This window comes from Eptesicus fuscus, chromosome 21 (genome assembly GCF_027574615.1).
Source record: "Eptesicus fuscus isolate TK198812 chromosome 21, DD_ASM_mEF_20220401, whole genome shotgun sequence".
Taxonomy (NCBI): domain Eukaryota; kingdom Metazoa; phylum Chordata; class Mammalia; order Chiroptera; family Vespertilionidae; genus Eptesicus; species Eptesicus fuscus.
In genome coordinates this window covers 13,047,089-13,167,499 of record NC_072493.1, presented here as the reverse complement: position 1 = coordinate 13,167,499, position 120,411 = coordinate 13,047,089, and the positions used below count along the sequence as shown (strand labels likewise).

Here is a 120,411-nt window from a genome sequence, read left to right as displayed (position 1 = left end):
AGGCTAATACTCTATCCACTGAGCCAAACTGGCTAGGGCCAAGGATATTTTTTTCCCATTGATTTCCAGAGTGGAAGGGAGGGAGGAGGCAGGGAGAAAGAGAAACATAGATGTGAGAGATACATCAATTTGTTACCTCCCGCACACACCCCAACCAGGGCTGAAGAATTCTTTGACTGGAATCGAACCCATGACCCTTTGGTCTACAAGCCAATGCTCTAACTCCCGGCCAGGGCTGTTTTTTATTTTAATCTTCACCCAAGGGTATTTTCCCATTGATTATTATTTTTTAAAAGCACTGTCTCCCTTCATTTTATTATTATTTTTTTTTGTTAATCCTCACCTGAGGATATTTTTCCATTGATTTTTAGAGAGAGTAGAAGAGAGGGGGAAAGACAGAGAGAAATATCAATGTGAGAGAAACACATCAATTGGTTGCCTCCTGCACGAGCCCTGACCAAGGCTGGGGCAGGAAGGAGCCTGCAACCAAAGTATGTGGCCTTGACCGGAATCGAACCCAGGACCCTTTGGTCCACAGGCCAACCCTGTATCCACTGAGCCAAACTGGCTAGGGCTCCATTGATTTTTAGAGAATAGAAGGAAGGCAGGGAGGGAGGGGCAGCGGGAGGGGCAGAGGGAGGGGGAGAGAGAAACCTTAATGTGACCCACACACCCATTGGTTGCCTCCTAATCCCCAACCAGGGGCCAGGGCCAGGGATTGAACCTACAACCCAGGTATGTGCCCTTGACCATGAATTGACCTTTGGGTGTGTGGGCCAATGCTCTAACCCAGTGGTCGCAAACTGCGGCTCGAGAGCCACATGCGGCTCTTTGGCCCCTTGCGTGTGGCTCTTCCACAAAATACCACGGCCTGGGCGAGTCTATTTTGAAGAAGTGGTGTTAGAAGAAGTTTAAGTTTGAAAAATTTGGCTCTCAAAAGAAATTTCAATCGTTGTACTGTTGATATTTGGCTCTGTTGACTGAGTTTGCCGACCACTGTTCTGACCACTTAGCACCACTGGCCAGAGCTATGTTTGAGTCTTAAGGCGTGTACATAAAAACACAAATAGAACCACTTAGTTCCTAGAAAAGGGGTCACATGTAAATTTTCACAATACTTCACACATTCTAGAATAGTAGCTAATCACACAAGGCAAGTGCCTGAGATGAGGAATCAAAAAAAATGGGGTCCTGGTGTTGAGAAACCCAATTATCCCTCTTTATGTCTGCACCCAAGCAGCTGAACGTTGCTGGAGAAAAACCACATACTAGGCCAACTAGTTTATCTTTAAACTCATGACCATAAACTTCAAATGGGTACCCAATCCTGCCCAGACAGTCCTACTGGGAAAGCTGGAAGTTTGCTTTCCCTCCCCCCTACGTTTGCATCATCTTCATCTTCATCAGTTACGCTGATTATCACAGTGGAAGCATCCTGCTCCTATCCAAGGTTAATCCTCCCAGTTTCCTTATATCCTCCCATGGATTTCACTCCCATACAGGTCAAGTAAGCCTTCTCTCTACTGTATCACTCCCAATGGCACAAAACCATGCTGTAGAACCCTACCATCTTTTAAATATCTCCTCCTTTGCACTGGCTGGACAGTTCAGTTGGTTAAGAGTATCACCCCCATACTCCAAGGTTGAGAGTTCCATCCCCGGTCAGGGCACATACAAAATCAACTAATGAATGCATAAATAAGTGGAACAGCAAATTGATGTTTCTCTCCCTTCCTCTCTTTAGAATCAATAGATAAAAGAAACAAAAATCTCTCTGATCCCATATCCTTCTAGTTATGCCTAAATGTATTTGCTCCCTTCACAGCAAAACTTCTCTCTTGTTGACTACATGTAGTCTCTATTTCCTAACTTTCTCGTTCACTCTTCAACTCATTATAGTCATATCCACATTTCTGATTTACCAACATGAATCAAGCCAAGGCCACCAATAATATTCTCCAGTGATCTCCAAGGCGACCAACTCAAACCATATCTCTATTATAACTCTCGGCAGCACTACACCCAATTGACCACATCCCTCCTACCTGAAACCTTTTCTGCCCTTAGATTTCACAACTCAACACCGTGAATTTCCTTCTGCCTTCCTGGCTGCTCCCCTGTCTCCATTACCCTATCTCTAAAGGCTGGAGTGCCTAGGATTTGGCACCAGAACTTCTCTTCACTCTTTCCTTTAAAGTCAGGTCAAACCACACGTATGGTTTAATCAGCTCATGCAGTTGATTTAGCTGCTAACGACTAGATATCTGGAAATTTTGCATTTTAAATCATTCAAATTTCTGATTCCCTTAAAAAACACACCACACACTCGGATTTGTCAATATTGTTGGCAGCATTCTCATAACAGAACAAATGGAGCAGAAGCTGTTTGTTATCCACATCTAAGGGAGTTGAGAATATAATCCTGAGTCAAATTCCCAAAAGTACCAAAAACTCTCCTCCCAGAGCCACCAGAATGTCCAGTCAGTCTTCCGTCAACTTTATCGCTGTTAGGTCAAGCCCGCAGGTGCGTCTTGGGGAGGGGGAGGGCGACCCCCTCTGAACGACTCCAGGACTCCGCCCGCCCCGAGAATTTAACAGCCCTCAGGGCAAAGACAAGGAGTGCACATTTTGAAATACAGAATTACACCGCTCCAAAAACAAAGTCCTTTCGGCACAATACTGCCAAGATCCTAGGGCGGAGAGGTTCCCAAAAGCCGCTGGGAAGAGACAACGCTTCTCGCGGTCGCTGAATTGTTTGAGATGAGAAAGCGCGGGGACCGCACCGGCCTAACTCCTTGGCGGGATGCGGTGCGGCGCTAGGAAGGCGGATCGGGCCAGGCTAGGGTGGAGACTGGGGCGGGGCCTGCCCCAAGAAACGCCTCAGACCCACCACCTAACCCCGCACGGGCTTCTTCCAAACACCCTCGCCCCCTTTACGATTCAGGGCGAGAATCTACAGCTAAGGAACTAGGTTAAGCGGACCCGTGATCCCGGACCGCCCAGAGGCGGTGACCTCCGCCCAAGAAACCCCACCCAGCGGGAGCCCGGACTTCGCGGCGCCCGCGGAGCCCACGCGCGACCAGGCGAGAGCGCGGGAGGGCGCGTGCGGCGTGACGTGACTCGCAGCGCGTCCCGTTACGCCATCGCGCCCGCTTTTGAAAGTTGGCGCCCGGGGCCGCCTCCCATGCTGCCCTGCGCCAACCCCTCCCCTCACCTTTCCTCCCCCGCCCTCCACTCGTCGCCCGGCCAGCCCCCCCACCCGTCCCTTCCCTTATCAGCACCCGCGGCCCCGGCAGCGCCGACGCAGGCGCACTGCACCACGCTGCCGCCATTTTGTGTCCGAGCCTGTGGAGCGATTAAACCGTGCGCGGAGCTGCTTCTTTGGCGGCAGCGGCGGCGCGGTGGCCGGTGCGGGTGCGCGGAGCTAGCCAGGGACGCCAGGTGGCCGGAGCGGTGGAGCGGCGGCGGAGCGGGCGCTGCGGGGGGTGTGGCGCGGAGGTAAGGGGGCCCCGGGTGGAGGAGGTTTCGCGGGCCGCCTCTAGGTGTCACGATGGGGCCGCTCCGGTCGGCGCTGGCTGCAGCCCGGCGCCAGCGCCGCCGCCGGGGGGTGTTTGTCTCCCTCTACCGTCCCTGCTGCGGCGCGGCCGCCGCCATTGCCCGTCGCCGCCACAGCCCGGCCGGCCCCCCCAACACACACCCGCCCGCTAGGCCTCCCTCCTGGCGGCGCGCTAGGCCGCCGGCGGCGCCGGCGACAGAGGCCCGCGCGCCGGCGACTCCATTTTCCTTCCTTTGTCTCTGCCCTCGAGACCGGCTCTTGGCTCGACAGATCACCCGGCCGCGGCCCGCCCTCCGCCCTCCGCCACTCCCGAGGCGGGTAGCCTCCGCCGACAGGCGACCTCCGTGCCTCGGCTTCCGCGCCCGCTTTTCTCAGGGGTCCCAACTCTGCCGCCTCGCGCGCAGCCGGGTCTCCGTGCAGTATGGGTGTCGGGCCCTGGCCAACGCCTCTCGGGCTGCCCATCCTCCAGCCCGCCCGGTCCCTGGAACCTACCCGGCTGCCCTGCGAGGCTGCTCGGCGGTCGCTGCCAGTCCGCGCGTCGCCGCCGCTGGTCTCCGTCTCCACCGAGTGGCGCAGGCGGCGCTGCTGCGAGCAGAGGGACCCCAGAGCTGCCGAGAGCTCCCTCTGCAAGGCTGGCTGAGCTACTCGCGCCTCGACGCCGCCTGAGCGGGCGGGGGGACGCGCGCTCGCCGCCCCCGCCGGGCCCCGCTGCGCCCCTAACCTAGCGCCCGGGCTCTTTGCCGAGCCCTGTCGATGCGGCCCCCCACGGTGGGCGGAAAAGACATGAGTTCTGAACCAGATAGTTTTTCTGGAGCCAGGGTCGGACTTCCCTTGCTGTGAGTGATAGCCTGATTTTGTGCGCTAAGAGATCTCAAAGGGATCAAAACTGATCTCAAGTGATACGACAAATTCCTGAGTTCTGGATTATGGGCTGGGCAACTTGGGCAGGCGCCCCTTGAGTTTCCCTCGCGCTTTAAAATGTCCTGACGCCAACTTGGTACAGTATTTAGTACTTGGTTCTCTAGTACGAGGCGAAAGCAGTTCTGGATTCGGCAACGCGATCTAAAGCTCCAGTACGGCAGAATGAATTATTTTGACTTCACTGGTAATTTGCCCATACGCTGAAATCTGAGGGTTGATGTTGTAATTGAATCTTGGGTCACTAGCTGCAGTTGGTTTATAAATATCTACGCCTAATGTAACTACTCTTTAGTAGCAGACTTCCTGTAGCCCTGAGTTCAGAATTAAGTAAACATTTCCGTATGTATTCTTCATGCTTTCTTCCGAATTTAGATCAACTAGTGAAGTTAATTCCACTACCCTATAGGCTGCAAAAGAAGTCAAACAGGGCACGTATATTACATTTACTCCGTCCTTAAGCCGTCTTGCATCGTAAAAAAGCTTTCTGTTGAATTACCTCTTTGCTCTTTCCTCAAATATTCTAGTGCCTTAATATAGTATGGTCCGGCAGTTGATGTAATAACTCCGCCTGATTTGGAGAGAAGAAGGTCTTGATTAACTTTTTTTTTTTTAAGAAAAGTTGCATTAAGTTTATGAGGAAATTAAAACATCCTGGTGCTAAGCAAATTTGTCAGTCCACTGTGTGTAATCTCAATCTGGAGGCTTTTGCAGCATTCTGCCTCCATAGGGGAGTCTTTCAACATCCCTTTTTGAACCCTACAAAATGTTCCTTCCCCCCCTCCTCCAGAATACAATGGCACTAACTAACTAAATGTAGTAGCATTGATGGAGTGTCAAGTTTAGGAATAGAAAGAACCACACTTAATTGTCTAATATTTTAGTCCATTTGTGTAATTTTTTGCACTCTTATGATTTTGGGTATTATTTTTCTTTTGAAATTATGGATGTCGGGTGGCATGTTTTACTTATTAAATAAGCTCCACGTGCATTAAAAATTAAAATCCAGCAGGTCTGTAATTGAGCCAAGTGTAAAGCTCCCCCCCTTGTTAGCATTGTGCTCCACAAACCATATATCTTTTTTTCATATTTTGCTTCTTGATTCAGTTGTGCGATACGCAGTCATTTACTTCTAAATCTTACACATCATTTATACTGTTTTCATGATATAGAGCTTATCCACAGAGTTGCTATCCTTTGAGATTTCCCAAATGCCAGGATTCATACTTGGTTTTTATTGGAAAAGTAGATCTACAGAGAAGATAAATTGAGGATATAAGGTTACCCAAAGGAACTTATTATTTAAATCAGTGGTATGAGGAAGATTACAACAGAACAGTTTGTCCACATAGGAAAATGCTGCTTATTTAAAAGTAGTTGTAAAAGTCATCTTAGAGATTTGTTCAACCAATATAAAATTTAGGAGCTGTAAAAGTTATCCTTAAGATGCATTTAAATTCTAAGGTCTTTAGGATTTTGCTTTAGAGAACACACAAAAATGAGGACACCCACCTAAGACTTATGAGAGGCTTGGGGAGTTCCTTTGTGAGTTGTGGATGCCACCTGTGGCTGGCAAGTGCCCTGAGGAGGAATCCTGTGGCAGAGCCTTGCACCAGGGTGCCTTCTGACAGAAATTCACCTCTAGAGACTGTTTTTGTTTTTTTGCTTCAGGGATGTTGCTGGTATTAAGTTCACTCCATATCATCTACTTTATAAGCTCCATTTCATTTTTTAAAACCAGAAACCAGTTGACCATTTATCAACCTTATTTACCTATCTCAGTTCCAGGTGACTTCAGGCTCTTTTGCCAAAAATTAGGTCCTCCTTCAAACAACTAAGAATTGTCATAATTTGGTATTTGAGAAAGAACATACAGGTTTAAGAAGTAATAATGGCAAGTAACGATGACTTTGCGGACCATGGATCATAATTATATATATAGAATTTGGCATGCCATATTTTAAACTTGATCTTCCCTGGCAGTATCTTTTTTGTTGTTGTTGTTAGTCCTCACATGATATTTTTCCTCCATTTGAATTTTTAAGGAGAGGGGAAGAGAAAGAGAAACATCAATGTGAGAGAGTCGCATCAATTGGTTGCCCACACCCGGACGGGTCCTGGAGATGGAACCTGCAACCCTTTGGTGCATAGGCTGGCACTCTAACCACTGAGCCACACCAGCCAGGGTCCCTGGCAGTATTTTTGTGCATTTTCTCAGTGATTAGTATTTGGGTGCAAAAATGTGGTATGGCATATAGACTGCTGACATACACCCCAAGAACAGTGATTTTTTTCCCCACACACAGTCTTCATTTTTTGTTGCCCTTAGAATATTCAGGGGCATAAATTCTCATTCCCTTTGACAGTATTTGGACTCCAATACAAAAGTTTCTTAAACTAAATACACTAGTCCTCTGTGTTTTAAATTGCTTCTCAAGAGAGAAGACTTTTCTTCAGGTTCATCTAAGAAGAGTATATCAGCCTAGTTTTACGGGCTTTAGATAATTATGAGTCGGATTCCCTCTTGGTTATACCTCTTATGCTAAATTCTTTGAAAACTCTTAATTCAAATTTAGCTCTTTTCATTTCACTTGGGAGGCCCCCGAACTCCCTTCCCCCTTGGAGGTAAGTTCCACTCTACCACTGCCTGAAGCTTTTTTTTTTTTTTTTTTAATATATTTTTATTGATTTCAGAAAGAAAGGGAGAGGGAGAGAGAGAGAGAAACATCAATTATTTAGCAAATGTCTAAAAAAAAACCCAGAGTGTTTTATTATTGGCTTAATTAAGATATTTATGGAATAGCCCAATTAATAAGATGGCATATTTTACCAGTCTTCATCCTGTCCTAAGTTTGTTTTTCCTATTACACGTGCATTTGTGCGTACTAGTATTTAGTATTCATAAAAATGACTTATGCTTCTGTTTTAGAATGGTCACGGACCTGGGGCCAAAGAACAAGATGCGCTAGTGGACAGACTGCTGACCAAGGGCTTGAGAGCTGGATTCTGTTTTTCCTCTTCAAACTGACTTTGCCGCCACGGAGAGGTATATTTCCATTTCTTGGTCTTAAAAATAGAAGTAATAAAACCCTCCTTGGGTTGGAGGATTTGCTGGGCCATTCTTGGGTATAGGAGACGCAAGAGGGTGAGTGGTGGAGGGCATACAGGCTTTCTGGTCAGAGTCTTCAGTTTGAAACTCTGTACTACCATATACTAGCTGGATGACATTGGGCAGTTACTTAACCTTTCTATGCCTACAGCCCTCATTTGTGAGAGAATAACATTAATTACAGAGGTTATTGTCAGAGTTGAGAATGTGGTAAAGCATAAAGTACCATTTGGGGACTGTACATAGAAGAAAAAAAACAAAACAGGAAATGGTGGCTGCTTTGCTGTAGAAAACTTTGGAATGTATATATATATATATTTTATTTGTATATTTCTCTTTTTTTTTTAAATATATCTTTTTGATTTTTTACAGAGAGGAAGGGAGAGGGACAGAGAGTTAGAAACATCAATCAGCTGCCTCCTGCACACTCCCCACTGGGTATGTGCCGGCAACCAAGGTACATGCCCTTGACCGGAATCGAACCTGGGACCCTTGAGTCTGCAGGCCGACGCTCTATCCACTGAGCCACACCAGTCAGGGCTGGAATGTATATTTTTTGACAGTATTAGTTGAAGTCTTGGTAAATGAATTCAAAAGTCTGTTGCGGAAATTTGTAATTTTGAAGAGGAACCAACAGATGGAATCCTGTTCTTAGGGAATTTGGTATCCTGGATAAAAAGGGTCCTAATTGAGTTAGCCTAGGTAATCACCCAATGTTTACATCAGAGTGTTATAGTCACTATCAATTTTTTTCTTAAAATTTGAAAGGATCACTTAAAATTTATTGTGGCCTCCACTTTCTGCTATAAAATGTAATAGACATCAGAGGGAACTTGAAACAGGTTTCTCATAAGTGTCAGGATCTACTAGGCTTTGGATCTCATAAACAACAAAAGGTAAGGTGTTGGGTGTGAAATTGTATCTTCTCAGGCTACCAGAAAGCACTTCTTTCTTATCCCCTAGAAAATGTGAAAATTGTTTAATTTCACTTATGTAATGGCAAAAAGGAGTGTAGAGGTGGAAATTACAAATGCTGAGATTAGGTAAACATATGAATAAATCATCTAGGTGACTACTAAGATTTTTTTACAAACCATGCCTGAAGCATATAGAGAGGAGGAAGGGAACAGAAATGAAAGCTCTACTATTCTTCAGATTTCTGTTTCCCAAGTGGGCATCTTGGTACGTCCATCAGATGGGAAGGACAAGGTCTTTGTGCTGGTTTCCTGTCATCCAGAAATAACTTGCACTCTACAGGTTCCTTTAGAAGTGTTGATACAAAATACATGCTAATGAACTGCTGAAAAGAAAAACAATACTGATTTGAAAAGCTATTGAGAAAACTAAATAGTTTGGAAAATGGGGTTGTAGAAACATGTTGGTTACTTTTAAGTGCTGTGGCTAGTTTAATCCGTTTCTCAAACAGATATAAATGCCCTTAGGGTACAAAGTGATATGATCCCTGGGTACTTGAAGCCACAAGATAAGTATGACCCATCTTCTTGGAGCTTCAGTTGTGCTCATTGAGGGGGCAGTGAGTTGAATAATTTAACTGGTAAATTAAAATATTTTTACATTGAAATAAATACATGTTTTAGGAACAGAATATGCACTCTGTAAGACTTGTCTAAGATTACACAGGTCATCAAAATGGGGCATGAATGCCTGGTAGTGGGAAGTGTTCTTTGTATAGGCACTACAGTAGAAACCTTTGACAAGCAATACTTTTGAGTTATAGAAGAGCTCTATCATCCAGCTCCTTAATTTTATTCCCTGTAGTATCCTGTGAAATATAGATGTTAAATTGTATTAAATGGTGCTTGTTTGCTTGCATGCGTGTTCCTACACATGTTCAACATGCACAGGAGCTCAGCTCAGTTGATAGGCAGTTCTGGATAGCTAGCGCAACTTAGAAATATTGTCAAAAGAAAAGAGGAAGCAATGAACAAAATCAGGTCTAAAACTATAAAGTAAATTATATAAAACAATTTTGAAAACAACAGGTTAACTCAAGCATAATTAACAATTTATATAGATTCTCCCCCCCACACACACTTTGATAAGTAAAATCATAATAAAATGGCTAAATTCTAAGCTATGGACCTTGCAGTTCCTAAGATTATTGAAAAGCATCTATTCTTTACTGTTTTATGTGTTTTGCTAATGTTACTTACATTCCTCTTAATGTAAGTGGTACTTAAAAATTACATGATCTATATTGGTAATGCCTGCTCTTTGAATACAGTTTTTGTATTTGAATCTAATTGGTTCTAGACATACAAAAGTGTGACTTTCTCTGAAATGATGTGAGTTGGATCAACCCAGTTATTTAGATATCTGCAGTACTTACTGAACACTTGTAATTTTTCCATTATACTTTCAGAGTTTTGTTTTTTTTTTTTAATGCAATACAAAAAGAGAAATTGTTAAGGAATAAAAGTAAAGAAAAACCCAAACAAAAACCTGGCACATAGCAAGAGCTTAATAAGTTTGAATGAATGAATGCCTAGGGAATAAAATTAAATAAACATTAAAACAGTAGTCAAAATAAAAAACTAGTGTTGGTAGGGTGGTTAGGTTTAGGGTGACTTCATCATTTTCTATAGTTTGTATAATATAATTATTTTATAAATGCAAATACCCCCCCCCCTTTTTTTTTAGTTAGATAAAGCAGAATTACCAAAAATTGGGAATAACAATGTTGGGCCATAGGGGACTGATTAAATTGATACATCTATATAATAGGTTGTGATACAACCTTTATATTATGCATAGATATATTATGTATAGGAATACATAAAGCAGCCCTAGCCGGTTTGGCTCAGTGGATAAAATGTCCGCCTGCGAAATGAAAGGCCCCAGGTTCGATTCCGGTCCAAGGGCACATACCCAGGTTTTGGGCTCGATCCCCAGTGGGGGACTTGCAGAAGGCAGCCAATCAGTGATTCTCATTATGGATGTTTCTATCTCTCCCTCCCTCTTCCTTCCTCTCTGAAATCAATAAAAATATATTTTAAAAAAGAAAAAGAAATACATAAAGCAGATTACCAAATAGTATGCACACTGTTCTCCCGTGTGAGAGTAAATATGTGTATATATACAGGGTGTCCCCCAAAAATGTACGCTTTTTCTGATAGCTCACTTGATGTTTCTTTCTTTTCCGACTTAACTCATTGGAATTAATAATATTCAAGTGTGTGTACATTTTTGGGGGACACCCTGTATATATTGGGAGGGGACTATGGATATAAATCAGAATGCTTATATAAAACCTATAGGTTTATATTCTGGCTTACTTGAGTTTTCTCCTATTACCTGTATTGTTTTTTTTTGTTTTTGTTTTTTTCTTGTTTGGGGGAGGATAATTATAGCTGAGAACCAAGATATACATTGCTACCTGAATTAATCTATAAACTTTTAGCTGATGCAATATTGAAAGCCTGGATTTTTATTGGAAGAGCCAAGCTTTTGGTTTTGTAGTTGTTTTTTGCGGGGAGGGGAGTACAAATTAATTCAGTAGACTCAAAAGGGAATACTACATGCAGAGAGGGAAGATCAAGTGCAAAAGCAAAAAAAATACATAGCAGAATGTGACCATAAGGAAAGAGCTAGACCATGACTCTCTCGTGTGTTTTTTGTTGTTGTTATTTTTAAATATATTTTTATTGATTTCAGAGAAGAAGGGAGAGAGAGAGAGAGAAACATCAATGATGAGAGGGAATCATTGATCAGTTGCCTCCTGCACACCCTACTGGGGATGGAGCTCAAAACTCAGGCATGTGCCCTGACCTGGAATCGAACTGTGATCTCCTGGTTCATAGGTCAACACTCAGCTACTGAGTTATATCAGCTGGGCTGTTTCCTCTTGTTTTTGGTACATCACAAAAGAAGGGCTCATGGTATACTTATTTTTTTTAATTTTTAATTTTAATTCTTCTTTTACCAATATTTATAATCTATTTGTTTGCTCAAACCGAGTATACATGTATAATGGTATCAGAATTGTTAGCATGAACTCCATGGGAAACAACTTTATTAATTACAATACAGTGCTTATGTATAATTCTTTAGTCCTTAATCTTATAATCTCTAATCATTTTCAAGTTATTTAGGTATCATTTCCCCCACTCTCTTCAATGAAGTTATATATCTGTAACAGTGAGATTCTCTTTATTTTTATTTATTGTTGACAATATTATATTATTTTATTTATTTAAATATGTTTTTATTGATTTCAGAGAGGGGGAGAGAGATAGAAACATCCAATGATGAAAATCTGCATGCCTCCTACTGGGGATTGACCCTGCAACCTGGGCATGTGCCCTTGTCCGGTATCAAATCCAGGACCCTTTAGTCTACAGACTGACATTCTATCCACTGAGCCAAACAGCTAGGGCTAGATTCTTTTTAAAAGAAAATAAATTTATACTTTCTTCACTTATTTCACCCATTCCCCACGCCCCACCTCTGGCAACAACCAGTTTTTCTTTTATACAATCTGTATTGTATAATTTTTAAAAGGAAAAAGGAATCCAGTACAATAGGAAGAAATACTGAAGCTTTCTGATACCCTATGTCAATGGTCGGCAAACTCATTAGTCAACAGAGCCAAATATCAACAGTACAAGGATTGAAATTTCTTTTGAGAGCAGAAAACCAACTTCTGCGCATGGGCCACAAAGTTTCCATCACATTGTACATGCGCGCCCGCACGTGGTGTTTTGTGGAAGAGCCACACTCAAGGAGCCAAAGAGCCGCATGTGGCTCTCGAGCCACAGTTTGCCGACCACTGCCCTATGTTAACTTCAAATAACTAGGAAGATACTTCCTTATTGCTGGATGTTAACCTGTTCCTTTAAAGACAGCAATCCTTTGGCTTTTTGCCTCTAATATTTCTCCTCCTATTCCCCATTGTTTGAATTATTTCTAACATAAGAGTAAATTGACTTCGAGTGAGAGCTAAATTAATTCTAAATTTGAGGGCATAGATTTTGAAATGTCTGTTCTTGACTCTTAGTAGTAGATATTTGCTGATTTAGTGGTTTCTAGATAAGTGTACATCTTAGCTAGTGGCTAAGTAGGTTATCCTATCAAGTATATAGCTATAGTTCTAAGCATTTGTTGCACTGAAATTAAATCCTCTATTTCTTTTTTTAAAAAGAGATAGATGATACACCAGCTTTCCCAACAAGGAAGGAGGAAATAAGAGTCCTAAAAGGTTCTAGATGGGTGCGGGCTTTTGAAGAAAAAAGCAGATATCTTAATGTTCTGTGCAGTGGAGAGGGTGGGGAGTTATATAAACAGTAATTACACCCTAACTTTGAGAAGCCTTTATAGTTTAAAACATACTCTAATAGAGGGAGGAAAGAGCCAGTCTGGTAGATTGTAACTTATGTTTTTGGTATTTTTGCCCAACACAGGGATTTCTCTTTAAATTTCTTGGACTTTAGCTGTAAATGCTACCTGGTAGAGTGGTGTGCATTAACCATCTTCATCTAAATAGGCTTCAGAGACTTCTGCCTGATTTCTGGATTACAAACAAGGATACTGCAAAGCTAGAGAACCACCCTTTGCTCCACTAATGTACAACTTTACCATATGCAGTTGTTGAAAATTCCTGTTTGATTTCTTTCAGCTGGCAACTGGTCATACTTGTTCCCTTCTTACCTATAAGGATGAATCTAATTGATAACCTAAAAAAAGTGTAGAATGTTAAAAGCCAGGAGAAATTTTAAGTCATCTGGCAATCGCCTCATTTTGCAGATAAGAAAGCTAAGAGGCAAAGTGATTTACCCAAGGTCTTGGTATAGAATAGTGCATCTGTCTTTTTTTGTTGTTCTTCCTTAGACTGGCACTAATTAGTTTCTAGGTTTCATAGAATATCTTGCATTTACTTCTGTAGCTAATTATCTTATACTAGAGGCGTGGTGCACGAAATTCGTGCACAGGGCGGGGGGCGGTTGTCCCTCAGCCCAGCCTGCACCCTCTCTAATCTGGGACCCCTCGAGGGATGTCCGACTGTCCTCTCACAATCCAGGACTGCTGGCTCCCAACTGCTCGCCTGCCTGCCTTCCTGATTGCCCCTAACCACTTCTGCCTGCCAGCCTGATCACCCCCAACCCAGTGATGGGCAACCTTTTGAGCTTGGTGTGTCAAACTTCGCCAAAAAACTGAGCATAACTCGGGTAGTGTGTCACTTTGAGGAAAAAACTAACTCTAAGACTCTAGTCGCAAATGTTTCATCCTCAGGAGCAGCAAATGTTTCATCCTCAGCATGCGGCCGCGTGTCATCAGAAATGGCTGCGTGTGTCAGTGCTGATATGCGTGTCATAGGTTCGCCATCACTGCCCTAACCACTCCCCTGCCAGCCTGATTGCCCCTAACTGCTCCCCTGCCAGCCTGATTACCCCTAACTGCCCTCCCCTGCAGGCCTGGTCCCCCCCAACTGCTCTCCCCTGCAGGCCTGGGTCCCCCCCAACTGCCCTTCCCTGCAGGCCCAGTCGCCCCCACCTTCCCTCCTCTGCCGGCCTGGTCACCCTTAACTGCCCTCCCCTGCAGGCTTTTTTTTTTTTTTTTAATCTGAACATTCCCTTAACTCTTTGCACTCGCTTGCTTTTTTCTCAATTCCTTTATTCTACTCGGGATTTAATTTTTTAAATACCCCAGATTTTACAAAGCGTGGCAGTAGAATAAAAAACTGGAGTTTCTTTTCATACAAACTTATTTATTTGGATTTTTTTATATTTCAAATTATTGATACATTCAAAGAGTATAAAAAGAGCTGCTACCGATGCTAACCATGTGAGTCACACTCGACATCCAAGTGCAAAAGGTTAACTTTTTTTTTTTAATACATTTTATTGATTTTTTTACAGAGAGGAAGAGAGAGGGATAGAAAGCTAGAAACATCGATGAGAGAGAAACATCGATCAGCTGCCTCCTGCACACCCCCTACTGGGAATGTGCCCACAACCAAGGAACATGCCCTTTGACCGGAATCAAACCTGGGACCTTTCAGTCTGCAGGCTGACGCTCTATCCACTGAGCCAAACCTGTTTCGGCTCCCCTGCAGGCTTGATTGCCCCCAACTGCCCTCCCTTGCAGGCCTGGTCCCTCCCAACTGCCCTCCCCTGCTGGCCATCTTGTGGTGGCCATCTTGTGTCCACATGGGGGCAGGATCTTTGACCATATAGGGGCAGCCATCTTGTGTGTTGGAGTGATGGTCAGTTTGCATATTACTCTTTTATTAGATAGGATAGAGGCCTGGTGCATGGGTGGGGGCCGGCTGGTTTGCCCTGAAGGGTGTCCCGGATCAGGGTGGGGGTTCCCTTGAGGTGTGGGGCGGCCTGGGCGAGGGACCTGTGGTGGTTTGCAGGCTGGCCACGCCCCCTGGCGACCCAAGCAGAGGCCCTGGTATCTGGGATTTATTTATCTTCTGTAATTGAAACTTTGTAGCCTTGAGCGGAGCCAAGCCTCCTGCTTGCTCTGTGGCCGCAGCCATTTTTGTTGGGATTTATTTATCTTCTATAATTGAAACTTTGTAGCGTTGAGTGGAGGCCTGGGCCCGCCAGGGTGTGCGGAAAGCTTGCCTCCATTCCCAGAGAAACCCAAGCCTCCTGCTCGCTCCGTGGCCACAGCCATCTTGGTTGGGTTAATTTGTATACTCGCTCCTGATTGGCTGGTGGGCGTGACTTGGTGCAGTGGAGTGATGGTTAATTTGCATATTACTTTTATTGGATGGGATGCATTCAGTTTTTTAGATATTTTAACAGAGAAACATATTAAATGTATATTTTTAGAAAAACATGAAGATTGTACTTTACTGCTCTCAAGTATAGTACACCTGTTCACTGGCTCACATTGGGTTTTTTGTCAGTATTTGTCAGAATTTTTTTTTAATGCTGTCACCAACTTTAAAGTTTATCCATGTGTATAATGCATTACTAGGCTCTAGCAGTCACTAATAGTAAAGCTTGGTATCTAATTCTAAGGCTGTTAGGGCTTTGAGCTTATTCATCTCTTTCTGGATAACCCAGGACTTTTTCAGAATCCTTTAGTAATTTCCCTGGGATAAGAAGGGACCATGCTTGGGAGGGCTGGTGTTGGTTAGCACACCTCTGTTTTTAGTGTAGTCCAATTGGACCTCTGAAATTTTGAAATTATTTCAGCCCACTACTGTTTATTTATTTAGATAAACTGTTATAACAAAACTCTGGCATAGCATAGTCACTATCACATATCGTAAAGCAGGTACAAACTATTTTACATTCACAGAGGTATGGTATGGTGCAGAACTATTCTATAATAATAGGATACTCTTAATTGTTTTTAATATTTCTTGTGTTTCTGTTTTATACTTGTAACTTTCTGCTATTGAACTTTTTTGTTGTAAGTATATTTTGAGACTATAAAGTAATAGTGACTTGGTTTCATCTTGGGAATAAATTTTTAAAATAATTTTATGTAATTTGCCTGTATCCTCCCCCCAATTTATTGATTAAGCTATTGCCTATATTTCCTTTTTTCCTATATTTTCCTATTTCTAAGGAGCAGCCAAATTGACAGATTGTTTCCATAATTTGAACTTTGTTCAGAGGCATTATATTGCCATTTATTATTACCCTTATTATGCCTTTGGTACACGTGTGCATTGTTGAATTTAAGCTGTTAGCTTCTAATTTAAGATTGAATTATAGGGTACCCCATTTACCAAATAAAAATGACTTGGTTTCTACCAAGTAGCCTTCATGAGTGGGTACTGGGTTATAGAAACACTAGAGCAGCAGCCACATGGTCATTGATAAACATTGCAAACCATGAACTCACTTGGTTATTATGTATGTTCGTTTCTCTTTCTTTTTTTCTTTTTTACCTTCTGTCATGCGTTGACCTTGTCCTATACAATCTAGAGAGATCTTTTGATACTGATGGTACACATAACAGAGGTTAAACCTTAGAACTTCCTTATTAAATTACACATTTCATTATTGCTTATATGGGAATCATTTATTTATTTGTCTAAATAAAGTGGTTCTTTATATTAAAGAATGAATCAAACATTCTCATAGTAGAAGACGGTGTATATTTGAGTAGCTTGGATTTTGTAGACCTGTATTTAGGATGAATAACTATTATATTCTAGGTTAGTCACTTCCAAGCCATAGTCAGCAGAGATTCTATATCAGAATCTCTTGAGGACTTTTTAAAAGGTCTCATCCAGCCTGGCTGGCATGGCTCAGTGGTTGAGCGCCTAACTAGGAACCAGGAGGTCAGGGCACATGCCCGGGTTGTGGGCTCGATCCCCAGTAGGGGACATGCAGGAGACAGCCAATCGATGATTCTCTCTCATCATTGATGTTTCTATCTCTCCTCCCTTCCTCTCTGAAATAAAAGTGTGTGTGTGTGTGTGTGTGTGTGTGTGTGTGTGTGTGTGTGTGTTTTAAAGGTCTCTTCCACACCAGAGCTACTGAATCAGAATCTCTGGGATCTATGTATTTTAAAGTTCACCAGGTAATTCTGTTACCAACCAGGTTTGGGAAACACTGCTTAGGTAGAATGTGCCCCAAAATCCATAGATGTGCCTATTAGATGTTCTGTAAATTCTCGTGTAATTTATTCCATTTTATAGCATTCATTCAAGATGATGGATTTGCCACAGATTCCCACCCTTTTCTCGTATTTCCAGTAATGAAAAACTGTGGAATTGCTCCAAAGACAGTATAACTCTGAGCTGCTTTCAGAGATATGGGCCTGGAGCAGGGCAAGGAGGGATTTGGTGGTCACCCTTGAGAGAGCAAAAAGAAGTGAGATGTTAGGTTGCTGTGTGCCAGCAAAAGTCATTTAGGCTGTAGAAAGTAGAGAGGGACAGCATGTGTGTGGGAGGCAGCCTCCAGTTGGTACTGTGGCATAGCATGTTGACTCTCAGGTACGTTTTGTCTTTGGTTTTAAATGTTCAATAAATGAAATAAACAGGCTACCCTTAATGAGGAGCTAGAACATGGCCTCTGTAACCAGGTTACAGTAATAACTTTGAGATGGTTTAGTACATTTCCATTTGGTTATGTTGAATATTTTTGCACAAAGTTGGTCTAATTTTTTACATATTTAAATTTCCCCATATGCTATTTCCCTGCTAGAATGCTCCTCTCTTAGTGTAGTTTGCCTGGCAGGATCCTCTCACCCTTGAAGATCCAGCTTTTTTTTTTTTGTCGGTGGGGATGGCCACTCGGGTGGCCGCGGCCACTAGAGCCGCCTGGCAGGTTGCTGGCTGGCTCCGAATCCGAAGATCCAGCTTTAATAATTCTTCCCCATAAAGCCCTCCTTCACTCATTTAAGCCATTCTTTGTGCCAGGGTATGGGAAGTCTGTTAACCCCTGTTACAGCAGGCATCACACTGTATAGATGCCATTTGTTTTATCTGTCTCCCTGCCAGATGAGCTTCCTGAGAACCAAGCCCTTTGCAGTTAGGACCTCCACTACAGCACCAAGTAATTAAAAGGGAAATTCTGTGTAACTAGCATCAGGCACTTTTAGAATTACTACATCTTAATGTCTTAAAAAATGAGTGTATTCACAATTAGTTTTTATTTTTACGTGGCAGGATTTTTATTTTATTTATTTTTTAAATTGATTTCAGAGAGAGGAAGGGAGACAGAGAAATAGAAACAACGATGATGATAGAGAATCATTGATTGGTTGCCACCTGCATGTTCCCCTACTGGGGGTCGAGCCCAAAACCTGGGGCATGTGCCCTTGACCAGAATCAAACCCGGGACCCTTCAGTCTGCAGGCCGATGCTCTGTCCATTGAGCCAAACCGGCTAAGGCAGTATTTTTTTTTTTTTTTTTAACCTAACCTATAATTGTGTTAGGACTTCTTTTTCTGTTTAAGAAATGACATAAACATAGCAAAAAAGAAAATAAGCTCATGTAATTAAGCTTCTACTTAGCACACAATGTTTGTTTTTCCATTTGTTCTTTCTGCTTTTGTCATGTGCAGGGACCATTTGTGAATGTTTCATATAACAGTGGCACCAATATTGAGTGTCTGCTGTTTACCTAATACTTTTGTATTCATTGCTGCAGAAATAAAAGACATAGTTCCTGCCCTTACCATTAAGCTAAAAGTCTATTTGGGGAAAAGACACAGACATAGAACTACAGTAAAAACCAAAAAAACAAAGTTGAAGTCAGTGGTCAAGGTTGAGAAGACTGATTGTATTTAGGGCAGCAATTTTCATCCTTTTTCATCTCATGGCACACACAAACTAATTACTGAAATTCTGCAGCACACCAAAAAAAAAGTATTTTTTGCCTATCTGACAAAAAATTAGGTATAATTTTGACTCATTCAAATGATGTGTTGACTTGTCATTTTTTTATTTGATGACCTAAAGGAAAAGTCAGGTATTGAATGTTTTACAAATTCTTGTGGCACACCAGTGTGCTGCAGCACACAGGTTGAAAATCGCTGATTTAGGGAATGACTTGAGCTGGAGAGGGTGGGGGACAAGGGAGTCAGCTATGGTGTGGAAGATGCCCCAAAGGTGAGGGTGAGTGGGTAGAAAGTATGGGAACAGATTGTACAGAAGTCTGGGAGCAAAGCCGAGGAGTTTAGAGTTGATTTAGTAAGCCTCAACCATGTGTTTTTTGTGCCTCATTTCAGGATTTAGTCTGGCAGCAATATGCTGGACAGATTAAACTAGTAAGAGTCCGGCCTGGGAAGCTGTTTTGGTTTGTTTTGTCTTTTTTTGGGGGGGGGAGTTGTTTGTTTGTTTGTTTGTTTGTTTTGCTCTTAAGTTTTCTCTTCCATTCCTGGATTTGGTCAGTCACCAGGTTCTGTTAACTGGTTATAGCCTTCATCCTACAGAAATTCAGTAGTTTATCAAATAAGTCATTTTTGTCGGTAAAATATATTGAGGGCTTGTGATTAGAATTCTAGGAAACAAACATCATATATTTTTGTTTAGCTAACATGGGGCGGGGGGATGCAGAGAAGCACAATTGCTAGGCTCTGTGCACGCATTGTTTTATTTAATCTTTTTTTTTTTTTTTTTTTTTTTTTTTTTTTTATTGATTTTATTACAGAGAGGAAGAGAGAGGGATAGAGAGTTAGAAACATCGATGAGAGAGAAACATCGATCAGCTGCCTCTTGCGCACCCCCTACTGGGGATGTGCCCGCAACCAAGGTACATGCCCTTGACCGGAATCGAACCCGGGACCCTTCAGTCCGCAGGCCGACGCTCTATCCACTGAGCCAAACCGGTTTCGGCGTTTTATTTAATCTTAATGACAACCTGTGAGGTGGATAACATTATTCCTGTTTTGTACACAAGGAAATGGAGGCACAGAAGGGTAGCATATCTCACTCTAGGTTACACTGTTAGTAAGTAAAAGAACCAGAATTGGAATGTAGGTCTCTGGCTGGAGAGTCTAAGCTCTGGACTATTCAATTCTGTTTGTCCTGCCTTTTTTAAAAGAAAATTACTATTCTTTTTTTTGTTCTTGGTGCTTTTAATATGGAACAAGGGTTTTCTTTATGTTATACATTAAAACATGATTTTTAATGTCTACATAGCATTCCATTTAGTGAATGTATCATTATTTACTAGATATAACTATTCCCCTGTGGTTTTACTTTTAGGTTGTTTATCATTATTTGCTTTAATAATGTTTTAAATTTTCTGTGATAGTGACAGTACTAGATTATATTAATTATTGTGGCTTTATAATATGTTAACATTTGGTTATAGAAGATTGCCTTAATTTTTCAGAAATTTTATTGTTACCAACATCTTGTTTATTTCAGGCAGATTTTGAAAAATTTTTACATAAAAAGTAGAAAGAATTGCCGAAACCGGTTTGGCTCAGTGGATAGAGCATCGACCTGCAGACTGAAAGGTCCCAGGTTCGATTCCGGTCAAGGGCATGTACCTTGGTTGCGAGCACATCCCCAGTAGAGGGTGTGCAGGAGGCAGCTGGTCGATGCTTCTCTCTCATCGATGTTTCTGGCTTTCTATCCCCCGCTCTTCCTCTCTGTAAAAAATCAATAAAATATATATTTTTAAAAAAAGTAGAAAGAATTAATGTCTTTACAATGTTAGGCCTTTCTGATCATGGATATAGATAGTACTGTCCCTATTTAGTGAGGTCTTTTATGCCTTAGAAGAGTTTTGTAATCTTTAGATAACAAATGCACATTTTGAGTTGAGGTTATTTTTATTTTGATAGATTTGTTAAGAATAGTGTGACTTTATATTTCTGTATTTTTCTGTACTTTCTGTTTATTGAATATATAAGTGTACTCTATACAATTTCATGTATAGTCCATCTCATTTGAAAAAGAATTTGAAGAAATATATAGAAATACAAATAGTAAAGGATATAAAGTCAAACCTGCAGAAAATACCAATTAAAATAGAATAATTGGTACATAGTTTGAGAGGAAAATAATTGATCAATGTGTGGCAACTTAAAAAAAAGTAATATGATCCTATTACATACGTTTCTCAGTGAAAGAAAAAAAATTATTTAAAGAAAAGCTTTTCCAAGTATGTGATTCCAAATGAAATTTCTCCCACGTATCCTTTAGTGTAAGCCAAGGGCGTAATGCCAAAACAAAACTTGATGAAAGCAGTTCTTTAGGGGATAAGATCCTATGACCCAAGTATACCCAGTTTTCTGATGTTCTGGGCATAAAATTCTGGGATAACGACTAGAATAGAATGCTGAATTCCACTGAGAGGTAGAATAAGGACAGAAAAGTCTCTCTTTTTTTTAATCCTCACCCAAGGATATGTTTTTATTGATATTTTTCGAGAGGAAGAGGTAGGAAGAGATAAACAGTAATGGGTTGCCCCACCCCAATTGGAATCGAATCTGTAACCTTTTGGTGACACTCCAACCAATGGAGCCACCTGGCCAGGGCAGAAAAGTCTCTTTTGGATTTACTAGTTAAGGGCCATTCCTGGCTTCAGAGCAATTCAGTAATTAAGAAACAGAAACCAGACTGGTAAACCAAAGGGTGGAAGAGAAATAAAGGGGTGAAGACAGCCAGTGTGGAGTTGAACATGGGAACATAGAGATAGCAGATGCTAAATTGTCAGGTGGAGTTAAGGGGATTTTTAAGATGGGAAAGATTTGAGCAACATAGAGCTGGGAGAGAAGAGGCTGAGGCAAGAGGGAGAGGGGCTGATCTAGAAGACTCCCCAAGGATGCTGGCCAGACGGGTGGCCTATGAGCAAGCGCAGACCTCAGAGCCCTTTGTGTCCTAGTCTAGGCCTCTGTATCTTCCCACTCCACAAGTCAGCGGAGCCAAGGGAGGTGCTCAGGTACCAGTTTTCCTCTCTTCTAGCCCCTTCACCCCCAGGTATCAGGATCGTCCTGCCTGAGCCTGAGGGAACCTCCTGCCTACCCTCTACCTACATGTTGATTTGAATGATTTTTTTTTTATTGTTTCTAAGCTTTACTTTTTCACCAAGATGACAGAAAATACAGGAAGGATCTGGTCTTCAGAGTTCCATTTTATGTGTGATATTGTGGCCCAGGGGGCTAACCTGCTTTGCCAGGTTCTTTTGGTTAGTAATGGATTAGGGACTAGAGTCCAGGTTTCTTCTTAGGTGATAACCAAACATTCACATAGATGACCTTTAGGCAATTGCAGATGTGGATTTTAAAGATCTCTGTGTAGAGACAGCAGAAGTAGAAAGGTTAGCAAATGGAGTGGCTACAGGGAAAGGAACATAGCCTTAATGTGCTCAGAGGGAGGAGCTCTCAGAGACAAGGGAAGGCAGGAGCCAAGGGAGAAGAGAGGCCCTGATGAAGGAAGTATATCAGTTTCATACTGTCAGATGCCAGAGAAACTAAGGTTGAGGATGAGGGAAAGGCCTTTGGGTTGGCTGGTGTGGTTTTTGGTGAGTGGTGCTTATGGGCCAAGCAGAAGGACCACAGAGTAGGCTAAGGAGCAATGGAGTCCTTTATTTAAAAAATAGAGCATGATTTATCCACTGATATGTTTTTGTTTGTTTTGTTTTAGGAGGAGGGAGGGAGGGAGAGAGAGAGAGAGAGAGAGAGAGAGAGAGAGAGAGAGAGAGAGAGAGAAACGGATCAGTTGCCTTCCACACAAACCCCAAACAGATCAAAAGATCAAATCCGCAACCTGGGTATGTGCCCTGAGAGGGAAGGAACCCCCCATCACCTTTTGGTATATAGGCTGATTGATGACACCCGGCCAGGGCTGGAGTCCTTTTTAATAAGTACAAGTTCTTAATATAGAGCAAAGCCATGCCCTGGCTCAGTGGTTATAATGTCGGCCTGTGCATCAAAGAGTCCTTGGTTCAATTCCTGGTGAAGGATAGGTATCTTGGTTGCCAGTTCCTTCCCGGCCCCTTGTCCAGGCACCTGCAGGAGGCAGCCAGTTGATGTGTCTCTTTCACATCAGTGTTTCTCTCCCTCCCTCCCTTCCTTCTACTCTCTCTGAAAACCAGTGGGAAAAAAATATCCTCAGGTGAGGATTAAAAATAAATAAAATAGAGCAAAGCCATATACAGTAGTATGCAAATTAATCTTTATTAATTAATATGTGCTTCATTTTCCAGATTTCAATAAATAAGCTAACATACTTTAATAATCAGAAAAAAAGTTGTGTCCCCAGAATAAATGTAAATCCCTTTTTAGTGGTGTTGATCCACAAAAAGATTTTACAAAATCTAGAAAGCATGGCCGACTCAAGCAAGGAGAGTGGCAAAGAATATGAGAGAGAAAATGTCCATTCCACTGCCCCCCACCCCCACTCTGGTAGTGGGCAGAGCTGAATCCATAAAGAGAGAAGATGGATCAGAACTACTGAGGGGGGAGGGAGAGTGGTGACATAGCTAGGAGAGCACAATCAATCCCCTGGGAGTGGGGAGGGACCTGGTCCAGCCTCTAAGGTTAATTATTGATTTCAGAGGAGAGACTCCCTTCTGAAGAAAGTTAGGTAAAGGAATCTACTGCTTGAGTGGATTTCTAAGCAGTGTATGGGAGAGGCTGGTTGGTGGCTTGCTACTTTGTGCCTGTTTTTTCTCTGTCAAAATATAAGCTATTGCTTTAAGACCTGAGTAGATTGTTCATGGACCTAATACTCTGTCAGCTCGACTCCCTGGCAACACAGTTGGTTTCAATTTGTACTCCTTTGTACCAACTATTTTTCTACCTGGTCTTTTAGGTTGGACTTGATTATTTACAAGCAATTTCTAACATTTTAAGTTCTCAAGATGGACAAGAGGGATTTTTCTGTTTTTCTAAGTATTGTATACTATAAAACCCTTCAGAGCTCAGAGATGAAATGCTTTCCCTCCACCAATTTTATTTCAGAGGATATCTAAATAGCCAGGATTATGTAGTGATTTTTCTGGCAGGGCCAGCATTAGCATCTACAGCTTGTGAAATGTTGTTTTTTTTATCCTTTGTTACTTTTCTCAAGAATGTCACCAAGGTTGATGGGGTTTGTTCTCTGTTCCCTAAATCCAGCATTTGGAGTTACCATCTTTGCTGAGGTCCCAATTTTGAGACCTTTGTGGTCTGGAAAAATATTTTTAAAAATGTGTGAGAGTAATAATATAACGTAGTACTTCTTGAACTTTAATATATGAAACCACTTGGGGATCTATTAAGTTGCAAATTCTGATTCTATGGGTCAAGGATGAGGCCTAAGTTTTGTGTTTCCAATGAGTTCCAAGGTTATGCCAGTGCTGCTGGTTCTTAGACCGTACTCTGAGCAACAACGGTATAAAGTTTTGTGCTGTCCAGTACACTATAGCCCCTGGCCACATGTGGCTGTTGAGAACCTACAGTGACTAGTTCAAATTGAGGTGTACTATAAGTGTGAAATATATACCAGATTCTGAAGGTTTACTATGAAAGAAAAAGAACATAAAATATCTCAATTTTTTTATTGGTTACATCTTTTATTTTTTAATATATTTTTATTAATTTCAGATAGGAAGGGAGAGTGAGACATAGAAAAATCAATGATTAGAGAGAATTATTGATAGGCTGCTCCTGCACACCCCCTACTGGTGATTGAGCCCGTAAGCAGGCATGTGCCCTTGACCGGAATTGAACCCAGGACCCTTCAGTCACAGGCCGATACTCTGTCCACTGAGCCAAGCTGGCTAGGGCTATTGGTTGCATCTTGAAGTGAAAAAATTTGGGACATACTGGGTTAAATAAAATTACGAAAATTAATTTCACCTCTTTCTTTTTACTTTTTCAATATGACACCTATGTGACTCATATTTGTGGCCTCTATTATATTTCCAGTCTAGAGCATTCATTCCTATCCTAAGAATAATCCATCTGAACAATATTGGTTATATAAAAGAAATTATAGTTAGGATCATGCTTAAAGTAGTCATTTATGATCAGAAATATAAATGAGATCTTACAATAAAAATGCTAGCACATTGATGCTTGAACATATTTATAGGCAAATTATAAAGCATTCTACAAATGTCCCTTGATCTTCACCTTAATGCAGTAACATTTTATAATATTTGTCCCCATTTTTAATGGAACAGCTAGTAAGAGGTCTTTGCATTGAGCATTGTAGTGTTTTTCTCTTCGTTGTTGAGAACAAGGGACTAATGAAAGTAGGTAATGGCAAAACAAATCAGACTGACAACCAGCAACCCACAAGGTTTTCCGTCAGCCTGGGTTATGTTCCATGCAGATGGTAAGGTTTGCTGAATCTATCAAAAAAATGTAGGTTGCTTCAAGCCTGGCTTTTGCCCTCAAAGAGATTTCACAAGCCAGCTGGGGAAATGGATCATTTTGAAAAAAATTTAAGCACAAAATAGTGTGGTTATTTTATCAGCAGACACATTCAGAGAAAAGTAATGGCTAAAGAGCAAAAAGTCGTAAATCTGAATAGGTTATCTGGGGTTAGATAGTAAGGGGCCTTGAAAGCCATGCATCGCTCCCTTTTGCCAATAAGGGGATACACTTAGTTGTAGAAATCAAGCACTGTTTTTGTGAACCAAGTCTTAACTTCCCCTGCCAGAAAGCATATGTAGTTTCTCAGTGCCATATGCATATAGTCTTCTTACTTTTTGTCAAGCAAGACTATCCAAAGCTATACAATCAACATAGCTTTCTCCTGTTTCTTCCTACCCTTTAAGCCAACTGTTATTCTTTCTCATAACCAATTCCCTCATATATTTATTCTATATAAGGAGACAACCCCTGCCCCTGTTTCAGGGTTCCATTCAGATTTCACATTTATGAAGCATCCTTTTAAATGTGTGTGTGTGTACACAACACATACACACCCACACACACACACATATTTATTGATTTCAGAGAGGAAGAGGGAGAGAGATGGAAACATCAATGATGAGAGAATCATTAATTGGCTGCCTCCTGCTCGCCCCCTATTGGGGATCGAGCTTGCAACCCAGGCATGTGCTCTGACTGGGAATTGAACTATGACCTCCTGGTTCATAGGTCGACACTCAACCACTGAGCCATGCTGGCTAGGCTATGAAGCATCTTGATCTCATACCTGATTAGTCTCCATACCTACCTACTTTTACCTAAAACCATTGTACCTATTCTGTCCCTCATGTTAGACAATTAACTCCTACAATGCAAAACCAGGTCTTGCCCATCCCTCTATAGTCTTTGTACTCTTTTGCAGGTGGTTCTGGAGTAAGAGGAACCTTCCCTGACTGTTAGCATGGATACAGCATTAAGGTGCCAGGACAGAGAATTAAAGAAATGTGCCTCTGATAGGAGTAGCAAAAGCTTTTGTTTGGGCAAGAATGCAAAACACTTGAAATTTTTAAATTTTAAATTAGCCTTGTATATACTTGCGGGTTTTAAGTCATTGCTTTCAGTTAGATGATTGTTCAGAACCATTTTACTCTTAGGTATCTGAGTATTCACGAGACTTAAGAGCCAGAAGCTATGAATTGGCTGATTTTTCCCCCCGTTTTTTATTATATATTCAGTTTGCATTAATCAAGTACATACCAACCTAGGCACAGTGCTAAAGAGTAAAAACTGCTTGTTCTACATGGTCCCTGTCCTCAGGGAATTCTTGATCTCATAGAGGAAAGAGATAGATGAGTATTACTGATATGACACAAGAGATGGTATTAGTGGTAGCTACAAGCAGGGCCATTGGAATCTGTATCCAAATTTTTATTTTGGCTCCCCCCTTCACCACCCCCCCCAAAAAAAAAAGTGAAAAAGCACCATGACAGGGCATGTTTTCTGAGGTAGAATTTACCTAAAAACATCAAAGCCCTCTGCCAGTTTTTCATAAGTAGTTATAGGAAATATGTAAGATTTGAACTGGTTTTGTTAATAATTCTTTAATATAAACTAGAGTAGAATTTAACTGTCTCATGTTATATATTTCTTTTTTTATATATTTTTATTAATTAATTTTATTAATAAGAGAGGAAGGGAGAGAGATAGAGAGTTAGAAACATCGATGAGAGAGAAACATCGACCAGCTGCCTCTCCTGCACACTCCCCACTGGGGATGTTCCCGCAACCAAGGTACATGCCCTTGCCCAGAATCGAACCTGGGACCCTTCAGTCCGTAGGCTGACGCTCTATCCACTGAGCCACACTAGTTAGGGCTCATGTTATATATTTCTTAACCATTTGTTGTTTTGAATCAGGACCCAAAGAAGATCCATATGCAGTGATTGATTGCTGCATTTTTTAAAAACATATTTTTATTGATTTCAGAGAGGGGAGAGGGAGAGGAAGATAGAAACATCAATGATGTGAGAGGATCACTGATTGGCTGCCTCCTGCATGCCCCCTATTGGGGATCAAACCCGCATCCTGGGCATGTACCCTTGACCAGAATGGTACCTGGGACCCTTCAGTCCACAGGCCAAGGCTCTATCCCCTGAGGCAAACCGGCTAGGGCAATTGCTGCATTTTTTAAGTCTCTTTTATCTGTGTCAGGGTTTTTCAAATTCAGCACTATTGCTATTTGGTTCCCAGTAATTCTTTCTTGTGGAGGACTGACTTGTGCATATAGCAAGGTGTTTAGTAAGATCTCTGGCCTCTCTGCCCACTGGATGCTAAGTAGCACACCCACCCTAGAAGTGACAACCAAAAATGTCTCCAGGCCTTGTCAAATGTCACCTGGAGGCAGAGTCACCCCACTACTGATCTGTAGGATCTCTCTCTCTCTCCTTCCCCCCTTTTTTTTCTTCAGGTAATTTATTTGCAGAAGAAACTGCAATTTCCTTCTGTTTGGGTTTCACCCCTGTAGTGTAATTTAACATCCTCTGTCACCAATGTCCTATTGATAGTTGAATCTAGAAGCTATATTAGTTTCAGATTTGTTTGTTTTGTTTGACAAGACTGCTTCATGAGTAATGTTTTGTCCTTCTGTTAGGAGGCACATAGTGTGTGTTATCTTTTTGTAATAATAACAACCACTGATGCCTAATTCATTCTTCAGGGATCTTTTTTATTTTAAAATGTATTATATATTTTTTCATGTAGATAAACTTTATTTTAAATAACAATCTGTGTTCTCTCTTAATAAAGGAAGGGGAAATGGAAGGTGAGGCGGTTGAAGCCATTGTGGAGGAATCTGAAACTTTCATTAAAGGAAAGGAGAGAAAGACTTACCAGAGACGTCGGGAAGGGGGCCAGGAAGAGGATGCTTGCCACCTACCCCAGAACCAGACTGATGGGGGTGAGGTGGTCCAGGATGTCAATAGTAGTGTGCAGATGGTCATGATGGAACAGCTGGATCCTACCCTTCTTCAGATGAAGACCGAAGTAATGGAGGGTACAGTTGCTCCAGAAGCAGAGGCTGCTGTGGACGATACCCAGATCATAACCTTGCAGGTTGTAAATATGGAGGAACAGCCCATAAACATAGGAGAGCTTCAGCTTGTTGAAGTCCCCGTCCCCGTGACTGTACCTGTTGCTACCACGTCAGTAGATGAACTCCACGGGGCTTATGAGAATGAAGTGTCTAAAGAGGGCCTTGCAGAAAATGAACCCATGATATGTCACACCTTACCTCTGCCTGAAGGGTTTCAAGTGGTGAAAGTGGGGGCCAATGGAGAGGTGGAGACGCTAGAGCAAGGGGAACTTCCACCTCAGGAAGATCCTATTTGGCAAAAAGACCCAGACTATCAGCCACCAGCCAAAAAAACAAAGAAAACCAAAAAGAGCAAACTTCGTTACACAGAGGAGGGCAAAGATGTGGATGTTTCTGTCTATGACTTTGAGGAAGAGCAACAGGAGGGTCTGCTGTCAGAGGTTAATGCAGAGAAAGTGGTTGGTAACATGAAGCCTCCAAAACCAACAAAAATTAAAAAGAAAGGTAAAATGATTTTATCCATTCTATTCTCATAAAACCAATTTGGAATGAAGTAGATAACGGTATATATGCAGGTTATTTTATATTAATTTTTTTTTTTAAGATCATGATGTGAGTGCTAGTCTTTTTAGCCAGTCTAAAATAAGTTTTTAAGTCCTGAAGATAAAGAAGTAAATCTATTAGTGGCAAAAAATAATTATTATTATATTTATAGAAATTTAAGATTGGGATTAATCTTAACGTTTTTTAACCCTACAACAAGTAAGTGTTTTGTTTTGCATATAGGTGTAAAGAAGACATTCCAGTGTGAGCTTTGCAGTTACACGTGTCCACGGCGTTCAAATTTGGATCGTCACATGAAAAGTCACACTGATGAGAGACCACACAAGTGCCATCTCTGTGGCAGGGCATTCAGGACAGTCACCCTCCTGAGGAATCACCTTAACACACACACAGGTGCTGGATAAGAATGTTGGGAACTACAGCATAGCTACAATTAAAACTTGGGCTTTATAAGGATGGTGATCCAGAAAAAGATTATCTGTAGTAGATAACCTGTCGTATTTCCTGAAGACATCACCATTGTGTTGCTAAGGTTTTTTAACAACTACTAAAAATGACCCCCAAAGTTCCCAGGCAAAAATTGCCAGGAACTTTGTTGAAGAACATTCGAAATATTAGTGAAATCCTAACCTTTGTAAAAACCATGCTTTCTGGTTGTTTTACCTCAAGGAAGATAAATAATTCATAATCTCAGAATAGAAAGTATAAGGCATCATTCTAGCAGTTCAAACATTTATTCATTCACATTCCATGCATACTTCAGCATTCTAACATTAGCTTCATCTTGGCTGTGGTCAGGTCTTGGGGGTCACTAAAGTGGAAGGACCATGCACTGGAGCTCTCTTTTAGGCTCTCTTCCGGGCTCTTTGCATTTTAGTGTTGGCTTTGGCTCTAAGTGCTGACAATGAAACTTCTTTCACCCAGTTCTTTATGCAGAATAGCTCTTCTCTATCCAGATTCTCCACATCACTTTATATGACGACTCTTGTTTTCATTTGATGTACTGATTGTCCAATGAGTGTGATTAAGTGGGGGTTGGCCTATAAGCAATATGCTGTGTATTTGTTTTGTTTTTTGTTGGTTGTTTTGTTTTGTTTTTGCTGATGGGACTTAGTCACTTTTTAAAAAATATTTTTTAAATTGATTTCAGAGAAGAAGTGAGAGGGAGAGAGAGATAGAAACATCAATGATGAGAGAATCATTGATCAGCTGCCTCCTGTATGCCCCCACTGGGGATTGAGCCCACAACCCCGGCATGTGCCCTTGACCAGATTCAAACCTGGGACCCTTCAGTCTGCAGGCTCTATCCACTGAGCCAAACCAGCTAGGGCTGACTTAGTCACTTTTCACCATCTTCCTAGTTTCTACTCAGACACTTGATATGTTTTATTGGGTAGTTTGAAGACACTATAAAAGCAGCATATCTTCTATAATAATAAAAGCATAATATGCTAATTAGACCAGACAGCCAAACGACCTTCTGGACAACCTTCAACCTGGACGAAGTCCAGGCTGCGAGGGCTGAACCCCTTGCATGAATTTCGTGCATCGGGCCTCTAATGACTAGATAAAAGTAGCTGGCCCCAGAAAGTCAGTTTATGCTAAGGAATAACATCTTTCCATAGCGTGACTTGGTGAGCGTGGATCTTGAGCAGAGGGACATATGTGGTCTTGTGGTGCAACCCAATGAAAATCTGTCCCACAGTAGATTCTTCCTTAATTGCCATTCTTATGTCTATCAGACCAGGGGTGGGGGGAATGTCTGGCTCGTGGACCATATAAGGCCTAAGAAATCATTTAGTCTGGCCTTGCCAAAGCATTAGGGGCGAGTTAATTAAATGTTTGACCAAATATAGCAGAGCTAAATTTTAAATTGATGATTTTGTATGGCCTGCAAATGATGTTATAAATACCCAAATGGCCCTTGGCAGCAAAAAGTTTCCCCACCCCTGCTCTAGATAGTACTAGGTAAGCATTGGAGATCCTTGGTTTTCAGTTTGCTTTGTCAGAGTGGATGCTGCTTTCCTTTTCTTGTTAACTGTTATTTTACTTACATCTCTATACCACCAGAATATACATTTTTCATAGACAAGAACTCTGTCCTTCACTCCTACATCCTCTGGTATTAAAGGAGCAAATTGAGCAAATAAGCATTCCTTGGAATTTCTTAGTTAATGATCATATTCCAATTACACTTCCCTCTCCATGGTTCTCTCAATCTCTGGGAGAATCATTTATGTAATGGCTGCCTCCATTCATTACATTGGAGCTCTTCCTAATTCCATTCTCAGAGGTAGCCTTCCTTTGGTTTTGGTGTTTGGGTTTACCTTGCTGTCCCCTTTTACCTGCAGCCCACAATTAAAGCTGATCCCAGATTCTGAATAATCGTCTGTAAAAATGGCACTCTGTTCTTCTGTCAGCTTTATCACCTTATTGTCATTATTACCTGGGCCTGGTGTTTCTTTCCAATGCAATATTCAAAATATAAAGTGGCTAGAAAAGGTTTGCTAAAGTAATATGGGACCTATTAAAAACAATAAGATTCTTTCAATGAATGGGGAAAAGAACAAGAAATGTATTGGCTGTGTATATTATTAGTTTATAGAAATGTTCACATATTCCTGAATTGACATGCAGATCATAGAATGTTAGACATGGATGTTGGAAAGTGTTGAAAGTGATCTGTATAAAGGCAGTAGTTCTTGGTAAAGCCTTTGATAAATCTCTAGAATTCTTTATCAAATGGGTAATGAAGAGAAACTAAATGTTTAGCACATTTTCTAATAGTCTGGGGTTAGTGTTGTAAAGTCAGCCAGTCTTTCTTATAGCTTTTTGAGCTACTTTCTGGCTAGTGCAGAGTTAATGAAATAACCAGGGTCCATTCTCATGAATCATTAACTGTGCCCTTGATCTTGTCTTCCTGTTATATCTTCTTTTCTCTTAGGTACACGTCCTCACAAGTGCCCAGACTGTGACATGGCCTTTGTGACTAGTGGAGAATTGGTGCGGCATCGTCGTTACAAACACACCCATGAGAAGCCATTTAAGTGTTCCATGTGCGATTACGCCAGCGTAGAAGTGAGTATTCAGCTTGTTGGCTATCTTTAAGAAGATCATGGTACATAAGCTACCCAAACTGACTTAAGATGAGATAGAAAATCTTATTAGATTATTAAAACCCCCATTCTCCACCACCAATGGGGAAACTGTAATGAATATGAAAGATTTACCCTATAAAAAAGAGCACAATGAGTATGAAAGATTTACCCTATAAAAAAGAGCACAAGTTCCACATGTCATTATAGGCAACTTCTACCAAACTTCACAGAAACAAATAACTATACCCAGAGTATTTAAAAATGAGAGTTTTATCACCTTTATTATTTGAGACTACTCTGTTATCAAAACTGGATAAGGATACTACCAAAAAAATAACTATCTTCTCACAGAAAAGCCAATATTCTAAGTAAAATTAGCTTTTAAATCAAATATAGTAATATATTTTTAAAAATTAAGTGATTACTGCTCTGGCCATTGGTGCTCTGTGGTTAGTGCGTCGGCCCATGTGCACATACCTGGGTTGCAGGTTCAATCCCTGGCCCTGGTTTGGGTGCATGAGGGAGGCAACAAATCCATCTCTCTCACTCCGTGCACCACCCCCCCCCCACCCCCCCCCCCCCGCTTTGTTTCACTCTCTCAAAAAACATCCTGGGAAGAAGATTAACAAGACAAAAAAAGTGATTACTAAATAGAGTATATCTAAAATGCAAGGACAGTTCAACATTAGGAATTTATTAGTGTGAACGACATTGAGAGATTTTAAAAAACCATATGATCATTTGTATAGATTATTGAAAAACTAAATTTCAATACTCAGTTACTGTCTAGTAGAAGGAAATGTCTTTACTATAAGGAGTATATACCAGAAATCCATAGTAAACACTAACTCTGAAATATTGGAAGTATTCCAATTGGAACAAGACATCCATCTTATTATTATTTCAGCATTGTATTGGAAATCCTAGCTAATAGAATAAAATAAGAAATGAATGATAAATGGAAAAAAACAAAATTGTCATTTCTTTCAGACATATTTCCTTATAGAAAATTCAAGAGTATTAACCAAAAAACTTAAGAGTAGTAAGTGTTCACTTGGGTGACCAGATACAAGGTAAGTACACAGAAATCAGTGACTTGCCTTATACTATCAATAGTAGGAAACAGGTTCAAATTCTAGCAAGCAATACAATGATTTAGAGATAAACTGAACAATAAAAAACATCTGATACCTATGTGAAGAAAACTTGATTTTTCTGAAGGACATTAATAAATGAAGAGACACTACAAGTTCTAAATTCAACTGAAAGAATAAATATAAATGACTAAGAAAATTTGAAAAAAGGAGGGGTTTGTGCAATTGGATGTTGTAAAAACAATATAGTAGTAAATGAAGACACTGTGATATTGGAGCAGAAATAAACAAAAAGCTTGTTGGGACCGAATAGAGTCTTGTGCACAAAGGAATTTAATGTGTGATAAGGAGGCAAATCTTGGAAAGAGAATTATTCAGTAATGCTGTTGGAACCATTGTTAAACCACTTACAGTCTGTGAAAATTTCCTGTGAGTGCAAGGGGATTAATGAGTGTATTGAAAGCACTTAGAATCAAGTTTGAAAGTCACCATTTTGTTGAAAAGGTACCCATAGAAGACGAAGACCATAGGCAATAGTGAGGAACGTAAGTGAGAGGCCCCTGAAGCCTGGCCTGTCTGGGAGTGCTGATGATGGGGAGAGAGGACGAGGGGAATTAAAACATGCTTATTAATTCGGATTCAAGTTTTGGAAGAAAATTGATGAGCACAGATTATTTTTAAATTATTAATGGAAAAATTCAAAAATATAAAAGTAGATAGAATGGTATATAACATACTCCCATGTCCCTATTATCCAGCTTAAAGTTATTAATGACCAATCTTGACTACGTATGCCCCTGTCCATTTATTCTTCCCTTAGATTACAGTATGGATTTGAGAAACAAAGATTATAAAGAATGAGGAAGAGATACTATATTTTAGACTTTTTCTGTATTCTGATCTTAATGCCCAAAAGCTACACTTTTGTGCCTAACCCACAGCACTCATGTTACCATTTGTTAATTAAAGTGTAAGAGGTTTGGTTGCTTTCATATTTCAGGTCAGCAAATTAAAACGTCACATTCGTTCTCATACTGGAGAGCGTCCGTTCCAGTGCAGCTTGTGCAGTTATGCCAGCAGGGACACATACAAGCTGAAAAGGCACATGAGAACCCATTCAGGTAGGACTTCTTCCCTCCTTGCTTTTCAGTGGGTTCTCTGGCACCCTGTGAACCACCACATGCCCCTCTTATTACCTGAATGGAAGTATATCATTCATGAGTGCCTTTCTGGCATATCTGTTGAATTCATCGTTCTGAATATACATTGAAGAAAGGAAAGTTTTTACTGTTGAAATCTGGATAGACTACCTAACCCAGCTCATTCAGTTTTCCTAAAAGAAACATCTACCTATAGGTCCTCCTGTCATCCCATGTGCTTTCCCCAAAAGGTAAGCATTGCTGTGGGAACTACTCTCTTTGTTTCATTTTTTCTTTTTCATTTTGGAAATATTTTTTAAATTCTTCTATTTTTTTTAACAAATGACCCCAGGGATAGGAGACCAGGGGAGCAGGGAGGAGGGGAAGCAAGGCCCCGGCCCCACAACCTTTCCCACCCACTGCTTTTCCCTTGTCCCATATAATAATGAGGTAATATGCAAATTGACCGCCACTCCAACACACAAGATGGCCACCCCCATGTGGGCACAAGATGGCCAGCAGGGTAGGGCAGTTGTGGGCGATCAGGCCAGCAGGGGAGGACAGTTGGGAGTGACCATGCCTGCAGGGGAGGACAGTTGGGGCCGACCAGGCCAGCAGGGGAGAGCAGTTAGGGGCGACCAGGTTGGCAGGGGAGGGCAGTTGGGGGCAACTGGGCCAGCAGAGGAGGGCAGTTGGGGGCAACTGGGCCAGCAGAGGAGGGCAGTTGGGGGAGACCCAGGCCTGCAGGGGAGGGCAGTTGGGGGCAATCAGGCCGGCAGGGGAGCAGTTAGGCGTTGATCAGGTTGGCAGGGAAGTGGTTAGGGGCAATCCGGGCAGGCAGGCGAACGGTTGGGAACCAGCAGTCCTGGATTGTGAGAGGGATCCCAGATTGGAGAGGGTGCAGGATGGGCTGAGGGGGACACACTCCTGCCCACCCCCCCACCCCCCCCCCAGTGCACAAATTTCGTGCACCAGGCCTCTAGTATATTTATAATCTACATACAAGGCCTGGGGCAGTGGTTGGCAAACTCATTAGTCAATAGAGCCAAATATCAACAGTACAACGATTGAAATTTCTTTTGAGAGCCAAATTTTTTAAACTTCTTCTAACGCCACTTCTTCAAAATAGACTTGCCCAGGCCGTGGTATTTTGTGGAAGAGCCACACTCAAGGGGCCAAAGAACCACATGTCCGTGAGCCGCAGTTTGCCGACCATGGGCCTAGGGGAATAGGGGCAAGGGGAACTCCCTCAGCAGGGTGGAGGCAACCTAGGCTCCTTGTCGCCTTGGCACCCAGGCTCTTCTGCCCGTCAGGAAGACCCTTCTCAGGAAGGTGGCCCTGTCTGCTCCCAAGGCTTTGGCATCCAGCATAGGGCATCAGGTGGGGAGGCCTAGGGGGCAGGCACATGTGGAAGAGGAAGTAGAGCTCCATTCATACTGGGAGGTCAGGAATGGAAGGGCAGCTTCGGATGGTAACATGAGAATTCAGACTTGGGGAAATGGGGCTTTCTCCCTCACCTGCTGGTGAAGGTCAATGTGCTGGGTGCGGGAGAACCTGCTGTAGGTGGAGGGTGGGGCTTTGAGATGGGAACTGAGTCCTAACTCTCTTTCTAATATGTACTACTCTATGGCAGCAGCAGTTTAGGGCTTGTTTGCCATCTCTCAAGATAGGCATGAGCCAGTTAGTGGACCTGAGCCTCAGCCTTCCTGAGTAACACCTAAAGATTCTCTGTGGCTTTACATATCTGCCACCTGAGTTGGCCTCCAATTAAATGATAGTATTTAGTCATTTCATCTAATTTATTCATTCTGTATTTCCTCTTTAGGGGAAAAACCTTATGAATGTTATATTTGTCATGCGCGATTTACCCAAAGTGGTACCATGAAGATGCACATTTTACAGAAGCACACAGAAAATGTGGCCAAATTTCACTGTCCCCACTGTGACACTGTCATAGCCCGAAAAAGTGATTTGGGTAAGTAAATTAGTGGCAACTGAGAAAAAAAAATATTTTGAAGGATTTGGGAAAGTATGAAGATCATAAATAACTTCTTTTTTCTAATATATTTTTATTGCTTTCAGAGAGGAAGGGGGTGGGAGAGAGAAACATCAATGAGGAGAGAGAATCATTGATTAGCTGCCTCCTGCACACCCCCTACTGGGGATCGAGCCCACAACCCAGGCATGTACTCTTGACCAGAATCGAACCTGGGACCCCTCAGTCCACAGGCTGATGCTCTATCCACGGGGCCAGACCAACTAGGGCCATAAATAACTTCTTTATCTGACTTGTATAAGTTTGTGTATGTGCATGGCCTGCCACTTAATAAAAGCTATTGTTAAAAAAAAAAAAAAAGCTATTGTTTAGCTACTATTTTTTTTTTCTATCTCTTTTCTCTTACTGCATATAGCTCATCTATAAATTAATGGAGCTGTAATAAGAAGAAACAGAGTATACCTTTAATTAGTAGCCAGAATGTTTAAGTCCCCAAATAGACAAGTGACATAGTATGAGTCAAACTAAGGTCAGTCCAAGTCAGATTTTTCAAAACATTTATGCTTTCTCTGGGTAATTATACTGGTTTATTGGTAACTGATAACTACAATCCTGTGCATAATTAAGCTAGAATTTATATAGAGGCAGAGTTTAGCAGTAGAAATTTTAGTATGTCATACTTAGAGATATGGTCACCTGGAATTCTCAGTTTGTTTTTCTTATTTAAAAAAAAAACTTAAAAAAAAAAAATACTGCCCCAGTCTGTTCTCTGTCCTTAAAAGTAATTCTTCCAAACATTTTTTACATTTAGATACTTTACAAATTGCCTACAAGCTGTCAAATAGTAGTAGTTTTTGCTTTTTTACCCTTTTGATCTTCACAACCATATTAAATCATCAAGGTATGTATTCTAGCTTTATAGGCTAGACAGGTGTCTTCATCAAAAGCTACACAACATACCTCATGAGTAACAAAGATGGACTTGAGTCCTTTTTGGTTGTTTCTTGCATTGGGGGCAATATATAAGTACCCAGGTTGCATCAGAAACATAGATTTAAAGGCACTGTTCTCTGATAAAGTTTTACTGTTCTTACCATATAGAAACTAAAATCTAAACCAATAATATCTCTGGATATTCAAGTTTATCTCCCAAAATTAATCCCAAAGAAGTATGTGTTTCCTCTTTAAAGCAGGTCTGATTTCACTCTTATATGCAGTAAATAAAATTATTCACTTTGTGACACAGGAAAGCTTGGGCTTTGGAGACAAACCTACTAGAACCAAGATTCACTTCCAAATACTTATTACTATGAGCCTTCCTCCCCCCTCCCCCCCCAACTGATGTATAGGAATAATACCTATCTTACAGGACTGTTATTACAAGTATTTAATAAGAATATATGAAAGAGAGGTAGGCCTCTGTCAGAGGACCAGAAGGGGAAAGTTGAGGCCTAAAAATTATTCAAAATATATACGTATATATAAAAGGCCTTAAGCCCTAGCCTGTTTGGCTCAGTGGATAGAGTGCCGGCCTGCAGACCAAAGGGTCCTAGGTTCGATTCTGGTCAAGGGCGAGTACCTTGATTGCCGGCTCCTTCCTGGCCCGGGCCCTGGTTGGTTTCTCTCACATCGATGTTTCTGTGTCTTTCCCTCTCTTTTCCACTCTTTCTAAAATCAATGGAAAAAAATATCCTTGAGTGAGGATTAATAATAAATAATAGCCTTCATATAATGAACGTGTATAGCCAACCCTTCTCTTACTCATTTCCATTCCCCAGAGTTGGCCCTCGGTAAGTTTGATATATTGCTTTGATTGAATCAGATTGGTAGTACCATAAATTCATGATCCCAAATGCAGCTGACAGGGCTCATTGCTCCTGGACAGTCCAACTATTTATCCTTGTCAGGAGTGCTCCCATTCTCCTTGGTGAGTTTGTTCAATTGATTCATTCCACAAATGTTTAGGTGCCTGCTGTGTGGGAGGCACTGTGACAGTTAGGTAAATCACTCTCTTTAAGCCTCTAATCTTCCCTTTTCTGTCTCCCCGGTGTCAGTGAGTGACCTCTTTTCTACTTAAAAATAAAATTAAGGCAGCAGGTTGAAATTCCAGATTTTCTGTTATCAAACCTACCTGTGTCTATATTCATCCATTCATCCTCCCTTGTCCCATATTGTCTCAGGTCTATCCCTTTGCCTTTGCCTTTGCCTTGATCCCACTCTCCTGTCATGGCAGCCTTTAACACCATCAATATTGCCTCAATAACTTGCGTTCACGTTCTCACTCCTTGATGTATCCCCTCAACTCAAAGCATGCTTGTGCCTCTTCTGTCTATTTTTATTTATTATTGAGAGAGAGAGAGAGAGAAACATCAGTGTGAAAAACATCAATCACTTGCCTCCTGTACACACCCTGAGTGGGAACCGAGCCCACTACTTTTTGGTGTACAGGACACTCCAACCAACTGGGTCACGCCAGCCAGGGCTTCCTCTCCTGTCTTTAAAAAACTATTTCCCCTTCCAGGTTTAACTTTCATCTCCTTCCTAGCCAACCCTCATAAAGAATTATGTCCCTCACATTCTCTGTTCCACTGCTCCTAATTTCCTTCTCATCTGGAGTATGCCCCATCACTCTGTAAAGAGACTTGTTAAAATTACTAATGACCCTGTGTGGTAGAGCATAGGGAACATGGCTCTTACCTGTTACCCTTGCTCTCTCAGCACCATTGTTTGTAGTGGTCTGTGCCCTCCTCTTTTGTTTTGTTGTTTTGTTTTTCATGTTGTTTTTTTGCCCTCCTCCTTAAAACACTTTTTTCCCTTGGCTTTCATGGCACTGCATCCTGTTGGCTTGGGCTTGTTTTTCTGACTATTCATTCTCAAGTTTTTCTTATTTTAACCCTTTTCCTCTTACTGGCATTAACTTTTAGATTTCTTAAAATATGACTCATACTCTTCTTTTTCCATTCTTTTTGCTTAGTGATTTCATCAGCTCCCATGGTCTCACTCAAATTCTAACAACTCCTAAATTTATGTTCCTTTGAGTTGGGCTTATATAATCATCTGTACCTTGCCATCCCTCTCCCTACTTTGATATTGTTGGCATTCCAAATGCAACATGTCAAAACTGAATCCTTGCCCTAGCTGGTTTGGCTCAGTGGACAGAGCATCAGCCTGAGGACTTAAAGGGTCCCAGGTTTGATTCCAATCAAGGGCACATGCCTGGGTTGCGGGCTCGATCCCCAGTGTGGTGTGTGTAGGGGGCAGCCAATCAATGATTCTTATCATTGATGTTTCTATCTCTCTCCCTTTCGCTTCCTCTCTGAAATCAATTTTTTTAAAAAAAAATTTTTTTTAAGTTTCTTAACTGGTCTACTTAGTTTTCTGAGCTAGAAACCAGGCAATTGTCCCTAACACCCACCTTCCTCTTCTGCACTCTATTACTAAATCCTGCTGATTCAGCTTCCTAGATTTCTCATCAGTTCTTCCCCTTCTTCCCATATCCATTGCTGTCATCCTTATCCAAGCCACCATCTTCTCTCACCTATCCTGTTTCAGCATCTTAACTGGTCGTCTCACATTTGTAGTTATTCCTCCTTTTAATTAGTTTTCTGTATAATAGCATAATCCTTTTAAGAAGCAGAAATAAATGTAATATTAACTTGTTGAAATGCTTGTTTATGTTTTCACAAGTTAAACTGGGCTCTATATTTTGCTTTCAGGTGTCCACTTGCGAAAGCAGCATTCCTATATTGAGCAAGGCAAGAAATGCCGATACTGCGATGCTGTGTTTCATGAGCGCTATGCCCTCATTCAGCATCAGAAGTCACACAAGAATGAGAAGCGCTTTAAGTGTGACCAGTGTGATTACGCTTGCAGACAGGTAGAGACTCATAGTTACAAAGCAGTTGATGGCTTGTGGGTGTCAGGTTTCATCAAAGGGTTCTTACAAACCTTGTATGGTGGCTATTTTTAAGGATAATATGTTCAAACTATGATTTGTGAGGAATATCTTCAAAGGTTCTATTGATTGTATCTCTGTCTCCAGCTGATGTTTTATTCAGTCACAGCTTACCCACTCCACCCCCACCTCAGGCAGACTACTGACTTCTTTCTTGGAACTGTGGAGATTAAGTTTAGGACTTGAAAGAAGGGAAGAATTTGGTCCTGGAGCCTGATGCTTGGGAATGATCTAAAGAATCAGCCTGGCAGGAGTGGGCATATCTGCCTGGGATTTATGGAAGTAGTTCATCCCAGTAAATATTAGTTTATTTTTCCAACAAGCCTAGATCCTTGGGAGAGAAAAACCTGTCAGCCCTATGCACACAGGTGGTAGCTGGGGTAGCAGCCCTCTGACAGACAGACTCTGAAGCCTCTGCCCCAACATGCTCTTTCAGGAGAGGCACATGATCATGCACAAGCGCACCCACACCGGGGAGAAGCCTTATGCCTGCAGCCACTGCGACAAGACCTTCCGCCAGAAACAACTCCTCGACATGCACTTCAAACGCTACCATGACCCCAACTTTGTCCCTGCGGCCTTTGTCTGTTCTAAGTGTGGGAAAACATTCACACGACGGGTAAGAGTCAGAGCTTTACATCCTCTATTCTTTTTTCTTTTCTTTTAAATTTATTGGGGTTACATGGTTAATAAAATTATATAGGTTTCAGTTATACAATTGTATGATACAGCATCTGTATATTATATTGTGTGTTCACCACTTCAAGTCAAATTATAATGGTTCTTAATATTGTGTTGTTGGTCTTCCACTGCAAAGCATGACAGTTCTTCCCACTGAGGTAATAGACATAGAGGTGTTGTATCCATGTGTGAACCCTTCTGCTGGTAGGAAGTTCCCCAATAGTTCTGTCCTGGGTCTTCATTTGGGACCATGTTAGTCAGATCTGCACAGGACAGGGAGCTGGTCTGATCCTCCCCGGCCCCTTTTGCCTCATGCTGCTGAGCCCTCCACTCAGGGGACCCAGCGTCATCTTCTGAAAGACTCCTCTTTCTCTCCCTCCCTTCTTTCTCCCTCTTGTCCCCCTCCAAATGGAGATTAATTTCTTGAATGAGGAGAGCATATTTTAGGACATATTTTAGCAGACATTCAGACTTAATATAGATACTCCATTGTTTTTATTTTATTAAACTAAAATAAAGAGAACTTCCAGTGCTCATCTTTACTTTTTCAGTAATGTGAAAGAGGGTTTGTTCCTTTTGTTAGAATACCATGGCAAGACATGCTGATAATTGTGCTGGTCCAGATGGTGTAGAAGGGGAAAATGGAGGAGAAACGAAGAAGAGTAAACGTGGAAGAAAAAGAAAGATGCGCTCTAAAAAAGAAGACTCCTCTGACAGTGGTAAGTGGCTTGTTTCTTGGTTTAGTTGAACATGGCAGATTTTGGTTCCCATTTTATGTACGGATATGCTGGGAGGTAGAAGTAGGCTAGTGCTTCCTTTAAACCTCAAATCTTCCTAGTGTGTGTATATATTTACAGCAGCAGTTAGTTTGTTTCTGGGGCATTTTTTTTCTTTCTTTCTTTTTTTTTTTTTCTAATGGCATTCTAGAAATTGCTTAATAATACCTTATAAGTTATGTTCATTTAAAGCAAAGCAAAATTAATATATTTACTCAGTTTACTCGGATTACTGATATTTTAAGGCCAGCAGAGTTTCTTTTCTATGTTCGTAACTTTCACATTTAGGAAGCTGGTCTAGATTTGAGCAATGAATCTAATGGACATGAAGTAGGTTGCTTAAAGCATCTTGACCAACTTCTGGTTTGACTGCCTCTGTCAGCCTAGCCTTGAGATGTATTGGTCAAATTTGTTAAAGGTCAGCCTTTCTCTTCCTTCCTTAATCTCTTCATGTATGTTTTAAAACTTGGCCTATTTTCCTACCATTGATGCTCTTTGGAGTGTTTTTGCCTTTCTAGTCATGAAATCCAGGCAGAAGGTATGCTTTGAGGTGTTAGACTCATGAAGAGCGAGGGAGAACAAGGATGTTGGTAATGTAGGAATCACATTTGAGGATACAAATTTGTTCCAAAGTGTTAGGTTCTACAATGTGGACACTTGGTCTACTGGCACCCAGTTGAGAAGGCACATCTGTGACTACAGAGTTAAGCTTTTTATGGGAAAGAATGTTGAGAGGTTTTGTTTTGGGGAATGCACTTTCCCAGAAGCACTATCGACTGGAGAGATTACAAATGGTGCCTAATTGCTATTTCTAAGGATTCCTCTTTTTTTTTTTTTTTTTTTTAGGATTCCTCATTTTGTTTTCTATGTTACTTGTTAGTAGAAGTAGTGGGAAGGGAACAAAATTTTTGAAAATTAAATATATTAAAGACCTTCAGTTATTTTATTGGTTTTATTGTAAAACTTGCTCATGAAAGCACTAAGTTTTTTATATGTAGATCTGTAAGAAGGTCCCTTTAGTTTTTCTTTATTTTAGAAAAACCTTCACTTTTCTATTCAGAACTTTAGCTTCTTCTAGAAGCAATTTATTTTATTATTTTTTAAATTTTTTAAAATTGATTTCAGAGAGGAAGGGAGAGGGAGAAAGGGATAGAAACATCAATGATGAGAGAGAATCACCGATCGGCTGCCTCCTGCACTACCCTACTGGGGATTGAGTCCATAACCCCGGGGAGGAGGGGGCGCGCGCATGTGCCTTTGACCAGAATCAAACCCAGGACGCAAGCTGACGCTCTATTCACTGAGCCAAACCAGCTAGGGCTGGGAGCAATTTATTTTTGCTGCTTTTTTTTTTTACTGGTGCTACTTTTATTTATATTTTTAATTTTTTTTTCTTTATTGATTAAGGTATTATATATGTGTCCTTATTGCTCCATTGCCCCCACCCCACTTTGCTGCTTTTTTTAGTGCAAAGTGTATTTTAAGCAGTATCTTGTTTAGTTTCAAAGTTTTAAGTGAATTACTTCCTTTAAAATGTCAGTGTGCTTGCTTTTTATAAAAGAACACACGACTCTCTACTAAGAATCTATCTTTAGGAAAATGTGTGGACTATTAGGAGGTGCCAAAGAATATTTGGGGTCAGAAGGCCCCAAATATCGCCAGAGAACCACAGATAACCCTGACCTTGAAGGTCCCAGGAGTTGCTCTAAGTTGCGGAGCTTCATGCTGCCACAGACATCCCTTCTTTCCCGTGTATTGCCCTGCTTGTTTCTGTGGGCCAGTCCCTAATTGTACTTCCCCAGAAGCATGTTTTAGCTGAAGAATTCTGGGTTGTAGAGCACAGTTTGGTGCTGGGCCTCATACCTAATACTAGTCTCTCCCCGCCCCCTAGTCTGGGTTTTCCATCCCATGGCTTACAAAGGCCAAGCGGTTATGTATCCCCTCCCAGGAGCTCTGCCTGGTCATCTGCAGAGATTGTACAGCAGAGTCTACTGCTATTTTCAAGGTTTTTTTGCCCAAATTTCTCCAAGCCAGTGAGCTTTTGACCCTTAAACCCTTTTTGTGTGCTCCCCCACCCCATTTCTGACTGAATTTATTTATTTCGTTTTCTAGGCTTTGGGCTAACTTAGGCAATAAGGGGTCTGAATAAGTTCAACAGGGAAGTTCTTGACACACTGCCACATAAGACTACGTTTCTGCCCTAACCGGTTTGTCTCAGTGGATAGAGCGTCAGCCTGCGGAGTGAAAGGTCCCAGGTTCGATTCCGGTCAAGGGCATGTACCTTGATTGTGGGCACATCCCCAGTAGGGGGTGTGCAGGAGGCAGCTGATCGATGTTTCTCTCTCATCGATGTTTCTAACTCTCTATCCCCTCTCCCTTCCTCTCTGTAAAAAATCAATAAAATATATATTTTTTAAAAAGACTACGTTCCCCATATTTCACTTAGGATGTCAGTCACTTGATAAATAAGCCATTTTGTCCAGAAGATCATGCATTTACTCACAGATTTCTAAATTTAAACATTTGGTTTCAGAGGAAGAGAAAGTGATTGCAACCTGTGCTTCTTGGAGGAAGGCAGGCAGTGAGGGAGGGGTAATAAGACGTCTTTGGCTGCCTGCAGGGGTGAGCAGCAGAACAGCCCCAAATTGGGGTTAGAGGTTGGATTTTCACCTGCTGTGGCTTAGCTGTGCCTTACAAATCACTTAGCTTCTCACTTTTTCTATAAAATGGGGATAACATCTATTATTAATAATGCGTGGAGTAATGGAGGCATTTTAAATCGTGGTGTACAGTGTCAATATAGCTGTGTTTGTATAGTAGAGTATAAGCTACAGAGCATGATTACATGTGTTATCTCAACCCTTTTGATACTCAGATCACTAGTAAGTAGTTGAGAGCTTTAAAAATTACACAAGGAAACTGAGGTCCAGCATGGTCAGTGTCTTAGGTCTCATACCTAGTAAGAAATCCAGGGCTCGCCCTAACTGGTTTGGCTCAGTGGATAGAGTGTCAGCCTGCGGACTGAGGGGTCCCAGGTTCGATTCCAGTCAAGGGCATGTACCTTGGTTGTGGGCACATCCCCAGTGGGGGGTGTGCAGGAGGCAGCTGATCGATGTTTCTCTCTCATTGCTGTTTCTCTCTATCCCTCTCCCCTCCTCTCTGTAAAAAGTCAATAAAATATATTTAAAAAAAAAAAGAAAAGAAATCCAGTGCTCAAAGGCATATGTTATCAGGCTCCTCATCAATATTTTTTCTACAATAGCACAGGTGGGGTCCAGCCGGCCCAGCCCCAATCAGGGTGGGAGGTTGGCCAGCTGGCCCGCCCCGACCCAATCAGGGCCAGACAGGCTGGGAGGAGGGGCCAAGGGCAATTGGCTGAGTGGGCCCCAGCCCCAATTGGGTGGGTGGCTGATTGGGGGTGGGCCAGCTGTGGGAAAGGATGGTGGGGCGACAGGCCCCGAATGGGGTGGGGGAGGCAATCGGGGGTCAGCAGCCAGGGGAGAGGTCATGGGAGGTTCATCAGCCAGCCCCACCCCTGATTGGTGGGGAGGGGCAGAGCTGGCTGGGGGAGGGGCAGTGGGCCAATTGGAGTGGGGGGCCATTGGGGGCGGGGCCAGTTTGGGGGAGGGGCTGCAGGAAGTTGGCCAGCTGGCCTGCCCCCTATTGGGGTAGGGGGGCAATCATGGGTGGAGCCGGATGGGGGAGGGGCAGTGGGCTGATCAGGGGCAGGGTTGGCCAGGGGAGGGGGCACAGTGGGGGGTGGCCAGCACCCTGCCCTTGATTGGGGTGGGAGAGGCCAATCAGGGCCAGCTTCGGGAAGAGGCCGGGGGAGGTTAGCTGGCCAGCCCCACCCCCCATCAGGTGGGTTCACTGGGTGCAGAGGGCATCATAGCAACTGGTCGTTATGGCGGTCCGGTCGCTGGCTTTTTATATAGATAGATGGCATTAGAGACAAAGTCAGGGATTGAGGATTAAGGATGACCCTGATACTGATAGTAAGCTGGGAAGAAGGAAGTGATTGCAACCTGTGCTTCTTGGCTTTTAACTCTAAAAACTTGGCCTTTATTAATTTTTTTTTATTTTTTTTTTATTTCAGAGAGGAAGGGAGAGGGATAGAGAGAGAAAAACATCAATGAGAGAGAATCATTGATTGGCTGTTTCCCGTACACCCCCCACTTGTGGGGGGCGGGTGGAGCCCACAATCCGGGCTTATGCCCTCGGCCAGAATCGAACCTGGGACCATTCAGTCCGCAGGCCGACACTAGAAACTGAGCAAAACCAGATAGGGCTAAAAACTTGGCCTTTAAAAAGCCCGGCAATAGTACTCCTAAAAGAACTCTTCCTACTTATCCTGGAAAACAAGACCTCACAATGCATCAGGAGCTTCTGTCACACACACACACACACACACACACACACTCACACACACACCCTTCACCCACTCAGATGAGCAGGACCACATCTTTAGGGGTCCATTTCAGGCTTAATGTCCTCCTTTATCCTCGTAGAATAGATAGAGGGAATATTAGTTTTATTGTCAACTTAAACACTATTTGTGGTTTTGTATGACTAACATAAGATGAAGTTGCCTCTGAGAATTTTAAACTCAATATTCTGATGTCTAAAGCTAAAGGAAAAATACCTAGTCCATGTAAAATATGATTAATAGTAGTCAAGTTCATTTGCTTATTAATTCTGCCACAATACCAGATTACTCTGCTTTGACTGATAGCAAAAATTTCAGCAAAAGCATTTTTAAAAAATATATTTTTATTGATTTCAGAGAAGAAGGGAGAGGGAGAGAGAGATAGAAACATCAATGAGAGAGAGTCATTGATCAGCTGCCTCCTGCATGCCCCCTCCCGGGAATCAAGCCTGCCACCCAAGCATATGCCCTGATTGGGAATCGAACCATGACCTCCTGATTCTTAGGTTGATGCTCAACCACTGAGCCACCGACTGGGCAGCAAAAGCATTTTTAAAAAGGGCATTTTAACAATGAAAATAAATACATAACTTCACCGAGTATATGATTATTTGTGTTATTTTTTCTTCCACCACCTCTTCTCCCTGATTTAATAAGAAGAAAATGCTGAGCCCGACCTGGATGACAATGACGATGAAGAGGAGCCTGCTATGGAAATTGAGCCTGAGCCAGAGCCTCAGCCTGTGACCCCAGCCCCACCACCTGCCAAGAAGCGGAGAGGACGCCCCCCTGGCAGAACCAACCAACCCAAACAGACCCAGCGTAAGTCTCCCCTCCGTTACTGGCTGGCATCCTCTCCCAGCACGTGGGGAAGCTATGCAGGTCCGTGTTCTTGGGGAAGATGAAAACTAAGCCATGAGACCAAGTTAGGGTCGTGCCAGGAACAAACTCAGGAAGCGAATATTTTTTTTTAGTTTTTACTGGGGAACATGAGGCCTGTTACATTTCAGTGAATAAAAGCTTAGCATAGAAGGGTGCTTATGTTCTACCGATGGGTGCTGTTAATGTGGGAGGTTTTATAAAACCACCAAAGTCACAGTCAGCTGGCAGAATTGATGGGTAATGAATGTAAAGGAGCCAAACTTGAAAGGATGGGGTGGGGGGTGGGGGGGCAGTTTCTGTGAGTAGGTTGGTCCTCCTATTAAGAATCCCAGGCCTGTGATTTAGTTGCTGGCCTTCTGATTGATGAGCAGACACCGAGGAGGTGGGCACCCTCCACTTCACACCACATATGCCAGTGGGTAGCAGTCCTATACTAGACACAGCCCTGTGAGAGCAGGCTCTAGGGAACTCAGGTCTCTATTCTACTCATGTGTTGGTCTAGAGTCTAGATCTCCTGAAAGCCTGGTGTGTTTTGTTTTTTCTTCCTTTAACAAATGCAGGGTTTAATCTACTTTTTAAGTGTATTTACTGAGCCTCATGTATAGATGTATATTACAGTAGGGTGATTAACTATAGGTCCTGGGAACCATTTCACCTGCACACACGTGAATGAACAAACTGATGGAAGGGCCCTGGGTGTGGAAGAGCTAGAATCAAATGAAACAGACCTACATCACACATTCTGTGATCCTGGTCATGCTGTTCGCATCTTTTGCCTGTCTCAGACTTTTATTGCAAGGCCAAATTTATGACATAAAGGAAAACTAAGGCTTTTAATATGTAGTTTGGGAGGCATATGAAGGTAACTGCCAGCATTTTCTTCTTTGATAGTTTCTAGAATGTTTGGGCTTTATGTGTGGCCACGTTTAGATCATTCAGTCTTTTTTTATTGACTTGCTCTGTATAACTACGAAGACTTTCCTGAATTGCTAATATCCATTTAGTGTCAAGTCTGGAAGGACCTTTGCCGTCTTTGAGGACTTTAATGGAGCATTTGTTTTGTTCGTGCCCCTTTTCACCAGCAACAGCTATCATCCAGGTTGAAGATCAGAATACAGGTGCAATTGAGAACATTATAGTTCAAGTAAAAAAAGAGCCAGATGCGGAGCCCGCGGAGGGGGAAGAAGAGGAGGCCCAGCCCGCTGCCACAGATGCCCCCAACGGAGACCTCACCCCTGAGATGATCCTCAGCATGATGGACCGGTGATGGCAGGGCCTTGTCTTCACCAGGACTGCTCAGGGCTGTGTTTAAACGGCCTGCATCTTAATTTTCTCCCTTTTTTCTTCTTTCGGCTTTGGGAAAAGCACCATTTTACACCGTTTTACCAAACATACTGAGAACTAAAACTTCAAGGATGATGTTAGGAAAATGTGATTTAACTAGAACTTGCCGTTTGATGTTAGCAAATCATGGAATGTTCTGAGTCCCTGGGGGTTTACCAGGAAGTGCTAAGGACAGTGTTGACGCCTAACTGGTTTTCTTAGATGGAAACAGAGACATTGGACCCTCCTTCTGGCTATGGTAAACCACTCCAGAACAGCCACCGGGTTGCCCAGAGTTCTATGGTCTTCTTCCCAGGAGAGTTTTCAATTGTAAATGCAGACGTGGGAAGGACTTAGACTTTTAAACTGGTTTTTGCTTTTGCTTTTTCCCTGACTCCCTTTCCTTGGAGTCGGCTGCACACCAATAATATGGCATGCTACGATCAGTTTTTGTCCTGAAGGCTTTGCCTCTTTCTTGGCAAAGTTTCTGGTATGGTCAAGCTTGTAAATAACTTTTTTTACATTTTAATCTTTTCCATTAATTAAGAGGTTGAAAAGAAGTGCAGTGTAAGAAAACCCAGCATTTTAATTACTTGCAAATTAAGTTACCACAGACTGTAGTGTGTAAATGTTGACAAGGAATCGGATCGCAATCATGTAGCAGAACAGCACCCAGACTGCTGCCCACTAGAGACGGACACCCATGTGGAAGATCGTGATTTCCAGCCCGTGGAGCCAGCATTTGAACCTTGTACAATTAACTTTCGGTTATGATTTCCCATCCACATTTTCTTTGCTCTGTTTGTAGCTGAATTTTCTGTTTTATAAATCCTCTGTTAAAGCAGAAGGGTGATTATGAGCAGGTCACAGCAGTCCCTTAAAAGCTGGGCCAGAAATTTTCATTAGGTCAGTAATTTAAACTTTGGATATGCAAAAAAAAAAAAAAAAAAAGGTTAATAATGTGAAGCAAAACCAACTAAAAATGATTCTTGCACATGAACTGTCATGTTTAAAATGTGTTTTTTAGAGAGCCTCAGTCTTGTTGATTTCAAACACTTTTTTCTTCTGTGTATTGCTTTTAAGAGAGCCATCAGTTAGCTGTCAGACTCTAGGTTGATATGTTTTGTACTTAGCTGTACTGTGTGATATTTTTCATTATTTTAGGACACCAACATGAGACCTGTAATAAAATATGTAATGGGGTTGAAAGCTGGGGAGGAGGATCTACTGCTGTACAGCTAATAAATCATAACGGATTAACAGTGCTCCAAACACTGTCTTGTGTGATTCCTGTCTAGTGAGAAGCCCAAAGAGGTCCACATGTGTGGCCTCAGGTGGTACAGGCCTGAGGTACAGGCAGGCTGTGTGACCACTTCCTCTTTAGGAGATGGGAGGTGATCCTGGCAGATGGGATACTAAGTGCATCCTGTTCCAAGTTTTAACTCCCTGAAAGTGTGTGTGTAAGGGAATGGACATCTGCCATTCTCCATGAGCCACTCACTTTAGGGAGTGGGTTCCCCATGGCCAAGGGGGTGGGCCCCAGAGCTTAGAGTAGAAGGAGCTGATGGGAAGCTCTGTCCTCGGGATCTCCGCTCAAAAAGGGTTGGGATCAGTACCTCAAGCTCTGCCAAGTACAGGGGAACAGAGGGAAGCTGGCCAGTCTGTCATAAAGAAGTTGATTTGACAGGGGAGACAGAATGATCACCAGGGGAGACTCCTGGACAGTCAGATGTATCATCTGGGGCCTCACCAGGAAAATGTATCATCTGGGGCCTCAAGACTACTAGGCAGTCAAGTATTTCATCTCCATCCCACCCATAGGCTAGCCCCCACAGGGACCGAGTACCCCCAACTAGAATTCTCTCAGAGCACATGGCTTTTAACAATTGTTAGGTATTTATAATAGAAAATCTCTGCAGAACCGGGAGATGTTTATCTTCAGCAGCGCTTTTATTTCTCATTGAAAGTTAAAATGTGAATTTGTTTTAGATAGAGGGAGTCCAAGAAAAGTGACATGCTCATGGTGGTTGAGGCTGAAAAGGGATTCCCATTGATAATCCTATGTGATTTCATTAAAAATAAAACTCTGGCCAAAACCGGTTTGGCTCAGTGGATAGAGCGTTGGCCTGCGGACTCAAGGGTCCCAGGTTCGATTCCGGTCAAGGGCACATGCCCAGGTTGCAGGCTTGATCCCCAGTGGGGAGCGTGCAGGAGGCAGCCAATCAATGATTCTCATCATTGATGTTTCTCTCTCTCCCTCTTCCTTCCTCCCTGAAATTAATAAAAAAGTTAAAAAAATTAAATAATAATAAAACTCTGCCCAGCTGGTGTGGCATTGACCCATGAACCTGGAGGTCAAGGTTCGATTCCTGGTCAAGGACACATGCCCAGGTTGCAGGCTCGATCACCAGTAGGGGGTGTGCAGGAGGCAGCCAATCAATGATTATGATAATTTATGTTTCTAGCCTCCTTTCTCTGAAATCAAAAATATTTTTTTTATTTTTTTTTATTTTTTTTTAGTGTGTTGTTTTTTATTTTTTCAAAAATATTTTTTAAAAAATACATAAAACCTTCAGCAAAAGCCAGTTCTCATTATTACTCCACACCTGAGACCTTATGGGGAAGTTCCCTGGCCTGTCTACAGCCCTCTTCCCCACTGTTAAACCGTAGTAGGTACTGGAATAAAGAAATAGTTACATCGAAGTGGTGTTGCCCGTCCACTGCTGCCCAGCTCTTGTCCTTTAAAACCATGTGAGGGAGCCTTGTGGCGACGCTGGGAGGTGCAGCCTGGCCTGTCAGCTTGTGCTACTGGAGCAGGCGGGGCTTATTCCTCATTATGACCTTTTAGCATTTCCTGCGCGCCCACGGAGTGTCATGCTGTCTGGAACAGAGAAGCCGGCTTGAACAAGCTGAAGGCCTCCCCCTCTCACTGAGTCACTCACTGCTTGTTGGAGCTGAGTCCCATGTGTTTACTTGGTCTGTTTGTTTTGTCTCTGTCACCCTGAGTGCCAGCAGTTAATGAGGGTTTGTGGCTAGCTCAGCACCCCTGGTCTGATCTACATGCTGATCCTGGTTTCCTTCTCCGTAGCCCCCTGCGTTCCCTCCCAGCACTCGAGCCTCCCCTGCCCCCCTCCGCTCCCCAGAGTCTCCACCTAGGGAACAGCTCCAACCCTTTGGCAGTCATTCCCTCTTTTAGTTCTCATCCTTGTTATTCTAAACAGGAAAACCCTAATGAGGTGGCGTTTTTGTGGTTGTTTTGGAGTCCTAGGGTTGCCATGGTAGACTTGGCAAATGTGAGTGTTCACTGAGTGCCAGGCACTGTTGTGAGCACATCTCTTAATATTTAATCCTTACAAGCAACACTTTGAGATAAGTTAATAGCTCCAGCTGGAACTGGAACTGGAAGCCCAGAAAGGTTAAGTAACTTACTCAATGTCTAAGAGATGGAGCCAGGACTTGAATTCAGGCAGTCTGCCTTGAGAACCTGCATTCTTGACCACTTGGCCATAGTGAGTTCTTACCCTAAAAGCAGTTTGTAGGTTCTATGTGGTCTTCGAAAGAGTTCCATCTTAACCAGCTCTTGACTCCTTTCAGATTGAAAGGCAGCGGAGAGGGACTTCTGGCCTCGGTGGACAGGAATTCATAGCTCCCTCTCCAGCTGAGTCCTCCCGTCAGCTCTCAACTCTCACACCGGGAGCCTGTTGTTTGAGGGGAGAGATGGCTGCCCCCAAGCTGTTAATATTCAGTTTCTACTTTCCACTTTGTCCCAGTCCTTGGTGGACCTCAACAAAGGGAGATGAGAAGGTGCTCCCACTGTCTCTGAGCCCCAAGTGAGGAGGGGTAGCTGGAGGTGGGAAAGAAACCAAGGAGATTTCTGCCCAGTATCTCTCCCCTGCTCGTGGCTATTCCACCTGTGCCTAGCTGAGCTGTGGGCGGGGCAGAGAATGTTCTTTATCCATAAGTAATGGAAGGGGGGAAAATTAATCCCCTCGTGTGAACCTTCCAAAATCTAGGTCCTTGGTCTTTTATAAGGCAGCGTGCTTCTCAGGCTGATCCCTCCCAGCCCTGAAGACAGTAGCTTTCCTCTCTCCTAGTGGTTTCCCCTCCCCAAATCCAGGTCCGGGAGAAGGCACACTCAGAGGAGGATCCCACCCCCGTGCTCCTGGCCGCCTTTATTATTCACTCCGTCCCTCCCTGAAGCCGTGGGGTTTCGGGTTTTAGCCCAAGGCTGCCCCCGGAGCGCACACACGTGGACTTTCTCGCCTGACCCAGCCTGAACCTGATGAAAGCTGAGGAACCTCTGCCACGGAGAAGGGTGTCACAGTCTCCAGGTCAGATGTAGTAACGGATTAGGTCCTCCAGGTTAGGACCCGACCCGGGTGTTGGGAGAGATTCCACACTCCTGCCAAAACAGACGCCCCTGCCTTTCCGCCCCCGCGTTCCCCTCCCCAGCTGGGCTTTTCAGGCTACTAACCAGGGTGGGCCGGGAGGGAATCCCCGAGCGGACAGCACCCCCTGGTGCTCGCGGCAGGGACTGCGGTATGGGGTAGAAGCAGGGGGCTGGAAACCGCTAGAGGTACGGACGCGTGCGCGACCCTGCAGGCCACACCACTCCCACCCGTCTGGCCTGACGGATTAGCTCCTGCGCGACGGGGTGGACGGGCAGTTGGGACTCTGCCTTCCTCCTGCCTCCCCGTAAGCGGGCGACCTCTCCAGGCCCGTGGAGGCGAGGGCGGGGAGGAGCCGGGCTGGGGGCGGCCTGGCAGGAAGCAGCGCGTACCTTCCGCTGCGAGAGGAGCAGGTGGCTGCAGTGCGGGCCGGGGCCCCGGGCTTCCTGTGCGCGCCTGCCAGCTGCAGTTTCTCCTCGGAGCTCCTTGGGCCTCCCCCGCCGCCTGGCCCGGCCCCATGGCTCAGACCCCCGACGGCATATCCTGTGAGCTGCGAGGTAAGCGCTGGCCCTTCTTTACCTACTTGTTTTGGGAGGAAGCAGTGCGGGCCCCAAAACCAGGCCGACCCAGAGCCCTGCGGATGCCGGGCAAGCGTTTCTCTTTGCTCCTTCGGAGGGCTTGCTACCCCAAGATCCACTCCTCTCCTTCCTTGCTGGCCCATAGATGAGCCCAGGCCCCCAGCCTGGTGTAGACCATGGGCATGAATTGACCTCCGTGGGAGGACTAGAGTCATCCAGCAGGTTGCCCTCCCACAGGCGAGATCACCAGGTTCCTGTGGCCCAAGGAGGCAGACCTGCTGCTGAAAACCTGGCTACCAGAGCGGGAGGGTGCTGAGCAAGGTCACGTCCTGGTATGGCAGGGGGACAGAGCCTGGGAGGGTGCTGTGGCCCAAGCAGCAAGAGCCTTTTGCCCTGAACAGGGTGTCAGGCACTCTCTCCCCCCAGGCACTGCTGCGATGGAGAGCCTACCTGCTCCACACCTGCCTCCCATTGAGGGTGAGTCAGTCCCGGGCCGGTCACCACCCACCTTGCCCTCCAGCAGCTTCCTTGACCAGAGGGCTGCAGCACTGTTCGCCTTGTCCTGTGGGCTCTGCCCTTCCAACAGCACTGGGCTCAGGCAGCAGGCTGGACTGGAGTCTAGGCCCATCGGGCTCTGAGCTTCAGGCTGCACAAAGGACTGGGCTCCCAGGGGGGTGGGGCTCGGGCCTTGGTCCCTGCTGACCCAGGCCCTCCACAGGTGGACTGCACATTCAGCTACCTGGAGGTCCAGGCCATGGCACTGCAGGAGACACCCCCTCAGGTGAACACCTTAGTCCCCGCTAGGGCCTGGCCTCACCTCCTCCTTCCCTTCCCCTCCCCCACACATGGAGCCCAGCCCAGCCCAGCCCAGCCCAGCCACCTGCTCTCCCCAGGTTACTTTTGAGCTGGAGTCCCTGCCTGAGCTGGTCCTGGAGTTTCCCGGTGTGGCTGCCCTGGAGCAGTTGGCCCAGCATGTGGCTGCGGCCATCAAGAAGGTCTTCCCTCACACCACCCTTGGGTGAGGCCCAGCAACTGCAAGGGCCTGGCAGGGAAGGGGCGGCAGGGGGGATGCTCTGGAGACACACGTGGGCAGCTTCACACCCCAGAGGCTGGAAGCGCCTTTGCCCTTCTCCTTTCTCCCCCCGTCAGGAAGCTATTCCGGAAGCCCACGCCCCCCTCCATGCTGGTTCGTCTGGAGAGAAGCAGCCCCTCAGAGGCTACCTCACCCAGTAGCCCCTGTGGTAAGGGCCAAGGCGGGGCCACGTGGGGACCCCAGCCTACCCCTTCCTGCAGCCCCAGCCCCCAAGGTTTGGAGGTCTCCCAAACTGAGCAGAGCCACTTGAGGTACCGCCACCACCCAGCTTGGGTCTGATCTGCACCATCTTTTGTCTCTGTCCTCCCCGCACCTGACCCTGTCATACCCCTGGCACCTCCCCAGGTGGCTTCTTGGAGACATACGAGGCTCTGTGTGACTACAATGGCTTCCCTTTCCGAGAGGAGATTCAGTGGGTGAGGGTAGGGCCCTCTCTGGGGGGCTCTGGAGACATCTCATCCCCGTGTGCATTGAGTCCCTCCCTGCTGCTTGCGGCCCCAAGCCAGTTGCAGACACTTTCTTCCTGTCCAGGATGTGGACACCATCTACCATCGTCAGGGCTGCCGCCATTTCAGCCTCGGAGACTTCAGCCACCTGGGCAGTCGGTGTGTGGCCTGCCAGGACTGGGAAGGGAGGAAGAGGCCATGACCCACATTCCTGAGCCTCAGCCTCTCCATGGAGGGGGATGCTGGGCTTGAGATCCGGCTGGAGGACCCTGAGCTCTGCCCCTGCCCCTTCTCCCACCCAGGGACCTGGCATTGAGTGTGGCTGCCCTGTCCTACAACCTGTGGTTCCGGTGTCTCTCCTGCGTGGACGTGAAGCTGGTGAGAGTGTAGGAGCAAGGCGGGGGCAAGGGTGTGGGGACCAGGGTGCAGCCCACTGAGCCTCCCCTCTGATTCTCAGAGCCTTGAGGTCTTGGAACAGATTCTGCACATGATGAGTCAGTCGGCCCACCTGGAGGAGCTGGTGCTGGAGACCTGTGGCCTGCGGGGGTAAGGGAGCCTGGGAGGGCTGAGGAGGGGAGTCCGGGATTGGGAGGAGTTGGGAATCCAGAGTCAGAGTCTCAAGCCTGGGGTCTGGTCTCCAGAGACTTTGTCCGGCGACTGGCCCAGGTGCTGGCAGGCCACTCGAGCTCCGGGCTTCGGGAACTCAGCCTGGCCGGGAACCTGCTGGATGACCGAGGTATGGCTGAGCCTGGGGAAGTGCCGGGGGTGCGTGCTGGAGAAGGTGGGACCCACAAGGTTTGCCCCTATCCCCAGGCGTGGCTGCGCTCAGCAGACACCTAGAGCATCGTCCTGGAGCCCTGAGGAGACTCAGCCTAGCACAGACAGGGTTGACACCTCGAGGTAAGTGGAGCCAAGGATGGGGTGGGGTAGGGTTGGTGGAGCACGTGTGGGTGGGCCTGAGCCACCCCCTCCTCCACCACCAGGAATGAAAGCTCTGGGCCGGGCCCTGGCTTCCAATGCGGCCTTTGACTCGGCCCTGACCCACCTGGATCTTTCGGGAAACCCCGGGGCACTGGGGGCCTCGGAGGACAACGGGGTGAGTGGTCTTTTAGGGGCAGTGATGGGGGGCGCTGCAGGCAGTGGGGTGTCAGAAAGCTCCTTTCCTCTCTCCCATCCCATCCTGCCACCAGGGCCTCTATAGTTTCCTGAGCCGTCCTAATGTTCTGACGGTCCTGAACCTCGCAGGCACCGACACCGCCCTGGACATTGTGAGGAGGTGGTCAGGGGGCAGGCCTGGGGGAGGGGCTGGTCGGCGGGTCTGAGGCCCGTGGGTGGACTGGCGGGCACGGCTGGCGGGGAGGGGTCAGTCCTCCGGCCGGTGCAGCCTCCACCCTCCTCCCGCAGCTCTTCGCCGCGCTGTCCCGCGGCTGCTGCGCCAGCCTCACCCACCTCGACGCTTCCAGGAATGTCTTCTCCCGCACGTAAGGCGGGCGGGCGTGGTTAGGGGCGGGAGGTGGGAGGGGGGTCAGACTGCCGGGAGCCGCCTCCTGCGCCCGGAAGCCCACTCCTCCCGCTCTCTCACCAGGAAGTCCCGGGCTGCGCCCGCCTCGCTGCAACTCTTCCTCAGTCGCGCGGGGACGCTCCGGCACCTGGCCCTCGCAGGCTGCAAGCTGCCCCCCGACGCGCTCAGGTGAGTGTCGCTGCCCATGGCCAAGTCCCCCACCTGTGTGGCCATCAGCCAAGCCAGGCTTCCAGCACTTCACCCCGCTCCTATCGGACCCATAACCTTCCCAGCATCCTGGCCCGTCCTTCTTGCTATTTGTTCGCGTCCTGGGGGCCCCTTTCCCAGCTCCCGCCACCCCCTGTGACATCCCCTCCCAGGGCCCTTTTGGAAGGTCTCGCGCTCAACACGCACGTGGGCGACCTGCACCTGGACCTCAGCGCTTGCGAGGTGAGCGCAGAGCCCCAGCGGGAGCCGGCAGAGGGCCCCCCGCTGGGAGTGGGGCTGCGGGAGCGCGGGGCCCTGGGCCGCCTGAGCCTCCCCACCTGCGGCCTGTTGCCTGAGCACGCTCCGCTCTCCATCTTCAGCTGCGCTCCGCGGGCGCTCAGGTGATACAGGACTTAGTGTGCGATGCTGGCGCAGTGAGCTCCCTGGATCTGTCGGATAATGGTGAGGCCGCCCGGAAACCCGTCCTCCCACTGCCCACCCAATTCCCACAACATCCGCATTCCCGCAACATCGCCCATGCGTGACCCCAACCACCCCAGGCTTCGGCTCGGACATGGTGACTCTGGTGCTGGCCATCGGGAGGAGTCGGTCCCTGCGACATGTGGCCCTTGGAAGGAACTTCAACGTCCGGTGCAAGTGAGCCCCCATCCCACTCTTGGGCCTCCCAGACAGCACCCCACCACCCGGGTCCCCGGCTCCAACTGTGGCCCATGCCCACAGGGAGACCCTGGACGACGTCCTGCACCGGATTGTCCAGCTCATGCAGGATGATGACTGTGTGAGTTCACGGGACCATGTGGGATTCTCAATCAATGGACCCCTGTGACCACCCCCCACCCCACTCCTTCCCCCTCAGACCTTGTGACCTGCCCTCCTTGCTGACCCCTTAGTGACAAATGGCTTTCTCTTAACCCCAGCCTCTGCAGTCTCTGTCTGTGGCAGAGTCGAGGCTGAAGCTGGGCGCCAGCGTTCTGCTTCGGGCCCTGGCCACCAATCCTAACCTGACAGCCCTGGATATCAGCGGCAACGCCATGGGAGACACGGGTGCCAAGATGCTGGCCAAGGCGCTTCGAGTTAACACCCGACTCCGGTGGGCGGGGGCCAGAGGGGTGGGACCAATGGGGAGGAGGGCGTGGCTTGGAGGAGCTTGTAAGGGGTGGGGCTGAATGGAGGTGGATGAACAGGTCCGTTGGTTGGTTGTGGCCTGAAGGAGCTCCGCCCCCGGCTGAAGCCCCGCCCCTCCCGGCCCAGGTCTGTGGTCTGGGACCGGAATCACACATCTGCTCTGGGCCTGCTGGACGTGGCTCAGGCTCTGGAGCAGAACCGAAGCCTGAAGGCCATGCCTCTGCCACTGACCGACGTGGCCCAGGCGCAGCGAAGCCGCCCGGAAATGACAGCACGTGCAGTGCATCAGGTGTGGGGGGTCCCTTCTCTGCTGCTCTGCTCTACGCGGTGGCCCTCCGCCCCACCACTTACCAATAGCCCTTGTCCCTAGATCCAAGCCTGTCTCTTGAGGAACAACCACACAGACCAGGCCTCTCCTGCCAGCACCTCATGCCAGCAGCCACTAGGTCGGGTCTCTAATCCCTCTGAGCAGGTCAGTGTCCCCTCCCTAAACCTTGGGTACAAACAGAAGATAGAGAGATGGGGAGAGCTGTGGCACCTGGGAGCCCCCCTGGATCTGAAGGTCTGGCTTTCTTGGGCCCAGGGCGTCTAAAGTCCATTGTTCCAGACAATTCCCTCTCCTTGGTCTGGAGAGGAACCAATCATTCCTGAAATAGTATAGTTCCCCCAAATAATACCACTGGCAGCCTTTTTTAATTTTTTTAAATTAAGAATATATTTTATTGATTTTTTACAGAGAGGAAGGGAGAGGGATAGAGAGTTAGAAACATCGATGAGAGAGAAACATTGATCAGCTGCCTCCTGCACACCTCCCACTGGGGATGTGCTCGCAACCAAGGTACATGCCCTTGACCAGAATCGAACCTGGGACCCTTCAGTCCGAAGGCCGATGCTCTAGCCACTGAGCCAAACCGGTTAGGGCTTCTTTCTTTCTTGATTAAGGTATTACATGTGTCCTTATCCACCCCCCCCCCACTCCCTCCCCCTACTGGCAGCCTTTTTAAAGCATTTAATTAGGCTCTCCTGTTAAAGATGGGAAGTATTTAAAAATCTTCCCTCAATTCCCCCTGCCCATTGTAGCCCCACATGTGACTTCCCCTTTACAGGTCTCCTTTCCCCTCTTCACTGACCTCACTTGTGGCCAACCCAGTGACCTTTCTTCTGGCTTCATCTCCCTCCACTACCTTCCCTTTGTGAGAAATGTTCCCACCTCTCCATTCCCAAATCCCACTTCTCTCCCAAGCTCCAGGGCCCAGGCACCTTGACCCAGACATCCTGCAGGGGCTTCCCACTCTCTACATTTTCAAGTGATCTCATTATCTCCCACAAACTCTCCTCTCTACCCTGTGCCCAATCTCCCTGGTGCCCACACCCATGAAGTACTGTGGACAGAGGTTTGAACCAGGCCTCTCCTGCCCACATTGGAGCCTGCATAGACCTCTTCACCCCCATCCCAACTCTCGCTTGCTCCCCTCCCTAGTTCTTCCTCTGTGGTGCCTCACTCCCATTTCTTCCCACCTCTCCGTCTATTCTCCAGGTGGGTGGTGAACAAACTGAGGTTCTAAAACACAGACATGACTGACAGCTCCTTTCTTTCTATTCTGTACACTTAGGAAGTATATATAAGGTCCCTGCAGTGAACCAAAGGAGACACAGCTCTCCCTCCTTGATCAGATAGGCTGGGCCTGGTGGTATTGGCTTCAAGACCTCACACCCTGTTGGAGACCCTGGGAAGGAGGCAGTCAGGGTTTGGGGGACTGGAAGGGGACCAGACTGAGACTGGTTCTTGATGCTCCTCAGGAAGTGAACGAGCTTTGTCAGTCGGTGCAGGAGCTTGTGGAGCTGCTGGGCTGTGGTGCTGGGCCTCAGGGTGAAGCCGCTGTGCACCAGGCCGAGGATGCCATCCAAAATGCCAACTTCTCTCTCAGTGTGAGCACACCTTCCCATCATGAGGACCCTTCTCCTCTTAGTTAGGTGTCACCTTGCAACTCCTGTTCCTCCTTGGCCTCCAGATTCTCCCCATTCTATATGAGGCAGGAAGCTCCCCAAGCCATCAGTGGCAGCTGCGGCAAAAGCTGGAGAGCCTCCTGGGGCAGGTGGGCGAGGTTTGCCGCCACGACATTCAGGTGAGATGGTACCCTTGCCTGAGCCCCACTTCCATATGTAGGCTTGACCCCATCTCATAGGCTTGACTAGGTTAATATTCCCTGAGTTAATATTTTGTGGGGGTCAGAGCCTCAGCCATCCAGTCTAGGCCCTAGTCACACCCTCACCATGCTCTGACCTTTGCCCAGGACTTCACTCAGGCCACACTGGACACAACAAGGAGCCTCTGCCCACAGATGCTGCAGGGACCCAGGTGGAGGGAGCAGCTAGAGGGGGTCCTGGTGGGGTCAAGGGGCCTCCCAGAGCTGCTCCCAGAGCACCTGCTGCAAGATGCCTTCACTAGACTCAGGTAGGATGGATGGGGCTGGGCTGGGCTGGGCAGAGACAGCACACTGATCCTTACCCTTTCTTGCCCTCAGGGACATGCGGCTGTCAGTCACGGGGTCCTTGGCAGAGAGCATTGTGGCTCAAGCTCTGGCGGGTCTGAGTGCAGCGCAGGATCGGCTGGTAAGAGGAAACTGCTTACACACACATGCATACACACACACTGCCTAGTAGGAACTCTCTAATGTCTTCTGGGGTCATAAAGCCCAGGGATATTTTAGGGTTCCCCTAGGTACTGATGGGACTATGGCTGGGGCCCTACCTACCCATCTCTGGGGTGCCTGGTATTGCAGGTGGAGAGTCTGGCTCAGCAGACAACAGTGGCAATGCCCTCTGCCACACTGGCCCTGGAAGAAGGCCAGCCCACCCCCTTTGGGCCTGGGAAATTGGAAGGCCTTTTCTTCCCTGAGGAGAAGGAAAGGGAGGATGAAGAGGAGCAGAAGGTAGGTGATGCCAGAACTCTGGGCCTGGAATCCTAGATCTTCCCATCTTGTTCTGGCGTGTGGAAGGTGGGGAGGCAGCTCACTGTGCCCTCCCCAACAGAATGACAGTCCTCCACAGAGATGGCCTGAGTCCAACCCCTGTCTTCACCTGGTTCCCTCCACTCACAGTAAGTCAGGGCCTGGGGAAAAGGGAGTTACTGAGTTGGGCTGACGCTCCATGAGACCTGAACACCTGGACACATTCATTCAGCCCTGTTGTCCTGGAAACTCACCCTTGCCTGGACCAGGTCAGGACCCCCATGCATCCTGCAACGTTGGGGTCTGCTGTGGTCAGTCAGCATGGAGCAGGACCTGAGCAGAACAGGGCCTGGACACAGTCTCCACTCGCGCGCCACCCCTCTTCCCTACCCCAGTACGCGCATGACGCGCCGCTCGCTCGGGGCCGCGCTCAGCACCATGGACAGCGGCAGGGAGGGGCTGGCTGGGGGGAGGGGAGCGGGCGGCGTTGCCGGGGCCCCTCCCCGCGCCCTGGGCGGGTCCCCTGCCGCCTTAGCGCCGCCACTGCCACCTCCCCGAGCTCCGTGCTCTGTGCTCTTCTGGTGCTCTCCCCTCAGGTGCTGCTGAGGAACCGGAGCCCGAGCTGGCGGCTCCTGGAGAGGATGCGGAGCCGCAGGCGGGCCCATCTGCACGCGGCTCTCCGAGCCCTGCCGCTCCCGGGGCCCCTGCCGGCCCGCTGCCTCGCATGGACCTGCCACCCTCCGGGCAGCCTCTGCGCCATCCGACCAGGGCCCGGCCACGGCCCAGGCGCCAGCACCACCACCGCCCGCCACCTGGGGGCCCTCAGGTGAGTGTCCTCCCCCTCCAGAGGTGGTGGAATTGGGGGTCGCGGTGGCCTGCTTGCTTCTCACAGATGATGGTGGGCAAGGAGGCCGGTTGTGGAGGCCCAGAATCACCTGGTCATGTGGCCACGTCCTGGATTCTTCCTGGCCACCCCCCATCCCAATGTGGGGTCATGGGTGCCTGGGCTTTGTTAAGGGTGTACCTGGGTGTAGAACCCTGCTTCAGGTTGGCCTGTTGTATGGGTGGATGTGCAAGAAAGGGTGGCTATCTTATCCAGCATCCCTCAGGGTTACTGAGAGGTCCTGGGCTCCCTGATACAGGGACAATCCTGTGTCTACTGCACATCTGGGTGGTGTGTGTGGGGGGAGGCTTGTGTGTGGACCAGGAACTGGCTGGGTAGTGGGCACAGGGCAGAAGGGGAAGAGGAGCTGGCTTGAGGTCCCCCAGAGGGTCTGACGCAGCAGGCCTGTGCTGCTGAGCAGCAGCAGGCCGGGTGGGGTGGGGGTGGGGGATGCTGCAGGAAGCTGTTTGAAGTAGAGGGGGTGGCAGGTGAGAACGTGTGACCCAGGGGATGCGTGGGCTCTAGCCTGCTAGTGACTGGGTGGTTCAGAAAGTGTAGGACACTCCCTGGGACAAGAGTAGGTGTGGGCGGGTGTGTGTCCAAGGCCAACTATGGTTGAGGTATGTGAAATCAGTATATTTGCCCACTAGCTGGACAGGGAGAGAGCTTGATGTCTGCAGCCCCCTAGTCATCCCAGCTCCCAGGTCCTGGAGTTGCCCAGAGCAGACTGTTGGACAAAGGAGGTGGAAAGAACTCACAGTTGCACTCAGCCGTGACACCTGACTGTGTGATATCCCCCAGGTGCCCCCAGCGTTGCCGCAGGAAGGAAATGGGCTCAGTGCCCGAGTGGATGAGGGTGTGGAAGAATTCTTCTCCAAAAGGCTGATCCAGCAGGATCGCCTGTGAGTGAGGGGCAGTTGCAGGGGGTGGGAGAGGGTGGGCTGCTGCATGGGCCTTCCTGCTTACTATTTGTTGGCTGTTCCCACAGCTGGGCCCCTGAGGAGGACCCAGCCACCGAGGGTGGCACCACCCCTGTCCCCCGTACACTGCGAAAGAAGCTGGGCACCCTCTTTGCCTTCAAGAAGCCTCGTTCAACACGGGGGCCACGGCCTGATCTAGAGACCAGCCCTGGGGCAGCTGCCCGCACTCGAAAAACCACACTTGGGGACCTACTGCGGCCACCAGCCCGCCCTGGCCGTGGGGAGGAGCCTGGTGGGGCCGAAGGGGGCACTGGCAGCCCTGACCCTGCCCGTAGGAGCCGGCCTCGCTACACTCGGGAAAGCAAGGCCTACTCAATGATACTGCTACCTGCTGAGGAGGAGGAGGCAACACTGGGTGCCAGACCTGACAAGGTGAGGCCTGGTGACATGGGTAAGGGCTCTGCTGGAACTGAGGGCACTGGGCTCTCTCCCCACTCTGGCATCTCTGACCCCAGAGGCGGCCTCTGGAGCGAGGAGACACAGAACTGACCCCATCCTTTGAACAGAGGGTACAAGTGATGCTGCAGAGGATTGGCGTGAGCAGGGGCAGCGGGAGTGCCGAAGGAAAGAGGAAACAAGTAAGTTTGGGGGGGACACAGTGTGAAGTGAGGGGGCCGGTGCCATGTGGCTGTCTGTGGGTGACATATGTGACCAGGAGGATATTCATGACACAGGTCTGTTCCACCCGCTCCTTCTCAAAATAGTTAGATTCAACCATTCTTCCCTCTTGGCTTCTGCCCTGGCCCAGGCCACTGCTTTCTCCTCCTTGAAGGTGTCAGTCCTTTCTCTGCAGATCGCACAGAAATCTGACCTTGTTACCTACATTTGTAACAGCAAGTCATCTAGGGGCTTCCTCTTAAGCCTCTGCCCTGACTCCTGACCCTGCCTCAAGGGCCTGTGGGGTCTCAGTCCTGGTCACTGCTTTCATCTCACTGCTCTCCACCCCTGGTTGCACCCCCCGAACCAGCTTATCACCACCCATGGGTTGGTTATATTGGCTCCTCTTCATCCATCCCTGCTTTTCCGTGAGCCTTCCCCGACTCTCTCCCATCGCTATCCTGCTAATGCCACTCTGATCAGTCCCTAGTAACTACATTATAGAAAGTGAATCAGAACTAAGACATCATGTTTATGTGTCTATGTCCCACCATGCCAGACTCTGAACTCTTAAGAGAGTTTGCCATGTTGCCCACATTTAGTAGCAGTTATAAGAACAAGGCTAGGGTAAGCTGAGCTTGACTTCCCTGTTTCCTACAGAGCAAAGATGGAGAGATCAAGAAGGCTGGCTCAGATGGTGAGATCCCGGGCTAGGGCAGTACATTTTGGGGGAGGGGGATATCCTTAGAGATAAGTCCCCAAGGGACTTGCTTTTCTGGGAGAGGGATGGGGAGGGCCAGGTTTTTCTTCCCCTCACTCCCAAGGCCTGGTGCCTGAGACCCCTGTCCTACTTTGCAGGGGACATTATGGACAGTTCCTCGGAGGCCCCTCCCATCTCTATCAAGTCCCGCACCCATTCCGTGTCTGCTGGTGAGCGAGGGCCACTGTGTGTGGTGGGGGAATATGCAGGTCAAGCTCACTTCCAATGCCTGGCCTAGGTCTTGGCTGAAACTCTTCTCCTTGCAGACCCCTCATGCAGACCTGGGCCAGGGGGCCAGGGGCCTGAGTCCACCACCTGGAAGACACTGGGGCAGCAGCTGAATGCAGAGCTTAGGAGCCGTGGTTGGGGCCCACACGACGGTCCAGGACCCCCTTCCCCTTGTCCCAGCCCTCGAAAACCCAGTCCCTCCCCAGACAGCCTGGGCCTCCCAGAGGATCCTTGTTTGGGCCCCAGAAATGAAGGTAAACGGGCATGTTAGCCCCACCCCAATACTGGACTGGGGACCGGAGGAGTCCCTGCTGGGAATTTTAGCTCCTCTGGGGACCCTGAAGGTAGGGGACAGGGGCTGGAGTGGTGGCAGCTGCTGGGACCATACCCTGATACCCTGGCCTCCCCCAGATGGCCAGCTGAGGCCGAGGCCTCTCTCGGCAGGGCGACGAGCAGTGTCTGTGCATGAGGACCAGCTCCAGGCCCCTGTTGGTGAGGGGACACTTCCATGGGTGCTTGGGTGCAGGAGAGGGTGGGCTCCGGGTCTCCCTTCATGGGTCTGCTGAGGGGGCCACTGGTGGTGTGAGGGGTGAGAAACCAGGGAGCAAGAGTCTGACAGCCCTTCCATTTAGCCCAGGTTCCAACTCCAAAAGAGCAACCTCCCTATCCAAAAGGAGGATACAGGGGAAGGGGAGGCTCTGAAGCAACAATGTGTGTGTGCATGTGTGTGCACTGGCACACGCTGGGGGCGAGCAGCAAGCACTTAACCTACCACAAGCCTTTCTGTGTCTCTCAGAACGACCTTTAAGGCTGCAGCGGTCCCCTGTCCTCAAGCGAAGGCCAAAGCTTGAGGCACCCCCATCACCAAGCCTAGGTAAGAAGGGGCTGGGCTGGTTGTTAGGGTGGCAGGACCGCTCAGTCCAATTCTGACCTTCCTCCCCCCTCCCCCCCTCCTTTTGCAGGATCTGGCCTTGAAGCCGAGCCTCTGCTCCCACAGGATACAGAGCCCTCCAGCCCCGAGCGGAGCCCACCCTCCCCAGCCACAGACCAAAGAGGCGGCCCCAACCCCTGACCCTCTCCTTTCCTGCCGCATGAGATTATTTTATTAAAAAACTTGAAGCAGAGTGTGGAGCACTGTTTGTCCACTCAGAGACATAGACCTATATGCACATTCTCCTACGTGGTCACATGACCCCTCACACCTGGGTTTGCTTGGATTCCGGCTGTGGCTCCATCAGAAAATGCAAGGCCCAGGCCAGGAGCTGGGGAGGGAGCCTGGAAAGAGAACCAAGGCTGTAGGTCAGGGTTTGGGGAAACTTTTTTCTTTTTAAAAATATATTTTATTGCCGAAACCGGTTTGGCTCAGTGGATAGAGCGTCGGCCTGCAGACTCAAGGGTCCCAGGTTCGATTCCGGTCAAGGGCATGTACCTTGGTTGCGGGCACATCCCCGGTGGGGGGTGTGCAAGAGGCAGCTGATCGATGTTTCTCTCTCATCGATGTTTCTAACTCTCTGTCCCTCTCTCTTCCTCTCTGTAAAAAATCAATAAAATATATTTAAAAAAAAACAAAACAAAACAAAAAAAAATATTATTATATATATATATATATATATATATATTTTATTGATTTTTTACAGATAGGAAGGGATAGAGAGTTAGAAACATCGATCAGCTGCCTCCTGCACACCCCCTACTGGGGATGTGCCCGCAACCAAGGTACATTCTCTTGACCGGAATTGAACCTGGGACCCTTCAGTCCGCAGGCCGATGCTCTATCCACTGAGCCAAACCAGTTAGGGCTGGGAAACCTTTTTTCTACAAAGGCCATTTGGATATTTATAACATCATTCTCAGGCCTTACAAAATTAAAAACTTAAAAATTAGCCTCCCTGGGTCAGACATTTCCCGCACAGAGGGGGGCAGGCACTCACCTGGCAGCTTGGACCTGGGCACAGAGGGAAGTGCAGGGTGGATCGTACTCATATTGGAAGGCGGAACCATCTCGATGCTTCTTTGGGGGGTCCTGAAGAGGATGTGGTGTCTGAAGAGGGGCCAACAAGGACCCCTAACCCCATCCAAGGCTACCCCAGCTCTCCTCCCAGCTCTATCCAAGGTTCACCCCATTCCACCCTCCAGCTGAAGGGGGACTATGCTCACCCAGACAGGACTGGACTCCAGGACTCCCTCAGTGGTTCTTATCCGTGGAGAATGTTGCCAGTTCTTGGGGGGCAACCCTAGTTCCTTGAACTCCAGTCTAGATTTCTGGGGCTGGGGCCTGGTCACATCAGCCTGATGTGAATTGGGGATGTGACCAAGAGGTGACAGACTTGGGGTACAACTCAGGAGTGGGGAGTTGGTTACATGGCTGGGATGTGGGGAACTACGGGGTAGGGAGTGGGGGGTTGAGCAGATGGCTGGCTGGGACTGGGAGCTGCCCTTCTGCCCCGTGTCTAGAGCAGCCAAGGACTCGGCAGGCAGAAGGCTGACGCTGGCACCACTTTCCTGTGATGATATGTGGCTGCGTAAGGCAGGATTTCCTGGGGAAGATGGGACTCACTGTGAGCATAGCCCTCTCAGCTCAGACCAGCCGAGTGGCCTATGACCTTAGGCAGGCCTCCAGGGGCCATGTTCATCCCTTTCATAGCTTCCTGTGTAGCCGGGCAGTGTTTTGGCTTTAACCACCCTACCTGAGGAACTGAGTGAGGAAGGAGAGGAGGACAGGGTCAGCGACAGGTCCTGAAGAGCGGGGTCTGATGGGGGCAGCTCAGGGCCTAGGGGTCAGGAAAGGCTTATCAGCACTGTGGGTACCAGACCCCCAGATATTCCCCTCTGGACCTCTCCAGTCCTCCTTACCCTGTGTCCTCTGACCTGGGCCCAGAGAGTTCAGGATTTGCTGGTCATTCTCAGAGATGTGTAGCCATAGGCTGGGGACAGTGTACACAGCTTCTCCCTGTGGAAGTGAACCGTCAGCCTGGCCCTTGCCAAACTCCTCACCCTGACATTTCCCAAGGGAGGCCCTAGACTGACCATGGCCAAGTGGCTTGAGGTGGCCCAACGGGTGAGCGGGGGTGCTGTGCAAGGGCCTGCCAGCATCAGACAGCTCTCAGCCAGGTGCACTAGTGCCCCCTGATGCTCCTGTTCTTCCTGCACCTCATCCAGAAGTTGGGTCAGTGAAAGGCCTAGAGTCAGGGGGCAGGGGGTGGGCTGAAGTTCAAAGATAAGGGTAGGGTGGGTGGGGAAGAGGCTTACTAAAAGAGCAGGAGGTGATAGCTGGAAAGTCACTCTACAGAGAGTTAGGATCAACCCCCACTTACCTGCATTGGAGGAGGCCGACTCTGTAAGGTGCTCCCTACAGAAACAGAGGGGACAGGCCTGAGGAACAATCCTGAGGCCTGTCAACACATTTGCCATCATCTGACCAAGGCACACCTGGCCCAAACCCAATTCTAGACTCACTCGAGGCAGTCTTTGAGCTTTTTCTGCACATCTGGGTCCTGGTTGCTAGGAAAAAGATGGTGATAGGCAGTCAATGTTACTAAGGGCCCAAGCCCTCTCACCCCAAAGGCCTAGGCTAGGGGTGGGGGAACATCTGGCCCACGGGCCATATAACACCTACAAAATCATTTGGTCTGGCCCTATCAAGGCATTAGGGGTGAGTTAATTAAATGTTTAGTCAAGCCGAAACCGGTTTGGCTCAGTGGATAGAGCGTCGGCCTGCGGACTCAAGGGTCCCAGGTTCGATTCCGGTCAAGGGCATGTACCTTGGTTGAGGGCACATCCCCAGTGGGGGATGTGCAAGAGGCAGCTGATCGATGTTTCTAACTCTCTATCCCTCTCTCTTCCTCTCTGTAAAAAATCAATAAAAAATATTTTTAAAAAATGTTTAGTCAAATATAGCAGGCTAATTTTAAGATTGATAATTTTGTATGGCCCTCGAATGATATATAAATATCCAAATGGCCCTTGGCAGAAAAAAAGGTTCTCCACCCCTGGCCTATGCCAACGCCAGCCAGGCCTGGATAGGGAGAGCAGTTGGAGGTGGAGACATCACTTACCAACCAATCACCCAATCCCGGGGCTGCTCCGTGGGCATTAGGCTGAAGCGGTGCACCTGGAGGTAGAACTCCGCTGGCTAGAGGGGTGAAATCAGGGATGGGTCTCAGGGGCTGTCACGGAGTCAGGCCAAGTAACCCGCCCAAGCCAGCCTCACCACTCACCAAGCTGCCCTCTGCCACTTGGACTCGGACCTCGCAGTCTTGCAGCAGCAGCAGCCGGCCTTCAGTCCCTCGGAAACCAAACTCCTTCTCTTCCCTGCGGAGAGCTTGACCCTCACAGCCTAGCCGGCGGAAACTTAGTCCCGCCCGCCTGGGGCCCGCCCACCTGGAGCCCCAGCTGGGTTCAAGTCCTCCACGGTCCTGTGGCGCCTTTCTCACCAGTCCGAGGCGTCCAGAGTTTCCCGCGTCACCAGGCATCGGACACTGTGGGTTCCGTCGGACACAAGCAACGCGGCCCCGACATCAGACGTGTCAGGGGCGCAGGACGGGCCTGGGGCCTCGGCCTCAGCCTCCTGCAGCACCTGACACAGCAACGGGCGTCAATCCCACCGCCCTGGGGACACACCTGTCTCCGGGCCCTGAGAGGTTGGGGGGCTCACCTGAAGCAGCTGCCCTGCCCGTGGACTGGAGAGTCTCTCTAATCCCAGAACCAGCTCTCGAATCCACGGCCGCAGGACCACGCTCCTCAACCTGGCCATTCCCGCAGCTGAATTTAACGGAGCACCGCTCACCCAGGTTTCCCGCGGGCGGGCGCCCGGTCCCGCCTTTCATCGGAAGAGGAAATGCATGACTGCTGGGCGGGACCTGAGATAGAAGCCCCGCCCATGTGCATGCCCGCGCGTGCGCACAAGCGTATACTGTTAGGGAATTTCCGTGCAGATTCTTGTCGGCTTGACTAGATGCTTCCCTGCTTGTTACCTCTCGGAGCAACAAAGCCGGAGCCTCTTTTGGGCCGTCCGTCAAAACTCCCTTGGCACCGGGCAGGAAGGGGTCAAGGGCTGTTTCAGATGGAGAGGGAGGAACCTGGGGCCTGAGGCTGCGGCCTAGGATAGTCCGAGGGAATTGGCTCGAAGCCACTTCAACGCCGTGTGACCCCGGAGGATTCAGTAAATATTAACTCAGTTTCTCATCTACAAAGTTAGTAGTCTTGTAAGGCCAGTAGAAATATTACCGATAGCACTCAATAGGTGTCACTCTCCCCTCCGAGTGGCCGAGCACCGCCCCCCGCCGCTCCCCAGGATCCTGAAAGCGGGACGAACAGTAGCGTCATGACGTAAGAGCACACGAAGACGTCTCTATCCCCCCCACCGTTGCCTAGGAAACGTGGACTCCGCGTTCCACGCTCCGTAGCTGGCCCCTTGACGTCACGGTCTGGATGGGAGGGCGGGGCGAGTGCTACCGCCAGGGGCGGGGCGGCGCGGGCCGGCCGGGCGGCCGGGCTGTGCACCTGCGGGGCCGCCTGGCGCAGGGTCCCGGGCCCGCCCGGCCCCGCCATGGCCAGGCCACAGAGAACCCCGGCGCGCAGTCCGGACAGCATCGTGGAGGTGAAGAGCAAAGTAAGGGCCCCTCCAGTCCTAGCTCCGGCTTCGGCACTAGGTGCTTCCAATTCCCTCATTCTCCCCTCCCTAGCTCCTTGGTCCCACCACCTTTTTCTCTCCACTATCCTCCACATCCCATTCTCTGGCTTTTCTTCTCGCTTTCCCGCGCCCATCCTTCTTCCTTTCACTGCCGGCCTCTAGAGTCCCTCTGTGGCCTGGGTTACCTGGAGGGCGGGGAGAAGACCTTGGACAGCGGCGTCCCTTGTACCGGAGCTGAGGTCTGGGCACAAGGCTGCAGCTGATGCGGCAGCCCGCTTTCTCATCCCTGCCCCTCCTCGACCTGTGGTGAGAAAGGACGCAGGGTCCGTCCTGACCCCTTCTCTCCCCCCACTCCCTGCCTCTAGTTTGATGCGGAGTTCCGACGCTTCGCGCTGCCCCGAGCTTCTGTGAGCGGCTTCCAAGAGTTCTCGAGGTTGCTGCGTGCGGTGCATCAGATCCCGGGGCTGGATGTGCTGCTTGGCTATACAGATGCTCACGGCGACCTACTGCCTCTCACCAACGACGACAGCCTGCACCGGGCCCTGACCAGTGGGCCCCCGCCGCTGCGCCTGCTAGTGCAGAAGCGGGGTGAGGAGAATGGGGTACAGTGGGCAGCCTCTGTGGGGTAGGGTGACAGGGCAGGTCTACAGGGATTAAGTTCATGCCCAGGGTGCTCAGGCTTCACCCTCAGCAATCCCTGCCCTTGGGCTGACCTCCAGGTGGTAGGAAATAGTTATAGTGTCCCCTTCCCCCTGCCTGGGCCTGATGGGAAAGGGGGAACAGGGTCTCTGATCTCAGTGTCTCCCTCTCCAGAAGCTGACTCCAGCGTCCTAGCCTTTGCCTCCAACTCTCTGCAGCGGCGTAAGAAGGGGCTCCTCCTTCGGCCCGTGGCACCTCTGCGCACCCGGCCACCCCTCCTAATCAGCCTGCCCCAAGATTTCCGCCAGGTTTCTTCAGTCATAGATGTGGACCTACTGCCTGAGACCCACCGGCGTGTGCGGCTGCACAAGCACGGTTCTGACCGCCCACTAGGTTTCTACATCCGAGATGGCATGAGCGTTCGTGTAGCTCCCCAGGGCCTGGAACGTGTCCCAGGCATCTTCATCTCTCGCCTGGTACGAGGGGGCCTGGCTGAGAGTACAGGACTGCTGGCAGTCAGTGATGAGATCCTCGAAGTCAATGGCATTGAGGTGGCTGGGAAGACCTTGGACCAAGTGACAGATATGATGGTCGCCAACAGCCACAACCTCATCGTCACTGTCAAGCCAGCCAATCAGCGCAATAATGTGGTGCGTGGGGCATCTGGGCGTCTGACAGGGCCTCCCTCTGCTGGGCCTGGGCCTACTGAGCCCGATAGTGATGATGACAGTAGTGATCTGGTCATTGAGAACCGCCAGCCTCCCTGTTCCAATGGGCTGTCTCAGGGTTCTCCATGCTGGGACCTGCACCCAGGCCACCTACTTCCAAGTGCCCGCAGCTCTCTGCCATCCCTGGATGATCAGGAGCAAGCCAGCTCTGGCTGGGGGAGTAGCATGCGAGGAGATGGTAGTGGCTTCAGCCTCTGACACACAAGGAAGCAGTCCTTGCCACTCCAGGGGACTCCTCAGTGGGGTTTTAGCTTGTTCACAGGGCCCTCAGTATGGGGGACATTAAAGGTTTTTTACAAATGCAGTTATGGTCCTTCTGTATCCCAGCCCCAGCCTCCTCCCTGATCCCACAGTCTTGCCTTCTGCCCTGGACGTGAGGCAGGACTGATAAGGGCAGCAGAGAGACCTTCCTGCAGTTGGGCAGCAGGAGGGCCACCACAGTTAGAATTTATAGGGTAAGAAAAGCTCTTATGGAAACAAATCCCACTGTGTACAAAAAGTTTAATTTTGACAAAGGGGTAAAGAGGCTGGGCTAGGATGGCCCTTCTGCAGCCACCAGTGGCTAGGAAAAGTGCTCTGGGGATACTCCTCCCCGCCCCGCCCCCCGCCACTGCTTCTGTTTTTAGACTTGATGATGGGGCCTGACCCTGTCCATTGCAACCATGCAGTGATCCTCAGCTAGGACCTGTCACTACCCCTGTAAAAGGGCTCAAGCATCCATCTTCACGAAGACCTTGGGGCGGGAAAAGATCTTGATGGCCTCCTCTACCTGTACCAGCTTCCGGTCCAGCTCAGCACGGTGGCCCTGGGCCCTCAGGGAGTCTGCCCCGGCAGGCAGCAGCACCAGCTCACGCAGCAGCTGGCTCTGGCCTACAGGGGGCCCAGGAACAGTTAGTGTTAGGCAGGAGTGCAAAGTTCTCAGTGGGTTCCTCATCCAGTCCACATACTCACTCTGGAGCAGATTGCTCAGTGTCTCCAGACGCTGGTTCTCAGGCATGCGAGTGTGGCCAGGGGGCATGGCAGGGTCCGGCTGGCTATGTTGGCGGGCCTCAGCCTCCCGACGCCACAAATCCCTACGCTCCAACAAGCTGTGGATGCATCGAGTCAGGTTGATAATCCCAGGGCAGATGTAGGCTCCCACCTGCCACAGGCACCCCTCACCCTGGGTGTTGGGCGGTGGGACCTACTAATGGGGTACGTGGCCCTTCTGTGTGGCGTTGTAGTGCTCCTGGGCTTGCCGCTGCTGTTCCAGTACCTGTGCCAGGACCTGCAGCGAGCGGGAATGCCGCCTGGGGGCCCTCTTGGCAGTGCGGGCATTATGGCTAATGAAGTCCACACCTAGGCCTGGCTCCTGCAGGACACGGCAAGCGTGATGGGAAGACAGCACTGAGTTGTTCCCCTGAAACCCCCAGGATCCCTGTCCCACCTTCTATCCCACACATACTCTCACCTTGGCATTCGGATCTGGTGGGGCTAGCTGGGGACTGGGGACACGGGGTGGTGGGAGCCCAGGACCGCAGCGTGAGTGAGCCCGCAGGAAGTGCACGGTCTCTGTCCCAGAGGCAGGGCCAGGCTCCTGGAGGGCAGGGCATAGAAAAGGGATCAGTCAGGCTGTGGTCAAGGTCTCAAAACCGAGCCTCTATCCTCTGCCCTATGGGTCTCCTCCCTCTTAAAAACACTTCTCATCAGCATTTAAACATGTGTGTCTCTCACATCCTTAACAACAAACCACCCTCCTACCTCAGTCCTGGCTCCAGCTACCATCCTTTTCTCTCCTTCCTAGCCAAGCTTCCTGGATATGTCCCCACCAAGGTCATTGACAGCTGGCTTCCAAGCCCGCAAATGCAGGGTCATTTCCCTGGTCTCATCGTCCTCAGCCTGATCCTCAATAACTTCTAGGTCTCACTCCTGAGATCCAGGCCTGATTCTCCATCTGCTTCCTGGACACACTCCCACCCCCTGGGAGTTTCACAAATGCTCCAGCTTCAGCACATCCCCATATAACCTTATTGTCTTTTCTCTCAATCCTGATCTTCCCCTTGATAGAGAAATGGTGCCACCATCTACTCAAGACAGAATCCCACCACCGTACGCCTGTCCCTGACCTTCCCACTGCCCGTAGAAATAAAGGCTGAAAAGCGGGTTAGGTGGCTCTTTATATGGGTCCAGCTGATTACTTAGCCTACCCTCATGCTCTTATCCCCTCACAGTAAACAGTACACAGCATCCCCACTGCCCACACTCCCTCTAATCTTAGGACTTCTATCTGTGAGGTTTCATCTATAAAGAATGTTCTCTTCCATTCTCCCCTCGCCTAATTCCTACTTGCCGCTCAGGATCACCCAGCCATCACCACTTCTGAGAATCCCCTGCAACAGAACCAGCTACCTCTCAGTCTCCTGTTACCTTAGTCCTGTGATTTTCCTCCCTCCCCATAACTCAGATCAGGGCATAACAGACTCCTGGCAAATAAGATGGACAATACTTCTGGCTCCCTGAGGCAGTTACCTGCAGCTGGGCCTTGACTCTGGACTCAACTTTGTCATACTTGGGCGAGCGCCAAAGAGCCTTCAGGGGCCTGGGCTGGCCCTGCTCCCGGCTGCGCTCCTGCTCACGGAAGCGCCTCTGGATCTCCTTGATCCTCTTCAGATTCTCCTTCTCATGGTCTTTAGGGTCCTTCCCTGGGAAAAAGGTGTTACCAGGCTCTGCCCTACATATAGCCCATGAAATCCAACTCATATCAGTTCACACACAGGTCTGACCGCTCTAAGTTAGACGCTATACAGGTACTCCACCTCACCATCTTATTTCCTTTCTCACATGGTAATTTATCTTCTATCCCTGAGTATTTTCTACATTTTTATTGTGAAGTATGCCATTAATTATCTTATATATAATATTCATCTTACTTGTTTATTGTCTCCCACTTTGACTTAAAGGCCCATGCTGGTCTTCAACCTGTTTTCATAGCACCTACTGGGCCTGGCAAACAGTAGGCACTAAACAACAAACATTTCATTGATACGTGAATTCATGAAGCTGAACTAGCGTTTCCTGGAGACTCCCTCATTCGGTCCTCTTCTGTGAGAAGGAAAAGGTAGTGCATCGCTCCCTCCTTTTATAGTAGGGGAAATCGACACTCAGAGAGGCAAAGCCTGAACCCAGGTCAGGGCAGGAGAAGCATCAGTTTTTGAACTCAGGTTTAATCTCAGATTTGCCTCGCTGCCCATTCTGCCCAGAACTTACTCTTGGGAAAGGCCCGTGGGCCTAGGGAAATACCCCCAAGTTGCAGCAGCATGCCCCCCACGCCGCATCGGCCACGCTCCAGGATCTCTTTGGCTTCAGGACGGATGCGGGGGCCGCGGGGCGGGGTGGCGTCCAGGTCCGGGTCCGAGGTTAGCAGGTCCAACTTCAGCGCGTTTCCCTCAAGGCGCCCTTGGGCTGAGGGGTCCGACAGGGCGGAGTGCGGGGTTCAGTGGTGGAGCTGGACCCGAGCCTAACTCGGGCCTTCCTGGGCCGCGACACCCCCCAACTCACCGGAGGCGGGCCGCCGGTAGTAGTCAGGACAGAGCGTAGGGTCTGGGGGGATGGGCCCCGAAATGCGGGACGGGCCCTCGCACATGCCGCCGTCGTAGCCCTGTAACGGTGCACGGAGGCCTGCCAGGCTGCGTCTCTGGGGTCCCCAGCTCCTTCCTCAGCCCCGTGCCCCTTCCCTGGACGGGACCCGTCCGGCCTGCACTAGCTGCCTGCGCTCCTAGCCCACTTCCCTCATTCGTTCGCGTCCCCCTCCCCCTCAACCCCTCAACACCCAGGCAGGGGGCTCACCAGAGCGGTTTTTTGCAGCCCGCAGCTGAAACCCGACGGGTTTTGCTGTTGCTAAGCAACAATAGTTTCCGCTTCTGAGGTCAGGGGCCAATGCCCCTGGCGCAACGTCTTCTGGGGTTTGTAGTTCCAGTTCAGGGTAGAGTTGGTCGATAGCCAGTCCCTTTTCCCATCCCGGCCCTCGCCTCCGAGCTAGTCTTCCGGGTACAGCAGTGAAAAGGGCCCGTCTTCGCCTTCACTCCCAACTCCCAGCAGAGGTGCTGACTCCGCGCAGCTATGGCCTCAGCTGGGACCGAGAGGCGACCAGGAGCCCAAGAGGGGACGGCGGAGGGGCCTGCACAGCTCTCGGAGGCACCCCGTGGCCACGTTCAGAGCTCTGAGGTGAACATCAGGGCTGTCTAGCCTTTACTGTTGGCCTCGGCGCTCTCTAGGAGGCCAAACTCTGTACGTTGACCCCCTAACTGGCAGGACAGGCTTCACAGGCAGACAGGAGCATGGGCTGGTGCCCTTCATCCGATTTGGTGTCTAATGACTGATCCCTGTATCCCTTGTCTGGCTATGGTGACCAGTTACCTATGTGTCACCTCTAGTGTCCACTAATGGGAAATCAGGGCCTGGTGTCAGCTCATGAGGCCTGTGGGACCCAGGGTGAAGACAAGCGTCCAACAGGACCAGTCTCAGAGCCGGAGCTCCAGGAGGAACGACTCAAGCTGGAGGAAGAGCGGCTCAAACCAGAGGTGGAGGCACTAGAGGAGCGAGGCCCCAGGCCTATGGCCTCTGTTGTGAGGTCCAGTCATGGTCCCAAGAGGAAGCCAGTCAAGTGAGGGGGCTTTCAGAGGGAAGGGACAATAGGGTTGGCGGGGTGGGGTGGGGTGGGGTGTATCACACCCCAGTAGGATTCCAAATTCCTGCACTCCTGCAGGGTGCATCCTTATCCCCTGCCACCACCATCGCTCCTCACCCCTCAAGGCCTTGTACAGGACTGAACTCACATGAGCTCTCAGCCCTTATCCAGTTTGGGGCCTCGTTGACCAGGAAAGGGACAAGAATCTGGGCCTGAGGTGGTGGGCATGCAGGGCTATTCCCTCCTCAAGCCTCCTGTCCCCCAGCCTCCCAGGGCCTAGTCACCAAGCCCATCCTAGGGCTGAAGCTGAGCTGCCCCAGGGGCTGCCGCTGCAGAGGGAGGACCTGGAGGGTAGCCAGAGCGAGCCTTCACCGTCTGCCAAACAGCACAAAAAAGCCAAGAAACGCAAGAGTCTGGGGGCCCCAGTGCTCCCAGCTGTGGCCAGCACAGTGTCTGCACCCTCAGAGACCTTGGGGCTAGAGCGTGAGTGGCAGTCCCTGGCCCTTCTCTTCCCACCCCCCCCTCCCGCCTGCTGGCCTCCTGACATGGCACAGCTTGGTGCTCCAGCCCCTGCTCTGCCCCGGGTCCTTGCAGGAAAGGCTCAACGCTTACGGCCCCTGTACCAGTACATCAACTATTGCAACCCTGAGCTGAACGAGGCAGCGGAAGTGGATAGGGAGGCTGAGGCCGAGGTGGAACCTGAGTCGGACCCAACCCTGGTCCCCAAGGAGGCATGTGTGGAACAACTGCCAGCCTTGCTGCCAGTGGCAGGTGAGCTGGACTCAGGCCTCACTTTGCCCTGCCCCAATATGTTCGTGTCTCCCACCCATGCTCTGGTTCCCCTTGGAGAGGAGGCTGGAGAGGAGCCTGGGGGTTTGCCCAGCTTGGGGGTCAGTGGCCTCCTCAAGACTGAGATGGATAAGTCAACTCAGGTGGACATCAGCAAGATGCTAAGTGTCTGTGCTGCCCCACTTGTACCCCCACTCTCTCCTCAGTACAAGTGACTGTCCCATCCCAGGGGTTGCTCCTCTGTTCCCAAGCCAGGACCAGAGCACAGCCTGTGGGCTTCAGCCCTCAGGTGAAAGGGGGAATTCTGCCCTGCCCCAACTTGGGACCTTGGACTTGCTGAAAATAAATGTTTTTCCTTTTTCTCAGACTTTTGACTCCCCAAATAAGATGCCTGAAGAGGGAGAGCCTAGGAAGGGTGGAGGATTCCCCAGTGCAGGGTTTGAAGCCTCAAAAGTATAGATTTGTGGACACTACCTCAGGTCTAACTGAATCAATCTGCAGGGGTGGGACCTGGTTCTGTGCACTTAAAGGCCCCTCAAATAAACCTGAAGATCAGACAGGATATAGTGAGGATGGGGAGGGAGGTGATGAGGAACAGGGGGCAGAGAAAGGAAAGGGACTGTCAGGTCACGGAAGCAGGTGCTTGGCCTTGCTCCCTGTCTCCCAGGAAGGGGCTTGCATGTAGTCTGACCTTGAGGGGACCAACACTTGGGATACTCCCTCTGAAGTGGCAGTTTATTTGCCTGCCCCAAGACCGGCAGCTTTGGAAGGTTTTGTTGTTAAACCACAGCTGGACCAGACTTTGCCCCGTAATGGCCCCTAGTGACAGAGGATCAGTGCCTTTTTACCGGCAGGCAGGGATGGTGGTGGAGGTGAATGGTCTCCCTGGAGTCTGAGAGCCAAGCCACCAGATGACCACTGCTTCTCACCCGTAGAACTCTGGGAAGAGGTGGCCAGTGCTGGCCATTTTGAAAACCCTCATATCTAACTGCTTCCTGGTCCTCTGCATGTCCCCCTGACACCATAAACACAGGGAATTTCAAATGAATCATTTCTCCTCCCTCCAACCTGCTTTTCCTCCTGTAGCTCATCTGCACAGTGTTCAAGCCCAAATCATTCAGCCCTTCACTTGGCTAGTTCACATGGACCTTTGAGAAACTCGGGGCACCTTGTTCCTGGCAAGCCAGCGTTGCCCTGCATTGTAGCACCCACATACTACTGCCCTTGTGTTTATTAACTGTCTTAAGAACTAGACTGTGAACTCCGCAAAGGCCTTTGTCATCGCATCACAACTACCTAGCAGGGGACCCCCATAAAAGGTACCAAGAAGCCCGGCCGGCATGGCTCAATGATTGAGCCTCAACCTATGAACCAGGAAGTTGCTGTTTGATTCCCGGTCAGGGCACATGCCCAGATTGTGGGCTCGATCCCCAATGTGGGGCATGCAGGAGGCAGCCAATCAATGATTCTCATCATCGATGTTTCTAACTCTCCCTCTCTGAAATAAAAAAAAGTATGTGTGTGTGTGTGTGTGTATATATATATATATATATATATATATATATATATATATGTATATATACATGTACATATATATGTATATATATATATATATATATATATATATATATATGCAAGGGTAGGCCTTGCTTCCCTGGGACCTGGGCTTCCCTTGCAGCCCTGGCTTCATCAGGAAGGTTGACTGGCCTAATTAGCATATTATGCTTTTATTATTATAGATTATTATAGATACACATATACATACATATGTATGTTTAAAAGGTACCTATACTTTTCCCGGGATAATGATTTGACTACCCCAGGAAATACTGTCCACAGGGACCATGCAGAATGAATACTTTCCATAGGGATGAACATAGGTTCTCTGGGATTTTTCAGAGGTAGAGAGCCCTGCAAGGTAACTGAGCTTGACCTCCTCACTTTATGGTTGAAGCCTGGAGAGAAATGGCCTTTTATGAGACCACATCCTGGGCCTCAGGGAACCTCTATCCTTTCCTGAGCCCTGCAGATCTGAGTACCCTGGGGCTCTCTGCTAAGGCCTGACAAGAAGGCCAAGCATCTGCTTTCCCTGTGTGGTCTCCAGGGCTGGAGGTATGGACCAACACTGATAAGGAAGCTCTGTTCCTTTCAACAGGTGAGGTAGGAAATCCTCAGTAACCATAGAAGAAAATATCCTGTCTACATTTCATGAGGCCAGTTACCTGATGGGCTAGTCTAGGCAGGGTGGGTGACAGTAGGCACAGAAAGGAAAAAGTCACCACCACTACTAGAAGCTCACTCTGAGGGAGAAATGCAGGAGCAGCACGATGCAAGCAGACACATGCTATGGAAGAGCTGAGGACAAAGACTGGGACCACAGGCAGTGGGGGTGCTGTCACTATGCCTAGGAAATGGTGAAGAGGCAGCCCTCCAGCCGATTCCTGGAGAGGTGGGTGGCCTTCCAGGCAGAGGACATGCCAGGGATGAAGCCTTGCTGGTATGGAAGATGCCAGCTGCATGAAGGAGGGCCACTTAGCACGGCCAAAGCAGAGCATGGCCATCAGGAGGCCAGGTTGGGTGAGTCTGAGAGTGATGAGGGGTGTAGGCAAGGAAGGATCTTGGCCTGACATTTTGGAGAGGTTCTTAGGGCAGCTGTGTGAAGGACAGAACGAGACAGGGAGAGACTGGGGACACTGCGGTGAGGAGACTGCTGTCATTGTCTGGGTCTGAGGCCTAGATTTGGCTGGGGGTTGGAAAATAAGCAACAGGTATTTTGGAAGTTCTCTTCTGGTTGCTGTAACAGAGAGGAAAAAGTTGACTGCACTTTCTATGACTTGGAAAAACTTTATTTACTTTGACTCAAAGAAGATCCTGAGTTTGGGACACAGGTTCTGGGCGGTGATGCTGCCTTCCTCCAGCAGGGGGCGGTGCAGGACAAGCCTGGAACCTACTGCAGGCTGTTACCCCTGGGGACCAAAACACTGCTGGTTTCCTTGACCACAGGCATGTAGCTACTTCAAGGTTCATTTCCTTCCTGGGGCCAACCCAAGAGATATGACAGTTAAAGAAGTTTAAGGGGTGGCCATGGACTTGTGGAGTGCCAACAAAGGATTGGAGATCTTTATCAAAACAGCTCTGCATTCAGCCCTTGCAGTCTGCCGCGGGGCTTTTAGGAATACATCTTTGTAAACAAGGGGTTTGCTGCTGAGCCCTATAAAAGCTAAGTAGTGCCACTGTGAGTCAGCAATGTGACCCTTTTTAAGTAGGAGCACCTGAGTCAAAAAGAATAGATGCACGTGCGTTCTCGGCCAATTCCCAAATTTAAGATGGATCTCAACATCCTAGTAACACGGGGACTGACCTGGAGCTGAGCTGGTGGTCCCTGGGAGGAAGGGGAGGCGGGAGCCTCTCTTTCAGCCCTACTAGTGCCCTGCCTGGTGGGGCTCTCTCTGCAGTCCACCTCCTCAGTCAGGCCAGCCTGAGATTCTTGCTGCAGGGAGGGGGCAGTAATCTGGATGGGGATCTAAAAGAGGAGGGGCCAACCCAAGAAATATATGATAGTTAAAGGGCACTGGGAGTCTGAGGAGCCACAAGTGCTGGGGAAAGAGTAGTTCAGGGTCAGGCTGCATCATCAAATGACCCTGACCAGGCTCCTGACTACGTCACTTATAACTTACAGGAGGCAAGCAACTTGGCTCTTCTCTGCCTCAGTTTTCTGATCTGAATATGACAGTATTAATATTAGCACCTTATGGAGTGATTTGGATATTAAATAATATGCATAAAACATCTACCCTAGGGGGCCCAGCACGCAAAAAACATCTTCCAGTCCTGGCCAGTGTTGTTCAATGGTTAGAGCGTCAGCCCTGTGCACTGAAGGGTCACAGGTTTGATCCCTGGCCACCAATCGATGTCTCTTGCATATCAATGTTTCTCTCTCTCTCTGTCTCCCTCCCTTCTACTCTCTCTTGATAAGCAATGGAAAAACTATCCTTGGGTGAGGATTAACAAAAACAAACAACAAAAGCATACTCCAACACTAGCCATTGTTATTTCAACTCACAGAGACAAGGTATAAACCCAGGGCAGTATAGGAAACAGGCCGGATGACTTTTATAAGGGGTGCCAAGAGGAAGACGGAGCCCACCCTCCCTCTTTCTCTCTCTGGCAAGGAGCCCAGGGCAGGGCAGGGAGGGTTAGAGAAGGGAAGTTTGGTCCAGGCATAATCCTGGCAGGCTGGCAGTGAAAACAAAGCACATGTCCCTCTCCCCGCGCCCCCTCACCACTGACTGACATGGCTGAAAGGCTGTCCCCGTGTAGAACAGTTAATAAATGCAGGTTTGGTGAGTGGCTGGCTGGCCAGCCAGTGTTGGGCCATACCCACTTCATGGGGAAGTGTGTGGAGCCTTCCTCCTCAAGTTCATCCCGTCCAGCCCGCTTGGGACCATTCCTCCCCTCCCCTCTCCCAGGGCTCCCCTGGAGCCAACTTCACGGTTTTAAGAACAGAACCCCTCCGGACCTGCAGCCCAGGAAGGCCCCACACTCTCCCACTATCTGCCTGGACCAGCAGGCCTGACAGCTCGCTCCCCATCAGGAAGTCTTGAGTCCTGTTTTCTGAGGAAAGACTTTTCTTTGGAGGGCTCCTGGGATATGGGGACGAGGGAAGAAGCTGGGAGATGAGAGCAGGTGGTGGCAGGAGACAGTGATGGATCTGGAGGTCAGAGCTGCTGTGGAGTCACCAGAAAAGATGAAAATATAAACAATCTACAGCAATAAACAGGCCTTTCATTACTAAAGAAACCTAACCTACCAAACAGCCAACAACCATGTGCCATCGTGTCAGAGTTTGATTTATTAACATTTATCAGATGTTCCAGGGTTCTCCCTTGTCTTCTCTCTGCCAAATCAAGGGCCCTCTGCTCTAGTCAACAGCCCCTGAGAGCTCTCCTAATGAACATCCCCTCCTATCCACGAGGGAAGGGGCGGCCTGAAATCTGGAAGGACCTAGTCATGTGGGAGAAAGGGAGGTGCGGATCCCTGAGGGAGCCTTGCTGTCCTCGCTCCTGAGATGCCCCAAGCCCACGAAGGGCATGGAAACAGGCTTTTTGTCATTTTCCTCGGGACTGAGGAATCAGCCAAACTGGGACCACAGACATGCTAAAGCCCCCAAGTCAAGCCTTTGCTCACCTTGCTCACCAGCACTAACTACACAGAGACCTGGCAGCAGCTCTGCCTCTTGCACACGGTTAGCCCACAGGCCATGGCAACAGGAACATCACCGCCCTGCAGCTCTGGGGAGTGAGGAAGTGCTGGAGGGGCGTTTTACTGGGGCCACCTTGGGCTTCACCTGGACGCTACCCGTGTTGACTTGTTAATGAATGACACTGTCTATGCTATAGCCAAGCCCTTCCATCTTGCTCCTGGTCCCTCCTTGGCCCCTTTGCCCCATGGCAGGGAGCCCATGTACAGGCTCACAGGTTATTCCGCTGGAGCGCCTCACACAGGTTCTGGTTGGCATCGGGTTCCTCCGTCAGCACCTCCACAGCCTCCCATTCCCCAGATCGGCTGGACCTTTTGATGGCGTCCACCACACTCTGCATGTACAACCCATCCTCAAATGAGGCGGCCATGGAGACGGGGGTGTGGTCCCATGTGCGGCGGTCCCCCTGCCCCTGGAAGGACTCCCGCAGGGCCTGCACCATGTAGACCATGCCCTTCAGGTAGAGCAGCGGGACATCCTGGGGCCCCTGCTCAGGCAGCCCTGCGCCCACAGCCAATGAGTCCCTCAGCAGCAGCTCCTCCTGTGTGGCAGAGTTCTTCTGCCCATAGAGGTCAGCTCCCCGGGCAACAAGGCGTCCTGCAGAGCCCACCACCATGACCTCATGCACAAAGGCACCTGGCATGTTGAAGTTGAGTGTTACTGTGCTGCACACCCCCCCGCCCATGAGCATCTGGAAGAAACAGAAGTCATCGCTGGTGACATGCCGGATGCCACGAATGGCCGCATTCTGCCTCACAAAGGTCTTGAGGAGCCCGTGGACCTTCTCAGCTCTTTGGCCAGTCAGGTGGGTCAGCAGGTCCACAATGTAGGTGCCCATGGTGTGCAGGCCTCCACCGCCCATGAGCTCGTCGCAGATCCAGCCGTAGTTGGGGCTGAGCAGGCTGCCTGAGTAGACGCGGGCATCGCAGATCATCACTGCACCCACATAGTGCTCGGCAATCAGCTGCTTCATGCGCACAAAGGCAGGCAGGAAGCGCAGCACGTTCCCCACCAGGCTCATCAGCTGCGGGTAGTAGCGAGACGCTGTCACCATCCGGAAGGCATCCACCGAGGTTGCTGCCTTCTCACAAACCACATTCTTCCCAATACCTGAGAATAAAACACAATAGGAAATCTCTAAGTTCCAAGGGGTTTACACTGGAGGGGACGGCAGGGATGATTTCTCGAAGGCAGATGGACTCAGGAAAGCCCCTTATGAGACCAGATGATGGCCTCGGACAAGAGGAAAGACTTTAGCTTGGATGAAAATGGTACCCAGTGTCCGGGACTAGAGAAAGAGTTATGAGCTGGAGAAAGAGGAATAAATAAGTTCTTAAGGGAAAATGAAAGTAGAGGCACAAGGCACAAACCAGGAGGGGGAAGCAGAGGTGGTGCGATAGTAATTTTATGTGTCAACTTGGCTAGGCTATGGTGCCCATCAAATACCTCTGGACATTGCTGGGAAGGTAGTTTTAAATGTGATTGACATTTAAACCAGTAGACTTTGAATAGAGTAATTATCCTCCATAATGTAGGTGGGCCTCACCCAATCAGTTAAAGAGCTTAAGAAAAAAGACTGCGGTTTCCTGAAGTGGAAGAAATTCTGCTTTCAGACTCAAGTCTGCAACATCAACTTTTGCTGGGATTTCCATATTGTTTTCATGCCCTGTGGATTTCAGCTTTGTCAGCTCCTACAATCACATGAGCCAATTCCTTAAACTAAATCTCTATCCACATCCCTCCCCCCAATATATCCTACTGGTTCTGTTTCTCTGGAGAACACTGCCTAATATAAGTGGGCTGGAGAGGTAGACATGCTTCTTGGACATGCTTATATACTTTTAAAAATATATACTTTTGCCGAAACTGGTTTGGCTCAGTGGATGGAGCATCGGCCTGCGGACTGAGGGGTCCTGGGTTCGATTCCGGTCAGGGGCATGTGCACTGGTTGCGGGCGCATCCCCGGTGGGGGGTGTGCAGGAGGCAGCTGGTCGATGTTTCTCTCTCATCGATGTTTCTGGCTCTCTATCCCTCTCCCTTCCTCTCTGTGAAAAATCAATAAAATATTAAAAAAATAAATAAATAAAAAATATATACTTTTATTGATTTCAGAGAGGAAGCGATATGGGGAGAGAGGTAGAAACATCAATGACAAGAGAGAATCACTGATCAGCTGCCTCCTGCATGCCCCACATTGGGGATCAAGCCTGCAATCTGGGCATGTGACCTTGACCGGAATCGAACCCAGGACCCTTCGGTCTGCAGGCCAAAACTCCACCAACTGAGCCAAACCGGCAAGGGCATGCTTATGTACTTTTATGCATTTATTAGATCACCAGCTTTGGGCAAGAGAACCTATATTTTAGGGGATGGGCTTTGCACTGTCCGGTGTAACTGCAGAAAGGGCGCTATGATTCCCTGCAGATTGTTCTTTGGAAACACTGGTTCAGTAAGTTAGTGTAGTCAAAAGGCCAGAAAATGCTTGGCTCCAATAGGAGGGGAAAGGGAGTGAAAACATCGTTCTGCCCTCATGCCCATTCTGAGTCCACTGAAGCTGGAAGGCACTCCAAGAGCAAAACAAAGCTAGACAAAACCCAAGGAGAGCCTGAGACCGAGCAGGTGGAGTCATCACTCACATCCATTTTTTTTTTTTTTCAGAGAGAGGAAGGGGATGGGGAGGAGCACCAATGTAAGAGAGCAACATCAATCAGTTGTCTCCCACATGCACCCCAACTTGGGATCAAACACGCAACCTGGGTATGTGCCCTGACAGGTATCAAACCCGCCACCTTTCGGTGTATGGGACGATGCTTCCTCACACTCATAGGATTTCAGGATTAGGGACAGGAGAATCACGACATTGAGTGAGAATTTGGTCACTTGGCTGCGGAACACATATGACAGCCCAGGAAAGCAATGAGGACATTAGATCCTCACACACAACACCCCATCTGAGAGCTGTAGCTCTGGCCAAACCAGAGGCTTCTAGCGGGAACTATTCACTTCAGTGGGTGGACACTGCAGTGTGGGGAGGAGAGGTGGGTGCGAAGGAAGAGGACTTCTGAGAGTTTGGTGGTGATAAAACTAGAATAAGTAATCTCTGTTTCATGCCAGGAGAGGTCAGGGAAGGGGAAGGGGGAGAGACCTCCCTTCTTGAGCCCGAACCATAGAGAGCTCTTGAACTCAGGAACCAGCAGTACTATCAGTGTGGGAGCTAAAGGCCATTAAAAATATATATATATAAAAATTTATTTCAGAGAGGAAGATAGAAACATCAATGATGAGAGAGAATCACTGACTGGCTGCCTCCTGCACGCCCCCTACTGGGGGGGGGGGGGGGGGCGTCGAGCACACAACCCAGGCATGTGCCCTTGGCTGGAATTGAACCGGGACCCTTTAGTCTGCAGGCTGATGCTCTATCCACTGAGCCAAACCCACTAGGGCTAAAGGCCATTTTGAGTTAAATAAGCTCCTGCAGGCCAGCTACATGGGGTCTTAACTTTAAGAAGACTTGGGTGGCCTTGAAAGACTTGCTTACTTAAGTTTATCTAGCTTTCCTGCTAGCAAGTCAAAGGATTAGCGAAGCCGAAAACTGCTTTCTGTCTCCTGGGAATGGGGAAAGCATGGATGTTGAGTGCCTATTAGCTCAGATCTCCTGTGGAGTGAACAAGTTTCATGCTGCAAGCCTCTTCAGCTCATAATACCCAGAATAGTTAGGAGTGAAGTGCCCTTGAGCACCAGAGGCCCACAGAAGCTGCCTGACCAGCATTTCGTTCTCTAGTAACGCACCACCGGTTCACAGCTCTGTGTCCCTACCTAGAGGTGTGGGACTAGATCAATGACTTCAAACAGCAGGGTAGAGAAGCAGCCCAGGAAAAGCAACACTTTTGTGTTTTTATAAAATCCAGGGAATATCTCTATGTATTTTAAAACATAAAAGGGACCGCTACTAGAGAAGTAACTTTGAAAGCACTAGACTGAGTCACTCTTGCTCACAGCCCCTCTACACCCTTTCCTGGGTCACGGTCCCATGTTGGCTCCATGCGTCTCACCAGCAGACTGGGCTCACATGTCTTCATTCACCCAGTGCGCTAGGCCTCGTATCAAACTCTGGGGATACAACATCGGCATAGTCTCTACCTTCAGACAACTTACAATTTAGTAGAGAGATAGTCATTGATCAAATTATCATATAAATACACGTAGAACTGCACCTGTGATAAATGCCATGAATGATATAAATGGTAATATGAAAGCATATAGCAGGGATCTCACCTGGACTGGGGCTCAGGGAAGGTATCTCAAGGGACTGGTGTTCTTGGGATTAAATTATCTGGGGCAGGCTGCTTGAGGAATGATCTCTTGTTATCTCAAGAGCCCATGGGGAAAGAGTTGGCGAACTCAGTGTTTTTCTAATGAAGCATATAAGTGCCAAGAACTGGGCACAGAAACTTATCTTTTAGTGACAGTTTTAAGAAAACATTCAACTGTGGCAAAGATATTAGGGCACTGTGCACATTAAAATATAGTTTTCTGAACTGAGAAATAAAACATGTCAGGATCCCACCTTCTCCTTTAAGGAATTCATGGGAAATATTTAAGGATAAAATTTGTAGAAGAAATGAAAAAAGAAAAGAAAAAAGGTAAAACAAAAGCAGAAAATAAGATGCCACAGAGAGAGTTGTGATATGAAAAGAACACCAATCAGTCCACAAATTAATTTTAGGAAAAACTAATAAAAATGAGGGCAAGAAACAGTCTTTATGGCCTTAGAAGTCAGATAAAAATATAATGATCTACTAAGCAGAGGAAATGCAATTCTGCCCACAGCATTAAGACTTAGTAAGAAGTTGCAAATCAATAAAGGCGATACATCACATAAACAAACTGAAAGAGAAAAATCACATGATCGTATCAATAGATGCAGAAAAATCATTCGACAAAATCCAACACCAATTTTATTTATTTATTTATTTATTTATTTTTAAAATTAATTTCAGAGAGGAAGGGGGAGGGAGAGATAGAAACATCAATGATGAGAGAGAATCATTGGCTACCTTCTGCCTGCCCCCTATTGGGGACCAAGTCTGCAACCTGGGCATGTGCCCTTGACCAGAATCGAACCCGGGACTCTTCAGTCCACAGGCTGATGCCCTATCCACTGAGCCAAACCAGCTAGGGCCCACACGAATTTTTAAAAATATATATATTTTATTGATTTTTTACAGAGAGGAAGGGAGAGGGATAGAGAGCTAGAAACATCGATGAGAGAGAAACATCGATCAGCTGCCTCCTGCACACCTCCTACTGGGGATGTGCCCGCAACCAAGGTACATGCCCTTGACCAGAATCGAACCTGGGACCTTTCAGTCCGCAGGCCGACGCTCTATCCACTGAGCCAAACCGGTTAGGGCCCAACACCAATTTTTTTTTTTTAATATATTTTATTGATTTTTTACAGAGAGGAAGAGAGAGGGATAGAGAGTTAGAAACATCGATGAGAGAGAAACATCGATCAGCTGCCTCCTGCACACCTCCTACTGGGGATGTGCCCACAACCAAGGTACATGCCCTTGACCGGAATCGAACCTGGGACCTTTCAGTCTGCAGGCCGACGCTCTATCCACTGAGCCAAACCGGTTAGGGCCCAACACCAATTTTTGATAAAAACTCTCAGCAAAGTGGGAATAGAGGGAGCATATCTCAACATGATAAAGGCCATATATGACAAACCTACAGTCAACATCATACTCAATGGGCAAAAACTGAAAGCATTTCCCCTAAGAACAAGAACAAGACAGAGATGTCCGCTTTTACCACTTATTCATCATAGTACTGTAAATCCTAGCCACAGCGATCAGACAAGAAGAAATAAAAGGCATGCAAATGAGGAAACTCTCATTATTCGCAGATGACATGATACTGTATATAGAAAACCCTAAAGACCCCAACAAAAAACTACTAGATTTAATAAATGAATTTGGCAATGTAGCAGGATACAAAAATCAAAACCCAAAAATCGACGGCTTTTTTTTCCTTTTAATATTTTTATTGATTTCAGAGAGGGAGAAGGAGAGAGAAATAGAAACATCAATGATGAGAGAGAATCATTGATCAGCTGCCTCCTGCACGCCCCACACTGGGGATCAAACCCGCAACCTGGGCATGTGCCCTGACCAGGAATCGAACTGTGACCTCCTGGTTCATAGGTCGATGCTCAACCACTGAGCCATGCAGGCCGGGCTCAATGGCTTTTTTATACACCAGTAATGAATTCTCAGAAAGAGAAACTAAACAAACAATCACATTTACCATTGCAACAAAATAAATTAAGATACTTAGGAATAAACTTAACCAGGAGGCAAAAGACCTGTACTCGGAAATCTATAGGACGTTGAAAAAAGAGATAGAGGAAGATATGAACAAGTGGAAGAATATACTGTGTTCATGGATTGGTAGAATCAACATCATCAAAATTGACAATCAGGTACCATCTCACACCTGTCAGAATGGCTACTATTAACAAATCAACAAATGACAAGGGCTGGCGAGGATGTGGAGAAAAGGGAACCCTAGTACACTGCTGGTGGGAATGCAGACTGGTGCAGCCATTATGGAAAACAGTATGGAGTTTCCTCAAAAAATTAAATATGGATCTGCCATTTGATCCAGTGATCCCACTTCTAGGAATATATCCCAAGAAACCCGAAACACCAATCAGAACGAATGTATGTACCTCTATGTTCATAGCAACAGAATTTACAAAAGCTAAGATCTCGAAACAGCCCAAGTGCCCATCAGTAGATGAGTGGTTAAAAAAAGCTGTGGTACATTTACACCATGGAATACTATGCAGCAGTAAAAAAGAAGAATCTCTTCCCCTTTGAGATAGCATGGAGGGACCTGGAGAGTATCATGCTAAACAAAATAAGTCAGTTAGAGAAAGACAAGTATCACATGATCTCACTCATATGTGGAATCTAAGTAATAAAATAAACAGATGAATGGAGTGGATCCAGAGGCATGGAAGCATGGAACAGAGTGAGGAATCTCAGAGGGAAGGTGGGAGGGAGGTAATCAACCAAAGACCTTGAATGCATATATGCATAACCCATGGCCACAGACAATAGGGTGCTGAAGGCCTGGGGTGGGAGAGGGGTTTGGGGGCAGGCTGGAGGGGGCCAATAGAGGGGAAAAGGGGACATATGTAATACTTTCAACAATTCAGAATTATAAAAAAAAACAACTTAGTGAGAAGTAAACTTAACATTCCTGGACCTCAGTTTCTGTAACTGAAAATGAAGACAGTGGATTAGATCAGCGACTCTCCATCCTTAGTGTGCATCAGAACTGAAGGATTGTTTAACAGCCTAGATTTAAAAGGTCTGGGATGGGGCCTGAGAATCTGGATGTATAACAAGTTCCCAGGTCATGCTCATGCTGTTGGTTCAGGGACCACACTTTGAGAACCATTGGATTAAACACTCCTTCCATGGCGCCTGCTGGCCCGTGAGTTCCAGAAGAAAATACAGTTCTACAAACATTATGAAAGTTTTAGGAAAATCTTAATCTATATCATATATATCCTTACTAGAGGCCCGGTGCACAGGATTCATGCACTGGTGGGGGCATGGCCTGTGGGGATCGGCCCACTGTGGGAGCATCACTCATCTTGGTCAGCCGAGTGGCTGTGGACCTACCCGCTGAGGGAGTGCATTGACCACCAGGGGGCAGCTCCTGCATTGAGTATCTGTCCCCTGGTGGTCAGTGCCTGTCATAGTGACTGGTCGTTCTGCTGTTCAATCAATTTGTATATTAGGCTTTTATTATATAGGATAGCTGCAAATCTGTATCAGTGCTGTATGCCTCACATTACTGCTTAAGTCTCCACGACTTAACTTTTACAAAGACTTACCTTTTACAATGCTTAGCATAACACAATGCCAGAGGATTTGTAACTAGAGGCTTTAGATGAAGATGATAAACTTTTCACTGGTTCAAGATCTGAAAGAGCTAATCTAAAATTAGAGTACTTCAATAGCTGTAGAGCTAAATATGTTTTTTTTAAATTATTTTATTATTTATCTGTTTGTTTTTTAATATCTTTTTCTTTTTTTTAATCCTCACCCAAGGGTATTTTTCCATTGATTTTTAGAGAGACTGGAAAAGAGAGGGAAAGTCAGAGAGAAATATCAATGTGAGAGAAACATCAATTGGTTGCCTTTTGCACTCGCCCTGGAACTTGCAACCAAGATACATGCCCTTGACCAGAATTGAACCTGGGACCCTTCAGTCCGCAGGCCGACGCTCTATCCACTGAGTCAAACTGGCCAGGGCTAAATATGTTGTGTGTGTTTTTAAACTCTAAAAAGATTGAGGATCTAAAGTTTAGACAGCCCAATAACAGAAAAGAAAAAAAGAGAGACATATGTGGGAAAAGCACAGAAAATATACTCTCATGCATATATATATATAGATTCATACATGGGGGCACACAGTTAGGTGGAATGGCAGTGAGGGTCTTTTGGGATATTGGCTCTGAGGACCTTTACATACATTGTACAGGAAACCTGACTTTCCCTTGTAATGTGATGCCAGTGTCTTTCTTGGTCAGCATTTCCATAAGTCATATATCATGCTGGAAAGGCTGAATGATGCTCCTATTTACACTCATTTCACAGTGGCCCACAGAGATTGAGAGGGACAGAAATAGGACCAGAAATGGGGTCTGAGGTCAAGGTCAGTTTGGTGTTCTGCATATAGCAGTTTATATAACCACACAGTCCTTTGGGAAAACTAGAGGAGTTCTTCTGGCCTCTTCCATATATGTTTAAGTGAAGTCAGAATTCTCCCCCCCCCCAAAAAAAAAAGGGGGGCGGGGAGAGAAGCATTTGTTTTCACAACAATCTCAGGGATTCCTTTGGGGCCTGAGTGGGCAGTGCCTGAGGGACATGGGCTCTCCCAGGCCCACCAACTCCTGGGATCATTTACCAACAAGGACACTCATTCACACCTCTTCCTGACAACAGAGACATGGAGAGAAGGCTAATGACCCTGCTTCACCAAGGGCTGGGACACAAGATTCTAGAAGTTTCCGATCATTCCTGTACTTCCTGCACATTCCTGTTTATATTAAATGGCCCAAAGTCAGCATTTTCCCATACCAGGAACCTGAAAATAGCAGGCTTGTGGCCAAAGAATCCTGGAATTTTGCCTTTCTTCCTACAGAGCTCGGAAATGGTTTCTGTGGGGACCCTAAAATTCAAGAAGCCTCTAGAACTCTGCCTCTGGACATACCTGGCCTCACCAATCTGCATTCATGCCACACAGGATGGCAAAAAGTCAAGCGGCATGGTAGCTCGAATCCCCTTGAAACAGCCCTCTGTTAAAGTGTTGGCTTAGGTCTACTTTTAAACTCAATCTGGGAGCCATTCATTATCTGCCTTCCTAAGAATTAGAGCCAATGAACAGCTCCAATGTTACACATCCTCAGAGAGAGCGAGAGAGAGAGCTCTTTGGAAAAGAAAGCCAGCCACCTATAATTTTTGGTCAAAATTTACATGCCTCAAATCAACCACTAGATAGATGCATGTTCTCGCTCATTCAATGAACATTTATCCTTCCCTACCCATTGGGCCAAAAGTAACAAACACCCTCTAACCTGAGAAAAAGGAAAAAACAAAAAACAAAGCCTTGGACCCTCCACCATGGTAGTGGCCAGGTGTGGTGGTCAGCCAAGACACAGGGACCTTGGACTGCATTCAAAAAACACTTGGTACCTATCAAATTATAATAATTATTCTGTCAATTAATTATATGCTATCTGAATTATTACTTAAGTCTTTTCTCATTTATCTTGTAATGTGCGTTATTTCTAGGCTCTTCAATTGGACTGTGAAATCTGAAGGTAAGGTGAGCTCTCTGATCCAACCCCACTTTGAATGTCCAGAATAATATCAGGACAGTGCCTGGCACACAGAAGGCATTAAAAAAATTGTGTATGGCCTGGCCAGCGTTGCTCAGTGGTTGGCCATTGACCTATGAACCAGGAGTTCAAGGTTCAATTCCTGGTCAGGGCACATGCCCAGGTTGTGGGCTTGATCCCGTGTGGGGCATGCAGGAGGCAGCCAATTAATGATTCTCTCTCATCATTGATGTTTCTATCTCCCTCTCCCTCTCCCTTCTTCTCTAAATCAATAAATATATATATATATATATATATATATTTTTTTTAAACTGCTGGATGAATGTTTACTGATTTGTTTTCCTATTAAATTAGATTCTGGCTTATATAAAACGAAGAAAAGAATTTTTCTAGTTGACAGGAAAGAGAAGCCTAACAGGAACTGTAGGAAAATGGCTTAGCAAGCTGCGCCCAGCCAGGGGCAGGAGGCTGCTGAGCCAACTGCTTCCCGAGGGAACAGAGATGTGAGCAGGCTGTCCCACGGATCCTGTCGGCGAGGCCCAGTGCTGCAGAGTGCCTTCCTGCCCTCTGGCATACAAGATTGCCAAGTTTGGCAGGAAGGGTGTGTGCTCAACTAGTCAAGGCCTAACAAAACATGGGAAGGGCAGCCTTGCTACACACCCTCCTCTCCTTTTCTGTGGTGATGCGTGGCACAGAAATGGAAGAACAAATTTGTCAATTTCCCAGTGCCCAGGTCTTTGAACTCTGACTTCATAGAGAGAAACTTTTTACAGTGCCTGAAATGTAATACTCTCTCGTCCCTGTGACAAGCCAACTCTTGAGGCATTTGCTTAATTTTTTCTCAGAGATTTGCTTACGGGAGGTGGGGAAGGCTGTCTTCCCCAGGCATTAGAGCACTGCCCCCGAGTACTAGCCCCTGCAGACTCAAGCCCAAAAAGGGTCACCCAGAGGGAGGCACAATCTGCCCGTCTGACCGTCCGTACCTAGAGCCTTCACAGATATTTGCCGGGTGAGTGGAGGGGGGATATTGATGCACACCAGATCCACGTCTTGGTGCAGTAAGACATCGTCCGTCTGGCTGGTGTAGAAGGTGATGTTCATCTCCTCTGCAAGCTGTTTCGCCTCCTCCTCAGTCTTCCCCCACAGTGCCTCCACGGTGAACCCTTCTGCCCTCAGCAGTGGGACCAGAACCCGGGCGGAGCTGCCAGTCCCAAACACGCCCACTCCTGGGAGCATCTTCATGCCGAATTCTCCGTTCACCAACTCATCTCCTCACAAGAGCCTCCAACATGAATACGACCATCTCACAGTCCTGGGCAAACATGGCTCCTGGAACAGCAAGAGTACAGTACTGGCTATTAGTGAAGGGCACACTCAGTTGAGGCTCTCTGGCTTATTTGGAAGCAAAAAGTTCTCAAAAGCACAAATGAAACACTCCTCCGAAATGAAAAGCTGCATAAGCTTCTCCCAGGGAGACTAAATGATATTAGCAAAATCCCTCTCCTGGAAGAGGGGAAAATAAAAATATGAGTAAAGCTGGGTTCAAATCCCTATTCTGTTACTTAATTTCCTATGTGACTCTGGTCAACACATTATACTTTCAGGGACTTTATGGTAAAAGTTCATGAAGAGTGGGAAACAAAAACCAGTAAAAGACGAAAGAGAACTACCTAGGAGCTATACAGGTTATAATTTAAAAGTTTGTGGTAGCAGCCCTGGCTGGCTAGCTCAGTTGGCCAAGCGTCGTTCAGATATGCCAAGGTTGCAGGTTTTATCCCTGATCCTGGCACATGTAAGAATCAACCAATGAATGCATAAATAATACCTGAGATGATGATATTTATTTTTTATTTATTTATTTATTTATTTATTTATTTATTTATTTATTTCAGAGAGGAAGGGAGAGGGAGAGAGGGATAGAAACATCAATGATGAGAATCATTGATTGGCTGCCTCCTGCACGCCCCCTACTGGGGATCGAGCCTGCAACCCAGGCATGTGCCCTTGGCTGGAATCAAACCTGGGACCCTTCAGTCAGCAGGCTGATACTCTATCCACTGAGCCAAACCAGCTAGGGTGAGATGATATTTTTTGTATAAAGATATTCATGCCAATACAGACTATAGTAGTGAAAAATTGGGAAACAATTAAGATGTTCAATAACAGTAACGAAGTTTTGGGTTTTTTTTGGTTAATCTTTACCCAAGGACATACTTTTCCATTGATTTCTAGAAAGAATGGGAGAGAGAAGCATCGACATGAGACAGACCCATGGATTGGTTGCCTCCTACAAGTGTCCCCACTGGGGCTGGGGAACCTGTAATTGAGGTACGTGCCCTTGACTAGGAATCGACCCATGATCCTCTGGTCCACAGGCCAAGGCTCTAACCACTGAGCAACCAGCAGCTCTATTGCTTTTAGAGAGTGGAAGGGAAGGATAGAGGGAGGGAGAGGGAGGGAGAGAGAAAAAGACTGATGTGAAAGACACATCAACTGGTTGCCTCCTACATGGGTTCCTGGCCTGGTGAGGATCAAACCCACAACCCAGATATGTGCCCTTGACCGGAAATCGAACCCATGGCCCTTCAGTGCTTGGGATGATGCTCTAACCATTGGGATGACACTGACCAGGGCAGTAATGCGTTTGACAAATAACACTACAGGCCCTCAATAACCTGAAAGACATCACCATATATTCCTTAAAAAGTGGGAAAACAAAACAATATGTGCGGTATGACATCAATTGTGTGTGTTTTTTAAAGCATAAGCGACTATATATAAGATATATACATGAAAATATACAATGGTATCTATAACATATCTATAAATATATTACACATGACAGTAAAAGGACCAGAATACATAATGATTTCATAATGATTACTCAGGCTGATGGGATTCTGGGTGATTTTTTTTTTAAACATTGTCAAATTTCCTACAAAAGATATGTTTACTTATTTTTCCTTCTGAACACAAAGGTTATAAAATGAAACAAAGAACAAAGCTAAACAGAAGTCTGCTTTGAAATAAAGATGAGATTTAGGTGTGCTCAGGGTATCAGGTTTTCCCATAGGGCACCCTTCCCCCAGCTAAACCAGCAGTTTCCATTCTGGCTATGTATTAGGGTCACTGGTCCCAGACCCACTGAATCAAACTGTGGGATGAGCCATGTCACCATTATTTTTATTGTCTTTATGTTTTGTTTTGTGGTAAAACACACAGAAAACTTAGCATCTTAACCCAGGACACATAGTTATTCTATTTTTAATATATTTTTATTGATTTCAGAGAGGAAGGGAGGAGAGAGATAGAAATACCAATGATGAGAGGGAATCATTGATCAGCTGCCTTTTGCACCCCCATATTGGGCATCAAGCCTGAAATGTGGGCATGTGCCCTAACTGGGAATCGAACCGTGACCTCCCGGTTCATAGGTCAATGCTCAGCCACTGAGCCACACTCAGGAAATTATCATAAACCTTCCCTCCGATAATTTCTTCCTATATTCTCTGTCTCACGGAATGTTATCATCGTCAACTCAGAAAGCTAGCACCAGCATCTGCAACTTCTCTATTTCCTTACCAGTACAGGCAACTCAACATCAAGTCTGGTTGATCCTAGCTTTGTTATCTCTTAAATCCACGCCTTTGTCATCCTTTCTGTCACTATGCTAGTCTAGCCCCCAGCATCACTCACCTGAGTGACTACAAGAACCTTCTACTTAATCTCTCTGGCTTCCATCATTTCCTTCCTTTATCCATTCCTCATATTGCAAGGAGATCTTTCTAAAATGCAAATGGGATATCACTCACTTCCTTTTTAAACACTTCAGTAACTTCCCATTGGACTCAGAATGACTTACAAGTCCCTGCATGACCCACAAATCTCAAGGTAAGTCTAGCTTTGTGCAGTCACTTGCAAGGATTATCTCCAAGAGAGATGAGTTTTAAAACACATACTTAGATAATCCAGTAAGAAGAATGCTGTAGTCCGGCCCACATGGCTCAGTGATTGAGCACTGACCTATGAACCAGGAGATCAGAGTTTGATTCCTGGTCAGGGCACATGCCCAGGTGGAGGCTCGATCCTCAGTGGGGGCCATGCAGGAGGCAGCCGATCCATGATTCTCTCTCATCATTGATGTTTCTATCTCTTTCTCCCTATCCCTTCCTCTCTGGAATAAATAAAAATATTTTTTTAAAAAAGAAAAGAATGTTCATAGGAGAATTATTATTATTATTAGAGGCCCGGTGCATGAATTTGTGCACGGGTGGGGTCTGCCTGCCCTGATAGAGGCTGATTGGGCTGGGCCGGTGAGGGGGAGGGGTCTTGGGCAGTTGGTGGGCCAGCCCCACCTCCTGGTTGAACTCTGGCGTAACTCCCGGTAGAGGGAACAATTTGCATATTACCCTTTTATTATATAGGATTATTATTTTTAAATATAGAACGCTTCACGAATTTGTATGTCATCCTTGCGCAGGGGCCATGCTAATCTTCTCTATATCGTTCCAATTTTAGTATATGTGCTGCTGAAGCAAGCACAGGAGAATTATTCATAATAGCCAAAAGGTGGAAACAACCCAACTGCCCATCGACTGCTAAAAGGATAAACAAAATGCGGTATTATCCATATAATGTAGTATTATTCAGCCACAAACAGTAATGGAAATACTGATACAAACTACAATATGGATGAACCATGAAAACATTATGCTAAGAAGCTAGTCACAGAAGTATATGATTCCATTTATACAAAATGTTCACAATAGGCAAATCCATGGAGACAGCAAATCAGCAGCAAGGGATGGGGAAGGGAGTAACTGGGAGGTATAGGGACCCAACTTTATTCTTCTGCAAATGCTTATTCAGTTCCAGCACCATTTGTTGAAGAGACTATTTTTTCCTCTGGAATGACCTTGGCACCTTTGTTGAAAATCAGTTGACCATAAATATATAGGTTTATTTTGGACTCTCCATTTTATTCCATTGATCTATATGTCTATCCTTATGCCAGTACCACCCCGCCTTAATTATTTTAGCTTTATAGTAAGTTCTGAAATCAGTGTGAGTCTTCCAACCTTGCTCTTTTTCAATCTTGTTTTGGCTATTCTGGGTCCCTTGTATTTCCCTATGAATTTTAGGATCAGATTGTCAATACTGGATTTTGATAGAGATTGCTATGAATCTATAGATCAACTTGAGAAAAATTATCATAATAATATTGAATTTTCTGATCCATGAACATAGGATATCTTTCCATTTATTTAGGTCATTTTTTTTAAAATATGTTTTTATTGATTTTTTAAAAACAATTTTTTTATTTTTATTTTTTTCAGGGAGGAAGGGAGAGGGAGAGATAGAAACATCAATGATGAGAGGGAATCATTGATTGGCTGTCTCTTGCACGTCCCCCACTGGGGATCGAGAGCCCCAGCCCAGGCATGTGCCCTAGACTGGAATCGAATCTGGGACCCTTTAGTCCGCAGGCCAATGCTCTATCCACTGAGCCAAACCAGCTAGGGCTTTATTATTTTTTAATGTATATTTTTATTTATTTCGGAGAGGAAGGGAGGAGAGAGAGAGAGAGAAACATTGATGAGAGAGAATAATTGATTGGCTGCCTCCTGCATGCTCTCTACAGGGGATTGAGCTCGCAACCCAGGCATGTGCCCTTGACCGGAATCGAACCTGGGACTCTACAGTCCACAAGCCGACACTCTATCCACTGAGCCAAACCGGCTAGGGCTTATTGATTTTTTCAGAGAGAGAGTGAGAGGGAGAGAGAGAGAAAGAGAAAGACATCGTTCAGTTGTCTCCCACATACACCCCAACTGGGGTTTGAACCCACAACCTGGCTGATGTGCCCTGACCAGGAATCAACCGAGACCTTTCTGTGCACAGGATGATGCTCAACCCACTGAGCACACTGGTCAGGGTATTTAGGTCTTCTTTAATGTCTCTTAATAATGTTTTACAGTTTTCAGAATATAAATTACACTTTTGTTAAATTTATTTCTAAGCATTTAATTTTGTTTGATGCTATTGCAAATGGACATTTTTTTCTTAATTTCATTTTCAGATCCAGCATCCCTTTTACTTTCAAGGTAGATACAAGTATACTGTGCAAAGTACATCATGTCTACGTTAGGGGTTGTTTCACCAGTATAGCCTAGTACAGCATCCTATACTACTAGCTCCTACATGAAAGACACCTGTGCCTGTGTGAAATACTGAAATAAGCATGACTTGGGCTGCCTCTAACTCCAGACCCCTCTCAGCTTCCTGCCTCCTGTGGTCTCTACTGTCTAGGGCTGTGCAGCTTGGCTTGCCCCCTGAACTCTACTATTGGGTTTTATCTTAACCATCTTTCTTTCTGTCTGATGGTGAATAATGTCTGTAGCCTCAGCCACTCCTCCTTCCTCTTTGCTGATAATTTTCCTGCCCTTACAAGCCTCCCTTCTAATTAGGAGAGGTCACATAGATTCTGTATTATAAAAGACCAGTGGCCGTAACGCCATAACAACCAAAGGACTGGCCACCAGGAGGTACATGGCCCTTTCCCCCACCCCCCATGCTACACTCCCCACCCCCCACCCCCGGGGCGCCGGCAGCATTGGTGGAGCATCCGGGGGTGGTGGACATGGCCCTGGTGGCAGGCTAGGCCTAGGGGACCCTACACACATGCATGATTTAATCATGTGCTGGGCCTCTAGTCTTCTATAATTTTCATGTCCTGGTCTCCATTCAGTAATTTTGATCACTTTCTGCATTTACAGGCTCTTTTTGGTTACTTACAGGTCATGGATATCCTGAGAACTTGAGTGTCAAATTTGTTGTACTAGATAAGTGAGATTCTGCTTAACTTCTATGGGTCATTAATTACCAGCTAAAAGGGCCAGGGGAATGAGACACAGCCACCAAAGCAAGGATATCCATGGCCCCTCTAAATTCATGTCCAGGGCACACTTCCTCCTCTCTAGCACTGCATTCCTTCATGCTCTAGTTATGCTTGGGTTTACGTTTGCATCTGTGGCTTAAAACAACAAAGTGGATTAAAATAAATTTCAGCCGAAACCGGTTTGGCTCAGTGGATAGAGCGTCGACCTGAGGACTGAGGGGTCCCGGGTTCGATTCCGGTCAAGGGCGTGTACATTGGCTGTGGGCACATCCCTGGTGGGGGGTGTGCAGGAGGCAGCTGGTCGATGATTCTCTCTCATCGATGTTTCTGGCTCTCTCTCCCTCTCCCTTCCTCTCTGTAAAAAATCAATAAAATATATTAAAAAAATAAATAAATAAAATAAAATAAATTTCAATAACCTCTGTTTTACTGACACTGACTCAAAGGGCAGCTTTATCAACATCAATAAAAAAGGGGCATCAGCTGGACTGAGGAAGCCAGATGGCATGAAGCTAGGCAGGCTGGATGACTAGGTATTTCCTGCTCAAGCAGGCAGTGCTGGTTTTCCTCATTTATTTCAGTGACTAGCCTTTCTCACCCCTAACATTTCCCTACTACTTGCCCCTAATATCCTTGCATATACCTTATATGTGCCTACAAAGGTCTCTATAAACCCAGGCCTACCTCCCATGCCGGTCAAGAATGAATGGTGGAGCCCAGCTGGTGTGGGTCAGTGGTTGTGGTTCGATTCCTGGTCAGGGCACATGCCCGTGTTGTGGGCTTGATCCCCAGTAGGGAGCATGCAGGAGGCAGCCGATCAAGGATGCTCTCTCATCATTGATGTTTCTAGCTCTCCCTCTCCCTTCCTCTCTGAAATCAATATATAATAAAAGAAAAGAATGAACGGTGGAAAGTGCCTTGATAGGACTAGCTATACATACTTTGACAAGGCTATAGGTTATGGGGAAGGCAGCACAGAGATTAGAGGCATGGAATTTGCAGCTAACCTTGCCTGGGCTCAAGACCGGTAACCCCAGGTAAGTTTCTTAATCATTCTGTGCCTGTTTTCTCATCTGTAAAATGGGAATAATTCTATCTACCTCTTAGGGGAGCTAAGGATTAAATGATTAATATTTGTAAAGCATTTATAACAGGGCCTGACCCATAGTTAATCACTACATAAGTCTCTTATTTTTTTTTAAATATGTTTTTATTGATTTTAGAGAAAGGAAGGAAAAGGGATAGAGAGACAGAAACATCGATGAGAGAGAAACATCAACTGGCTGCCTCCTGCATGCCCCCTACTGAGGAGTGAGCCCGCAACCCAGGCATATGCCCTGACTGGAAATTGAACCAGTGACCTTTTGGTTCATGGGTTGATGCTTAACCACTGAGCAACAATGGCTGGGCTACATAAGTCTTTTTTAAAAAGATATATGTATGACTGACTTAGATATCTCCCCTTCAAAAGCTGAGTAGGAATATGAAGATAATATTCTGAGCGAATGTGCAGTGAGTGCAGTAGGCCAGGCAGTGTTTAGTGTAATATATAGTACATCTCTAAGTCCATGCAACCCTTTCTTACAGATGGAGAAAACAGCTCAGAGAGGCTAGGTAACCTTCCCAGGGTTCCACAGCTGGCTTGTGGACAAAAATGGGGCTCTACAGAAAGCAACCTCACAGGATGATCTGATCATAGATTCCTAGCTGGGCAGGTCATGGTGGGTACTCATGCCCCAAGCATAAAGCTTCTTTTGTAAAAGGCTTATTTTTACCTTAAGCAAGACTTGTCCACTGTTTCTGTGCATCTAGGTTAATACACCTTTGAAATTCCTGTCTTTCAAAGTAACCACCCTCAAGCGAGCACATAATTGAGTTACCTATCCTATATTCCAATCCCAGCCTTGGTTCTTTTACCACTTTCATGTAAGCTTCCTTCCCTTCCCTTCTTAATTACAAATGCATAAGAGAAGCTACAAACTACTATTCTCTGAAAGCAACTTTTCTCAGTCTGTTGAACTCTTGCTTCCAGGCATATCCTGTTTGGCTCAAATAAAATTTTATAAAATTCTCTACAGGTTTGGACTTTCTTACGTTGATAGCTGTGTGTGCCAGACCTGCCACAACCAGCTGTAAAACCCTGGACAAATGACTTAGCTTCTCTGAACCTCTGTAAAAACAGAGGCTTGTATGTGTGAAACAACTCTTTCATTCTTAGTGATGAGTGTGAGAAGGAAAAGTTCATTCTGTTGTCTGGCTTGGCAACTGCCTGCCTCAGCTCCACCACTCAAACCAACATCAACATGTTCATTCAGGGTGCCTTTATTGAGGGCCTACCAGAGAGGCTTTGGGAGATAAAAAGATGAAAAGACACAGTCCTAATGTGCAACAAGTCAGAAAGGAAGTAGAAGCCAGAGCTGGTGGCAACAACTGCTAATCTAAGGAGTATATAGACTTTGATTGGTGGGTGTGCTCCGTACGCTTGGTCTGCCCAACCTTCCCCACCAAATCTTTTTCTGCCCTGCTCTGTCTCAGGAGTAAGAATGCTAATCTCTAAGGACTACATCACCTGGGCTCCAGGCCTTCTGGTTTCCACCTGATTCAGCCAATGGGCAGCACCAGGAAGAGATCAGAGAGCAAGAAGAAAGGTCAAGGTATTTATTCTCTGGCTCTCTCCCTACCAGGATGTGTTTCTGATAGGGGATGTGTTCTTTGACCAAGGTCACAGTATTCCTCTCCCACAGGCATAGCGTTGAGAGATAGATAAGTCCAATAATTTCTCCCTTCCCTCATCATGCCTGGGGTAGTGACACTACCAGCTGTAGCCAGTCCCTGTGGTGCTCCACCATTTTTGTAGGTTTCCTTCACAGCTCACACTATTGGTAATAATCGCTTCATTAAAGGATTTTCAATTAACCCTTTGAATGTGCTTGCTGTTTCCTGTCTGGACCCTGACTAATACAGTAAGCAATAAGAACCTTTGAATTTCTTAATTTGATGTAGGTGGAATAGAGTTTAGGAGACACTAGATACACAGAACCCATTAGGAGGATATCAAGTAAAAGATAAGGAGGGTCTGTTGGAGGGAATGAAATGGAGCAGACAGCTATTAGTAAGGTTTGGGAAGAGCACAAAATGACACTGAACTGTAGAACTCATGAGCATAGGCACAAAATCCTCCAACAAAATATTAGCAAACTAAATCCAGCAATGTGTTAAAAAGACAATACATCACCCTAGCCAGTTTGGCACAGTGGATAGAGTGTTGGCCTGCGGACTGAAGGGTCCTGGGTTCGATTCCAATCAAGGGCACATGTCCAGGTTTTGGGCTTGATCCCCAGTAAAGGGCTTGCAAGAGATAGCCGGTCAATGATGCTCTCCCATCATTGATGTTTCTCTTTCTCTCCCTCTCAAAAAAAAAAAAGATAATACATCATGACCAAGAGGGTTTAATCCCAGGAAAGTAAGGTTGCTTCAACATTCTAAATCAAGTACTATAACTCATGATATCAATAGTCATTAGGTTAGTTATTAGATTAATTAAAAATGCAATTTAAAATTTATTTATTACAACTACACACCTATTAGAATGTCTGAAATTCAGAAATTTTTTTAAAAAAAGATTTTTTAGAAGGAGGGAGAGAGAGAAACATCAAAGTGAGAGCAAAACACTGAAACATCCATCAGCTGCCTCCTGATCGATGAGTTCTACTTTCCATCCAGGTCTTTGATAGAGGAGAAATATAAAAGACACATTGAGTAGCTATGTTTTCTCTGTCATGTTATCCTTTATTCACCCTCAAAACCTCTCAGTATATCTTTAAGGATATTTTTGATTGACTGCAGGTTTTTTCAAGTGTCATTACTTGATCTGGGATTGTGTCTTCCTGATCCTATTAAAAGCATCAAGCTCTCCAGAAGCTTACAGATGGATGGAGCCTGGGTGGTTGCAGCCAAGCTATTTAAAAATGTATCTATAATAGTTTGCTCTGTAACTATACTTTTTAAAATTACAAATCATGCTTTCTATTTTTCAGTGCCAGGCTTCAAAAAAGGCCATTAGGGATTTCTAGAGACAAAATTACTGCCTTGTAATACTATCCTTTACTCTGCAAACCACACAAATATAGTCAATTGATTTTCAGGCAAAGCATTAAATCAACTCAATGGGGGGAAAATCTTTTAAAGAAATGGTGCTGAAGTAATTGAATATCCATATGGCAAACTGAGAACTTTGACCCCTCTTCTCTCACTGCATATACAAAAATTAATTTGAGATCAAAGACCTAAATGTAAAAGCCAGAATCATAAAGCTTCTAGAAAAAACATACTAGAGAATATTTCAAGACTACGGGGGTAGCCAAAACCGGTTTGGCTCAGTGGATAGAGCGTCAGCCTGCAGACTGAAAGGTCCCAGGTTCGATTCCGGTCAAGGGCATGTACTTTGGTTGCGGGCACATCCCCAGTGGGGTGTGTGCAGGAGGCAGCTGATTGATGTTTCTCTCTCATCAATGTTTCTAACTCTATCTCTCTCCCTTCCTCTCTGTAAAAAATCAATAAAATACATTAAAAAAAAAAAAAAAAAAAAGACTACGGGGTAGATAAGTATTTCTTGGCCAGGACATACAAAGCACTAATCCACTGATAAACTGGATTTCAAAATCTAAAAAAAAAAAAAAAAAAGGCTCAAGACATCATTAAAAAAATGAATAGGCAAGCCACAGACTAAGAAAAAAATATTTGCCAAATATATATGTATTGAAGAACTTATATGTAGAACTCCTACAAATCAACAATAAAACAATGAATGACCCAATATTTAAAAATACCAGAAAACACAGTTGCTTCACACCAAAAGAAGCAAGAAATGGCCAAAGGCACATGAAAAAGTGCTCCTATCACTAGTCATCAGGGACATGCAAATTAAAAGTACACTGAGAGCCCGGCCTGTATTGCTCAGTAGTTGAGCACTGACCTATGAACCAAGAGGTCCCCAGGTTGCAGGCTCGATCCCTAGTAGGGAGCATGCAGGAGGCAGCCAATCGATGTCAACGTTTCTCTCATCAACGTTTCTAACTCTCTATCCCTCTCCCTTCCTCTCTGTAAAAAATCAATAAAATATATATTTTAAAAAGAAAAAAAAGTACACTGATATATCCACTAGATTAACAAAAATAAAAAAAGATTGACTGACAATCACAAAGTTTGAAGAGGATATGAAGCAAATGGAACTCTCATACATTGTTGGTAGGAGTGTAAAACAGTACGATCACTTTGGAAAACTGACATTTTCTTATGAAGTTAAACATCAACCCAATGACACAGCAACTCCATTCACAACATGTTCATAACTTCCTTATTCATCATAGCCCCAAATTGGAAACAAACTAAAATGTTCATTGGATAAACAAATTATGGTATAGTCATACAATGGAATACAGTAAAGCAGTAAAAATAAGTGAACTATTAATACATGCAACACATGTGAATCTTAAAAAAAAAACAAACACATTACGTTGAATGAAAGATAACGGATGCCCCCTCTCTCCCCCCCACAAAAAAAACCCACCCATACTATAGGATTCCATTTATTTGAAGTACAGGAACAGGCAAACCTTACTTATAGTGACAGTAGTCAGAAGGTGGTAGTGGTAGTGGTTGAGGTGGGCAAGGGGTGACTGACGGGAAAGGGGCACAAGGAAATATTCTAGTGTAATGGAAATGTTCTGTATCTTGTGCTGCACTGTGGTTACATGGTGATTCAATTGTCATAACTCATCAAACGGAATACTTCAGATCTGTTCATTCAATTGCATATAAATTATACCTTTTGTTGTGTCTAAGGGTACAGAATAACCTATCACAGCTTACAGACTCAGGTCCATAATCAAACTAAATGGATATGTGTGAATTAAAAGTCTCTTTCCTTTAAAACAAAAACCTTGTAAGCTTACTTTTGCGGTATCACAAGTATAGAGACAATGGTTGAAGCCAAGAGAATAAATAAGTTTCCTGAGGAAGTAACTTCAAGCTAAGGCCCAATGATCTAGTCACTCTCGGCACTTGTTGAGGGTACCTGAAGACGGTACTTTTCCCTAGCCAACATCATACTGGGCAAGCTACTGAGCTGCAAATCCTCACCACTCATGAACAAGTCATACTAAGGAAGGGCGGGTTCAAAATGAGCTTTCCTATAGAACTGTAGGCAAGCAAAGTTCATGATGGCTATCCATGAGAAACAGTATAACAGTTTGTGGTTGTAGCTACACAGGCTGGGCACTGAGGCTAGGAACACCATAGGGGTGCCCACCCCCCACTATGCCCCAGAACAAGCCCACACCTGTAGCTCCCCAGCAGAGGCATCCTTAAAGAACTGTACATTTTTAGGGCAACCCCTCCCTCCTCTGAGGTGCCTACACAGACACTGCCATAGACTTCTGTCCCCTCAAACACATTCCTAAGGGCGAGTGTCAGGGGCCTGTTTGGGAATTAGATTTTTCTGTGGGTAAACCTCCCGCCGATGTAATTGTTAAAATTTGCTAAAATAAAGCACTGTGGCCAGAGATGAGGTCATGACCCTAGTTATTAAGTGAGATGGGGGCCCTTAACCTAATTTTAAAACAGATTGTGACATTAGCTGTGTTTATTTTTTTAAATATGTTTTTATTGGTTTTAGAGAGAGGAAGGGAGAGGGATAAAGAGAAACATCGATTGCACACCCCCTACTGGGGATCGAGCCCACAACCCAGGTATGTGCTCTGACCAGGAATTGAACCATGACCTCCTGGTTCACAGGTCGACAATCAACCACTGAGCAACACTGGCTGGGCATCATTAGCTGCGTTTTATAGTCTATGTTTCAGGTGCTTATGTATAAAATGACACCTGTAACTTATGCAGATTAATTCATTAATAAATAGTAAGTATCATCTATTATGGGCCAGGCCTAGGCAAAGCACAGGATAATGGTGACCAAAACAGATAGAGCTTCCGCCTTCACAGACTTTACAGTCCAGCAGGAGAGATAAGACAATCAAATCATCACTTACACATGTCATTACAATTTGAGATAAGTGTTATATTGAAAAAGAACAGGGTGGTATGAGAGCAGTCAGAAGGATATGAATTAACTTATTTAAAGAAGTGTTAAATGTGAAAAAGTCACTACCCCCACTCAAAGACTGAATTATAATAAAAACACTGACATATTGGTAGTTTAGTAAAGAAACAAGCACATCAGTCTAATGGCATTAAAAAGCCAGGATGTGATTGGCAGACAGTGCCTTCCCCCAGAGCAGTGTTTGAGCCTCTACCCAACAGCATTTCTTCATATAAAATGGGTCCAAAGAAAGTAGGAGCAAAGTGATCAGAACTTCAAAGTGCAATTATGCAACGATCTTATGATCTGTTTTCAGGCATCACAGCTGACAACCGTAGAGTACTGGTTTAAATACTCAGCCCTCTGGATACTTCATCTCTCTTGGACTAAAAGCCAAGGTTCCTCCACTGACTTACAGGGCCCCACATGATCTGTCTGTACTCCCCTCCTCTTTCTGACCTTATATCCCCTTTCTCTTTCCCTCACTCACGGCTCCAGCCACAGTGGTTCACTGTTAATGTATCTCAAACGTAGCAGGGACATTCCTGTCTCGGGGCCTTTGCACTTGCAGTTCTCTCTATTGTACAGATATCCATGCACTTGGCTTACTTGCTACCCTGCTTCCTTCAGGTATCAAGTGCTGTCTTACCCGAAACCGGTTTATTTTCCTACTGTCTCCCCCTCCCACCTCTGCTAGAACGTATGCTCCTGCAGGACATGGAATATTTTGTCTATTTTTTGTTCAGTGCTGTATCCCAAGTACCTAGAACGAGGCCTGATATAGTAGGTGCTTAATATTTGCTGAAAACTGAAAAATTTCAGAGCTTATTCCTGCATAATTAATCAATAAACCAAGACACACAAACTGAACTCATCAAAATTGCATATAATTCAGTAGTGTCTTGGAATACGTTCACAAATTTAATAGAAATTACTCATGTCACTAACCTAATTAGTTTGAGGCACAATCTGGTTTAATGGTTCAGGAAAGAAAACAAACACCATATGATAACAGAATAGCTCTGCCTGCCACTTGAGATTAGAAAAATGAGCTGCCGCTCTCAACCTTAAGCCACAACTTGACCTGTCAAGAGGATGCCTTCACTCAGAACTGTCTCTCCAACCACCACCCTCCTCCACATGACAGGACTCATGCTTATCAGTTAGCTCAGTCCCCTTGTCGTCAAGTGTCCTTCCTCTTAACAAAGAAGCGTACTGTATGTCAAGCCTTGCAGGACGAACCACAGTGAACCAGCACTCGGGGGCTATGAGAAGTCAAATGCCAACAGACAACCATGAAGGGAAGACATGTGATTGTGATTTAAACCTAACCAGTTCTAAGGAAACCCTCTGGATGTGGAAAAGCCTTTCTGACTCCATAGTCAGTCCATTGTTACATCCCAACACTTGTGCACTGTACTGCCTTTTTTTAAAAACAAACAAACACATGTTTTTATTTACTCCAGAGAGAGGAAGGGAGAGGAAAAGAGAGAAACATCCATGCGAGAGCGAAGCATCCATTCGCTGCCTCCTGTACACCCCCGGGATCAAGCCCACAGCCCATGACCAGGAATCAAACCGTGACCTCCTGGTTCATGGGTTGACGCTCAACCACTGAGGCACACCAGCCAAGCTATAATGCCTCTTGAATTCATGTGGTTCCCCGAACAGATACCTGCAGTTATCCTGGGCCTAACCTTTTCATTCCCAGCCTTTAAGTGTCCCTAGGATAAATGCCAAATTTCCCAGGTGTGGGTTGGACCCTTCCTCACCTTTCCACCTTAGCACTTTTGCCTTACACTGCACTGTACATGCTAGCAGCTACCAAATCCAATTCTTCAGTCCTGCTCTGAGATTTTGGTCCAAGCTGTTTGTTCTGCCTGGAATAATATTTCTTCTTACTTCCTCAGACTAACTCCTTCTCAGGAGATTTGTTAGAGAGGCTGTGCCTAGGCTGAGTTAAGTGATTCTGCTCACAGTTACCAAGCATCCTGGCCTCTGGCTTTCACAGTGCCCCTCATACTTCATTGGGATCACCTATTTAGTTTCTGTCATGATGGCAGGACCTTGCCTATCCCAGGAGCCTGTTGGAGAAATAATCAGGAATGCCTTCCACGTGACCTTCAAATCAATCATGTACCAAGAATTAATTAGGAAGGTGTGTCTAACTGTCCCTCAGCCCTCCTTTTAGCCCTCCTATATCTGGAATTGAGCCCATGTGGCAGACAGGCCACCAATGCCTGGACCCAAAGAGGAAAGCCAACCACACCTCAACAACAGAGCCTGAGCAGGAGCTGGGGAAAGTATGCAGCTTGAGTTTTAAACTACATGCTCATAGCAGAGCAACTACCAACAGTCCAGTTATAGTTCCCCACTAACCAACTTGTTTTTAGAGTCTGAAACAATAACATGAGGCTATTTTCAGGTAGATGTGAAAGTGTTTCTTTACCTGCATTTATGTTCCCATTGAAAAAGAAAAGCCAAACTAAAGAAACAGGTATTGAGTTTTACAAACTAATTATGATAAATGCTTTGGTCCCTTCTCTATGGAGGTTTAGTTTTCCTATGACTTGTTTAAGTGCCTATACTGACTCAATGACATGGTCACAGACTGCTGCCTTCTCATTGATAGAAAACACACTAACAGGACAAAGGAAAGAAATGCTATTCCTTCAGCTCCACAAGCTGACATAGGGGACAAAACTGTTAGGCAGCCACCATGAAATGAGAAAGCATACCTGGCCCTAGCCAAAGACACCTCCCCCATCCACCCACCCCCGCCTTCATCCACACACAGTGTCCCAGGAAAGACACTAATGAAAGGCCTAACGACCTTTCCAATGAGGCATAACTACACAATGTACAATAGGGTCAGCTAAAAACTTAACACCCACAGAGGTAGCTGGATCACTATTAGGTCTGAAAGTTAACTTTAGCTGATGATTACAGTAGGAAAAAGTACTCACCTACCAGCTATATTAATTTTTTTTTTTTTTTTTTAGAGAGAGAGAGAAAGAAACATCAACTCACTGTTTCACTTATTTATGTATCCATTGGTTGATTCTTGTATGTGCCCTGACCGGGAATCAAACCTGCAACCTTAGCATATCAGGATGACACTCTAATCAACTGAACTACCTGGCCAGGGGCTTATATATTAACTAGAGGCCCATGTGTGAAATCACGCTGAGACCCAGACCCGGTGCGCCTCGGAACCCAGCGTCAAGTCCTGCAGGCGCCGCGGGACCCATCAATGCATCTCCTGGTGACCGGTCTTTGGTCGTTATGGCATATGACCACTGGGTTTTTATTATATAGATTCCTTATTGTTTTTGAAAATCTAGCAATAACCAGAAGATTATTTTTTCTGAGATTGCTTTAAGAATGAGTTTCAGATTTACATTAACCTGAAAATTCCATCCTCAGCCCTACTCTCTCCCAGGGCAATTTATAATCTAATCCTTCAACTTCACCATGACCTCCCTGCGAAGATAAAAATTCTTAACTTCCCATTTCCAGCCTTGACAACTTGCTCTGACTCTGGTCCTATACTTTTAAGTGTCTACCGGAAATTCCACCTAAGTGACTTACCAACTTCTCCCAACCCAAATCTTTCCTGTCAAACATGAACCTCCTCCTGTGCTCCCCACCCCTTTAATGGCACAATATCCAGTCACCAGAGACCTTTTCTCATTCATTCTCCATTATTTTAAAAAAATATTTTTTTGTTTGTTTGTTTTTTTTTTTAGAGCAAGGGAGAGGGAGAGGAAGATAGAAACATCAATGATGAGAGAGAATCATTGATCGGATGCCTCCTGCACACCTCACAGTGGGGATCGAGCCCGCAACCAGGGCATATGGCCTGACCAGGAATCGAACTGTGACCTCCTGGTTCATAGGTTGATACTCAACCACTGAGCCACGCCAGCTGGCCAGGCCTCCAATATTTTTAAGCACCACAATGAGTTAGGCATTATGCCAGGAGTTGTGCACATAGCAGTTATCAGACAGGTCAGGTTCCTGGAGGTTAGTTTCCATTTCTTGCTACACTCATAGGTGAATATCAAGGACTGATTTGATGCGGGAATATAATGAGTGTTCAAAGGTCATTCCCTGTGGCAGGTAAGTGGGAAAAAAAAAACCCTCTGCCTTTGCCTTTAAATCACTGAGGTAAAGCACACTTGGCCATGATGCATGTGAAATAGCCAACCCTAGAGAGAGGTATATTACATACTTTGTTTTTACCTGTGGTCCTAAGAGGATGAGGTTTTAATTATAATAAACATTTTTCAAAGTGCAAACTTAAGTTTTCTTAGTGTTTTCCACCTCCTATATGGACACAAGTATTCTGGTCCAGTGAAAACTGCTATTTCTACGGCAGCAAGAGACACTTGAGAGAGTCACCTATCTGCCTACCTTCTTGATTTCGAGTATGGGACATTCTTAGGGCATCTCAGAGCACAGTAACCTTGACCAGCTTTCTCTAACGCTGTGTTACATGGCCTCTGGTCACCAGGAAGGTTAAGTAGTAAGTACTCCATTGACTTGAATGCCCAGTGTCTTCACAAATTATCTCCTTCTTGTATGCAGAAAACTGCTTACCAACTAGGCCATGACAATGCTCAACTATTAACAATCTTCTGACTGCTAAAAGTGAGATGTAAAATAATCTAAGCTCAGGACAGTCTGCCAGAGGAGCCCTTTTTTCTTTTAGGTAAATGTGTAATGAAGAAGGCTGGTTATAAAATACAGGATGTATATGCCTACCTGAAAATAAACATTCATTTCAATATTTTAGAATTTTCTAATTATTGTTTAAATGATGCACAATGCCTTATCTCACTATTGAGACTCTTAAGCTCTTTCAGAACCAAGACTGGGCTGTATATGGTATTAAGGAGAAAACAGGTCCCTGAAACGTAACACTTCAAGGTATTTTGGTAACATTTCTACAATGACTTAGAAATTACTTTATTTTAAAAAATATATTTTATTGATTTTTTTACAGAGAGGAAGGGAGAAGAATAGAGAGTTAGAAACATCGATGAGAGATAAACATTGATCAGCTGCCTCCTATCTGGGGATGTGCCCGCAACCAAGGTACATGCCCTTGACCGGAATCGAACCTGGGACCTTCCAGTCCACAGGCCGACGCTCTATCCACTGAGCCAAACCGGTTAGGACTGACTTAGAAATTACTTAAAGGCACTTAAATGTTCTTTGTGCAACATTAATTTAAATTAGTATGCCAGAAATATTAAAAATTGAAGTAAGGCCCTGGCCAGCATGGCTCAGTGGTTTAGAGTTGGCCTGCAGACCAAAGAGTTAAGGGTTCGATTCCCAGTCAAGGGTATGTACCTGGGTTGAGGTTGGATCCGGTGTGTGTGCAGGAGGCAACCAATCGATGTATGTCTCTCAATGATGTTTCTCTCTCTCCCCTTTTCCCTCTCTCTCCCTTCCAATCTCTCTAAAAAAATCAATGGAAGAAAATATCCTCAGGGTGAGGATTAATGAAACAAACAAGCATAAAGAATTGAAGTAAGACCCTAGCTGGTTTGGCTCAGTAGATAGAGCATCAGCCTGCAAACTAAAGGGTTTCAGGTTCAATTCCGGTCAAGGGCACATACCTGAGTTGTGGGCTCGATCCCCAGTGGGGGCGTGCAGGAGGCAGCTGATGAATGATTCTCGCTCATCATTGATGTTTCTCTCTCTCTCCCCGTCTCTTCTTCTCTGAAAGCAATAAAAATACATTAAAAAAAAAGAATAGAAGGAGAAACAAAGACAATACATTTAAAAGAATAACCAGGAGCTGGGGAACTGAATAAGCCCAGGACTGGGGAACTGAAACAGCCATGTACTAGTAAGCACAATGATTTACTTTTGAAAATAACATTAGATAAGAAGTACTATGTTGAATCATTGCTTCAAGATTCAAGCTACGTCCTCTTAGGCCCTGGCACAAGAATATGAATTCAAAAGACTGAAAAGTAATAGGAGGTATGGCTGATCTCTCTACCATCCCCCATCTCCTGAAAAATCAGAGGATGCCTGGCATGACAAACACACCATCTCACATACCACCCTCAGAGAGTCTCTTCAGAGATGAAAACCATTTCCTAGTGGGAACCGTCATCGGGCTGCAGAAACCATTAACCACATGGAACTTCCTATAATATGCTTTGGGACACTGTGCTACAAGCACCCAAGAGACCATGAGGGTCAAAACTAACCATCAACAAGCACCAAAGAAATATTAGTTTTAGAAAGCAGCACAAGATCTGTAAGTCACCTTTCAATTATACACATGTAAATTCATTAACTAGGCAACCACATTGCTGTTTGGCTCACGGACACCTTAGATAAGAAGAAATGTCAGTGCTGCCCAGACCCTGCCATTGTTACCCCCTCCCTCTCTGCTTAAAAAATAGATCTATAATAATAAAAGCGTAATATGCTAATTAGTCCGGACAGCCGAACAACCTTCCAGACATCCTTCCGGACGATCCTTCCAAATGAAGCTGGGGCTGCAAGGGCCGAGCCCCTTGCAAGAATTTTGTGCATCGGGCCTCTAGTATGTATATATTTATTGTTGTTGTTGTTTTAATCCTCACCCAAAAACATGCTTAGAGAGAGGAAGGGGAGGAGAGAGAAAAACGGATGGGCCACCCTTGGCACATTCCCAACTGGGGATTGAACCCAAAACCCAGGCATGTGCCCCAACAGGGGATCTAACCAGTTTTATTATATACTTAATAAAAATATATATATTTTAAAAAGTATATATTTATTTATAGAAAATTACTGTTGTTATGCTTTTTTTAAAAAAAAACTTTTTATATTTGTTCAATGTTCTTGCAATCAATGTACTAGTAGTCACTTTGTATCCTGAGATTTTTTTTTTAATTTTTTACTTACTCTTTAGTATTGGTTCTACTGACTACATGATCCAGCTTTCATTTCTCTGGTGTTAGACATTTATGTCATTTTCAATTTGTTTTGTGTAGGTTTTTTTGTTTGTTTTAATATATTTATTGATTTCAGAGAGGAAGGGAGAAGGAGAGAGAGATAGAAACATCAATGATAAGAGATTCATTGATCAGCTGCCTCCTGCACTCCCCCTACTGGGGATCAAGCCTGCACGCCCCCTACTGGGGATCAAACCAGGAATGTACCCTTGACTGGAATTGAACCCGGGACCCTTCAGTCTGCAGGCCACTAGGGCTGTTTTCTTTTAAATTATACAAATTAAAAAACTATAGTCCAGAAGTTACATGATTTGCCTAATGTTATCATTCTAAGCCCAGTGCACGAAATTCATGCACTGGAGGGGTGGGTGTCCCTCAGCCCAGTCTGTGCCCTCTCGCAGCCTGGGACTCCTTGGGGGATGTCTGCCTGCCGGCTTAGGCCCTCTGGGGATTGGGCCTAAGCCAGCAGTTGGACATCCCTCTCGCAATCCAGGATCCCTCTCACAGTCCGGGACCCCTTGCTCCTTACTGCCCGCCTGCTCGCTGCTCCTTACCCTTTACCCCTCAGCTCGCTGCTCCTTAGTGCTGCCGCACAGGCAGGAGAGGCTCCCACCACTGCCACTGTGGTCGCCAGCCGTGAGTCCGGCCTCTGGATGAGTGGCGCTCCCCCTGTGGGAGCGCACTGACCACCAGGGGGCAGCTCCTGTGTTGAGCGCCTGCCCCCTGGTGGTCAGTGCACATCATAGCGACTGGTTGTTCTGCTGTTCGGTCGATTAGCATATTAGGGTTTTATTATATAGGATTGTAAAAGTAAATAATAAAGACTTTGAGGTTATACAGTGATATGGTAAATCTCAAAGCCAAGTAGAAGTGCTTCTCATTCTATTTTGGGGTTATCTCCTCTCATGAAAAACTGAGGGCTGACAGTTTGAGAATAACACAGTTATTCCCAGGCCAGACAGGAAGACTGTGCTCAGTACTCAGTTCCCATTCCTCATAGCCTTCATTCTTAATCATTCTGAAGGACGAATAGAAACACAGAAGAAGCTTTTGTAAACAACTTGGAGAGGTATGGGGGAGAGTGAGCTATCCCCTTAGCATTCCTGGCCATTCTGGGTCCCAAAGAGTGTGGCATTTTTGTTATTGGCTATCTAGAGAACTGACAGTACCTAGGACAAAAGCACTACTTGCTACACCCCTTCTAAGAGCAGGAACTAAAGAACAAGTATTTAAGATAGAGCTTGAGTGTATTAAAGTAATGTAGGAATATTTATCTCTTCCTTCTGAATGTTTCATGCCTATTTTCTTTTTTCTAAAATATATTTTATTGCTTTTTTACAGAGAGGAAGGGAGAGTGACAGAGAGTTAGAAACATCGATGAGAGAGAAACATTGATCAGCTGCCTCCTGCACACCCTCCACTGGGGATGTGTGCACAACCAAGGTACATGCCCTTGACCGGAATCGAACCTGGGACCTTTCAGTCCGCAGGCCGACGCTCTATCCACTGAGCCAAACCAGTTTCGGCTCATGCCTATTTTCTATGTGTTCATTTCCATCACCATGAAATGGAAATATTTACTCCATTTCTCATTTTCTTTGTCTCAGTTTAAAAAAGGAATACTTTATTGAGCTCATTCCTGACCTAATGGCTAATTCATAAGTGTTAGAGTATAGGGAAGTCTCACTGCTTTCGTGTTTTTCTCAGTATCGCTTAAACATCACTGGAAGCAAAAATGTCAAAACTTCCAGCTGTTCTACTCTGGTCATATCATGAGAAGGCAGGGCACTGTGGAAAAGACAATAATGCTGGGAAAATATAAGGCAGCAGGAAAAAAGGAAGACCCATTATGAGATGAACTGACTCCATAAAAGAAGCCACAGGCATGAGTCTACAGGAGCTGAGCAGGGCTGTTGAAGACAGAACACTGTGTACATCATTCATTCATAGGGTCGCCAGGAGTCAGAGCCAACGCAATGGCATGTAACATACACACTTAAAATGACTTCCACGAGTCTAAGCCTATTTCAAATATCTTTAATTCCCCACTTTTTAAAACACCTGACACTTAAATTTGCAAGTAACTTGGACTTTTAGATTCTCTTGAAGTTTTCTTTTTTTGTTAATCCTCACTAGAGGATATTTTCCATTGATTTTTAGAGAGAGTGGAAGAGAGAGAGAGAGAGAGAGAGAGAGAGAGAGAGAGAGAGAGAGAGAGAGAGAGTATGTGTGGGGGGAACATCGACGTGAGAGAGCCACATCAACTGGTTGCCTCCTGCATGCATCCCAACCAGGGTAGATAGGGAACCTGCAACCCAGGTATGTGCCCTTGACCCGAATTGAACCCGCAACCCTTTGGTTTGAAGGCCAACACTCTAACCACGGAACCGCACTGGCCAGGGCCTCTCTTGAAGTTTTCTAACACAAAGCTGTTATTCTTTTTTTTATTTTATTGATTTTTTACAGAGAGGAAGAGAGAGGAATAGAGAGTTAGAAACATCGATGAGAGAGAAACATCGATCAGCTGCCTCTTGCACACCCCCTACTGGGGATGTGCCCGCAAACAAGGTACATGCCCTTGACCGGAATCGAACCTGGGACCCTTGAGTCTGCAGATCGACGCTCTATCCACTGAGCCAAACCGGTTGTGGCTGTTATTCTTATATGTAAGAAAAATAACGTCTCATTACCATACTGTATACACATTTTCAAAAAGAGCAAAATCTACAATTTTTCCCTAGATATTTTCCAATTCCAATGGTGGATTTGTTCTAGAATTGCATCTTCTACTATAAATATGCATGAGATGACAGGCATCAGAAGGGCACTTCTAAGTTCTATTTCAGCAGTCGCCAACCTTTCGGACCTCACGGACCACCAGCGGTCCGCAGACCCCCGTTGGTAACCGCTGCTGTATTTGATTCCTAATTTTCTGAACACTGACGTCTGTATTTTGACAACTTCTTACATCAGATGGCACTGCATTGCCATTTAATTTCTCCTCTTACTGTATAACTAGAAAATCAGTTCGGTGAAAGCAAACCCTGTTAGCATTACTGGTTTATCTGGTACCTTGGCCTATTAAGTACTGTTGATTACTTTATTACAGGCCAGATTTGATAACTTCCCTCAGCTGCCCCAGAAAGTAGAGTGGATGTTAAGTAATTATCTGTCAAAGGTTTCATTGCCACAGCAAACAAGAAATACCTTGAGAGTGTGTAAGTCCATCTTTCTCCTCTGAAAACAAGTGTCTTTCTGATTACAGGAGCTCAAAACTATGCACACAAATCCATGAGGCACACTCATTACATTTAAGAAGTATCTTACCAAACTGCTCAGTCAAGCTAGTATTTGCACTTACAAAGCATGCTCCCACAGACCACCCAGCTCTGCTGATGGTAACTGCTTGCTCCCCGTCAATCTTACCTTGATTTTTGGCTTACTTGTCTGTCTTCTATCTGGGCTAATGATAAATTAATGAGAATACAATGACTTTCATAAAACTTCTCTGACAGGATTTGGCAAACAGTGCCAATTTCCCCCACAGATTACATACCCTCCTGATAATACCCCATTATACCTCTTGAGGTATTTATACAAAATATTTCCACAGATGCAAGAAAAGTCAATAAAATGCATAGCCACGAAATACTGAATAACTGTGGTATACACCTGAAACTAATATAATATTGTACATTAACTATATTTTAAATAAAATAAATTTACAGCTGAATACCCATAGTTATGGTTTGGCATTGATTTATGAACCTAAAGCATTCATCTTAAAACTAATATGACCTATTAACATTATCACACTTTCAATGTATCTTTTCATTCTGGGAGCGAGGAAAAAAAAAAACTGCTGCAAAGTTGAATATACACTGAAAATTAGTTTTATCAAGCTAGCAATAAATTGACTTTGATGATTAGGACCAGCGACCATCTGTTAAAAATTGCACATGTCTTTCCCCCATATTACAAATCTTTAAGTTCCTTTGGGGGAGGGGGTTTTTTTCATGGCTAATCCTACTACTAGTGGGTTCTAGTATTACTATAGAAATCTTATATGTGAATTTTCCTAGCAAATAAAAATAATTGATCAGACCCAGATCAATCATTCCATAGGAAAAGTAGTGCAACCAGGTGGTAAGAGAAAGTCTCTCACAGCTGAATCTTGGTCCAGACAGATTATCTCAACCCCTAGTCCAAAGGCAGTTATTTTTTCACATTTTCTGTAAAATGGATGGCCTTGAAACTCTGGTTTCCTGATGTAGCTTTTCAGAAGGAAATGAGTTTCCTTATCAGGAATGACTCCAGCTTCCCCAGCTCTTACAGACAACCATCTTCTCCAGCTCTCTTCATATCACACTAACAGGTTAGGGTGGCTGCTAATTTAACAGTTGTCCCCTTCAAATGAAGGGTCCTACACTAAGGACTCTTCCTTCTGAGACCTTTGAGCCCAGAGCTTACAAAGGTCCTCTGGGTGGTGGCCTGGCCCTGGTTCTGGACACTCACAGGATACCCACTTTCTTCCTGTGTCTTGCCCTCAGCATGACACTATGGGAACAAAGAACACAAATGGGATGGTTTATAACCCTACTTGGTGTCTATCCAAGGCAGCTTTGAGCTTTTCTATTCCTGTCCTGTTCCTCAGATTCTGCAGTAGTTTGGGAGGTCAACTTCACATGACCATTCATTGAGCCCTGATCTCCCCGCCGCCTCTTCCTTCCTCACCGTTCCTGCGGCACTGCCTCCTGGAGGGGAACACCTTACCTCACCTTTGTCTCCGCACGTCCATCTGCTTCCTCCCCGAGCTTCAAAGGTAGGCCGGGGCCCTTGGGACATGGCCAGTGGGCACTCGGGCTGGCAGAGCTACGCGCACCTCCTGAGGTGTCTCTTCTCCCACCTGCCCCCTAAACACTCCCTCTTTCCTTAAAGAAACACTTACACACACACCCACACCCCCCCAGGAAAGTCCCATCTCTCTCTGAAAGAGGATGGATCGGCCACCTCACGAGCCCTTTGTCTGAGGCTTCCACACCTCACATCCTCATCCCCGGAGCGTCGGTCCTCACACAGGTGGGTGGGGCGGCCTGCACAGGGCGGGGAGGCCTAGGCTTCTGCGTCCAACTGAGGGAGGGGTTAGGGCCGAGGTCCCTCCAGGAGCCCACATTTCACGACCAGGTCCAATTTCTGAGGTGGGGAGGGCCAACGCCGGGCCACCCTCAAACTCCACGCAACCCCCAAACTCCGCGCCAGTGCTCGCAGCTAGAACGGCCCCCTCCAGCCCCGACCTCGGACGCCGGGCCGCGGAAGAGGCCGGCCGACACCCGCTGGCAGCCGCGCCATGCCCTCCTCCATCCTCACCCGCGGCCGCGGGCCGCCTCTCACCTGGCACGCTGGCATTGCCGGTCCCGCTCCGCACCGGAGACCTTGGGTCCGGATGGTCTCAGCCGACACCAGCTCCCCGGGAGGGAGGCTGGCAAAGACTCGCCGGCCCCGGAGTCTAGCGCGCAGCTACCGGGAACGCACCGCCTGGTTTCTAAGGAACCGGGGGCTCTGAAAGGGGAGGGGTGGGTCTGAGGGAGAACTGCGCATGCTCCCTCACGGGGGTGGAACCCCGCGGGGAGGAGCCCAGAACCGGTGCTGCGCATGCTCGCGCGTTGTTGGCGAGGGGACGGGGGTGATGCGGGTGGGGGGTGGGGGCAGGTTAAATAGCCTGGCTGGAGGCCTTAGTCATTCATTATTTCCGGCGGTGGAGGGGCTGAGGGATGTATTTTCCAGTCTGGGATTCTTTCTGGTTCGCCGCCCGCATCAAGAGCAAGAAGGTTCTGGAAAGTGGTGGTTTTGGGTTGTTCAGGAATGAAGGAAGGTCTGCTATTGGACACGGCCTATCTTTGCCGAACGGCAGTTCTCTCGAACTTCAGGGCTTCCTAGATGTTCATTGGTTATCCTTAGATAGTATTCTTCGGGACTTGTGACGTCAGTCCCCCTGATCTCTTTACTGGAGCCTATGCTGCCCCCCCCCCGCCCCAGCCCCCACACCAAATAAATACCATTTTGTAAAAAGACTAGTCTTGATTCATCAAATCCGCTAGGATAGTGAAACCTGTAAACCTTGGTGTCAAGCAGGCTATGTTGGAAATGTGGGATTAGGGGTTATTTCTGCATGGGAAGCCCCCACCCCTGCTTGTCTGACTCTCCCGGTGAGTCTGAACCCGGCTCAGTTGGACCTCTTTCCAGAGCAGCCTGTAATGATAGGACATGTCAGTTGAACTGAGGCAGCTGTTTCCAGAGACCAGCTGACCTGCAGGGCTATCCCGGCTTTGGCAGGAGACAGGACTTCCCACCACTGTCACCACCTGGGTGAGCATGGAAGGCTTCCAGAGCGATGAAAAGTTGTAACCTCAAAACCTCCTTTTCGGATGGGATTTTATTCCTTTATTCCTTCCCCTGGATTCTGAAGCCAGGCACATAGAAGGCAGAATCAAAGTATGCTTATGTTTGATCTTTTTGTCTTGTCTTGTTCAGAACTTCACTCTAGAGCAGCTTTTCTCAGCAGCACTGTTGACATCTTGGGCCTGATCATTTCTTGTTGTGGTGACTGTCTGAACCTTGTAGGATATTTAGCCATGTCCCTGGACACTACCCACTAGATACCAGTAGCACCCAACCCCAGCTGTGACTACCAAAAATATCTCCAGACATTGCCTAATGTCCCCTTGGCAGCACGATTGGTCCAGGTTGAGAACCACTAGTCTAGAGGGAAATTAATCCTCTATAGCTTTACTTATGGAATCAGGACATTTGTGCTTATTTGTATTTCACTCTTCTCTCCACACTAGCTTTTTCCTGAGTTCTGCAGAGTAATAGTCCTGTAAGATGCCCAAGTGAAGTATAGTACTGTACGTTTGGAAAGTGCTGTGTTAAGCTGCACATCTTAACATAGGATTTTTAGAGCTTTTATTACATGGTGATGTTTACTGTGACCATCCATGAGTTTTCCTTATTTACTGGACCACAGAACCCTTTTCCAGTTCCAGGAAATGTCTCTCTCAGATGTGGATCCATTTGCTCTCCAGCAAACCTCCCCCATTCCAGTGACTGTTAGCCACCACCTATTCCCTATACTATCTTGGGGCACCAATATCCATCCCTTCACTCCAACGAAAAACCTACACCTACCTTGTCTCTTGCTTCTTCCATCTCTCTCACATCCAGTCACTCATTCTGTTGTGCTAACATCTCCTAAATATTTCTCAAATCTGTCCTCTTGTGGCTGGTCTACTGCAGTAGCCTCATAGCTGATTTCTTTGCCCCAATATGTTTCCAGTCCCACCTCCAGATGGACACCAGCCTAAGCTACTATCTCTCTCCTTTGCATCAAACCCTGATACTTTGGAAGCAGAGAAGGCAGAATGAGGCAGAAGCAGGCCAGTCACACTAAGGAGCATCCTCACGGAGGCAGGGTAGTCGGTCACCTGTACTGCATCCCTATGTGCCAAGCATGCCCTATGCATGCCAGAATCTCCTACTACATGGGCTAGAAGAAATGACCACATTTTAAGGATGGGGAAACTGAAGCTGAGAGTTAATTTTCCAGAGTTACCAAGTTAGTAGACCGAACTAGGATTTTGAGCACAAGCTCTCTCCTAATATTGGCAGGAGGCTAACCTCAATACCCCTCATC

The 120,411-nt window shown here is 46.5% G+C and overlaps 7 protein-coding genes and 1 non-coding gene across 21 annotated transcripts; 4 read left to right on the top strand and 4 right to left on the bottom strand.

The window, feature by feature from the left end:
- The first annotated feature begins 3,333 nt into the window (after window positions 1-3,333).
- Window positions 3,334-49,627, top strand: CTCF (CCCTC-binding factor). Of its 7 annotated transcripts, none has more exons than XM_028143148.2 (12): window positions 3,334-3,498; window positions 7,404-7,520; window positions 28,143-28,932; window positions 29,215-29,385; window positions 31,937-32,070; window positions 34,185-34,305; window positions 36,149-36,298; window positions 40,036-40,196; window positions 40,711-40,893; window positions 41,539-41,674; window positions 46,818-46,979; window positions 48,128-49,627. In XM_028143148.2, exons 3-12 carry the CDS (start codon window positions 28,152-28,154, stop codon window positions 48,304-48,306), a joined length of 2,178 nt encoding a protein of 725 aa, XP_027998949.1. In that variant the 5' UTR covers window positions 3,334-3,498; window positions 7,404-7,520; window positions 28,143-28,151; the 3' UTR covers window positions 48,307-49,627. The 7 variants fall into 7 exon arrangements, with proteins under 7 accessions (XP_027998949.1, XP_008138132.1, XP_027998948.1 ...); XM_008139910.3 differs by having other exon boundaries at window positions 48,122-49,627; XM_028143147.2 differs by having other exon boundaries at window positions 46,815-46,979.
- Window positions 49,628-53,267: 3,640 nt separating this feature from the next.
- On the top strand, window positions 53,268-65,225 carry CARMIL2 (capping protein regulator and myosin 1 linker 2). 2 transcript variants are annotated; one of them, XM_054710585.1, is made up of 39 exons: window positions 53,268-53,307; window positions 53,566-53,660; window positions 53,755-53,805; window positions 54,047-54,109; window positions 54,222-54,346; window positions 54,478-54,569; window positions 54,767-54,837; window positions 54,953-55,026; window positions 55,170-55,245; window positions 55,325-55,413; window positions 55,509-55,603; window positions 55,681-55,767; window positions 55,851-55,963; window positions 56,058-56,146; window positions 56,187-56,348; window positions 56,453-56,557; window positions 56,749-56,818; window positions 56,956-57,037; window positions 57,136-57,232; window positions 57,317-57,374; window positions 57,514-57,686; window positions 57,848-58,010; window positions 58,092-58,193; window positions 59,522-59,650; window positions 59,734-59,847; window positions 60,016-60,176; window positions 60,247-60,334; window positions 60,505-60,654; window positions 60,755-60,821; window positions 61,269-61,498; window positions 62,357-62,457; window positions 62,544-62,907; window positions 62,991-63,113; window positions 63,793-63,829; window positions 63,991-64,062; window positions 64,159-64,374; window positions 64,532-64,612; window positions 64,917-64,994; window positions 65,083-65,225. In XM_054710585.1, exons 1-39 carry the CDS (start codon window positions 53,268-53,270, stop codon window positions 65,190-65,192), a joined length of 4,293 nt encoding a protein of 1,430 aa, XP_054566560.1. In that variant the 3' UTR covers window positions 65,193-65,225. The 2 variants fall into 2 exon arrangements, with proteins under 2 accessions (XP_054566560.1, XP_008138134.2); XM_008139912.3 differs by lacking the exon at window positions 64,532-64,612 and having other exon boundaries at window positions 56,058-56,135; window positions 56,272-56,348.
- On the bottom strand, window positions 65,207-69,382 carry ACD (ACD shelterin complex subunit and telomerase recruitment factor). 4 transcript variants are annotated; one of them, XM_054710587.1, is made up of 12 exons: window positions 69,094-69,382; window positions 68,775-68,939; window positions 68,554-68,696; window positions 68,338-68,431; window positions 68,176-68,252; window positions 67,577-67,621; window positions 67,148-67,469; window positions 66,974-67,070; window positions 66,808-66,891; window positions 66,278-66,657; window positions 66,052-66,143; window positions 65,207-65,395 (listed from the first exon to the last, which is right to left on the bottom strand). In XM_054710587.1, exons 2-12 carry the CDS (start codon window positions 68,871-68,873, stop codon window positions 65,317-65,319), a joined length of 1,512 nt encoding a protein of 503 aa, XP_054566562.1. In that variant the 5' UTR covers window positions 68,874-68,939; window positions 69,094-69,382; the 3' UTR covers window positions 65,207-65,316. The 4 variants fall into 4 exon arrangements, with proteins under 4 accessions (XP_054566562.1, XP_027998965.2, XP_054566563.1 ...); XM_028143164.2 differs by having other exon boundaries at window positions 66,989-67,070; window positions 67,148-67,299; window positions 67,435-67,469; window positions 68,775-69,381; XM_054710588.1 differs by having other exon boundaries at window positions 67,148-67,299; window positions 67,435-67,469; window positions 68,775-69,380.
- Window positions 69,383-69,455: 73 nt separating this feature from the next.
- PARD6A (par-6 family cell polarity regulator alpha) lies at window positions 69,456-71,423 on the top strand. 2 transcript variants are annotated; one of them, XM_054710589.1, is made up of 3 exons: window positions 69,456-69,731; window positions 70,118-70,340; window positions 70,569-71,423. In XM_054710589.1, the coding sequence occupies exons 1-3, from the start codon at window positions 69,669-69,671 to the stop codon at window positions 71,315-71,317; spliced, it is 1,035 nt and encodes a 344-aa protein (XP_054566564.1). In that variant the 5' UTR covers window positions 69,456-69,668; the 3' UTR covers window positions 71,318-71,423. The 2 variants fall into 2 exon arrangements, with proteins under 2 accessions (XP_054566564.1, XP_008138136.2); XM_008139914.3 differs by having other exon boundaries at window positions 69,457-69,731; window positions 70,566-71,423.
- A 180-nt stretch (window positions 71,424-71,603) lies between these two features.
- On the bottom strand, window positions 71,604-74,994 carry ENKD1 (enkurin domain containing 1). The gene is made up of 8 exons (XM_008139915.3): window positions 74,945-74,994; window positions 74,657-74,756; window positions 74,366-74,560; window positions 73,628-73,800; window positions 72,570-72,695; window positions 72,307-72,470; window positions 72,071-72,207; window positions 71,604-71,989 (listed from the first exon to the last, which is right to left on the bottom strand). The coding sequence occupies exons 2-8, from the start codon at window positions 74,739-74,741 to the stop codon at window positions 71,829-71,831; spliced, it is 1,041 nt and encodes a 346-aa protein (XP_008138137.1). The 5' UTR covers window positions 74,742-74,756; window positions 74,945-74,994; the 3' UTR covers window positions 71,604-71,828.
- C21H16orf86 (chromosome 21 C16orf86 homolog) lies at window positions 74,992-76,939 on the top strand. 2 transcript variants are annotated; one of them, XM_054711162.1, is made up of 4 exons: window positions 74,992-75,322; window positions 75,589-75,761; window positions 76,051-76,268; window positions 76,380-76,939. In XM_054711162.1, the coding sequence occupies exons 1-4, from the start codon at window positions 75,218-75,220 to the stop codon at window positions 76,787-76,789; spliced, it is 906 nt and encodes a 301-aa protein (XP_054567137.1). In that variant the 5' UTR covers window positions 74,992-75,217; the 3' UTR covers window positions 76,790-76,939. The 2 variants fall into 2 exon arrangements, with proteins under 2 accessions (XP_054567137.1, XP_027998967.2); XM_028143166.2 differs by having other exon boundaries at window positions 75,532-75,761.
- A 4,467-nt stretch (window positions 76,940-81,406) lies between these two features.
- On the bottom strand, window positions 81,407-118,271 carry GFOD2 (glucose-fructose oxidoreductase domain containing 2). 2 transcript variants are annotated; one of them, XM_008139918.3, is made up of 3 exons: window positions 118,113-118,271; window positions 92,743-93,088; window positions 81,407-82,944 (listed from the first exon to the last, which is right to left on the bottom strand). In XM_008139918.3, exons 2-3 carry the CDS (start codon window positions 92,999-93,001, stop codon window positions 82,046-82,048), a joined length of 1,158 nt encoding a protein of 385 aa, XP_008138140.1. In that variant the 5' UTR covers window positions 93,002-93,088; window positions 118,113-118,271; the 3' UTR covers window positions 81,407-82,045. The 2 variants fall into 2 exon arrangements, with proteins under 2 accessions (XP_008138140.1, XP_054566781.1); XM_054710806.1 differs by lacking the exon at window positions 92,743-93,088.
- On the bottom strand, window positions 96,195-96,301 carry LOC114230969 (U6 spliceosomal RNA). Its single transcript, XR_003616964.2, has one exon. It is a non-coding gene; the product is annotated as a U6 spliceosomal RNA (small nuclear RNA).
- Window positions 118,272-120,411: the final 2,140 nt, after the last annotated feature.

What these genes read in the sequence shown, in the direction of transcription:
- CTCF (XM_028143143.2), top strand. Translation starts at nt 28,152, where the DNA reads ATGGAAGGTGAGGCGGTTGAAGCCATTGTGGAGGAATCTGAAACTTTC. An exon ending in TCACCTTAACACACACACAG is followed by an intron (nt 29,386 to 31,936) that starts GTGCTGGATAAG and finishes CTTTTCTCTTAG; the next exon opens with GTACACGTCCTCACAAGTGC. An exon ending in GGAAAACATTCACACGACGG is followed by an intron (nt 40,894 to 41,538) that starts GTAAGAGTCAGA and finishes TCCTTTTGTTAG; the next exon opens with AATACCATGGCAAGACATGC.
- CARMIL2 (XM_054710585.1), top strand. Translation starts at nt 53,268, where the DNA reads ATGGCTCAGACCCCCGACGGCATATCCTGTGAGCTGCGAG. An exon ending in TGGACCTCAGCGCTTGCGAG is followed by an intron (nt 56,819 to 56,955) that starts GTGAGCGCAGAG and finishes CTCCATCTTCAG; the next exon opens with CTGCGCTCCGCGGGCGCTCA. An exon ending in AGGATGAAGAGGAGCAGAAG is followed by an intron (nt 60,655 to 60,754) that starts GTAGGTGATGCC and finishes CCTCCCCAACAG; the next exon opens with AATGACAGTCCTCCACAGAG.
- ACD (XM_054710586.1), bottom strand. Translation starts at nt 68,873, where the DNA reads ATGGCCAGGTTGAGGAGCGTGGTCCTGCGGCCGTGGATTCGAGAGCTG. An exon ending in GGGCAGGGCAGCTGCTTCAG is followed by an intron (nt 68,697 to 68,774) that starts GTGAGCCCCCCA and finishes TTGCTGTGTCAG; the next exon opens with GTGCTGCAGGAGGCTGAGGC. An exon ending in ACTCTGGACGCCTCGGACTG is followed by an intron (nt 68,432 to 68,553) that starts GTGAGAAAGGCG and finishes AGCTCTCCGCAG; the next exon opens with GGAAGAGAAGGAGTTTGGTT.
- PARD6A (XM_008139914.3), top strand. Translation starts at nt 69,669, where the DNA reads ATGGCCAGGCCACAGAGAACCCCGGCGCGCAGTCCGGACAGCATCGTG. An exon ending in TCGTGGAGGTGAAGAGCAAA is followed by an intron (nt 69,732 to 70,117) that starts GTAAGGGCCCCT and finishes CCCTGCCTCTAG; the next exon opens with TTTGATGCGGAGTTCCGACG. An exon ending in CCTGCTAGTGCAGAAGCGGG is followed by an intron (nt 70,341 to 70,565) that starts GTGAGGAGAATG and finishes CTCCCTCTCCAG; the next exon opens with AAGCTGACTCCAGCGTCCTA.
- ENKD1 (XM_008139915.3), bottom strand. Translation starts at nt 74,741, where the DNA reads ATGTGCGAGGGCCCGTCCCGCATTTCGGGGCCCATCCCCCCAGACCCT. An exon ending in GAGTCAAGGCCCAGCTGCAG is followed by an intron (nt 72,696 to 73,627) that starts GTAACTGCCTCA and finishes CCTGCCCTCCAG; the next exon opens with GAGCCTGGCCCTGCCTCTGG. An exon ending in AAGGGCCACGTACCCCATTA is followed by an intron (nt 72,208 to 72,306) that starts GTAGGTCCCACC and finishes ATGCATCCACAG; the next exon opens with CTTGTTGGAGCGTAGGGATT.
- C21H16orf86 (XM_028143166.2), top strand. Translation starts at nt 75,218, where the DNA reads ATGGCCTCAGCTGGGACCGAGAGGCGACCAGGAGCCCAAGAGGGGACG. An exon ending in GCCACGTTCAGAGCTCTGAG is followed by an intron (nt 75,323 to 75,531) that starts GTGAACATCAGG and finishes TGTCACCTCTAG; the next exon opens with TGTCCACTAATGGGAAATCA. An exon ending in AGAGACCTTGGGGCTAGAGC is followed by an intron (nt 76,269 to 76,379) that starts GTGAGTGGCAGT and finishes GGGTCCTTGCAG; the next exon opens with GAAAGGCTCAACGCTTACGG.
- GFOD2 (XM_008139918.3), bottom strand. Translation starts at nt 93,001, where the DNA reads ATGAAGATGCTCCCAGGAGTGGGCGTGTTTGGGACTGGCAGCTCCGCC. An exon ending in AATATCTGTGAAGGCTCTAG is followed by an intron (nt 82,945 to 92,742) that starts GTACGGACGGTC and finishes TTTTATTCTCAG; the next exon opens with GTATTGGGAAGAATGTGGTT.